This window comes from Anopheles merus, chromosome 2L (assembly GCF_017562075.2).
Source record: "Anopheles merus strain MAF chromosome 2L, AmerM5.1, whole genome shotgun sequence".
Lineage (NCBI taxonomy): Eukaryota > Metazoa > Arthropoda > Insecta > Diptera > Culicidae > Anopheles > Anopheles merus.
Genome location: NC_054083.1, coordinates 38,779,779 through 38,901,356, shown reverse-complemented (window position 1 = coordinate 38,901,356; position 121,578 = coordinate 38,779,779). Strand labels below are relative to the sequence as shown.

The 121,578-nt window shown below is 46.4% G+C and overlaps 4 protein-coding genes across 13 annotated transcripts; 1 reads left to right on the top strand and 3 right to left on the bottom strand.

The window, feature by feature from the left end:
* Nucleotides 1-12,300: 12,300 nt before the first annotated feature.
* On the bottom strand, nucleotides 12,301-16,647 carry LOC121592148 (GPI ethanolamine phosphate transferase 3). Its single transcript, XM_041913519.1, has 3 exons — nucleotides 16,148-16,647; nucleotides 12,997-16,068; nucleotides 12,301-12,927 (listed from the first exon to the last, which is right to left on the bottom strand). Exons 1-3 carry the CDS (start codon nucleotides 16,328-16,330, stop codon nucleotides 12,733-12,735), a joined length of 3,450 nt encoding a protein of 1,149 aa, XP_041769453.1. The 5' UTR covers nucleotides 16,331-16,647; the 3' UTR covers nucleotides 12,301-12,732.
* Nucleotides 16,648-17,279: 632 nt separating this feature from the next.
* Nucleotides 17,280-106,639, bottom strand: LOC121592147 (tyrosine-protein kinase Src42A). 9 transcript variants are annotated; one of them, XM_041913513.1, is made up of 10 exons: nucleotides 106,474-106,639; nucleotides 102,758-103,538; nucleotides 90,467-90,561; nucleotides 27,052-27,173; nucleotides 26,796-26,959; nucleotides 21,491-21,659; nucleotides 21,251-21,409; nucleotides 20,994-21,162; nucleotides 20,734-20,900; nucleotides 17,280-20,652 (listed from the first exon to the last, which is right to left on the bottom strand). In XM_041913513.1, the coding sequence occupies exons 2-10, from the start codon at nucleotides 103,028-103,030 to the stop codon at nucleotides 20,444-20,446; spliced, it is 1,527 nt and encodes a 508-aa protein (XP_041769447.1). In that variant the 5' UTR covers nucleotides 103,031-103,538; nucleotides 106,474-106,639; the 3' UTR covers nucleotides 17,280-20,443. The 9 variants fall into 9 exon arrangements, with proteins under 9 accessions (XP_041769447.1, XP_041769450.1, XP_041769448.1 ...); XM_041913516.1 differs by lacking the exon at nucleotides 106,474-106,639 and adding an exon at nucleotides 106,264-106,286; XM_041913514.1 differs by lacking the exon at nucleotides 106,474-106,639 and adding an exon at nucleotides 104,418-104,638.
* A 405-nt stretch (nucleotides 106,640-107,044) lies between these two features.
* LOC121593579 (zinc finger protein 567-like) lies at nucleotides 107,045-108,441 on the top strand. Of its 2 annotated transcripts, XM_041916071.1 has the most exons (3): nucleotides 107,045-107,129; nucleotides 107,220-107,611; nucleotides 107,676-108,441. In XM_041916071.1, exons 2-3 carry the CDS (start codon nucleotides 107,347-107,349, stop codon nucleotides 108,362-108,364), a joined length of 954 nt encoding a protein of 317 aa, XP_041772005.1. In that variant the 5' UTR covers nucleotides 107,045-107,129; nucleotides 107,220-107,346; the 3' UTR covers nucleotides 108,365-108,441. The 2 variants fall into 2 exon arrangements, with proteins under 2 accessions (XP_041772005.1, XP_041772004.1); XM_041916070.1 differs by having other exon boundaries at nucleotides 107,045-107,611.
* Nucleotides 108,442-108,555: 114 nt separating this feature from the next.
* Nucleotides 108,556-111,202, bottom strand: LOC121593578 (mitochondrial potassium channel ATP-binding subunit). The gene is made up of 4 exons (XM_041916069.1): nucleotides 110,983-111,202; nucleotides 110,534-110,903; nucleotides 110,369-110,466; nucleotides 108,556-110,301 (listed from the first exon to the last, which is right to left on the bottom strand). Exons 1-4 carry the CDS (start codon nucleotides 111,036-111,038, stop codon nucleotides 108,669-108,671), a joined length of 2,157 nt encoding a protein of 718 aa, XP_041772003.1. The 5' UTR covers nucleotides 111,039-111,202; the 3' UTR covers nucleotides 108,556-108,668.
* Nucleotides 111,203-121,578: the final 10,376 nt, after the last annotated feature.

Below are 121,578 nucleotides of genomic sequence, written 5' to 3'. Positions count from 1 at the left end.
CATTTTTACTGTGCGCGGATCATTTGCCCGCGATCGCGGGATCGGATTTTACGCGAGCGAATTTTGATGTTATCGCGGAACAATGCGCCCAGTACTGCTGCTGCTGCTGGTGTCTTTGATCGTACGCCATCGCTGGAATCATGGAAAGTGTCCCCTGAAGGGTTGCTATGTTTCTGCCACGGTTGATTATGGCGTTTCACCCACCGATCAAGTAGTCGATCGGCGTCGTCGTCGGCTCCGTGTCGGTGCGCCAAACACAATGTTGAATGTGTTCGATCGCGATAGTGAAATCGTTTCTCGAGGTTGAGATATAAATGGTGCAAAAAGAGGGCTTGGAATGGATGTTAAGCACCGAGCTCAGATGTCTTCCAAGTCCAAATTCAGTGTTGCATTGTGATAGATCCTCAATGATGTCATTCTAAAATTCCCTAAAAGGGTGATCAACATATATGCTTTTTTATCGTTTTGTAAGCAAATATCAAATTTGTAGCTTGCAAAATCTACTGTACACGGTTGATTAGCCGGTCAACATGCAGCTGCTAACGCGAGCAGATGGCTGCAGATATATTAATATCCCATTTGAGCGACACGAATTCGTGATACATTAGGAATTACTGAATGGCGTGAGTCTTGCACGGATAACTATGCGAATGCGGTGAAAACAAAGTAATAAAATTTAGAAACGAGAGTTTAGTATCATCTTTCTTACCGGGAAGGGCATTCGACATGACGTTCTTCGTCACTAGTGAATAATTTCGTCATACTAGCAATTGCTTGTAACTTCACTGGAAACACAACAATACACTTTGTGTGTCTATTTGTGGTATTGAATAATTACAAAAATCGGTCCAATTATTTAGCCCCTATGCACGTTCAGGCCACGCGATGATGCAGTTCCCTGTATTCAAAGTACCCGTTGACGTAGTTAAAGTTTTATTTTAGTATTATTAGAACAGGTTTACGCGGCATATGGAGTGAATGTGCCATTAGTAGTGCATTTGGTTATTAAACATGCACTTTCTAGTGAATACCAATAGGAAAGACAAATGTTCAAATTTTCACATTTTAATATGTTGTGATGGAAGATCCCTTGATTACATACAGATTTGATTTAACATTCGCTAAAATCTGCAAAATAATTAAAAAAATATAATTATACAAAAATAGCTTGTAGGGTTATACATACCCTACACTAGTTCTTCAATGCCGGTGTATAGGTAGTTAACATTATACCCAATAATGGAGTAATCGAATCGAAGCTATCGAAAGAAAAGCGACTAAGTAGGGGAAAGCGGTGCCAAATGGACCTGTCAAGGATTTTGGTCTGTATCGTATTGGTTAAACTCCTTTACAATTAAACATCTTAAACATGAAAAACAATCAAAATTTTACGCAATAATATCAAATATATATGTGTTTAAAACGAATTTTAAAAATCGACGTCAAAAGCCATGAAAATTTATGAGTAAAATGATCTAGCTATGGGGCAAAATGATCTTACACGAAATGTCAAAACACATGAAAACAAAGGGGCAAACGGTCCTCAATATCAGGCTTTGTAGGCTTTGGTTAAAGCTCTTGCATCTTGGTAGAATTAGGTTAGGCCGTCAGGTAAACGTTGCAGATAGAAAGCTACAAAATATTCAAGTTCCAACACTACTTGATACGATGTACTTGAATGCTCCAACTGGCAACTCTACGTGCGCCGTAATATATTACCATCCCTCGACACAGAACCCACTTTGCCCTGTCTCTTTGGGCATGTCTCATACACATCTTCCGAACCTTAATAGTCATAATATAGCCCTAAAGTAGCATCTGTTGGTACATTCATGTAGGATCCTGAAGATCCCGATGAATTGATCAATCAAATAAATTAAACAAAGTCTACAGAGCGTAAGAGCCAAAGTTTCGTTGCTCTTTTTGTTCACTTTTGTGACATTAATTTGAGGAATTTATAAAGTAATTGAACTTGAGAGATAACAAGTAGTTTTTAATGTACTTTTGTGCATTTTTGAGATCTCTTGCTTCATACTGAATATATCTTACTTTGCGGCCTTGCACTGTCTCGTGCTGCTGCTGCAGCTCTTGTGTCCGAAACTGTCCGCGGTCTTGCGCCTTGCTGAATACCTCAAAACTGTTTGAAGATGATGAACAAATACCCATTGATCCTGATAAATCCTCTATTCTCGAAATTCGAAACAGGATTTACCAAGCAAATCGTCAGAGAGCATCGTCAAAGAGTATCATGTTTTTGATGCATTCATGGAGAAGTATTGTCAATATTACGTTGTAATCTTACTTCCTTTAAGGCTTTTGACTTTTGACCTTAGTTTGTTAGATTTAATGTCAGTGTCTCATACTTTCATAAATGATTCTTTTATGAGCTGAATGTGTAAATATGATTTTCATTTGATTGAAAACGTGGAATCGTGCTTCTCCTCATGGTTAAATTATCATCATTCCGTTCATTTTGAAGTTTGTTGTAATTTTAGGTCCCCACTATGCCGCTGCCAAGCGAATGCTCAACATAAATCTGCTTCCAACACCAATTTACCATGCGATCACGTACAAACATGCAAACGTTAGCGTAAAGCGTGAAAGAAACATGCCCAGCGCATCGCAAACACATCCCCAGATCATTCGAACTTCCAGCTTCCAGTTGTTTCGCACCCAGCAAAACATACTTTTAACACAATGTTTTGCGCCACTTCGCTAGCAGCATCTGCATTTGCAATACAGTTTTCAAACTCCCCACAAAAAAAACACCAACTTATCAATCATTCTGGGGTGCTCCGATAGTCACCTCTCCCCACCACCAGCGGGCAATGTGCGAATAATTGTTTTTAAAGTTCATCAACGCGTGTCCGCCCTCGGTTCGTGGCCCACCGAAAAACTGCGTGTTTTAAATGAACGCTCATTTGGTCTTGATTTTTGCTTTCCAGCACGTTCCGTCCGCAGCCAGCGCGTGTGTCCAAATTGGATTGGATTCGAAGCTTTGGCTGCTGCTGATTCACGACCGAGCGGTGAATATTTAAGCTGGACGGTTTTGGCTTGCCCCGATTTCGCCGGTGGCAAACGTTGGTTGTGACGGCGAAAGTACGTACCACGACGGTGTGTCTGAGACGGTGTGTCTCTGACTGACTAATCAACCAACTGGGCGGCATATGATGAGTCAACGGTTTTGTAAGATCCAAAAGCGTCCGCTTTCGTGGATGGTTAAAGGAGGGAAATTAAAAATAAGAACGAAACACGATTCATGCCACCAATTCCACCGTTTCAGGGGTCGACGTTCCCCCAAATAAGAAGAAGCAGAAGAAGAAAAAAAGAAACCACCGGTTGATTCTGGCCTGGGGGGGCCTCTCATACCGTGTCAAAGAACGCCGTGGCATGTTCCGTTCTATTTTCATGCATTTTTTAGCACAACCCTTCCCACCACCCGGCCCGCAAACGCGCGACGACGACGAGGCGGACGTTAAGCGCAGTTCCATGGCGTTCGCGAATCCGCACCCCTTTCAATGTCCACCACGTTCCTATCATCCAACCATCCGTCCATCCGTCACTGTGCGTGAAATGACACGACACGACACGATGTCTGTGCAGTCGTCCTCGGCGTCGTCGTCGTCGTCAAACGGTCACCCTGTGGGCCTGTGGATTGGATCAGCGCAATTTTGCTAACCTTCCTGCTGCCACACACACACACACACACATAGCCGTGAGGTAGAAGAGAAGATGAAATAAAATTAAAAACAAACAGTACGTAAACATCAAAATGTTCGCGACGTTTAATGCGTTCCCGGTGCATTTCGCGGACGTCTTCTTCTGGCCCACCACTTCCCACCGACTTCAGCGAGGCATTACGTAATGGCATCAAAACGGGAGCGCTCATTATACGCCACATGGCGTGGGGTGGGGTGGGGGGGGGGATGCATTTGCGCAAAACGCAACGTTTAGATGCCGACGAATTTGATAAGCCGTAAAAGTGGAGGGAATGTTTCGAATGCTGCCGTATGGAAAATGGTTACACATTGGTCGGCGAAAACAAACCGGTGGTCTATTCGAGGGGCAGTGGTTAGTTGTGTAGTAGTGTGTTTATTTAACCATTTTACGTTGTTCGGCGCAAAACTAGCAGTGTTTTTTAATAAGTAATTTGATTCTTTTTGGTGCGGGGATGCACTGTCTCTTGTTATACGGAATACATTTCATCCCAGAAGTTGAACTGATTGTTCTGGCTCAGGGTTTAAACATACTATGTTGAGACAAAAAATTGAGAATTGTAAGAACTTTAAGATATTTCTATAAGACTTCTACAAGCTATTTATACACTGGATGTTCTATAGACTAGTGTTCGGAGATTCAGGCTTCGGAAGATTCGAAAATTCAATCCCTAGAAAGATTCGATCGGATCGGATCCCGATTGTAAGATTCCTGAATCCCTGAAAGATTCCTTTGCGATTGGGATTTGATTGAGATTCGATTGGGATTGGGATTTGTTTGCGATTCGATTGTGATTGGCATTCCAACGGGAGGGGGGGGGGGGTGATTGGGGTTGGGATTCGGATTCGAACGTGATTTTGATTGCGATTGGGATTCTGATTGCATTTGGGATTCTGATTGCATTTGGGATTCTGATCGCGATTGAAATTAGAGGCTACTAATGTGTGTCGAGAAACGCTATTAATGGGGGTCGAGAGAAACCACGTATCTCTCATTTTGAAAGTCTTATCACGCAGTTTTCAGTCACAATATAGCAAATGTCCGTGTAACGTAGCATTTAATGAGAAGTTATAGTCACTAAATAAATTATTTGATTTGATATTGAATAAAGGTCATCTCGGGGACGTGCACTAATTATGCTACAAGTACTGAAAAGTTTAATAATTTGGAGTTAAACAGAATGTCCTGTTATTCCCGCTTTAACTAATAACCCCCCCCCCCCCCGCTGTAAACTAGAATAAAACGCTATACCACATAGGGGATGGGATTGGGATTCAAAGATTCGAATCCCATCCAAGATTAGGATTCGAAGATTCGAATCCCTTCTGAGGTTCATTTTTCCCATCACTACTGTAGACTTGAACTCTTAACGCTGGTTGTTACTATTATTCTTCCCAACGTATCTGAACACGATCCTCCGAATTTGGAAATTAGACCATGAATTATAGTTTCGCAAAGGAAGTCGCATAAGCTAGTAGATAGTAGAAACGCACATCATTCATATATTCGTAGGACCATACAGCAAAAAAACATTTGTGTTTAAATTTGTAATGCTGATGGAAAGCACTACTAATGACGAGCTGTAGACTAATAGACTATATAATAGACATTAGCAGGCAGTACCTCCGATGTCAACTGTGCAATACCTGAAAACATGCACAAATGTTTTGTCGATCGTGCACATGACCTGTATCATGTCTCAGCGAATTCTACGAAGATGCATCAATATGCTGATGTCCAATTGTGACTCAATTTTGTTCACAGGAACTTTTGGGGACAAACTAGACCTGAAGTACCTCGGACGTCAGAGGCATAGCTTGACCAGCAGCAACAACTAGCCAAAGCCAACCTCAAACTCTACTGACCGACATTGAAGGCCAGTGTCGAATCTTACCGTCATACTTTTTCACCATTTCTGCCGGATATATCAGCTGTGGCCTGCGCTCATTCTATGCGCTTTTTTCAACTTGGTCTCAAAAATCAGCACGCCTGTCAAAACAAAAAGCGAATTAGACAACATGAGGATACTTTTTCGTGTATTTTGATCATATCCAAAGAACAGGGAGCATTGCACGAAGTTCGATCGGTCGGGATGCTTCTGGCTACACAAGTAAAAAAAGAGCTAAACGTCATTTATAATGCATTCTTTAAATGAAATGATTAGGTTATAATTGATGAACAATGGGTCCTCATTTCGATGTGCGAGCAGCTGTAGGATAAAGTCAAACTTTAGAAAATGTGTTGAATTGAGCGAGTCTTTGCAATGTTTATCAAAATTTAATATTTTTTGGATTTTTGGTATCTTCTTTATTTTTAGTACTTTTTAAATGGTTTAAAATAGCCTAATTGCTTGTTTCGTAATAATAGTACATACTAGTTCAACCGTAGTTAATAATTTAACAAAAGACACAACATCAATACGATATAAGAGGCGTTTTGCTTACAAACCACCTCCTTGTCTCTCAATCGACCCATTTCGCGCGTATTGAATGAACATTAGCACCTTTGTAATTGAACCGGCGATGCACGGAAGCCATTCGGCTGTCGACTTCGGCCAAGATTATGTGCCATTTTCGCTGCTGCTCACAGCTCATTAATAACGCTTCTTCTACCATGCGCGAAACGGACGCCCTCCTTCCCTGCCCATATCAGGGCCAACGTAAACAGACCTGCGGCACACCACCCAGCCAACGCACATGTGTGTGTGCGCAACCAACCTCCTTGACTTCTTCCGTTTGTGCGTTCTTCGGTGCGCGAACCCGATGTGCAATCGTTTTCTAGTGCGTGCGTGCGCTCGCTTCGTTTTCTTAATTTTTTGCCTTTTTCTGGCGTGAGTGTGCGTGTGTGTGTCTGGTGAAAGCAGCATTCTGTGAGACATATGAATGCCACATTTGCAAAAAAAAACGAAGTGGATGCACTGCATACCCCGGACCCCAGGAACGCAAAAACAGGCAACTCGGGGAAGCGTTCCTAACAACGCCCAGATGTTGGCTCTGGGGAGACGACATTCCGATCTTCATTCGGACCATCGGCAGTTAGAACGGTACTTTCGCGAGGGCAAAAACGTACCCTGTTCCCCTCCATCTTTTCCCCTTCTTGGGCTTCCGATGGGTTCTGATAATCAATCAATTTGTTGCTCCACCACGTGGCTGTGAGCGAATATTGCGCAAACGTCGCCAAGCAAACAACAGCAAAGCGGTAAAGTCCCCCACAGGATGGTGTGTGATCATCTTTGGAAAAAGAACAAGAACTCTCCCTTCCCTTGCGACACTGTGTATGATGACTGTGTGTGTGTGTGTGTGTGTGTGTGTGTGTGTGACCATTTATCAAAAGATTGCCATCGAGGCAGCAGCTTTGACAGGGGCGTGATTTGAGCCAGCCAGGGCAGCCAGCCACGTGGCGTTACGGGTGGCGTTTTTTCCTCCCAATGGTAACAGACCAACGATTCTGTCAGCGGAATTGGGTTAGAATTTATTGCCTTTCGCACAATGTACCACCGCTGGCAATGGCCGGTGCGGGTTGTTGGGGATGTGGTGTTGGTGTATGAAACGTAACAATTTATCAGAGTGCGGGCGTGCGTGCCGTGTTCCTCTCAATAGTTGCGTTGTGGTTGTGTTTATTTACGCATCGTATTTTGACAGCGCAAAACTCTGTGCGTTACTGGCACTGGTGATCGCTAGGGGTTCTGTTTCCGGTTACTACCCCTTTTGGCCGATGGTGGAATTCCGTTGGCCGTGAAACAAAAACAAGATGTTCCTGCGTGACGATACGCGTGGTGGTGGGGTGAATAGCGTCGATTGAATTCGGTTCGGTTCGGTTCAGGACGAAGAGGGAGCGTGTAGGGAAAGCAAATAGACCGAGGAGCAGACCGACGAGGAGCAATGTGTGCAATTGTACAACCATACATTGTGTTCTATTTAGAGAATTGGAACGAATTTAGCAAAAAGGATGCGTGTTTGTGATTACTCTGTTGTTGTTTAATCAGTACCGTTTGCTTTAGTATAGTTAGTATCAGTTTAAACTGTATCAGGAGTGTCCTACTGCACGCAACCGAATAGTCAGTCCTGATTGTAGTACTTACTTTCTGGGATGTATAAGTAGTATAGCGTAAGGTTTGGCAATTCGTCGTTCCATGACAGAAAAAGGTCCAGATATAGTTATCTAATTACAAGTAGTGCAGTTTCAGTTCCAGCACCTGGTTCTGGTTCGGGAGTAGTTTGAGGATCAGTATGAAGTCAAGATATGGTCTAGGAGGTGTGTAAAAATGAATTCCATATAGGGATAAGGGTTCCAGGAATAAGAAAGGATTCACATCCGTCCTAAGTACCTGTATATGTTCAGGGATAGTCACAATACTTGTATGAGTTCTGGATCAGTTCCAGAAATGGTATAGGTAACCGGTTCCAGGATGGGTCTCCGGTTTGGGATCAAGATCAGTTCCAGAAACGATACAGTTTGGGGATAAGTTCCAATATGGGTATGGATTGCAGATTAATTCCAGGACTCATATGGATTCAGCATTACCTCCAGAACTGATATCAGTTAAAGATCATTTCGAGGACTGGTATGGGCTTAGGACCATTTCAAGATTCGTTACGGATTTGGGATCAGTTCAAAGATCAGTATGGAGTAAGGATATGTTCTAGGACCTATATGGATTCAAGATCAGGTGCAGTATAAATTCCAGTAACAATATGAGTTCTAGATGCGTTTCAGGATAAATGTTGTTGGTTCAGGATAAGCTCTTGGTTAGGGTTAAGGATCAGTTTTAAGACCGGTATGGGTTGATTGGGGATCAGTTCCTGGTATGGTATATGTTAGGCGTTAGTTTCAGGACCTATTTGGATTCGGGATCCTATTCAAGATTGGTATGGGTTCAGCATCAAGCTCAGAACGTCACTTCCCGTAATGTTTCATAAAGTGTCATCCATTAATTACGAAACTCATTTTTTTGCATTACTAAACAGTTGTTAAGCGTCTACCCCATGTAACGTTTAACGACACCCCTACCTCCCCTCCCTTCACCAATAAGCGTTTCGTTATTGATGGATGATGCCTAACATGAGATCATCCAAATCAGGAGGAAGATCTATCGATCCACACTCTCACCATTTCCCGCTCTCTCTAGAGAGAACATGAGAATATGCATAGCTTACTCTCTCTCTCTCTTATTAGGCGCTTATCACATACTCTTATCATAGCAGAGGATATTCTTCCTTCCTATCCTATTCGCTGTCGTCTTATCCAACGATCTCGATGTTCCTTTCCTCCTATCTTCTATTCAGCTATATGCTCCGTCTCGTCGCCTGCGTGAAAGACCCTCGATATGTATGTCCTATTCCGCCATACTCGCTACGGGCCAATGACCCGTTTTTAAGGGTATTATCGGCTGTCAAAGATTTGTACCATTTGTTGGACTATAACTTATCTGTGTCTTGTTTTCGTGCACGGCTTCCAAACCACACCTCTAACCTTCCCTCCATTGTCCTTTTCCTCTTGTTATATTTGCGTCTTTACCATTTTCCTGTTTTGATAAGGATGTGTGAATGTTATCAATGATAAAAGTAATCTGATTTCTTTTAAATGAGTATTTTGCAACAGCTCCAAGAATTCTATCTACTGACACGAACATGTTCACAACATTTAAATTACAACACTCTAACTCCGTCATTAATCATTGTTCACCTTTCTGCGTTCAAGCGTACGTGTGATGAAAGCATCAAATCGATCAAATGTGGTAAACAAACGCGCATGGATGTTTTTCTTTTCTCTTCGAAAGCTGCTAGCGGCCAATACAGGCGGCTGCCCCGTGTCTAGCGCCACTTAACACTAATGGAGACGCTTCTTCCCACTGACAGGCCGATGTCAAAAGCTGTGGCCCAGGTGTAGCGAAGGAGACAGGTCAAGTGTGGTACCACAAACGGCACCATCGGCAGACCGCAACGTCATAATTAAACACTCCATTACTCGGATCAGATCGGTACCGGTAAGTACACGACCAGATGAGGAGGGGTTGTGCGGATCTCGATCACGATCTCACGCTCATACGTCTCAATCATCTAGCTCACCGTGTGCACGTGTCTGCTGTACCTTCACCGGTTAGCAAATGTGAAAATTAATCATCTTTCAATCGTTGACTCATGAAATTGGTATCTCTCATCAAGTTGGTTTTAATTCGCTTTTATAATACTGCATAACGCGCCGAACGAACGGTGACGCTAGACTTTGGCCGTGATCTCCGTGTGCGCCATTAATGCAATTGCAACGCTTCTGCACCGACCGACTGCGTCACCATCTTGTTGGGCGTGCACGTCGCTCCCATTACAACGGTGGCTACACCTGGCCCCCACGTTCACCATGTCCACCCGATCAACGAACACGCCATTTAGCGATGAAGATGGATCGTTTTTGACTAGCCTGGCCACAAAAATGGCAAAGCGCAAAATCACACCACCAATCAAGCACACCATCCATCTCCAGCCGGTGGTCCCATCGGGGTGGATGGTGCTGATGGGGCGGTGCGCAAACTAGTTGACACAATTGATGGCAGCACGTGATGCATATCGATGATGCCCCCCCCCCCCCCCCCCATTCAATGGAGAGTGGGAAAAAGGAGCGAACAGAGGATGTAGTTTGGCTGCAGATCCCGCAGTCAATCGGCGTCGTACTTTGCATACAAACAGGAAAAATGGGGAATGCGTCGCTTTGCGTCGATGGCAATCGAAACGACTCGTGGTGCACCAGCGCAGCACCACCGCGGTCGATTCTACGCGACTAACTGTTAATGACTTTTGGCCAGAAGGTGATCTAGTGAGTGGGCTTTTCTAGGAGGAAAACAATAGGTTCAGTGTGGCGTAGCCAGGAGTGATGCGATTGGAATCTCGCATCTATCGATGTGTGCACTGCATTGTTTCATGTTAGGTATGCACCTTCAGCAGCTGGAATGCAAGCGCAGTTATATTAGTTTAACACGTTTTGCCAAGGTAATTTATGAGTTTTATGGTTTTTCGAAGCAGAGCTAGTTAGTTGTGATTAGTTTAATACATTAAAGAACTATCAGTATCTCCTGAGAGTTGTGTCCAAACATGTGTATTATGGCAATTCTTGTGTATTCTGTCATCTTACAGGGTTTCTCATATCTGTGGGATACTTTATTGACTCTTTCTTACGGGAAATGAACATAATGTAATGGGTATTGGACTGTACAGCACCCTTGTTGGACAAATCCAATAGGAATTTCCTAGGAGTCTGTCCATAAAGAGTCAAGGAAGTGTCCCACAACTATCAGAACTCCTGAAAAACTCTGTATCGTGTTATTATAGGCATAACTGAAGTATTTTATCATAATTTGACAAAGGAAAAGGACTTCAGAGAGCATTTAGAACGTCTCATTTAGATTACGATCCTATTAGATACTAATTAAGATCCACTCAGATAACAAGCTGTGATAAAATTTTTAGATTATTTCTCTTTTTGAATTCTATCCACTACATACATTTTAGGAAATTTTCCACATCCTCGGAAACCTAGTATTCATAGGTTGATCTCATGTTGATCATTTCACACCAAAATCAGTCAATCAGTGTCTATGGTAGAGGAATGAAGATCCACAGTGAACATGCAGCGATGAGACAAACTACACAAAAAAGAGTTAAAACTGTTAACGCTGCTTTAGTAGACGTTTAAACCACGAAGCAGTTATTGTGTTACTATCAGTGGCGGATTTAGGGTGTGGGGGGCCCTAAGCGTTAAAAGGATTGGAGGCCCCCGCTTGGTGTCGACCGGGGGGGGGGGGGGGGGGGGGGGGGTGCATATGGTTGCATTAGGTTTTGAATCAAACACACTTTAATGGTTTGCTCGCGGGGGGGGGGGGGGGGGTTCAGAATCCTTGTACTGGGCCCCAATAGTTTATGAGTCCCTTCATCCATGGGGCTCCTAACTAGCACAGAAGCTCTTGCTGAGACTACTGTACACATTGTTCTATATGCTGGAATTACCATACACGGGGCCCCTACATTGACGGGGCCCCCCGCGGCCGCTCAGTCCGCGCACCGTTAAATCCGCCACTGGTTACTATTATTAAAAGATCGATTCCGAACAGTGCAAAAAAGTCGTTGCCTGTTACATCTTGCGTTATTATTGCCATTTTCGTGTTGCGATGATCTGTTTTTTCATATTCTTAATAGTGATTACTCAAAAAATGCATACTTATAACTAAACAGATGATTTTTGTAGGCTGTTGGCCTAGGCTCTAGAACGATTTAAGTTTACAACGATTATTTTAATGAGTTAAGGCTAAAAAGCCTATAAGCAATACAAATTATCCGTTTACACAATATGTTTTCTTCTTGTTTCACTTTAAGATAATCGCTTATTTTGCAAACAATTGCGAATATTATGCAAACTATTAAAAACTTTAAAAAATTACAAAAAAAAATGAATCCGAAGCAAATGAAGCGTTTCTTCTCAAGCGCGAAACGCTTGCCGCTGCTACTAGCGCCCTCTAGCTGTCAGTGTGTGATATTTATCATTACGAAAGGAAGAGCGGCTTTCAACCAAATGAAACACCGAGAACAATTAGAATTAATTCTATCAATCGAAGGCTGTATTTGTGCAAATGCAAAAGTTAACAACGAAAAAAAAACCAAAAAAACACTAACTTCATTGTGCCGGACGTGCTGGGGTGAAAACTTCGCTCACCCCCTTCCACACGGTACGACGAACTGTCGGTCAAATTCATTACTAGTTTCTACTAAAAAAAAAAACAAAACCTTATCTAACAGTGGTGTCTCAAGAAATCCTGTTATGGTCAGTGAGATACAATACCATATATTACGGTTCCTCCTCCCTTACTACAGCGACGAGCATTACGGAAGGCTGAGATACTGAACACAAGACTAGAGCAGGTGGTGATGGTCGTCGTGGAGGATGATGGAAAGGAGATCCTACCTCCAGGGGAAAGAAATGCAAAAGGCGCTACCCTAACTTACCCTCGCTGCCTACATCTTCTCGGTCCTATCGGCTCTTGTTGATGGCCGTTATAAGCCCGCTGACGGAACGATGCACCCGTAGCAGCAGCAGGAAGCCCAGCACCACCCCAACAAACATGACGTAGCTGGCGATACCTTCGTAGATGAACCGGGGGGCAAAGATCTTCCACACCATCAGATGGCGACAGTGCAGCGTGCAGGCAAACATGGCACAGAATATCTACGGAAAAGAACGAGAAGAAGGGTGTGTTAATTTGCTTTCGTTTTGGGGGTTCTTCAAGCAACTTACCCTCAGCGACTGAAGCAGAATCAACTGACAGGCCGTCTTGAACACGGTGCCGATGAACAGCTTCTCATTCTCGTACAGATTCAGCTCCCCCTTGGTGATGTCAAAATCGGTCACCCCGTCCGCCACTTCGCCCGTCTCTTCCGCCTTGTGCACGGTAACGCTCCGATACTCGACACTGCCACCGTCGGCCGTCGTTTTCCTTAGCGTATTGCTCGTCTCCCCCTTTCCGCCGCGAACGGGCGGCATCGTGGTCGAAGCGTTCGGCGCTCCCAGCGGTGTCCTGGGAGCGCTGGTGACCGGTCGCTGTGCCAGCGTTGGCCACATGGAGTACACACAGAAAGGCACAAACACGAGCAGCGGAAACAGCACCGACAGCAGAAACGTCACGGAGAACGTGTTGAGCAGGACGAGCGTACCGGACAGGAGGTTACTGCCGTCGAAGTGGTACGTTCGCCCCACGAACGCCGCATTCCAGTCGATCTGCGACAGGGTGGGCTGGTGAGCGGTCGCAAAGAACCCGTACTGCTGCAGTATGACCCAGGTGAGGAGCGTCGGGAAGGTGGGTTGAATGCAACCGGCCAAACTGGTGTGCGACTGTTCGTACTGCAGGATGGAAGCGATAATGCCGTACGCAACGGCCACGCAGTTCACGATGATCAGTCCCATCGTGCCGTGGGAGCCGAGCAGCAGCGCCAGCGTGATGGTGAGCAGTGCCCCGGCAGCAACGAACACGGACGAATAGACCGTCCCAAGACCGCACACGATCGGTATGTCCGCCGGGCTGACGCCGTTGGCGACCCGACCGCGAAAGTTTTCCTTCAGCTGACGATAGATTTCGGGCGCCAGATTGCTCCGCTCACCACCGTACAGGACGTTCAGCACGTCGGTGCGCTTGGGCAGGACGTACAGGAGGAGGGGCGAGCCAACCAGCACACCCACCTGCACCAGCAGCAGCCCGTACACGACCCAAGCCAGCGCGTCGACGTGCAGCTGCGGCACACCATTTTGGACGCCCGCTTTCGACACGGTAAAATGCGCACAGGTGCACACGACGGCCACGGTTGGGCCGTACCGGGCCAGCAGCACGTTCACGCTCGTGCCGGTCAGATTGCCGCACGCTTTCAGGTACATGCGGCTGCAAACGATGTACAGGACGAGGGCAACGCATGGCAGTAGCCCGATGTCGGCGCTCGTTCCACGCCTTCGTTGCCCTTCCGTGGGTGAGGTTGCGCTGGGGGCTTTCACGAGATGATCCGTACAGTTCGCTTGCTCCTCCCGGCAGCGGAAGTACCCGCCGGACAGGCGTATCATCACCAGCGCGAACAGGGTAAGCGCAACCAGCTTCGCAAGCGTTGATTTACGCACCGCCGCCCAGCGCATTCGAGGGAGGGCGAACCGTCCGCCTAGGCAGTGCAGTTGGTAGAGTGCGGTCAGGAAGAAGCCCATCAGCACGTACGAAAGGATTTTCTGTTCCTGCACGATGAAGCTGTTGGCGAAGAAAACGCACGTGGTGAAGACGAACGAGACGCGCGTCAGTAGGTTGGAGGATCGTTTCCAACTCGCCATGTTCTCCGAGATGGACGCCCAGTGGCGTATGGCAAGCAGGGCTAGCAACAGCACGCTCGATACCGATCCGAACAGAATCACACCGTGCTGGGCCGAACTTAGCCCAAAAAGCTCATGGCAAGCGTACCCGGTTTGAGCCGCAAACACCACCAGCAGAAAGGCGTACGAGCTGTTGTTGCCCTCGGTAAACATGGCCACCAGTTGGTGCGCGGATGAATGCACAATTAGAATCGCCATCGAGAAACAACCGAGAAAGGTGATGAGCAGCCCGTGCGAGATGAGTTGCGGATCAAACTTGACCCAGATGCGCCGGTAACCATCCAGAATGCCGCGCAAATAGTGACGCAAATCGCCCGAGAAGCTCTGGAAGGCGGCTTCCGTGTACACACTGTTAACACGCTGCGTTAGCATGAGGAACAGGTTTTCCGCGTCGTCCAGCTCCTGCTCTTGGTCCGGTTCGAGCGGGCCGGAGGTGTCGGCGATCGGTCGTGGTTCACCGTACTGCTGGTAGTAGTTCTGCACTTGACGAGCGTTCTGCCACAGATGCACCAGTGCCAGCTGGTAGCGCAGGAAGCTGTCAACGCGCTTGTCGGGCAGCAGCTGGAACATGATCTGTCCGAGGTTCGAGTACGGCACCGGTACGCCCAGCAGGGTGGCAAGCGTCGGCACGAGATCGATCTGTTGCATCGTGTCCGCGTGTCCATCGTACGCCCGAGGCAGCAGTGGACTTCCCTTCGAGTAAGCGAACAGCAGCGATTCCACCTCATTCTCCGTCTCACCGCCATGGTCACCGGTTTGCGTCATACCGTGGTCACCGATCACGAGCAGCGTCGTACCGTCCGCCATCTGCTCGGTAATGTTCCGAATAACGTCGTTCATTTCGCCCAACTTCCTCTCCATCTCATCGTGCACCGGCCCGTACCGATGCCCGCAATGATCCACGCCGAGAAAGTGAGCCACAATCAGATCCCAATCCCCGCGGGCCATCTCCCGCGGCAACTGCCGCTCGATCGCACTATCCACCGTGTCGAGATCGTAGATGTTGAAGCTCGGGTACGCGTACTCCCGGGTAAACCGGTGCGGGAACAGCTCCGTCCACGTACTGTCACCCAGAAACACACTGGTGCGATTCGCACGCACCACCTGATCGATCAGATTGTCCTCGTTGATTTCGGGCGACGCAAAGTTGGAGCCAATGTCGATGAAGGTGGGCAAGCTCCCGGTCGTGATGCCCTTCAGCCGCTGCATTGTGGTGGTCGGTGGATCGGCCACAAACTTGAGCCGCCTGCTATGATCCGGATGCTTTCGCAGCAGCTCCGTCATAATCGGAAGCTTGTTTTCGTACGGTGCCGGCTGCAGATTGTCCGGATTGTACAGGCCAAAGTCGTACCGCAGCGCGTCGATTACGAGCAGGATGACGCGTGCCTTCGGTGGAAAGCAAATGCCGGCCGCAATGTCGACGTCACGCAGTATCGAGGAAGCCTTCTCCGCACCGGCACATTCACTCTGTGTGTGCAAAGGGGAGGAAAAAGGAATTAGCGAAAAGGAACTGCTAAGAGGAACGAATCCAGTGTCCGGGGGTTACCTTCTGGGTGGAACCATTTTTGCCATCACTTTCGCACCGATACTGGTCGTAGTTGATGCAGCTGCTCACGTTCGTCTGGGCGACCCGGGTCAGCAGGAAACCCTTGGAGAAGAGATGTATGCCGGCACTGATCAGCAGGGCGAACCACACCAGCACAAACACAAAGTTTCTACTCTTGGCCATGGTCTGTCTCCTCGGTGACCGCCGGTCACCTTAGTTTAGGAGTTTGGTGGGCCCACACACACTCACTCGCTCGCTCGCTCGCTCGCTCGCCTCCTTAGCAAATCATCTAACTTGTGGCACGTCTGTCCACGGATATTGCACAACTAAAGCCTACTGATAGGTGTGGTGCTTGTCTGGCGCAATCCACTATCAGAGCAAACAGCAGCACCACCGCACGAATGCGCTAATTACGGTGATAATAAAGATATTAAGGGATTGACGGGGAGGGAAGTTCAGCTAGCGGCCAGGCACAGCGACAGACAGAGTTGTTAGTTTTTTTCTTGCTCGCCGACTTGTTAGCCTGTCTCTTTCTTTCCCGTGGGGTTGTGGCGAGTGTTGCTGGTGCTGTCTTTGTTGCGCATTGTATTTTGGTTGAGCTGTCATCGCTCGCGAGCGGTTCTGTTTATGCGCGCGGGTTGAGCTCTCTTCTAAAAGGCGTGCCGTATGTCTTTGCACTGTACAAATCAGCTGATTGATTCGAAAGGCAGAAAAACCGTTGCGAAATTGTGTAAATTGTGCAAATTTTGCTCAATTTTAACGGATTGCTCAATGAATTTGTTTAAAATTTGTTTTTAAATCGTAATATAACAACAAGCATTCGAATATTTGTTCTAATTGTCAAAAAACAATTCAAAATCGATATAAAACAGACCGCAAAACGCATAATATTCATATAGTTCTATGTTTTATTTCAGTTTTCTGCGACGAACTTAAATCGCGGGTGACGCCAAAGGAGAGCGAGAAGACTATGGAAACCTTCAACTATCTCCCCATCGGCCACCCACGTATCCTTCTTATCATCCTGCTGCAGTACACGTTTGTTTTCGTTTGTTTTGTTTCGTATGTCTCTATTATCCCTTCTACCCCGGTTTTGTCTGGTGTCAAAAGATAATAGTTTTCCGGTTTTTTCCCGTTTCACTTATCGCTATAATCATGCCGAGCCTTTGCTTTACTCAGCTACTTGCATATTTGTTTGCCCGTTTCATCAACACACATTTACACTTATACCAAAAAAAAAAACAGAGAAAATCCTATCCATAGTGTATTATATTCGACACGCGCTGCTCTGCTTGCCTTCACATTTAAAAAAGAACGCGTGAATGTGTATGATGGTGCTGGCTGCTGCTGCTGATGCTCCTTTTAGCGCCTACTAATGAGAGCCTAGTGCTTTCGGAGAGAGAGAAATATATGTGTATGTATGCATGTATGTATGTATATTGCGTATATATGCTATAGAAGATGAAACTTTGCAAAGCTTTATACAGGGTGGGGCGACTTCAGCATTGTTCAGAGTGTGTGTTGAAAAAGTTTGTCAAAGTTTGTCCCCGCGTTCTCCTGCTACACCGGATCACTTGCTCAAAACGATCACTCGATCAACCCTACGCAAACATACAATTGGGCTTTCGTTCTCACTTTTCTCACGCGCCTCTCGATATATTTATATATATTTGCAATAAAAACACACACGCACAATTACGGAATTGTGATGCATTTTTCTCCTTTAGTGAAGGTTGCAATATGAGCTCACTGTTTTTTTTTTTATATTAATATCATTTGTATTTCTGTTTACGTAGAGTGTGTGTCCTTGTATTCGTCCCAACGTCTTTGTATGTGATTTATTGTGAAGGGGTCAGGTTTTTTTTTCGTTTAATTTTCCATTACAAATAGCATTTGTAAATAGATTGCATCATCTTATCATGTGAAATTTGTTTTATTATGTTTCCTGTCTCCTCTCTTCTTCCTGCTTCTTGGCGCGCAAAACCAATTGAAGATCATTCATTTTACTAGCATGCCAACACACGTCACATCCCTATCCGTTAAGAACTTTGCATCAGGGACAAACTGAATTCAAGATAAAAGAATGAAACAAAAAAAACACGTACATGATACCGATATCGGCTACTGGGTTCACTAACACGGGGGGGCTGTGTACGAGAGGGGGATAAAATATGAAAAAGAGTGATCTTCATTCGAAAAAATAGTAGCTAGTAGAAGCATCGATCGTAACATATTTACACTTACATTATATACTTGTGTGTGTGTTTTCGTCGTATAAAGTTCCAGTTTTTGCTTTTTTAAATGAGTAATGGGATGGTGGTGAAGCAAACGGAGGAAACTACCACTAACCACTAAACTCTGCTACCACTGATGATACTGAGAAACGATTAATTAACACGTACCGAGAGAGTTTGCTTAAACATAAATGCACCCGCATTCCACTGTTCCACTTCCTTTGCTTACCACTTCTCCTTCCCCCTCCGAGCCCCGAACTCTTCTGATGAACGCGAGTGAATTAAGAGATTGATTGACTTTTGATTGTTTCATCCACACCACGTGTCTCTAATCTCGTTGTGTTCGTTCCCCACGCGCGCGCGCCCATTTCGTTTAGTAACTTAAACAAGAAACAAAATTAGAAATAGGAAAAAAAAGAGAAGCGTTTTAAATCATCAGCAAACATTGCTACAGTTTAAAAGAAACAAACAAACGAATATTCAGTACCACATTGTCGTTGCTGGTTCTATGCTCCTTGTATCGCTCTCTCGTTAACGCTAAGCTAGCTCTCTTCCTCCCGCGTTACGATGTAAAGCTTCAGGACAGGAATGATACGACAGGACAGGTGTTAGTAAGTGTTTAGACACATAGAGACTGCTGAAGCTGCTTTAAAACCTGTCAGCGATATTACGAACGAGGGACGCCACAAGCACGCACACACCCGCATGAAGCAGCTGCCCGAGGAGTAACAATTAGAGCAATCGTATCAATGTGCATTTAAAAAAACAAAACAAAACTCAGTAAAAGCAGCATACCAAGTACAACCTACACGAACTGATGTTGTGCAATTAAGCTAACACTGCACGCCTGTGGACGAAGGTCAAGCAAAAACGTACGATTTGCAAAAGAAACAAGCGCGCCGATTTCTTCACTAAAAACAAACAAAACAATCCTCCCAAAGGGGGGACAATTCATACACGGAGTAGTAGTGCTGTGACCCTCAAGCTACTATTGAACTGCAACATTCGATCCGGAGTCAGCATAGCACACATAAAGCATTCTCTTACATTCGCGAACTGTAATGTAAAGTAGTGGACGTACGTGGAGAGCAACAAAACCTCGAGCATAAACTATCATAAGCGCGAAAAATAAAGCAGAATTAATAGAGAAATCATCTATGTGTGCACACCAACTGGGGGGGTGTTAAGGAAAGGGGGACAAAAATTAACACAAAATACCACAAAAATAAACCCCCTGACAGACGCGGCACGGTGCGCACGGTCTTCGCTTTCTTCCCGCTTTTTTGCGCTAATAAATCACACTACTGCTGATTGACCGTGCACGATTGGCATATATATCTCTCTCTTTCTCTATCGTTCACTAAATACGCTCAGTTCGGGGAAGGGTTGCGTCCTTCCTTTTTTTAGCTAATCGATTCGGGGGACGACTTCAACATTGGCAAAACACTAAACTCCCTCCCTGACTCAAAACGCGTTTTTGTTTTCCTTTTCCCCGTTTTATCTTGCTGTCCCACACCCCGGGTTGTGCGCGCCTGTGACACAGTTTTTTTGTTTGTTTGTCGTCTTCCCGCTCCTAATAAACCTAGTTTTTTTTAATACGCCATATTACATATTACAGTATATGTATATATGAGAGCTAAGCAGCGGTGACTGTGTGAATGTGTGTGAATGCATCGTAGAAACCTAAATAAATAGCCGAATAGTTGCTGCATTGCCCCCACCATTCCGCTCTCCGGAGCCCCACCGCATATGAGTGATGTAGTTAGCAGCGTCTCTGCGTCTCAAGTAAAACAAACGACCCGACCCGGACTCGGGTGTACAATGTATATGTACGGGGAAGAGGAAGAAGAGCCACGGTCCGGTTGGCAGGGGGGAATTGGGCAGAAGAGAAAGAAAACTAAACCCAAAAGGGAAGGGTGGACGCGCGCAGAGATACCGGTTGTTAGTTCCGGGCTGCAATCACTGCTGCTGCTGCTGCTGCTGTTAATGATGATGATGACGAGGTTTGCGCTCCCGGCGACGGTAGCGACGTTGAGGGATCGGTGGCACGGCCGGACATTTATCAGAAGGGTGCGGCCTCCTTGTATTCACTTGGGTCCATGGTGAAGAAGTCTTCCAGCTTCCACTGGAGCGTCTCGAACGTGGGTCGCCTCATCGGGTCCTTGTTCCAGCACTCGAGCATAATCTCGTACAGCGGGGTGTTGCAGTTCTGCGGCTGCGGCATGCGGTACCCGTGCTCGACCTGTGTCAGCACTTCCGCGTTTGTCATGCCTGAAGAAGGGTGAATGAAGAGGGGTACATACATTAGCATAGGCATTTAATGACAAAAAACCAAAAAAAAATAACACTTACCCGGATACGGTATTCTGCCGTACGTGACCAGCTCCGTGAGCAGGATGCCGAAGCTCCACACGTCGGATTTGATCGAGAACTTGCTGTAGTTGGCCGCTTCCGGAGCGGTCCACTTGATCGGGAACCGGGCACCGACCCGTGCCTCGTATTCATCCTCTTTGATTAATCTGCAAAATTGACGAAAAAGAGGCATTGTGAGTGAGCAAATCCTTCTTTTTCTTTCCGGTGGCGCTTTCTGCCCTTTCTCCCCACCAACGTACCTAGCTAATCCGAAATCGGCTATCTTGACGATATTGTTATCACCGACCAGCACGTTACGTGCGGCCAAGTCACGATGGATGTAGTTCTGGGACTCGAGGTACGCCATGCCGGCCGCAATCTGGGCCGCCATATCGATGAGCTGGGGCAGCTTCAGCGATCTGCCCTTACCTGTGTGTGTGTGGTTTTTGTGAGGGAAAATGAAAAATGAATGATTAGCAACCAAAAAACAAGAGTGTGAGCACACACACACACTTACCCTGCAGATAGTCTAGCAATGAGCCGTGCTTCATGAGCTCTGTGATGATGTAGATCGGTTCCTCCAGCGTGCAAACGGCGTACAGCTGGATCAGCTTGACGTGCCGCAGCTTCTTCATGATCTGTGCCTCGGCAAGGAAATCCTTCGGATCCATCGTGCCTGAGAGAGAGAGAGAGACAGGGAAGAATGGGTTAGGTATTTGATAGGAAGAAAGCTCCTTTTCAATGCTCCTTTCCTTACCTGATTTGAGTGTCTTGATGGCAACCGGGGTGGTGTTGTTCCAGAGTCCTTCCCACACGTCGCCGAACTGTCCCGAGCCGAGCTTGCGCACAAACTTGAGGGACGTTCTATCGATTTCCCACTGATCGCGTGTGCGATGAGATAGACCATCCGTGACAGGTTTCTCGATCTGTGAGGAAGGAAGAGGGTCGTTTTAGTACACATGTTTCGCTTCGGTGTGTTGTTGTGCTTCATACTTAATAGCGTTAGGCGTTGTACAATACAAGGGAATGAGGGGAAACATATTAAGAATAATAGCAAGCAAGAAAAAAACGGCTTAACAAGAGAAACAGTCACATTGAAATTCAACATTAATGTGTACAAATGAAACGAACGGGAAGGAATGGGAGAAGGTTTACACTATCAATTATGCGTACACAGCAGCGAGGTAGGTCGTCTTCGTTCCGGAAAGAGACACTGGTGTGATTTGGTTTTGTGAGATACGAAACACAGACACACACAAATGGGTGCAAGAAGCGCCTCGCTACAACCATTAGACACCGAGGCGACAGCAGCACCTCGGAATACCTTCTACCACCACCAGTGCGCGCGCGATCGTGCGCTAGCATCAATAAATACTACAAGGCAAGAACGGTGGAATGCGACGACGACGTTCTTTCCTTGGTCAATGTCCAGCAAGCAGGTCACAGAACAACAACGACGCCAACCACCCGCTTCGAATTCGAATTCTGCTCGTTCGTGAAGGGAAGGCGCGCGCATCTTTCGATGATCGCCGTGTCGTGTCCCGCCCAAAGTGTAATTAAACTTGCAAAACGAACGTGTGTGTGCGCGCGCGAAGAGGTGTGGTGGCCGTCATGCCGGTGGGTAGGAAGAAAGTCGTTTGAATGCAAATGCGTCCCGGTACACCACACAAGCGGTTGTATCGTGGCAGAAAGATGAGCCGTACCACGCTGTCACACACACCCAACAACGAACAGTGCGTGTGTGTCAACTAAAGCGCTCCTCAGGTTGGGCTGAGTAGGCGAGGAAGCAACAAAAAAAAAACATCCGCTCACTGTGTCGTTGGCCGCGCAGGCGCAGCAGCGTTTCTTCCGGCAATGTACAAATAAATTCGCGCGCATGAAGGGTGGTAGTAGGCGCAAAAGGTGGATCATCTTCTTGCGCGCACACGAAAACGCGTTTGGAATGTGCGTTGCTAAGGGGGTAACAACTGTACTGTACGCTTCCGCAATCGGTTTGTGTGGTCTTGCTTTTTTGCTTTTTTTGTTTGTAAATTTCGTTCTAACATTTTTAAGCAACAGGTAGCACAATTCCTCCCGCTTGAAATGAAAGTGAACGCGCGCTGGCGACGGAGGGGCAACCACACAAAGACTTACCTTTGTACACGCCGTACCATTGACGTCACGCAATAAGCAGCGTTCACACTCCGTTAACTTTATATCGCTCGATTCTGTTCTGTTCTTGGGCCAACAGAAATTGGAAGTACAATTTTCATTCCCAACCTTCTAGAAGGGTTGCTTCTTTGCTGAGCGAAGATCACGATCGCAAGGGGGTTTGTTGAGGGGTGTTTGGGTTTGCAAATTGCGGTTCGTCGCCTTAAGTCTTTCTGGGCGCTGCTTTGTTGCATTGGCGATGCGCGCGTTTGAATAAAACGTCCGTTTCCGGAGATCGTGTACGTCAGTCTCGTCCGAGAGAGATTGATCTGTGTGTGTGTGTTATGTGCCCTGCACCACAATCGTTCACTTTTGCTCCTTGCCTTTTCGCTTGAAAATAGTGTAATTAAAAGGCGCAGAAGTTATTTTTCAATCTTGTAGCTAAAACACCAGGAAGAGATCAATCAGGATAGGGGCACATATTGAGCCGTCGTTTTGTTTCTTTTACCATCGGCAGCAATAATCACGCAAAGCAACAGTTGCATTTGAGAGAAGATGTATGCAGTGCAGATAGCACAGAGGTATGCGCCTGTGGACTGCATGCATATTGTGTGTTATTGATTTTTGTTTTGTTCTTTATGATAAATTGCAGTACATTTATCATACGCCATTCCTTGCTGTGGTTGCTGCGGGCAGTCTACCCGGGTGCGTCAGTAACACCCGACCGATGGGGCTGTTTAGTTTTGTACCAGATAAATTGGAAACTGGAAATTGACCGTGCTTGCTTCTTCATACGATTTATTGATTTGCCTTGCGTTATTGGTTCGTTCACTTCCGTGTGTCGAGCTGCAGGGGGTGCTTTTAAATTACCCACACACACAATTGTATGTAAAACAGTGGTGAAATATTGTTCAATCGAAAGCGGATAATAAAGCGGGGCGAAATTTATGTTTCAATTAAAAAAATCAAACTGATTGAACACACACACACACACACACTTGTGGTTAATCAGATTGGCTAGAACTTGTTCTAGAACGTAGTACAAATACGCAGCACCACTGCGATGGAGCTTTATCCGAACGGCATAATCATCATGTGCGACATCGCGTTCTTGTATAGCTTTGTGTACCGCGATCGATTGAAGCTTTGGAGCTTTGTGAACCGATCGAACGGTCGCAGGGGGCAGTTAAACGGGTGCGCGTTCGTGTGTATGTGTGTGTATTTTATGTCTTGAGTCGAGCATCGCATATCAAATGAGATGATGATGCTCCGTGTTTCATGACGTTACGTTTCTTTGTGGGTCTTTTTTTTGCTTGCCTGCTCGCTTGCAAAACAAGCCATGACAGATCATCCATCGAAACGCCACGATCGAACGATCGGAACACCACCAACAGCACACCCTACACAGGGTAGGAACAACGTGGCCCGGGAATGTGGTGTGCGGTGGTGTGTGTGTGTGTGGTTGTTTCCCTTTCCTTCCCCTTCCACCAATCTCCCAGAGCAGCCGGCAGGAAGCCATTGAACGCGTTTCTTTTTTTTTCGGTGTGTTTTTATAGCGGCGACGGCGGCGGTTTGGCCCGTTAGGATCCAAGGCCGTTGGGTGCATTGGAACAACGCCGCACGGTCGCAGCGTCATTCGCGAAGATGACGTTTCGGGACGTAGGGGTGGGGTTGGGAGTTACAACCCCTCATGGGCTAGAGCTGCTGGGTACCGTTAGGTTGGGGAAACAAGGAGGATCAACTGTGCCGGTAAGGCCTTGCACGAAGAAAAGCTTCTATTGCTGGTGGGGAAATGCGTACACAGGGGTGTCGTTTATTTACAAAGCAAGAGATTGTACAATTTATTTACATAGAAATCATAAAAGTTTAGGAAGTTAAAATTTCAACTTTTTATAAAACAAAGTAAGAGGCACTAAAAAGGAACAAAGTTAAACACTAATTGTAACCATTAAAATCAACACTGAGGCCTAAACTGTTACCATTTGTACACTAAGGGAGGAAAACTACGCAACATCAACTAGCTATGTTTACGTTTACTGTACACAAATTCATTCTAACGGATAGCTGAAGACAATGGAACGGAGCATTGCATGGAAATTCTATGTTTAATGTTGCATTTTTCTTAAAAATTGATCATCAACGACGGAGTGGAGAGGGCGGGAGTATGCTGTAGTCAAACAAACACTGCTTCCTACCTCAAACAGCTGATAGTAACGACTTGACTGTGCAAATGATTGATGTTGATATGTTGAGATGACGAATGAGAGAAAAGATGGTGAGGTTGTTGTAGTTGATCGGTTGGTTGATTTTATGGTCGGTTTGAGCATTCCATTTATTGGTTCCCGTTCGTTTGTTTTGTTCAAAAGTGAGTTCGATAATTTTAACCGAATGGAATTGATTGATTTTGATCGTTTTTTCATGGGTGCGCGCGCACGCGAATGTTATTGCGTTTAATCCGGTTTGTTTTGTGTTTTAGTTTGATGATGAAGGTGAAAATGTTGACAGTGAAAAAGGCGCACCAAAAAAATGAAGACGATAATACACCGCAACCGAAGGTTAAACAGAGAAGCAAAAGAAAATAGAGAAAGAGAGAGAGAAAGAGAAAGAAAGATCTGGTTAGAAGAAAGCTCGGGACGCCCTTGAAAGCGGAGAGAGAGAGACAGAGCACGGACACGTTAAGGAGGAGGAAGTACGTTCGCACGAGCTAAAAGAGACTTTTTAAACGCCCGGCGACGAACCTTTCAGAGTGACGGATGGTGGCGCGCCCCAACACACCCGCCCACCCACCGACCGCGCGACCAGGACGAGACAATCGCCGTGTGGCTCGCGAAAACGTTTCTTCTCCGGCCTCTCTGTCCGTCCGGCCGGTTTGACGTAAGATTTAAAACCATTTCAGGTGACGACGAGCGAGGAGAGCGATAAAGGAGCGATCATCGCGAAACATTCGGTCAGCGGAGCAGCACTAATGGCGTTTGGGTGTGTGTGCTCCTACTCAAACTCCCCGCCATTAAACGCAGACAGACGACAGGTGTGGCGGTCGGGGGAGCTGGTGTCATTTTTACGAGTTGGGTTAATTGGATTTTTAGTTTTTCAAAAGCGACGGGAGTTCAGTCGATTTTAGCCGTCAAAAATTTAACCATTCATGGTGGGCTGAGCCACATTGTAGGGGAGGGAGCATTTTTTTATTGTGTTAAATATACCCAACTATTGCTTGATGGCAACGACTGCTCCACAACGGGACAGTGCAAAGGAAAAGGAAAATGACATCAAAAAGAGATTTGGCGAAATGAAGGAATAACAGCTATAAACCGAATCTAAACAGGGGAGGTGTGTTTTTTGGAGATAAAGAAAATCAATCAACCAAGAAAGCACCATTGGTCTTTCATGTGCTGTCCTGCTGGAGGAACAGTATGCGGGAATAGTCAGATTTCGTACTGAGCTGTGAATTCCACCGTTTTGGGATGTATATGGGATGGCAAAATCAAAGCAAACAGTGCAGAAGACGCACATGTGGGTGTCTAACGAGTCAGAAAGTATCTATAAACATTAATCGTTTCTTCTTTTTTTTCGCGTAGAGAAGAACCACTGTCATAAAATGTTCTATTTTGCTTGTAAAAGAACACATTCAACATGGAAAGCGAAACTGAAAGAAAGTCCACAACAAAACGTAACGACAAAACTAACGCAAGAAACGACCAAAGCATCACAAACACACAGCTCACATGTGAAACAGAAGGAATTTGCGCGAAATAATAGAAACGTTCTACCGATTGTAAGAAGCGACCGAGAATGAAACGATTTCACATAGAAAACCAAAAAAAGAAAGAAGCAAACTCGCGAAGCATCTCACAGGGCAAGAAGGAAAGCGAATGCCGTATTGCATGAAACCGATTAAAGGAAAAGAAAAGAGTAACACTTCGCTTGCGCCTTACCTGTACGCACGGTTTGCAGAGGTTCACGCACAGCCCGTCCGAATCCTTCGAGTAGTGCTCGACCAGCTCCTGCAGCGTGCGGAATGTGGTCCTTCGGGCGATGAAAAAGCCGCCCTCGTCCAGCTGCCGTATGCGATAGTGCTTGACCGTATCGCCATCGCGCACTGGAACGGAAAAGGAATTAGGCGAATTAGCAATTATTAACCGTCAATATCAAGAGGAGGAGAAGGAGAAGGAAACCTCAAGATGTACTTACCGGATAGGGAATAATCATTGTGACGGCTTTCCGAGTCGCGGATCAAGAATGCGCCGTGTTCGTTCTCCGGTAGCAGCAGCTTCTTCTCCGCCTCTATTCTTTTGATCTTGCGGAAGTACCATCTAACGAGAGAAGAGTAAGTAAACGAGCAGATTAGCAAAATGACGTAAGGGGTTGGAATAGAGTTTTGTTCAGTACAGTATGGCTCCATCGGTGGAATTTTGCACAGAAAAATTGTTGAATTTTTGCAGAAATTAGATTTTCCGAGCTGAAGTCACTAATTTCAATATGAATCGAACTATTTTTTTGTATATTACATTTATTACCAATTCAGCAACCATAACCTTAAATAAACTTTGTGTATTGACTGTAATACATTCCTAAAACAGTGAGTAACACAACCAAGAATTCATCAATACATTTTTGATCCAAGAATTGAAGGAATAAAGTGTAAGGAGCAAAGCGATTTATTTATTTATTTATTTATTTATTCAAAAAAAAATTCGGCATGGCCTCTTGTGTGGCCCATGTAACATGAAATCTATCCTATACTAGTCAGTTGAGTAAATTAGAGCAATTCAAATCAAAATACACATATGATAGGCCGTGGACAAAAACGGTTTATTAGAGCCTTGCTGACATCTCCCAAAAGTTAATACTTGAGAATTCATTACGTCTTAGAGTCCTAGTTCTAAGACTAACAAATACAAATTTGCATTTCTGTAGTTCTTCTGGGTAATAATGTTTTTTTGGTTTTTAATGTAGGTATACATGTTTTAAACGTTTTTAAAGTATTTCTAAGCGTTCTTATAATTTCTGATTGGTTGGTTTCTGTATTTTGCGACAATTGTACATGCTGAATAAACTCTTCTGGTAGTGTTAAGTTTTGCTCTAGCACCATTTCTCCAGGAGTTGCCTGTAGGTCTTCTTTATGAGTTGCTCTTATTCGTAACTGTATTAAAGGCAGTTTTATCGACCAAGGAAATCTTAGTCTTAGTCCTGTCCAAATATTGAGGTTATTATGGCCCGCAGATATGAGGAGTCAATTGAGTTCGAAAGTAATTTTGCCACAAATACACTTTGGGCAACCTTGTACTACACACATTGAACACTGTGTATAAACGAGTATATTTTCTTTGACCAGACAATCGAATAATTGAACAATACTGAAGTACAAACCGGACAAACGATAATGGAAAGAGTACATGCTGCGTGTTCTTCGTTATATTTCCTCTAACCTAATAACATTCATTACAAGAACCCTAATTGCATTACAAAAAAAAGGTGTAAAATTCATAGGAAATCATAAAGCGATGCTAAAGGTAACACTGTAACACGCGCGAAAAAAAGGGCAACACATTCCGATGGTGTTAGGAGGGCTTGATTGCAGTTGCCATCCCAGCAACCACCACTACCACCGCTACCTACACTGTCTGCTACTGCCGGACTTTATTTGCTGGAATGAACGACCGCACCAACGCCCCGAAGGAAAGGCCCGGAGGAAAGTTAATTAGCGCCTGCCACACGCAACCGAAACACATCCTAGGGCCGGCAGCCGCTGCCCATGGGTGTCGTTGGAAATTGTCCATTTTGGACAGGTGACTATCATGCAGGCGGACGTGGCCAATCTAGACCACGTGTGGTGGACCCCTTATACGGCGCCGGTTGACGGGCGGGTTGGCAGGATGGCCATTTCTCCCATCACAGCACGGCAAGCCAATCGCTCCCAAAGGGCCGAGGGGAGAGTGAGCGCGCGCGCGCCACCCGCTTGTTACGAAGAAAGTCTATAATTACCCAGCACTACTACCCATCGCTTGCAGGCAGGCAGGCAGGCAGGCAGGCAGGGTGTGTATTAGATACATTTCCCGTACCGCGCCCTGCTCCTTTTTGCTTCTCCTGCCACAGGATGGGCGATCAGCGTTTGACATATACAGGGGAGGCATTGGTGGTGGAATAGTTGGGGCAAATCTGCATCTCTGTGGTACGGTAAAAAAAAAGCTAATCATACAAATACGGCGGGCCCGGGTGTGCATAATTCGCAACGATAAGGCTCGCAGCAGCAGCACGACCCTATCTCGCCCTTAATTGGCATCAGGGCGGCAGATGCATTTTTGCCCATTTCGCAACGACTCCGGGTGAGGTGGAGACAAAATGGTCCCCATCCTTACGAGTGACATAAGCTGCGTTTTGCCTTCCAGGCCCTTACGCCGAACCTTGCCGCTATTAACACTATGAAGCGTTTTTGGAAAGCGCTCGACATGGGGGGAAGGCTTGTCGATGCATTAAACAATTTCTATTGGAATACAACCACCCAAAGCGGTTGATGATGATGATGCTGCTCTCCGCACAAAGTGACAATAAGGGAATGTTTTGCAATGTTTTCCACCGAGCGAAAGGGACCATCATTTTTCTCTTTGCAATCCACAAATAGATGGTGGCGTTGTTAGGCGACATTCGTGTCTTTCAGTTAGACATCTAATTGGGAACTGGTTTCTAGTGTTGGTGGCTGAAAATTTATGCGTACAGCAAGATAGTGTGGATAGTGTTTGCATTGGCAATTGTCGAGCAGTGCGCCCCACAGGTTTCGGCGAGAGAACAAAACTGCGCGGCACGAGGGGGGAGATGATCACGCGCTCATCATGTGTGTTTCTCACGCATTGCGGCAACCGATGTACCTTGTGCCGAGGGGATCAATTATCGACACAAAGTGCAGGTTAAAAATAACGCCACATTAAATCAGCTTGTTTGCCTGAGCGCGGTGGGAAGAGAGATGTAGCAGAGCGATGAGATGCTGGGGGTGCAACAATATCAAAGCCCCGCCGCGGCAAAGTGTATCATCATCATCCGGTGGCGTGCGAGTAGAATCACTGTAAACCCTGTGTAGGCTTACATAAAAGCCCAAGCCCGAACAGGATGAAAGCACACTGTTTCCATGGGTACAAGTTCATCATTGGCGTAAATAATAATCAATGATTTACATGCTCGAATAAGTTACAAGCGTGTAAGCGAGCTTTAATCTTGCCAGCGCTTGTCGGCACTTGCCGGCAAAAGAATAATCGTTTTGCACACAATTTATCTGGACATCCACAAAAGATAAGCCAGATCCATTGGTAAATTATTCGAAATAAGCGCATTAATTTGCCACGACCGCGAGACGCTCGGTGCCATCCATATCCGTTCGATGCAATTAATATCTTTCGATGCAGCGCACACGATGTGCGGCGCAGACAAATTGTGAAGCCTCCTCTCTCTATCGTCTCTCTAGCAGCAAGCTTTGAGACAGCAGTAACTATGTGCGGGGCTCAATTTACGCATCAATCAGACCCTGCTCAGACCTGCTAAGGTTCCAAGTTCGTAACTGTATGATAAAGCACAAAAATTCGCACACACGATAAATAAAATGCACGCAATTAGCAAAAAAAAAGAGGGTTACTTCTACACAGTTGCGCCTTGTCGATGATGATTCCGCACGAGACGACGAGCCCAGTGCGCTGCTGCTGTTTATTTAATTTATTGTTTTGTTTCGTGTTGTTGCCATCATGCGGCTGATAGACAGCGAGACGAAACTCACAACTCATGGGACAATTATTTGTTTGTCAGATTGTGTTCAGCCACTGTACTGCACTATGTGCGTGTGTGTTTACTAGTAATTATATGCCCTCAGTTGTTGAATGTAATGCTGCTGGTTTGGTTGGTTGGCGCCAAAACAAAAATTGATTGCAAAAAAAAAAAACCAACAAACCCAAAGAGCAATAAACCACACACGTAAACGTTAAAGTGTCTGGAGCTTATTTACATCAAGCAATAAAAAATAGAAAGAAAAAACTAGTCTAAATGAGCGCGTAAAAAGGTGTGTTAAACGCGAAAACGGTACGTAATTGTGTACGGTAATTGGAAGCACTTTGGTAGTTTAGCGAATTGTGACAGACACATCTTTTATTGTAGTCAGTTGCTTTGTTCGGAAGAGAGCACAGACACACCAGACAGCACAAAATAGAAAGAGATCTTTGCGATTTTCCCTTATTGAATTAGAGACACATGACAAAGGGGAGGAGTTTGATCAAAATCATCACTCACACACACGCGCGCGTGGTACCTGTAAATTGTCATTAATTTACATTTATGCACGGCTTATCAGGCTTAGCTTGGAAATTACAACACTGCAACCCGGGGAGCGTGAAATTGTGCAAATGTGAGGCTAAAAATAGCTTACAAATGGAAAATTTTCAAACCAACCACCATCGTCCGCATCCGCCGACAATGAAATGTCGCCCCTAACCGGGGAGGTGACGACGATCGGGTGCCGCTGATAGGGCGTGAAAACTTTCCACCATTTTCCAGAACAGTCACCAGCAAGCAGACAGATCGCAGATAGAGTGAGTAGTGATGTACAGTGGCGCTGATCTTTATTTTTAATGCCGGTGTATGTGCCACTATTAAAAAGGGCAAAACAACAGCGAACAACAAGAACGATGGTCGTTAAAATGAGGGTACAAACATGCACAGAATTTCTGGAAAATGCCACACGTTTCTGTTGGAGGGATTTTCCAGCTTAGAAGTTTGCTTTTATTGCTGGAATTATGTAACAGCGTGGTTGAATGAGGCTGTGGAGAAGTAAAGAAAACAATGTAAGTAAAAAAAAACACAAACATGCACACCCTCACAGAAGCAACACAATGGCGGCGCAAACGGAGCTTCAAAATGTTGCTTTGCATCATCAATATTTTGATATTTAATTTCTTCAACATACCACACTCATTACATCACCGAGGCGAAATAATTTTCGCTGAGATCAGCGCGGCAGCTCATCATCATCACTGTCTCTGTGGCGGTTGTGTTGAAGGCAAAGCCTTAATTTCAAATTCGAACCCGCTGTTGCTCAATTCTTAAGACTCATCCGATCTATTCTGGTGCGATTCCGTGCGTTGTTTGCCTTTCGCTGTCCGCACATTCGACGGGTGTGTGAATGGTCTTTGCATCCGTGTCTTGACGCAACTGTTGGGAAGAATTAGCTGTGGATGCTGGAAGCGCACCGCAAATAGGAACAGTCTGAAAGTCATTGAAAGAAGGCATTCGTGTGGCCAAAAATAAAAAAGCCTGTTTAAATCCAAACACAGCAACGCGGAAAGACTCAACCCGGACCGTGATGGTGCGATCGAAAGAGAAATCAACCGGCGGACGGCCGAAAACAGTAGCAATGATGGGGCGATTAACGAAGAATTGTGAAGATCATTCCGTTTAATTGAATTATCGTGGCTAAGGTGTGGCGTAGCTCTTTCCGGGATTTCCAGCAATTGGGGGGAATTGTGAGATGCTGCTGAGTATGGAAAGAATTTTGTTTGAAGCTCTCTGATGCCAAATCTATTGCAAGGTGGAGCTTTTGCGTAATGTGGTGAAATGCTTTCCGAACTGGAGAGCAAACAGTGAGACATTGAACGATTTATTTCATTACTAAAATCTCTTAGTCCGTCTGAAAGCAATACATAAATGATTAATAGACTTCCCAGCTTGTACTGCTGCCGTTTGCATGTGTTTGGCACAGCTTAGGGCAGGCAAAATTCGCACATTATTAAACAGCACACACTACTAATAATCACACAGATTGAATGGCGTGCGATCAATTGAACAGACGAACTAGAGACGCAAAAAACAAATTACATGCAATTTATGCGCTTGGGCGTTGAGTAATCCACAATACGCTAATAAAAAAAATCCTCTTACATCTGCCCAGCGGCACCAACTCGGAGTTAATTTGCACTTTTGGGCAGGCAAAGCGATGACGGTATAAATAAAGCATGTATAGACACACGCAGTTCACGCAGAAAAAAAAGGCATTTGAATCGTGCCTTTGAAAATGAGACTAATCACGGGTGGCGAGCGGTGTAGGCTTAACCCGGCGCCGCCGTCACCAGGCCTACCGGTGTTCCGTGTGTGCCGGAAGTGTGAGATCACCAGCACCGCTAAAGACAAATGACCATTAGTTGCGCAGTTAGAAACATATAGTTTGGTAAAAAAACAGATGACGAAAAAGTGGCTTGATATAGGATGTGATTTTACAGTTATGAAGTTTTAGACTTGTATTAAATTAACGCTACAGCGTTGAAAGGAGTTTTTCGAATAATTAAGAGATTAAAAATTACTATCCTTAGATGAATTTAATCATTAATGTATTTGTCTATGTTATGATTAAGAAGTAAAACTAAAAATAGTTTAATAAATATAATAAGCAAAAAGGATGTAAAGATGGGTTAAGTTTCAAGAAAAAAGACTCATTAAAAAAACAAATGAAATAAAAACTGTTTTTTAAATGAAACAAAATAAAACAATTAAAAAAATAAAAAGATAAAACACTAAACCAAATTGAGCTATTCCACGATAGAACAAAGACAAATAGAAAAAGATTAACATAAACAGTGTCAAAAATATATCCTTTACAAATGCAGGAAGTAAAAATTAAAGGAAGAAGCAAGAAAGTTCTTCGAAACACAATAAATTTTGTAGAATTAATTTAATAAACAGGAAAAGATGTAAAGATTGGTTAAGATTGAACAGAAATTCATGAAACGAAACCAATGAATCGAAACGAATGAACCAATTCATGATATTTTTAAAGAAAACTAAAACAATATAATGAAATAAAAAATAAAGAGAAGATAAACCAAATCAAACTAAGCTATTCCGCGATAGAACAAAGGCAAATTGCAAAAGATGAACATGAACAGCTAAAACACAACTATAAATGTATCCTTCACAATTGCACGGTAGACACTGCCTCACACAATCGTCTGGCATTTGACCAAAACGGAAAACTTATGTGCTCATTACACGACCGCCCCGATAAACTCACCGCGATAAAGTGTGAGCCCAAATAATTGGCCACTTTATTGCGGACAAGTCCATCTTGTGCAGCGGGCTCTAAATTCTACCCGTGGAGCAACAGAACAGAAGAACACACACTGCATTATGCACACAAAAGGAAAGCATTTATTTGGGAACGAAATAAACCCAGCCAAACCTACACAGACAATACGACAGTGCAAACGAAGCGCTCCCCTATGGGTGGTAGTGGCGACCTATTGGCGTCATAATTCCCCTCCCTAACAATGCTGCTGCTGCTGGTGAATTTGCAGGTCGATGTGGCCAACCAATGCACCACAATCCACAATCTCCCCATCCAGCAGGTGGATGTGCCAAAAAGCAGACACGCACGCACGTGTGCATTGGAGCTATGGGGCCAATCGGAGGTTTTCGCACGTCACAGTGGCCAATGCCAAATGCACCGATAAGGGTAGCTGAAAATAGGGGACAGAGAGACAGGGGGCGTAGCAGAGTTCCAACTGGGCCATAAAGCAACAGGCTGAAGGGGGAGTGGGATGGTAGATGGTTTGAAGTGCAATTGCACACTGTTTGGCATAGTTTTGTTTTTTTGTTTTTTTTCCACTTTTTGTAGATGAGGGTTGTACCCGTAAAAAAACTGATGCATTACTGTTTTATCTATTTGTGTGTGTGTGTGTTTTTTTTTCAAATCGCTTCGAGCAGGGTTAAAGCACTGGAAAGAATTTCAACGATGCGTGAAACAAAGCACTGACTATTTCGTCCCTTCTTTTCCCCCAACTGTATCCGCCAATAAAAATTATGAATTATTTTGACAGACAACAGCGAGGCTGGCGATGACCTAGGCAAGCCGTAAAAGAGCATTGTGCGTTGACCTCGTTTTCCATCGCTGCAGCAGCAGTTGTCGCACAGAACGGCACCAACCGCCCCATTGCAAACCCTTCTCACACCTCCATTGTTGCTTTCTGCATATCAGTCGTCGCCACGTGGCCGATATGAGTAATGGGGTTGTGATGGGCTTGTTTCCTTCCCTCCGCTCGGTCGGGGAGGTTACAAAACGCGCTTTGCCCATGTGTCACCACCGACTGTGTGTGTGTGTGTGTGTGTGTGTGTGTGTGTGTGTGTGTGTGAATGATAGTGTAGTACGGGGCTTCTCCTCCGCAATGTGTCACTGAGAACCACCGTGTGTCTGTGTTCTCTGCTCTGACCTTCCGCTCCCCCGTCTGCTGAATGGTTTATTGTGCGATTATGACGATGTTGATGGTGATGATGATGATGCACGGGACGCGGAGATGTGTTAAAGATTCGCATTAGTGCGGATGGTAAGCAGAGGGCGCACGACAATGAAGAGGAAATAAATGTTTCTCCGCTGTTCTTTTTTTTTTTTACACAAGACACACAAATGCTGCACACACATAATTGCATCACACACGTCCGGCCACGAGGAGGTCGGTTCACCATGCATCGAGGAAATCGAAATATTAAACGTGCCGTTCTGTGGGAGGGTAAATTAGCTTGCGCGGTAAATGGCTGCTTAATGCTCGTCAAGGGAGTGTATGTGTCGTTAATCGGCAACGGTCGCTAATGGATCGTGTGTGTGTGTGTCCTTTCGAAAAAGGATGTAAATTAACACCACCCCACAGGCAATGTGTAAATAGTGTAAAAGTAATCGAGAAATGGGTTCGACAGTCTTTTTTTAGCGAAGTAAATGCGTTAAAAGCTCGCTTTATTGTAATGATATTTTAAAAAGGGGTAAATCAAACTGCTGAGTGGTATTAATTTCAATTCGCAGTATTTATTACACGTACTCGCGCCTCACCTAGCTTGCACCAAGATCATTAAAAAAGAGAAGGTAATCATGTGCACACAAAAAAAAAAGCCAAACCACACAATCTTATTTTGCCGATCCCGATTTCTAGTGACGCAGGAAGATGGAGCTGCATTCGCGTGCACGGCGATGAAGTGATGAAGTTAAATCAATCAATTCAAGCGCCTACCCTGTCATTAGAACGTCTTGATCGGGCTGCAACAAAAAGGCTACACGGATAGAGCTAATAGGCTCACGAGCGAATCGGAAAAAAACAAAACAAAACAAAAAACAACCTAACGACCACCGGACGAAGGAGCAGCTTTCCAGGGCGGCGGAAGATGCACCGAAACGATCGTACACCCAACAGTAATTGCACATCAAAAGTCACATTTTCAACCACGTTTTGCCGCCAGCTGGGGCGTGTTTTGAATGGGCTGACGACGGACGAGCAGAGTCATAATTGGATTGAGCGTCGTGCCAGTATGTCGAACTCATCCTTTATCGTTGCTGCTGCTTTGTGTCCGTTCAATTCAATCGCAATTCGTCGATGGGAAAAATAATCTCGCTACAAACAAACGAACCCTACGCTTCGCTCCACTCGTACTCGTGTTCCGTTCCTCCAACACCGCGTCAACAGGGAACTTGGTCGATTCTAATCACTATCAATTCCGTTGCTGCAGCAGCATGTGCGCTCGATAATTGGCGAAAAATATGCGCGAGATGCACGTAATGCAATCGGCAAGATGCATCCACGGAGTAAGTGTAATATTTCGCACAAACCGCCGGCGCGCAAAAATAAGATCACGATCGTTAGAAAGGCTCGGGAAAGGGAGGATGAGGTGTGAGAAAAAAAGGAAGGGAAGGAATCCATCGCATCCAACAACTCTGTCGGCTGTTGATTCGTGTCGCGACTTTGGCATCGAGTTGATCGAGTTTGGATGAATTTAATTCGCACGATTTTGGTGCTACCCACTTCCCCTGAAGAGTCAAGGTTAGCGATGTTTTGGTTTGGTTTGTTTCGTGAAGCGCTACACAGAACGGTAGCAGTTTTTCATCCCTACCCCCTTCCTCCCCGGGAGCAGGTTTTGAAATTTTGAATCGCGTTTGATTGGAAAAAGAGGTGTGGTGTCTCGGCCGTTCGTATGACCTCAAATTCGTCCCACAAGTAGCAAACACCTCGATCAATGTCTGGCGCCAGCCGAGTTGGCCTGTTCGTTTGGCGCCCGTGCTTAACATCTGTCTTGCTTGTGTATTGGTGTGCTCTTTAAATGCTAAAGCACTTCATCACCGCACATCGAGCGGGAGCGTGCGCGAAAGAGAGAGAGTCTGCCTTCTAATAACAGTGATGCGTTTGACAGGGGGGAATCAGAATCAATCCTAAGGGATTGATGCCGCTTGTACAGCAATCTATGCTGTATCTCCCGCATAAAAAAAGCACCACAAACTCCAAGCACTTACTAGTGGCTGTCCCTGATGTGCTGCTGCCGGCGGTGGTGTGCCTATTCCCTTTACCCACTTTATGACACCCGGCGGACAATCGACAATACTGACATCAATCGACGGTAGAGAGGCATGGGCAAGTTAAAAAAAAATCAATAGACATACAATACACAAACACACACGCATGCAGAAGATACGATCAAATGATACGAGTTGAAAATAAATGCTCCTTTATGTTGGCCCGTGTAACGAGTGAAAAACGGTACATAATCATGCTGCTTGCTCTGGAGAGCTAGGATCGCGATTAGGCGAATAATGGCCGATAGAAAATGGTCAGATTTATCGACCATAGAAATATTCGCAGGGAAAGAAAGTTGTCTGGTGGCCGATCTGACCGATTGCAGAATAAATTTATGATTTCTTTAAACTCTGATGAAAACGGGACGGGACGGAGAAGCCGTTTGCAGCGAATGGCTGTCGTTGATGTAAAGAAAGCTTTTATCGGCGAAAAATTACAATCTTTTCATTTGTGCATTAGAGATCTTTTCAATTAAGGCTTTCTATATCGTATTTTAAATTATTGTGTTTGTGAAACTATTTAAAAACATATCTACTTCTCCGCATTTTTAGAAACTTAGTATTATTTGAGTCGTACAAAAAGAACGCCTTTGGTCGATTTGAACACTGCAAAATTTTGAACGGCACAAAAATCGTTAGTTCTAAGCCATTTAGAGTGAATCGGTTTAATACATCGTAAGTAAAGCTAAGCCCGTCCAATTGCTTCATATTAAATAAAATGCGATACTCGTACAAAAGAATAGATGATGATGATGGCTAAGCCTGTTTAACTAAATTAACTTGATAGAAAACGGAGCCAAATGGTTTTTACTTCTTGTCACTTTTCCGTTCTACACAAATTCCTAAGCTTAAGGCGTCTTCCCATGATTAGAAAGGTAAACGAGAAGTTTTTGCTCAAACAAATCTCCAAAGCATATTAACAGCACTCAACCCGACACGGGGAGCACATGTTTACCAATGTTATTATGCTACTCCTCACGCGTTGTGCCGCACTAATGGCTCTTTTCACGCGGCACCGCGTGAGCAGAGCAGTGTTTCTCTTCGCGTGTTTCAGGCTAGAACACCTCACACAACTGTCAAACGAACGATTGGACTATTGGACGTTCGATTAATATACACACTGGTGTCTTCAATACATGTGTGTGTGTTGAGTGGTTGTGTTTGTCCGATCGACCACTGTTTTAGGGATAAAAATCAAAAGTTAGAAGCAAAAACAGAGTGGTAGAGAAAAAACAAGCCACCACTACCCGCCACCAGGCGGACGACACACCACACTCTCCACATTTTCGTACGAAACTAGGTTACGTTCACTTTTCTTCATCCGTCTCTGTCTTAGCGCCAGAGCCTCCGTACACCGCAACCGAGCCTTTACTACTTTTTCCCGCAAAAATAACCGATCGCGATCAGAAAATGCTGTATCGCTGAACGAGCAAACTTCTGACGACTGCTGCGCTCTTCCGGTCGGCAGTTTTGGGGCCTGCGACCTGGTGCGGCCTGGTTTGTCAGCCACATTCAGCCTCATTGCAGCTCCACCACGCCGTGCAAAACATGTTTCGTGCTTGCAAGCATAATCTGAAATGTTTTACATCGCCAAAAGAGAGACACAGTTACTAACCGGTGGCCAACCCAGTCGTACGTAAAAAATAAATCTCCCAACCTCCATTTAAGCGAGCATCCGTTTCTGCCTTTGCCAATTCATCCCACCACACTTTGTAGCAGGTGCGAAATAGCGCAAACATGAAATAAAAAAAAACCAACCTCAAGCGGCACGAAGAAATGTCGCAAAGGAAATGCGAACCGATGGCGCGATTAAGATCGCGATCGTGGCTCGCGCGCGCAAACTTGCCCTGCGCTAAAGGCAGAAATGCCGCCACGATCGTGTGCGCGCCCTCGGGGCAGGAAGAAAGTTATATGACAACTGCGCGAGATGAAACACGGATGCCCAGCACAACACGGCCAGCACAACAGCACGGCAGAGAGGAGTTCAACACACACGGGCGGGCTTGTTGTTTTTGAGCGATGTCTTTTTGCGATCGCCGCAGCAAAGCATGTAAAGCGGAGCAGTTGGCAAGGGTAAGGTGTGTGTGTGTGTGTGTGTGTGGCAGGGTCGTCGCCAGATGGAAGCAAGCAAAACAAGTCGTGTGGCCTGCTAAAAATAGCAAATGGCAATTCGCGTGTCGCGCGCATCGAGAGCGGGAACGACCACCGCCATTTGTTGTGACTGTGTTAAGTAATGTAATTTGATTTCTGTCGCGCTGAATTACCGTTCGGAAGGACGGACATGATGCTTCTCTCCCTGGACCATTCGTATGGGCCCGTGCCTGTGTGCCCTGCCGACGCCTCAACCCAGTTGATTTGTTTATCGCGACCAACTGTAATTGCACGACAATTACGCACATCACTACTGGCCGGGCGAAAGGAGTTCTCTCTCCCCTATCGTGGGTATCATGATCAGAGCGTGTTCTGTGACTTCTGTGGGACGATGATACTGCTGCTACTGCCATTTAAGCCGGAGCAAGATGGAGGCAAAAGCACCGTTAGCGTTATATTGCGTTTATGCGTCCACATTCGAAACATCATGGGACTGAGCACAGACCGACGGTGATCGTTTGGCGCTTTGCTACTTCGCGTGTGTGTCTGTTTTTATTTATTTTATTTTATTTTTGCACGCTCGCGTATCTGGTAAATGTGGCAAAATTGCACAATCGTGGCCAATATAGTAGTGCTGGCGGGCGAAATCAAAACACTAATCGGTCCAGCACGGCATCGGTCACAAGCGACCGACGCCGAGCAGGCAAAAGAAGAAAGACGCGAGATTGTGTGCGACCGAAGCGACAGAAAATAGGCCATCGAAGGTGCTGGCATCGGCATCGGCCCGGGTGCCCGGAGAGAAGATCATGTTATCATCATCATGGCCTGCCGGTGTGCTGCCTGGCTGCCTGCCCTGATATGGGGCTGGCAGCGGAACGCATCTTCGCATTCCGATCGCACTGGCGCACGGAAATGAGGTTAATGCGCAACGAAATAAATCTCGTCCTAACGCGGTGATTGGATACTGTCTTTCTTCCACATTTAAGGAAGCGGGCGAGGGTGAAAAAAATGCGCAAAAACGCGTGCTAGAATGATGAGGTTCGTCGCTTAAAGTCTTCCGCTTCGTTGATGAGAGTTTCAACAGGATATTATGTGAATTTAAAAAAAATATAGGAGATGCTTGGAAATCTCCTTCTTATCTATGGGTGAAGTTTTTGGATGCAATTGCTTCTTCTATGAATCAATGAAAAAAAAAAAACACATATTTATCATCATAAAAGAAAAAAAAGAAGTTCGTCGCTTTAAGTCTTTTATGTTTACCATGAAGGTTTGATAGCAGAAGATGCGATAAATATATATTTTTTTTTTTAATTCAAAGAACACAATCTAGCCTGGTTGAGAAACTCTACCCCTCTCACCCCTTCACCCATGTACAATTAATGAATAATCAATCCAAACGAATCAATTCGCAACCGCTTCCGTCCTCGAGAAGGACGCCAGAAGAGGAACGAAACAAAACAAAAAAACATGTTGCAGTGCTACTTGACCACATAATATTGGCGCGCTCCCTCGGGTCCATCGGTCAGGGCAACTGGGAGGGGGAAGGAATGACGCTAATAATTTCTCTCGAAGAATTCCTTCGCAGCAAGGACGGTCGCACCACGTGAAAGCGCCTGGCGCCAGCCCACATCGAATGAAGCAATAGTTGAACGAATGAAAGAAAGAAAAAACGCACAGTTGTACAGAGAGGAGTGAGGGGCGTTTCCCGAAGGTTGCTACCACACGCACAAGGAGACAAACAGGGCAGGGGCAGAGAAAGGGGGGATCGTAATTTTGCTGCAAATGATATGGAATCCCGCACATAAACCTCTCTCCCTCCGCTTCACAGCTAGTTCCTTCCTCGTAGAGTGGCGCGACCTCGAGGCGATTCTCTGACTCTGTTTTTTTTTTGTTGATGATGCTGACCACCAGATGATGCTGTTATTTGACGCTCCCCACGCATGGCCGATGGGGTGGGTTAGTTTATTGAACGGTGAGCGAGACAGATGGATTTCCAGGGCCGTCGTCGTCGCCCGGCGCGCGAAGAGATGGCGCCGGTAAGATATGCAGGAGAAATGCACGGGAGAGGAGGCAACTAGAGGGGCGCTTTTTTTCGTCTCTCCCCTCCATCCGACCCGAGGGCACCGAGGGAGGAGAAGGCGATGAACTAATTTCTCGTGTGTTGGGGAAATACGCCCTGCCTGTCACACGGTTCGGGGAATCGAAAGAAACACGCGCGTAAGCTTTGCGCCCCGGACGATGATTACGGCTGTCATTCGCGATGAACGCACAGATCTGTGTGTGGTTTAGAAGGTCCGGGTCCGCGTGAGCAATCCACCGTTTCCCGAGCCCCCGCCGTTTGTCGGTTCGCCGGAAGGAAGTTAGCATTAAGAAGGTGAAGGATAAGCACAGTTTTTCCCCGTGCCACAGCGATGTTGAGATGGAATTGTTGTTGTTGTTTGCCTACGTTTTATCACACAGCTGTGAATGGACGCAAAAGGGCTCGGAAAAAGGGTGTCATCTTTCGACCCACATATGGTTCCCGCACACACACACTAATGGTGAAAGTGATTTGGGTGCTTTTGTTGCGGGTTCGATCTGCGAGCCGAGAAATTACCTGGCAGTAATTCCGACGCCTGCGATTGTGTGGTTGCTTCTGCGGCACAAACAGAAAGAATGACATTTACAATTACTGTGAGTGTGCGTGTGTGTGTGTGTGTGTGTGTGTTTGGCACCATTATTATCTGCACAAACAACACGGCGGCGGCGGTGGTGACGAGTCGCCTGCGCCGCCACTTTCACGCCATAGACACCGCCATCAGTCAGCGAGGGGCGCAGTAGCTGCTGTGGCCGTGCTCATTATAAACCCATTTGCCGGGTTGGCTTATCGTTTGGCAGCGGCGAATGGGACTCGAATCGAACGGTAGCTGGGCGCAACAATTGGCAAAATTGTTTCAGATTGTGCAACACAAAAACGGAGCGCGAGCAACAAATAGACAATCGAAACATTCAAGCGTCGACACTGGGCTAAACACAATGCACGCAGCTCCCACAGTGTGGCATTTTTTCACCATTGCTGTACCATCATGAACTGTAAGCTCTGTTTCACCGTTGTGGATTGTTACCAGCGCGTCATAAATCTTGCCGGACAATTTGCCCAAAACTCTAATCTGTCCAGAGCAAAGGCTCACTGCATAGCGCGCGCGCTCGGTGTAATAATCTTGGCGCCGCCTGACACGTCACCAACTTTTGATTTGTGCCGACACAACTTTTGTCGATTTGTCGCCTTCGCCTTACGCCCGAAGGAGACATTGGTAAAGCGCATTTGCTGGAAGAAATTGAATTTCCACACATGAAGTCGTGCACGCCGTGGCACGCCGGGCAGCACGCGGATCGTGATTCGCACTAAATATAAGCAAATAACGAAACAAAAATAGGCAACGGCGTACGGCAACATAACAAAATCGCGCACCACACGGGTCGCGTCAGCTGACCACCACTGGGCTTAAACGCGGATTGCCCAGCCGCTGGTGGTAGCCACCAACGGGGGACCAACCTCCACCAAACCAAGGTGGCACAATGGTGCAGGTGCGGGCACAGGCCAGCAGTTGCGTAATGGGCCTATTGCGAGGTGGATAAATTTATCAACCTGTCAACGGTGGTATCGGTTATCGTTGCTGCTGCATCAGCGTCGTCGTCGTCGTCGTCGTCCACGCTGCACTTGAACCGCAAACCACAGTCGCACGGTGCAGTCCGCAGCTAGCTTGCTGGTACATTAACTACCCCTATCTTTAATGCTGCTGCAGTGAATATAATAATTGTGACGTCACCGGAATATCGCCGTGTAGTTTGAGCGGTTTTTGTTCTCTCCTGCGATGCCAAATCGCGTTTGCGATGCGTTGGAAATCCCAACACAGTCCGTCTTTTGCAAAGAACGGTGTTCTAAATGTCGGTTTCGCAAACATGGAAGAGAATTTGGCGGAACAGGTTTTGCGCTTCATAGAGGGGAAGCTTCGTTTTGAACACGCGAAAAATCCATGAGCGACAAGCGGGAAATAACCTTGCGTAGGTTGAGTGGAGTAAATGAAGGTTGTGCAATCTTTGTGCTAGCTTAGATAGATAATCATTTTCAACCGTTTTTGAGTCCAAATAAACGAAGTTGAGCTGCTTTAGAACATTGTTCAACTATAAGTAAACATTTGACGTTCTGCTGAAATACTGATGCTTATCTGAACTTCGTTCAATCGTAACTAACCAAATGAAACCCCTAAGTTGGTCAGTTTGCTGCATGGAGTTTAGACTTTTGTTTTTGCCTTTAGTTATAAAAAATAGTTTGAATTTATTTTCTAATAATTTATGTCACTTCCTCAAAACTGTTATTTGACTATTACTTTGATAAAAAAATCTATTTTCGCATAAAGCTAGAGCTTCTAGCGAAGTTCTAGCTTTATTTGAAAATGAACTATTTTTTGTGGTGTTTTAGGTGTATTTTTGTTTTTAGGAACTATTTTGATGTTTTTTTTAATTAATTAATCCATACCTTTTTCTAAATCGCACTTGGAAACTCGCATTTGGTTTAAACTTCCTAGGTGTCAGCCCATCAAAATTTGGCAAATTAAATAGAATTACCTAATCAGAGTTGCAAATGAAAGCTTTTTGCGAAGCTCTCCAATAGCTAAGTCAGTTTTGAGAATTTTAAATCCATCAATAATACATAGAAGCTCGAACATCTTAGGCCTTAACCTTAGCCAACGTAGCATTTCAAATAGCTTCTAAGGAATGACGAATATCTTCATATAAAATGCAGTCGATTTAAAAAAAACACCAAAATCGACCATCATGGCGTAAAGTCGTGCACATTCCATTTATCGAATTAATCACGTAGCAATTAGCGAGCGGTTGCAAAAAAAAAAAACGGATAAAATTGCGCTTCCGTCACCCTGCTGAGAAATTAAAACAGAAAAAGACACACACACAACGCTTCCTCGTAAGGCAAATTTCCATGTTTAAGCCACAGCAAAATGAATGAAATTTCCGCAGTAGCAAACCAGTCTCCTCCCCTTGACGCGCTCAAGAGGGAGAGGCAGCTAACAACACACCTAGCAACAGCTGCAACACCAGCACACCACACAACAATACCAGCTTCTAAACACTTCATTCATAAAAGTGTGATTTGCTGATGCACGCAACGTGGTGCACAATCTTGTGGGCTTGATCAGTTGATTTCTCTGCCTTCGAAAATCGGTCACGACAACACGAGGAGGCGGTGGTGGCAGAGCTCCAGAGAATAGCAAAGCAAGCGAACAAAAAACCCACCATGAATCACAAACCTGTGAGCGTCGCTCAATTAGCAGCACGGCGCGATGTAAACGCGACGAGCAAAAGGGTGTTGTTGGAGATGATATTAGGTGTGTTCTCTGCTCAGTCCGTTTGCACCTCGGCCAGAGCTTTTGCTTAACCAAACACACGCGATCACGCGTGAAACTTTAGCTCAATCGCTGTTGAATGTGAAGCGAAGTTTAGCCTTTTGTTCCTGTAAAACCCCAGCAGCGCGTCAATTGCATACTTCACACACCGTCCGGAAAGTGAAACTCGACAGTTGCACGGGCGACACACGTCGGTTGTACCAGAGCGCATAATACCTTCACTGTAAGCTACGAACGATTGTGTCCTTCGCCGCAGGCTCGAGCAGCACATGGCATTTTCGCGTACAAAGAACAAACGGGCACGGGGTTCGCGGCAAGCAAATTTACGGCAGCGACCTTACGTTTTGGCACAGTGGTACGGCTCATAAGCATGGCAACACTGAGTGGGCCAAAATGGAAACGACAAAAAAACAGAAAAACAACTTCTTAAACACGATAGATCTTCTCCTTCCCCTGCACCGTTGGAAAACCGTACCGATGAAATAGTACCAGTGCGAGGTTGCGGCCGCCAAACTCGGCTGTCCCGTGCCCCATGTCAGTCAGTCAGTCAGTCAAATACCCGGCTGTCTTGGACATGGCTCGATGCGATGGCTGACAACGTTGATGTATCGCATAAGTTATTCTTCACTATCGCTGCGCGCGCCCGCGTTTATAACCTGTCACACACACACACACACTTTGCGAGCGATGTGACCGTTTTCACCGTGTATATCCTTTGCAAACGTTGGCAAATGGATTTATGGTACCATCTCTCCAAGTCTGGCGGTCGTTCGTTGGTAGAAGAATGCATAAAAATGAAAGTTATTGATATGGCGCGAATTGACACGATGTCAAGTGGCAAGCGAACCAGTTTCCTTTCATTACAGTGAAGCGATAGTGCCGGAGGAATGGGAACTTAAATGTTGGTGATAAAAAAAAATACCAATGCTTTAAAAGCTAGTCGCATGCTTCGGGATTCGTAAGAAAATTTTGCAAAATTTTGCAACCTTCAACCAACTTTTTGTTTTAATTTTTTCCAAAATAATGATATTTGTTCAATCTATTTCAAACTATTTGAGAACATCATGTTCAACTTCACTTACACGACATGAACGTAAATGCAAAATGTTCGCTGATGCATCGTTAGCTGAGCTTGCCAACACGAAGGGTCATTCGCTTTACATCCGCACAGCTTCAACCCCGCTGCAACTTCCACTTCCGTCGAGCGATTTTCAAATACCCATTTGTTTTTGTTTCTCTGCTTTCCCTGCTCACCACCACAGAGCGGTTTAGCCGTACCATTAGAGCATATTTTAACGCTGCAAGGCATGCGGTGTCCCCTTGGTAAGAGAGCAAGCAGAAGGCGTATCCCTTCCCATATCTCGTCAATCATGAGCGTCAGCAATTCCTCCGACGAGCGGGCTCTCCGCGTGCGCATCGAAGCAATCGGAGATGAGACTTGTTTCCACAGCCCCCCAGCCGGGACCACATTGCTCATACCGCCGCAACAGCCGCACTGGGAGTATCCACTGGACGATAAATATGCAATAGATAACTAATAATATTTCCCCCGCCCAAACCACTGCTCCTTTCCAACAGGCGCCAGATGCTTCGTCGATCGTCGAACGCTTCCCAGCACAAATCGATCCCCCCACAACCCTGTGCCCCGCCGATCCGTTTGTTACCCGCCTGTCCAGGTTGGTTAGCTCAGGCGAGCGTGTGGAAAAAGTGGAGAAAGGTTGCAGCGGCCGTGTCACGGTTGCCAACCAGGCTCGCCGAGTAGACCGCGCCAGAAGTCAGGGCGCGGACCCGAGCGCCTGCTATTTTTAGCGATGCATTTTTTCTTTTCTAATTAAAATGCAGCAAATCGCCCGCTTTGATAAGCGACAGCCAGCGGGCAGGAAATGAGGTGCGCATCGAGCGAAGTGACATATGCTCGGGGAAAGGAAAGGGGTGGGGCTGGCTGGCTGGCTGGATAACTGCACTGTTTATAGTGCACGGATAATTAAACTGTTTTATCTTCACCATCGCCCAGACTCGGCCGCCAAACCGAGGCCACCAAAGGGCAGTGAGGAGTAAGGGGACCGTCTCTTTCGCTGCATTTCATTTACCCTTGGTATGTGTGTGTGTGTGCTTGGACAGCGTACGCGTCAGGACGCCCTCTTTGTCTGTGGAGAAGCGTTCAGGTTCGTCTCTCTCCTCGAACGAAAGCTCCTGCTTCAGTCACGGAGAATTATGCCCATTAAGTGAAAGATTAGCCACGTCCCAAGGTGTCCCAAGCAAAAAGGCCAGGGTCCGCTGGCAGGGCGACAACAGAGACTCCTCCAATCACCCTATGTTCCCTCTAAACTTCCCTACCATAGCGAGTACAGTGTCTTGCTGCTGCAAGAGGAGTGAAAAAATGCGTCTTCCCCCGTCATAAATAGGCGCGCGCGTTGCTTTGCCATCGATCTTTAGCAGCACACAGACTCTTTCTTTCGCGCACTTTTTTTTTCTTCAGCTCCCTCACGTATCTTCTAGCGCAGAAGAAATGCTTCCTCATCCTAACATCCTGGTTGGTGTGCCCGCGCTCGCGCATGCCATTTCTAATTACCATCAAACCGCACTGAATCGTCCGCCCCTGGTGTCCTCTCGTGCGCGGCAACTATTTTTAGCCAGAATGTGTCCGTGTCTCTGGTCACTCGATGTACGTAGAAAGAAATGTGCTGCGACACGATCAACCGCCCGTTGGCTGTGGTCGCGGAAACTGGTCGCGTGATCGATCGGTGCGCACCACGGTTTCCAAGTTTCCGAGCGCTTCTAAAAGCTCTGAACCATATCGGGTGTAGGTATTTTTAGCGGACCACCCGTAGCAGCAACCACCTTGCACGCACAACGCCACCGATGGTCATTATGGAAAGTTGGTGCAGTTGTCCTACATAGCGGCATCTCGGGCGGCATTTTAGACTGGCAGCTAAGGCTGATGTTTACAGATGTTAATGACGCGCACGGACGGATGGCAGACAGAACGGTTGTTGCTTGCTTGCTTGCTGAGGGGAATGTTTTCTTTTCGCTTGTGTTTGGTTTTGGTTTGGTTAAGCTTACCCGAGGAGATACACGAAGAGCCATACACTGAAAGGCACACGAAGGTTGGGAAAGGTAGGCAAACTTACCTAAAAAAGAGAAGAAATGCAAAAAAAAGAATGTCCATTAGTAATATATCCATAATCTTTTTATAATATTACATATTTCAGAAAATAAATTGCCCATATTACACCAATGATCCAATGGAATGATCAAATTTATCGAATGGCAGTGGTTGACGCCAAATTTTGGCTTTACAGCACTAGTTTTTGACCCCAAGGCATCCTTTTTTTTGACTCTAACGCACATATATTTGGCTGTAAGTCAACAATGGTTGACTCTTGTAGGAATCACTATAATTTTACAAGTTATTTGAGCAGATTTATGACAATTACAATTTTAACAATTGTTCAATAAACAGTACAATAATCGATAAATTCATTTAAACGTTTAGAAAAATGCTAATACACTAAATGAAAATTAAAATACTATAATAAAATATCAACGCATTATTTACGTCTGAAATACATGCCAATTTTTTCACTCCATTAAAACATACAAAATTGGCGTAACAATTTAATATTTCAAATTCTATCCATTAAATTATTAATGTTTTAACTTTAATTGAATTATTTTGGAACACACAGTTTGGAATTTTGTAAATAAAGCGATTGACTCACAGTCAAATTGATGCCTCAAAGACAAAACCTGAGGCACACTGTCAAACATTTGTGCCTCACAGACAAAAACAGATGAAAAAAAAAAGTTATGACAACGGCAGTAAAACGTAAAAGAAATAAATAAAAAGTACTAAAAACAATTAATTAGAAAACGTATGTTGAACATTTTCAAACTCTCAAAACAACAAAGACATAAGTACTATACAAGTCTTCTATCAAGAGCATCACACACGCCTGGCGTTCTGAAAATAGAAAGTATTGAAAGGGAACACAAGCATGCAGGGCGTTGTTCTGCGCGAAGATGTCGTAATAAAGTAGCTACAAAGTATTGCCCGCTGATCATTATCCTATGGCTACACAGTGTTGGTTGCGTGTGTAACATTATGCACGCGTATGCCCATTAACATAAGGATATTAATTTACCTCATCATTCTACCGCCGCCTTCTTCCCAAACCCCCACCAAACGACCTCTAACGCAGCAGTGAAAAAAGGAAAACCGTTCTATTCTTGGAAACCGATCGCCCCGCGAGGTTCATTTGCCCTGGGCAAAGGGTATTATACCTCGCGAGATTTTCCACCCCGCTTTCCATCCCTTTTTCCCTGTGTCCCTCGATCTCCTGTAATCACATAAAGAGAACACTTTTGTGTTGTACGTGTGCTTTAATCGCAGCGGTTAAAGGGCCCCGCGTGATTCCTTTTTTTTTCGTCACGTATCGTAAGCGCAAGATGCGAACAGAGGGAACACATCACACACACGTCCCCTCCCTCCTCCTCTCTTTCCACCACCCCATCAACACACCATGTGTTCGCGTTATAAATTATGATTCGTTTAATGTGATCTGATGCCCTCCGATCAGTGCGCGAACAAAACGGGGCACACTATTCTGACGGTGAGCAGCATCATTTCCATTGCATCATTCTGTCCCCGCTATGCGCGCGCGCGCGCGAAGAAAACCAAAACAAAGAGGCATACACAAACGCGCGAAGCCAAACGATCGCAAAACGCAATGTAGTCGGGTTCCACAGCCCTTTCTCCCCATCCACGGGAGGATGATGTTCTTGACCGGGATCCGGGATGGAAGGAAGACGAAGACGACCATCACCCATTAGCAACGCGCGCAACCAGAACACAACGGCATCGCGAAGGCGCACCCGCCGCCGAGGCTCTGCAAAAAAAAAAATGGAAGGAAAAAACATTGCCCGATGGTGCAAGCGACGAACCTCGCGTGGTGTTACTGCACTCGATGGCCGATGCACTCCCCCCGATAGCTGGTGCATTGTGCCGCGGATGGATGGAGTCGTTTGCCGTGCTGCAGCAGCAAAAAAAGCAGGGAGAAATAGAGGGCAAACGAGTGCCGTCGGTGCTGCTGCAACTGGTTTCGAGGCGGAGGCTAAAGTATGTTTATTGGCCGTATTCCTTCTGCCGATGTTTCCCCGCGTGTCCGTGTCCGGAGGAGAGGAGGCTGTGTCGCTTTGTCTTCCCTGCAGCAATGTGCATCGCAAGGCGATCGATGGCATAACCTTTTTTTACCTTTCCCCCATTGCCCACACCGCCTGCGGGGAACGGGATGCTTTTGCTCGTTGCATCCGGAAAGTGTTGTGCGCTCGCGGATGAAGCCACACAGCGGCAGCAGCAACAACGGCACCAACCGGGCTGAATCTCTTCGGCGTAGCCGCGTACCATTGCATAATAATGCTACCATCCCTCCTTGCTCCGGAGTGTTCGGAGTGCCGGTCGAGTCATCGATACGTGTCCATCCGGATGGGATGCGATACAATAGCGCCTAGGCACGGGGCACGATGACGCACGGCACCGGCCACATAATCATAGTCGCAGTGAAAAACCAAAAGGGAAAATAAATTCTGCCGTTAGGAGTTGATGCACTCTCTCGCTCGGCAACGTTCGTCGGTTGCTTCCAGCAGAGCCCATGCTTCTTCTAAGTGCATGCTATTCTGCGCTGATACTATCCGCGTCCGTAAGGTCTATTAAAAGCATAATGGCTTCCAATCGAGGGGCCAACAGCCCTCTCGACCGGGCGAAAGGGCCTTCCCATTACAATACATTTGCTACAACCGAACCGGGTTCATTGTTGATTATCGTAGACATAAATGCAGCATTCATTTCCAGCATTGCTGGAATTCTCTAACAACAACACCGACACAGCAGCCAAACACCGAAGCGTTCGATAACATGTGTGCTTTGCGATCGCTGGTGGGTATAGGAAAATCCCTCCGCTGCCCTCATTAGAATAAAATTCTCGTTTTGGCTTGAAACCGGTGCATTTTCGGCGGCTGTCCGATAACCGATGAGGGTGTAATATTTCCAGTTTAATCGGTCGCATACCACGCCATACAAATGTGAGGGGGTTCGTCGCTTGAATTAACATAATACGCGCAGCACTGGGGAAACGTAATACGCCATTAAGAAAGGAACCAGTCGCGCACCGTTACCGTTGCGTTTCCGGGAGCCAGTAATGGCGGAGGGGGAAAAAGGGGACAGAAAATGCTCTCGCACCTTTCTCCCTCCGCGGCGGACTCACCGCCGCATTTGCTAGAGCTGGCCTAATTTTGGTGGTGCATTTCTTTTGTGTGAACCACGGCAAGCAAGAGCAATTCGATCGAGAGGAGTGAAGAAGAAAACCAAAAACGGCAGCACCATTCAGTGGGGATGCCGCGGTGCGCAATCTCAGCAGTGCCCCGGAGCGAAAGTGTCATGTTTAATGAAAAAGCACACAAAGAAAAGTGCAACCAGTTTTGTGCAATTTTCTATTGCCCTTACCCACCCGAGACGGAGCTTCATCGCTCATGGCGGATGCATTTGCTCACACCACCAGCAGCTTTAAGAATGAAAGTCATTTTCGTTTAACCTACATTAACCGTCCATTATGCTCAACCGGAGATATGATGCGCCTCCCGAACACGCTGGCCGCTCTAGTGAAAGCGACACACAAGGTAAGTGATTAATCTCTGTCGGCCGAGCAACAGCAAGTCCGGCAGTGTGGTGGGTTCAGCAATCAAAGTTATTAAAAAAAAAACACCAGCAAATATTACTACCACATTCCTTTCATCACCTTTCGTCGAATGAATAATCGTCAACAGCAGCAGCAGCAGATCGTTTTGTCACGAATCCACGATCCGTTGGATCATTTACCGTGTCAACACATTTGTAATAATCAACGCGCTACAATCATTGATCGAGCTGACTGTGTGTTTGTTTCTTACGAGGATGAGCGCAATTTACATCGAGATTCAAAAACAGACGCATCCCATGGCGAGAGAAAATTACGCTTTCCCTTAACTTGTTTCCAACATTACGTACGATTGGTCAGTTTCAAGATGGGCAAAGCAAAAGGCTCTTAGCTTGTGTGTTGTATTAATCATTTAAGGAAGCTTAAAATTGATTGACCACCATTAGGCACAAACTTAACCAACGCACAACCAATCGCTAATTAAATAACAATATTGTCCTGCTGTGTGGGACAGTGAGTGAATTGTTACGAAAGTCCTTGACAACTTGTCGTCGGCCCGCCGACACTTGTACGGACGATTTCCATTTCCGTACGGATATGCTGCTTCGTCGGGGGACAAGGTGCGTGCGTGCACAGAAAGGTCATGCCCGTGGCACAAACCCCCAGCCATGGTGGTGTCTTGTTTCCTGTCGTTAAATAATCGACCAATCGAACGAACACACACTGGAGGACAGAAAAGTGATAATACTGATACGGCGTGTACACTTTTGCTCGATGTTGGAGCGATTGTGGAGTGCACCAGATGCAAGGGAGAAACCAAAACAACTCCAAAACCAGAAGAAGGATGCATCGATTCTGGTGGTTGGGAAACACGGGAAACCCCTCAAGCGCGAAGGGAACGACGAAACAAAAACCTGTTCTGCAGCAGCCGAAATGTGGACAGCCCCAGCAGTGTGTCCAACGGGCTATCAATATTTACTTGGGCGACCATCAACCCAACGACCAACCAACCCAACAGGCGATCCCGTGTTTCCAGTTTTGCTCGGAACGTTTTTCGGGCTATTAGCCAAGCCAAGCGCGCCAGGAGAAAAAAGCAACCGAAGTAAAGAAACCCACAAAATAAAACTGGAAATCAAACTCCAAGCAGCACCGTGTATCGGAAGGAAGAGGAAAGAATCGGGGCGTAAAACGTTTTCGATGCCTTTTTGACGCTGCGCAAGGCCGCACTGAGTGCGTTTGCCCATGAAAGGAGGTCCGGGGCACTCAGGGCCAAGATCATGTTTTATCCCTTCTCAGAAAAATTAATATTTAACAACACCAGCCCCATCCCCGCAGTACGCCCAAAAACCGATCACGTTTTTTTTCGTTCTTCTTGCGCATGCTGGCAACTCATTTTTTCCCTTCTTTCGTTTCGCATATTTTCTGTATGTCCCACTTTGCTGCCCTGAAGGTAAGAAGAGAGAAGGTTTGTCGTTTCTTCTTCTCCTGTTGAGGTTGAATTTTTGTGGTCAACCAACTGCACATCTCGCTCGAACCTGCCAGAAACGTGTCAGAATGGAGAGTTTAAGAAAATAGCAATTCCTTTTTTCGAACAAGCGGGGGCAAACAGGAGGGCTTAAGATTGCATCCAAGGGCCCACACCAATACCAAAACCTAATGAAGAACACCGTACCGCGCAGCCGGAGCAAGCAGAATATCGAGCCATTTGGGCTTTTGGAAACAATTTTTAATTTTCATTTGGCCGTAGGGAAGAGTAATAACTTTTCATTTCGTTTTGGTGGTGTATATTTACGAGTTTGCCCGATGGGGCTGGTAGGCAACAGAACAAACCGGTCCTCGGCCGGCGGGTGCATTATTCATATTTATTTCCTTTGCAGAAGATGCTTCTGCAACACAATAGGGCATTGAGGAGCATTAAGGTGGAGTAGCCAAAAGCACCCCATGCCGTGATTTTGAGCGTTTAAAATCGAATGCACCACCACCAAGCCCCGAGCGAAGATGGTGATGCTGATCGTACTGCAAAATTTGGATGCTTTTTTTTGCAAAAATGTTGCACCGGCAAAGGTCAGAGTCCTGCCGGCCGGAGGCCGATTATTTATGTGATCGGTTTAGCAGTGCTTAAAATAGCCCCAAAAATGAAGCATAAATTGACCATCCGGAGCTAATTTATTCTTCGGATTGGGCGGAAATGAATGTTGAGCAGGGTGAAAAGCGAACCATGAGAGTTTCTGTGTGATTTAATTTTCAATTTGAAATGAATTTAAAGAAACAGAAAAAACAGTGACACGTATTACACTAAAACATATTACAGAACCTTTTGTTGGGAAAACAAATAATAGTTAATTAATTTTGATAACAACGACCATGCGCCTCCATTTCATAATAAAATGTATTCAAAACTTTTTAAAACCATTTTCCTCCATTTCCATAATTTTAGAACACTCTTCATAAAGATCAAAAGCATACAATATAAACCATTCACCCCCCAAAGCGCTCTACTTACGGTTTCTCGTTGAGAAATTCGCCGCGCGTAAACTCGGACAGCCGCCTCGTGCTCTTCTTCTGCTCGCCCTTGCGCATCGGCATGATCAGTGGGGACAGCTTGCGGATCGGCCCACTGAGCCCGCTGGCCGCATCGTGCACGTGCTTGCTCCAGCGCGCCGTACGCGACAGCTTCTTCGGCGCAAGCATGTCCAGCGAGTTCGATTTAAAGATCGTCCCGGGCTGAACGACATCCGCCGCCGAAGCTAACTGCCGCCGACCGGGCACATCCAGCAGATGGTGCTGCTGCTGCTGCGGCCGGGTCGGTTGCAGCGGTTCCAGCACCTTCACTGCACCAACCTCCACCATCGCTCCTGCTTCACCCGTTTCGCCAACAACTTCGTCGATCTTCGTACAGAGCGCCAACGCGACGGTGGCCGATTTGCGCATCTTTCCGATGCGCGCGTACAGCTCATCGACCGACAGCTGATGGCGCTGGACCTGCTGCTGGGCGGCCCGCAGCTTCGCCGTGGCGCTCTTGTACAGGTCCTCATCGCTGGCCGCTATCTGCTTCAGCCGGGCACTGTCCAGCCGGGGCTCTTCGGCCGGCGCTGTGAGGCTAACCGTTGGGCAGGAAACCTTCGGCGACGGCGAGTGCGACGAGCTGTAGGAGAGAATGTTCGAGAAGCGGCGCGTTCGCGTTGGCTTTCTCGCTTGCCCAACGGATTTCGGTGTCGTGTAGTCGGGTGACGGTGGTGCCGTATCGTCACCAGTCTTTTGGGCAGCAGCTCCTTCCAGGGAACTCCCCTTGGCAGGGGTTGCTGTACCGATCGGCGCTAGATTCAGCTCGTTGCGATCGTTCTCATTGCTCAGGTGCAGCTCCTCCTCGGTGATCTTCTTCACCAGGAACCGATTCTTGCCGGCCTTATCCTTCGGCGAGGCCGCCGGATCGGCCGCCTTCTTCGAGTGGATGATGTCGTAGATCGTGGACAGCGTTGGCGGCGGCGGAGCATCGTCCGTACCGGCGGGCGCAGACTTCTTCCTCGCGCTCGTCCCTATTGGCAGCTGCTGCTGGTGCTTGCCCTGCAGTATGTCGTAGATCGTGCCCAGCTTCACCGAGCCGTAGTGCGTGGCCGTACCGCCGACCTTCCGCTTCGCGTACTTCTCCGACAGTGCGCGCTTGCGCAGAAAAACGTCCTCGGCCGCGTCCGACTTGCGGTGCAGTATCTCGTAGATCGTGCCGTACGTCATGTACTTGTCGTACCGCTTGTACGCCTTGCTGCCGTACGAGATCAGCTTGTCGTAGATCTTGTAGTTCTTGCGGTAGATCTCATCGGCCGTCCGCCGCGTGAGCGCCAGCTGGCCCAAATCCTTGATCAGCGGACTTGCCGCCGTCCCTGCCGATGACTTCCGATCGCTGCGCAGAATATCGTAAATGGTGCTCCCCTTCACCAGCTCCCGGCCCGACGCCGACCGCTGAATGTCTGCTGCGGGCGTACCGCCACCGCTCGCCGTCGGCGGCTTCTTCAGGCTGAGGCGTCGCGAGTTTTTGCGCTTCATCTTAAACAAGTTGCCGACTGCCGAGGCGCCCGTTATGGTGCTGGCGGCCGATGCGGGCAGCGTTGCCGCTCGTTGCGCCCGCGCATCCTGCTCCTCCTCCTGCTGCTCCCTTGACTCCCGGTCCGGCTCCTCCTCGGCCGTCGTCTTCAAACTGCTAAAGCTAGTATCACAAATTTTGACTAACGCCTTGAACTCCTCGTATGACTTGCGGCGCGCCTTCACGCTCTCCTTCTCGTCCACGCTCGGCAGCGGCAGGCCGGCCGTGTTGCTGGCCCGTCCAGCGTGCCCAACAGCGTCACTGGCCGGTGCTGCTGCTGCCGCCGCCGCCACCGCCGTCTCCTGCCGGAACAGCGACTTGAACTCTTCGTACGACTTGCGCCGATTGCGCGACTGCGTCACCAGACACTCTTTGATCTGCACCTGCGACAGATCGTTCAACCGATCGTTTCCATCGTCTTCCTCCTGCTCACTGCTGGCACCACCCTTCGGTTGGCGTTCCTCCACCGCGCTTTGCTGCTGTTGCTGTTGCTGTAGCTGCTGCTTCAGCTGCTGCCGCTGCTGCTGATCGATGAAGCCCGAATCCATCGAGCTGACGGTGCAGGTCGAGTCGAAGCTTGTCTTCCTGCTCGTGCTGCCGAGCGGCGGGTGCTTGAGCGGCGAACCGGACGCGCCGGAGATGAAAATTTCCGGCACTGCCGGATTGGCGCCGACTTCCTCCTCCACCACCAGCTGCTGCTGCCTGTCGCGCGGTTTGCTGGTGCGCATGCGCCGTCCCTCCACCATATGGCCGCTGCGCCGCAGCGCGTCCAGGCGCGACTTTAGCTTCAGCTTCTTGTTGACCGTCGCGTACACTGGCGAACCTTCGGCGAAGTGTTTCTTCTTGCTGCCACCACTATTACCACCGCCACCGCCATCCGGGACAGTGGTAATACCTGCTGGCGTAGTGTCTCCCGCACCAACAACACCACCGCCACCACCGGATCGATCACTTCGGCTGGAGCTTTTGCGTATGACCGGGCGACGGCTTTTGGTGATTTTGTAATTGATGAAGCGCTTAAAGTACAGGTTGGAGATGCTGTACACTGGGTCGCAGTAGAGGCGCGCCTTCGCCCGCCCGTTCAGTACGCGCGACAGCAGCTTGGAGCTGTTGTTCAGTGCGGTTAGGCTGCGCGTGCGCTGGCTGGGCAGGTTGGAGCAGCTGGACGTTGGGTCGTTCATGCATTTGGCACAGCACAGAAATTCGTACAACAGCTCGGGCCCGAGCGGTTCGGCACCAAGCGACGAACCTCCGCTTCGCTCCAAAGCTCCCTGCTGTCGTTCGCCATCACGGTGCTCCTGCTGCCGCTCTTCACCGTCCGCGGGGTTAGCAGCGTCGTCGATTGGAAAATCAATCATCTCCTGCTGCTCACCAGCACCTAAACGATCGTCTCGAGCGTCTGTCGCTTCTTCTACGCCTCCTCCACTGGTTCGCCTATGCTGCACCTCATCCTCGTCCTGCTGTCGAGGTACCGTTGCATTCGCCCGATCCGGATCAATGTCCCCCCGGCCGTCCAGCTGCTGTTCGAGCATGACGCGCAGCTTCTCGGCCGCCTCGAGCCGCCGCCTCCTATCACTACCAGCCGCTGCTGTTGCTGCTGCTGCTATTCTATCAGACTCATCGCTGCTGTCGCTACTGCTACTATTATGATTATTACAGTCTCCTCCTTCCACCCCGTCGACCGGCGACGGTTGTTCACAATTATTGGCAGCAGGCCGATAGGGCAGAATTGATTTATGATTGCCGGCCGCTGGTAGTAGCAGCTCGCCATTTGCTGTGCTGTTGTTGCCAGCGGCTGCAGCGGCAGCCACCTCCTTCCCTGCCTTACCCTCGATCACCATGCTGCCGATGGAGAGGCCGCAGTCGAGCAGGACGATGGCACCGTCGGTCGGCAGCAGCAGCCGGCCCTCCGACGCCGCATTGATCAGCTCCTTCATCGCGAGCACATGCTTCTCGGTGATGTTGCCCTGCAGCTGGATGCCCTGCAGCGCGAACGGTTGCTTCTTTTCCGACGAGTTCGGGTCCGAGCACCAGACGACCGGTACCGCGGACATGGCGGCTGACGGCGAGAAGGATCCGCGCTAAAATATGAAATAGAGTTCGATTTCGGGGCGCGGCCCCGCACACAACGCGCCTGGTGTACTGCGCTCACTCACTTACTCGCTACACTGTACTGCAACTGCTCTGTTGCTACTAAGGCACTGAACTCCGAGGGTGAAATTACACACTTTGATCACTTCCACAGCGTGGCACAACGAATCAGTCACATTTGAATGGGTCACAATCGTTGCGGATCGATCGAATGGAATTATGGTTGGGTGGGCACTGATATTGGCGGTTGGTGAATTCACGCGGTCCTCTTTCTTTCCCTTTGTAAGATGCTTTTTTAAATTATGTTTTAATGCACTGCGCCCACACGACCAATATAATAAGGGAGCACTAGCACACACTCACAAACAGGACACATACAAACACACACTAGGAACAAAACGTAGCAATTCCTTGCAGGAACTACGAGCTAATGGCAAGATGGTTACAGGATTCGTATCACTGCTTTTCGATTGTACTTTGCACGTGTATGAGAGAGAAAAACAGGGTTCGTTGCTTTGTCGTCGTCGTTGCACCAAAAAAAAAAAACACTTGCTATCACACTATCACGTTCTGCACGTTCGTAGAGGCCACAGAGCGATGGACGATGTTACTGTGGGTTCTGTGGGTACACACGACGCAATTTGTGAAATTGCGGGAGCATTAAAATGATTAGTTACGATGTCGTAATGCTTCGATCGTCGACCCCATCCCCGACGCGGTGGGAGCATTAGCGTGTGTACGTGTTACCGCGGCGCAGACCTACTTTCGAACCTCGATCAGTTGGGAGACTAGATCCTTAAGTCGCTGTACGCGCCTTCGTTTGCGGCATTATTTGTGCAATGTATTACGATCGAACACTACTCAACCTACTTCGCGCTTTTATGTGCATTAACACGGGACGAGTGTGTGTGTGGAGTGAGCTGGCTGTAAATCTAAATATAGATCCGACGGGGGAGCAGCTAGTTTGGTATGCAGTAGGAGCACGCCATGTGGTGGAGGAGACTTCAAATTCATTCATCCGCGCGGAAGGTTCAAACTGCTGCTGAAATTGCCAAAACTTATCTAACATGACTAATTGCGAGACACCATCTTGGGCGGTGCTGTGGGCAGGTGGGTTTAATCGTGTCTCCTACCCCGATGGGAGGGTGTGTGCGCGCCATGGCGCCATTTATGATAGTCCACCAACGCTTGTCGAGTGTTTGAAATTCAGCAACGACTGCCCGCGATTATCGTGTTTATTGCCCAAACATGGCGAATTCATCGCTTTGTTTCAACCGGGAAGGGGATGCATTTTGCATCTATTTCACTCAATTGTGCTAATCCGTTTGATGTAACCATAAAGTTTACTTCTTGACATCAGGTCCACTCAATATTTAATACGGCAAGGTCACTCTTATTGAATAATAGACAAAAAACGCTAAACAAGGTAGCTGATGTAACAAAAAGTGCGTTATTGCAGGGATCTCTGCTTTACTATTGCAAATGTGCCCTATTGGACACATTTCAAAAAGATTAGCAAATAATTTCCCATCGCTTGAATTTGAAATTTGTCCGAAAGGAAAATTTGGGATCGTGTCAACAAGCGACGAACCCCGTTAGTTCACTTTTTAAAAAACTACTGCAACGACATCCTTAAAAAAGTACTAAGGAACACTGAAAATGGAGGTTGTATCCCCTCCGCTGTGTAACCCAGAGATTGATCCATAGGATTATTGTCTATTCTATATGATAGATGGCAAATTTGTTTTGAAATTTTACGATTTTGTATAACACCAATAGAAAAGTACAAAAATAGTGTGCAAAGAGTGACCTAGATCTCAAAATCACTATAATCTCAAATAAAATATCCCAAACAATGCTGATTTCAGTCAAAGAAGAATATTACGCAGCCGAAAAGAAGAATGAAGCCACAAATTAAGTAACGACAGATAATTTATGAAATAATGCCAACCGCAACGCCTCGCCCCACTCCGCCTCCGCACAACTAGGACGGCGCTATTATCGGTCGATGATTTGTGCACCGACCTGATGCACATCCAATTCGAGGCGATGCCATTATTTGCCTATCGGTGCGATATAATTGGTGGCGTGCAGTGCCTTCCCAAAACCACGACCCGCTGCAAGGGAAACCGAACGCACACTCACACATACACATACACGAAACGTGCTTACCGCGTGATCAGGTGAAACCCCTTCAAGCCTGCCAGTGGTGCTGCGTACTTAGTATTCCGGCAATGAGATCTACTAAAGCAGCTCCCACCACCCGTGCGGCGGCCCATCACTCACGCCCTGGCTACCGTTATTAACCCTGCGCAGGTACCCCGATTTGGCATTGCAATGCTACACAACAACAGCGCGCTCGGCCATTTCGGCTGCCTCTTCCTGTCTCCCAGCCAGCATTATTATACGGCGATGCAATCCGACGGCTGGTGGTGGCCGCCGTCGGGCGAAGCATGTACGCGCGTTCGGCCATGGATCGACGGTGAAATAAAGCTAAACTAAAGAAGAAAAGCAACTCCTCCCCGCCCTTCACTATGCGGGGGTGCACCGGAGCGTGAAAAGTAAACACTGCCCGCACCGCTCGAGAGCGGTCTACAAATGGTTTGAAACTAAAAGTCAATGTGGTCCACGCACAAGCGCACAGAGGAGGGAAAATGCTGCTTTCGTGTTTTTCAGTAGAGTTAGTTGTCAATAATTTTGTTGCATATTTACAACATATACACACCTGACGGCGACGAGATGTACAAAAAAATATTCGCCACAAAAACACACCAAACGGTTGCCCAAACACCCTTGTGCACCCTCTCTTTCCGCTCGACGTTCAGCCTAACGCCGCTAAGTTCAATACGATGAGCGAAACGGATTAGAAGCCGCGATCGCTGCATCACACACACGTACGTACACACACATACACACTCGATCGTGCGCACGCGTGTGCACTCGCCGCGAGGTTAGCCAATTTAAGATGGCGTGGAAAAACCTTCGGCCGGTCATCTACCGGTGGGCGAAAAAGGAGGTCCGAAAAGTTTTTCACGGTGAGCGTGTGCCACACCGGGTGAAGCCCTCCCTCCGCCCCATCTCCACCTTAAAGCCCCTTCTTCAAAGTCGATCTGGTCGGCGCTCTGTCATGGTGGATTACTTTATGGGTGGCGGCAGCAACGACTAACGGCAAGCGACGAACCCCCTCGTACCCGCTACCGATGCAACAACACACAACCGAAAAAAAGATTGTGGCCACGAAACTGCTGGCGTCTTGGGAGCTCTGGGGGCGTTTTAGGCGTGTCGCAAGGTGCACTCCAAGCAGGTTGCATAGACAGGCGTGTATAAAGTGTAGCGTAAGATGTATGATTTGCGATTCTGATTTGTTTTGTCCCTAAATGCTGCTGCTGTTTTGTTGGAGATTTGCTCTAAAAAATATCGTAAAAGGTTGAAATTTTCCTTAATTTCAACGCGTCACCCACGTAATTTCCACGCGTCGGTACCATGCTAGACCGCCTAGTTGGCATACTCATGCGAAGTGTTGAGAAGATAGTTCTTAACTCGTTTTTTTTATTCTAATTTTTGTTATTTAGAGCAATGATGCAAACGGTTTAATTAATGTTACATAAAAATCTATTGACAAATTCTGAATTTGGTGCTGTTTGACAAGTACGTCAAGAACAAACATGTCTGATGGAAAAAATCCACGCTGTTAAAGGTTCTAATTGTTCATTATCACTACCATTAAACAAACAAAAATATTGAAATACCTGGGGACTTTTAATCTATTGTTAGCACAGTAAGTGTTAAATACCTCCAAGAGGCGACATACTAAATAAAAGAAAAATTCTAATAGCAACAGACAGCAAATGAGTTCGGTTTTTGATCTTTTGAGTTTCAAATGAATTTGGTTTGATTTCTTATAACAAAAATTATGTTATGTCTTCAGTAGATGCCCTTTTTCCTCCAATTAATTTTTTTTTAATTGACGAATAAGGTCTTGAACCTATTAATTCCCTCAGACTATCTTCAGACAAGTAAAAATGAAGCCCTAACATAAAAAAACAACCTTCTTGCATACACATGTATTCTAAGTGCTGCCGTCGTGATGAGTGGTTGTGAAAAAAACCAAAGACTCGTTTTCATCACTTTCCGCTAAGTCTAGGCCTCGATCACCGTGCCAACTAAAGCCTCGATCATGAACTACGGCTCGTTAGGCACGCACCCCCAACACCATTCACTGAGCTGCATTACCTCCTCTACGCCCCCAACGCTCCACCACCAAAAACTGTTGGTGAAATCGAAATGTGACGCTCACAGAAGCACGACGGAGTCTATCCACACTACACACTACCGCGGTCCATCATAAGCGTAATGGGGCGCAGAAAATCAAGGGTTGTGTGTGCAGACGACGACGCGCACGCTAGAGAGTGTGTTGAGCTCGAGAGTAAACCGCGCTCGAACTGAGAGATTGCCCCTCTGTGCCTTCGATATACAATCGATTCACAGTGACCTTGAAACAGTTTCATACAGGGGTGGTAAGAGGGACTCCAACTCCATCCAACACACACACACGCGCGCCCGTACACAGCACTTCAATCAGAGCTCCACGCGACAGAATTGGAAGAACCAAACCCTTCGCCCAAACCCAAAACGCCAATATGCCGGGGGTGAGCAAGCAGCACGCGCAAAACCTTGCCGCTAGGGGGGTGTCGGTGGATGGCCAGGCCAGGCCAGTGTTTAGTTGGCAAACTTTTTCGCCCCATAAATTGCGCGCAAACCGTCCCGTCCGCTGCGGAATTGTGCGAAAATGTGTGTGAATAATAGAATCACCGTGCTCAGCCCACAAACACCAACAACTTTTGTCACTTTCGTGTGCGATCTATATGCTTTGGAATGGTTGCATAGTTTGTGCCCAGTGAATGCACAGTTTGAGTGCATATTTTTACTCTTTTTGCAAACGCAAAAGCTTATCCGCAATCGTTTCTATATTGTTTCATTTACAGTATTGGTTTGCATTTCAACGTACATAAACGGTACAGTAATAATGCATTTCAAGCATTGTGCACCATATCTACATGCAAGAATCATAAATTAAACTTGTTCTGTGTGCAAAATACCGCTGCTGTGCGCATCCAATCGTAGACATTTTAAAACGCACCAGCACCAAGTCAAAGGCATGCCAAAAGGGAAATCGGCGCGCGCTGTCACCGTTGACGAATGGCGTGAATCTCGCACGTCGCTAGCAATAAACATTAGCATAAGAGCCAACAAATAGTTCTGATGAGCTGCACGAGCGAACGCGGGAAGGCTGCAGGAGAGCGTGGTGTGGAAAATCAAGATTACACACTGATTTGCATAAGATCGGCGTCGAGCGGTGCGTCGAAACGGAGACAACTCTGGCTTCCCCCAGAACGTTAAAGCCAGTCCCCTACTCCTTCTCCTCCTGCTGGTGGTTAGGATTAATTTGTTGCTGGCAGCCAACTCTACCGGCATCTGACGGCGCAGAGCTCCAAAGGGTTGACTCATAACAGGGGCACACCAAAAAAAAAAACTTGTCTCTATGTGTACGCACGGGACGGGCGCTGTGTGTGCTTGTGGCTGCCACGGAGAAGTGGTTCTCGTTTTGCTGTGACATTTTTTCCCCTATCCTGCCTTCCCTCTCTTCCTGCCTTGTCCGCCATCTACTATTTGCTACCGGAATGATAATCGTATGCAGCCTGGGGAGTGGTGTTAGGGTGCACATTAAGTCAAACGATTATTGGAGGAGGTGTGTTTGCGCTTTTTTTTTTGTTCTGCTTCAAGTCTGATACGGAGCTGCCGCACGCGCCTTTAAGTGATGCGACGTAAGAAATCAGAGCTCAAGCTTGAAGCTATGGAAGTTGTTTAGAGCAAAGTGAAAAAGAAATAATACACATTTGCTCGATGGAATGAGATGTAATGTAAATAACAAATTGAAAATATAAAATACTCTTCATAATTTATTCTTGCTGCAGACGTATTATTACAGCACCCACGCTCCTGCCCAGAGCCGCATTATTATTTCACAATGTGACACAAGACGTTCCCTTAATGGTAAGATATTATTCAACCCAGCGAATGCTTCGATGCGCGAAGCACCAGAGCAGCAGCCGCTTATCAACGGAACCACGTACGTGCAAACGCAGCAACAACGCAAACGACAAAATAACAACAAAAAAGGAACGGTTGCTGTCGCTGCTGCTGCTGCTGCCTGTCGAAGTTCTCCTTGCAAACCTTTGGGCCAAGAGCTTGAGCTGCCCATACGGTTTCCACTGAGACGGCATTTAACCTTGAAATCCAAATCGCACACTCACATACTTCCACTACGAGGCAACAGCTCCGTAGTGGTGCCCACCGGTAATAACTTAATGGTCCGTAAACGCTTTTATGAAAAAAGTCATAAAACAGCTCCCAAGCGACCCAAAAATCGTCACCAGAGTATGAGAGAGCGGTACACCAGAACCCCAACTGCTGCTTCTTCCTATAGGCACACACTTTTGTTTTGCAAATTATGAAACTCCATTCCACCGTGTCTGTTTTGTGCCTTCCTTTCCAAACCAAACCCCTCGCGAGCAAAGCAAAAATGCCACAGCAAATGTAGTTCTACTGTTTGAGGAGCGCTGTTCTGCTCTAACCACGCTATACCCTCGGTGGGGGTTTAAAAATCAGCTGTTTCCATGCAAGCGCTACACCACTCACTTCCTCGATTGAACCGCCGCACCAATACCGATGGAAAACGGTACACAAACAACCACACAGCCCGCGATCACGATCACGATCGTTTGGTTAGCTCAAGGATAATCGCGCGAAACACGACCCGGCAGCAGCAGCAGCGGATCGGCATTCAGCCGCGCGTTGCTGCGAACTTTCTATCGGCGGTCGCTCGCTCCCTGAACCTGAAGCACTGAAAAGGCAACCACCAGCCGACTCGATCGTCAACGATCGTGTTGAAGCTGTTGCTTCGGTCTGGCGGGGCAAGATCAACACAAAGCACAATCCACAACATCTCGCAGAGGGCCAAACCCTCTGTTTGACGTAAAACGGGTGAAACCACTTTGCACAAACACCGTCACAGGAAACTCACTTCAACAAACCAGCCTACACACACACACGCGCACACACAAACACACAAAGAAAACGGGAGTGGTTTGTGGAGTGAAAAGAGAAAATTCTAACATCCAATAGATTTATGCTAATTGATTTCACTGTGCTCGACGCTGGTAAAGGTAAATAAAGGGCACAGCGCGGCCAGGGTGTGCAATGCGATAATGAGACGCATTGGCAAATGCCATCCCCTTCCCTTTCCCGCTCGTTGCTGCAGAGGAGTTCGATTTGCAGCCAGGCTGCGTTAAATGTCACGCAGCACACTGCAGAACTGCGCTCGCGCTTACGAGAATCCGTTGTGCGGCTACTAACAAGCTTTATGCAGCCAGTTCGCAAAAAAAAAAACTGAAGCAAACTATCCTCGTTGAAAGGGCGACAATCTGGAACAATTCCGCAAGCTCAAGCTGTTGCGCGATCAACCACCTCCGCCAAGTGTTGTGCACCAAGCAGCGAACTAGGTGAAATTTGCTCAACCCATCGAGATTGGCAACATTGTATGCTGCGGGCCCGTGTGTCGTGTGCCCACAAATGAGAGCATAAATCGACCACCACCAACCAAAGCGAGGAAAAGCGGACACAGCGAACTGTCTTCGATCGGAAAGCAACACCCTTTTGCACCGACAATTTAACCATTTTCCCTTTCTTTACACCACACACTTAGAGTACTCGTTAGAGCTTCTGCGTTGCGTTGCGTAGAGTGCTCGTTGATTGAGCGTTGCGTTCTCTGTTTGGATTGGCATTTCACAGCTGAATGTGATTAAAGATCGATTTAGCAAGCGCTCGCGTTAAAGAGCGCCCCAGTAATGCATTCAGCAGTATTGCATTGAAGATAGGGCAAATCAATACATCGTTAGTGAGTTCATGGGAAAATTAGAAGGATGACAAACTATATTTACTGCAATTTAATTCTGCATTAAGCAGTATGATGTATTAGCGTTTAAATATTCCTACATGCTAGTGTAGGCAATAGAAATTAGAAATCTGCACAGCGAAGTAAAGGCTCCCGAATTGAAACCCTTTTTTATTTTCAAAAGCAACAGCCTAAACACACTGCTCAGAAGCTCCCACCATTCACGTAACGTGGTGGTTGTTCAAACGTAAACCTCTGTACAAGCGAGACAGCGTCACGGGACGGACAGTGAAAGGAAGCGAATCGACAACACCGGAAGCTTAATTGCGAACCAAATTGCAAATTGCTGCTCGGGAGTTGGATGCACTTTTTATGCTGCTTTGCGGGTGCTACGATTTATTTCGGTTGCACCGTCAGTACACCTTTCCCTGGTACCTTTGCAACCCTTCCGTTCATTGGAGTTTCCAAAGAGTTCAAAGACATCAACACACACACACACACACACACACACACACACATACATGTTGCAATGGAATTAAAATTCAAACGTACTGTGACGAAGGCAACTGACCGCGTAGTTTACTAATTAGTCAGAGAGTATTCGCTGCGATGCAATATCGAAAAAAAACGATGTGACAATCGAAAAAAGAAAACTAAAACATGGGGAAAATTGTACCAAGTCACAAAATATTACACACGCAACTCATGCGCCAGCCAGTCCGCAGTAAAACGACGCACGCATGATGGAAGGGGAGCGCTGTAAGCGTGTTTGTAAGTACGCTGGAGTGTTTGAGGCGCTACCCCACCGTTCCTTTTGATGCAGCCGTTACACGAACGGTGAGATGTTTCTGCAATCAGCGTAATTTACTTACAATACGATCCCTCACCCTCTCAACTGGACGGATTGAGTGGATTGATTCCCATTTCAAATGGAAAAACGGTAGGGTGTGAAAAGGGGTTCTATTCAATTGGAGGTTTAGAATAACACTCAGATCGCGTGAATGTTAGAAAGGTTAGTAGCGTTTTGCGTTGAGGTTTATTTGATGCTCGATATTTTTGAGAAACTATAATGCAATCACTACCACAATGCGCTAGTGCCATGTATATTAGTAGTGTGCTCTCTGGTCCGGACCCTCGACTCCAGCTATTATTAGTTCAAGTTCGACTACGGCAAAATCTTATTCCGCCTGGAATCAGAGACATCTTAAGTCGTCCGAAGTCATAGTCTTCCGTAGTCGTCGGGAGTCGGCTTGAGTCATCCGGAGTCATCGGGAGTCATCCGGAGTCATCCGGAGTCATCCGGAGTCATCCGGAGTCATCCGGAGTCACCCGGAGTCATCCGAAGTCATTTGGAGACATTCGGAGATATTCGGTGACATCAGGAGTCATCAGGAGTCATCAGCAATCATCAAGAGTCATCAGGAGTCATAAGGAGTCATCCGGAGTCGTCCGTAGTCGTCCAACTCCAACTTTCAGTACCACTAGTTCCACCTGGAATCAGAGTCATCCTGGGTCGTCCGAAGTCAGAGTCTTCCGGAGTCGTCCAAAGTTGGAGTTGTTTGAAGTCGGGCGGAGTAGTGCAAAGCCGGAGTCGTCTGCAATTAGCGATATGAGTTGGACGACTCCGGACGACTCAGGATGACTACGGATGACTCCAGATGACTCCAGATGACTCCTAATGACTCTGACTGACTCTTGATGACTCCGGACGACTCAGGCTTCGAACGACTCAGACTTCGGACGACTCCAACTTCGGACGACTCAGACTTCGAACGACTCTGGATGATATTTGCATTAATTGAGAAATTTTCACTCAATATTGCAATTGACGCATATTCCTTAAAGCGTGTGCCTTCCTAATTGCAGCTAAATCTCAACCGAAACATCCGTCATTTGCAACCCCCCCCCCACCCCCCATGTACCTTCTCTATCTTCCAACAGTAAAGGTGTGTTGCACGTTCCCTTACGATTAGTCACGAACATCGGCAATGGTATCCCACGGGTGGTCACGAACGATATGGCACGGGCCACACCGAACCACTTGCGCCAGCTGCCACCAGCCACCAACGAAGCGGTTTGCCACTGATGCCATTAATGGCGGGCAATGCGCACCAACTAATAGGCAAATAAAAATATCGTTTTGATTGCAGTCCCTAACACCGATGCCTCTGCCCGGGGGGGAACATTAGCGCTAGCGTTGCATCTTCCCGGTTGCGCGGGATGCGTTCACAACTCCTCAGGGTAGGGTGGGGTTTCGCTTTTTCCCTGCTTTGTTTTATCCAAAGGGTCACGTTGGTACAGGGATGAGCACAGCACACACACACACATACACCTGCGAAGCGATCAATTCACACTGCACGATGCATTCCATCGCTAATCGCCGGACAGTTAGCGAGGCGCGCGATCACGTTGATAGACAACCTCTGCTACCCCTTTTAATGGGGCCCACCAATGGGGGAGAGTATGGGAAGCGGCACGCACACTCTCGCTGACTCTATTTAAGCCCCTTGCAGTTGCGTTACACATTAAAACACAGATCATCGCCAGCGCAAAGGAAAGGCTGAGTGCTATTGTATCGATTCATCAGCTAACGGTTGTGTACAACATGCGTTGAACAACGTGGAGCTAAATTGTTCCCAATTACCTGCCCAATGCTTTCTTTGCGGAAAAGGGCAGCCGAACAGGCGAACCCAAAACCCCAGGCTTAAATGTGGAAAATGAGTGAATTTACAAGCGACAAGCGTTTCCGGAATGCGTGAGAATTTGCACAGGAATCACGCAAAGCTTCATCTCGCCCGGCAGCGTCGAAACAAAGTTGAAACGAGCGATGCGGCAAAATCACAATGACTGCAGAAAGTTAAGCAGACAACACACACATAAACACACTAATAATAATTTAAGCATTTGGTTTCTGCATAAAATATTACCATTGCAAGAAACCAATGCCAGACGTTTGTCGTCTCCTGTGGGTTGCCTGTGATGTCTGAGCAAAAAGAAATCAAACTAACCGCACCAACCGTCCCACATCCGCCTTGGCAGCCAAGGAGACTGGCCAGCCTATAGGCTCTGGCCTATGGTAATGTGGAAAGTACAATAAAAATGCACACATCCGGTGGTGCAATAAAAATAAATCTTACCAGACTCGCAGAAACAGGACTGCAGCTCCGATCGGAATCGTTCGAATCGGGGGTCTAGGCGAAGGAATAAATAGCCTTGCAGCGGCGGCAAACCGCCGTGATGGTGTGGCCATCATCGTGCCTTGGGAATAAGGGGGAGCGCGACACATTTATTGTTTTATTGGGCTGGATTGGGCTTTACAATTCGCGCCAAAATAGGAGAATATGTGCAAAGTTGAAAACGTTCGTCCACAGGCAATGCGAATTTTTCATTCAATTAACGTTAGACAAAGCGATGTTTCTTCCACTTGATCGTATCATACCAGCCCATCAGTGTTGGTGGCGGTGGTCGCCTTCTTACTCCAGTGTGCTGCTCAAGCTCTCTGTTGTTTCGTTGTTACAAAACGCTCCCCCAGCGACAGGGGTTGTATAGATTGAAGAGCGTTTCCTGGGCCGCTTAGGGCTTCCAAAGTTGAATGGCACCATGGGCAACTCTGGCCGGTCGGTTTTGCAGCGCTGGCCCGGCCGCTTGGCATGCCGTTCATTGCGGTCAGCGGCGCGAGCGCGCGCGCGTTAAATGCATTAAAAATCATGTCACATAGCGCGTGGAGACGCATCGCACTGTGACAAGTGAAAGAAAAGATACTGCTCGAGGCCACAGCGAGGTGGAGAAGGTAGCATTACACAAGAGGGGAGAAAGAAAGACGAAATGTATGTTTCCAATCAGCCCACGGCAGACGGTACGAGGAGCGCGCGAGGGTGTGAAAGGGCGTTACTTTTGCTTTTACCTGCGAGCGAAAAGGGACAGTAAGGGAACTTTTTAACCTGAAGCAAATTGTGAGCAAAGCTCTTCTCTGCTGATGGCTCCAAAGGTGGCACAAAGACACAGCAAGCAGCAAAACGAAGCACATTGAATTCACAATTTTGCATTAGAAATTGGCGAAATGTGAACGCTTACGTAACAGAGAGCCAGAGCCACAAACAAACTCGTTGCCCGGTCGTTGCAAAATTGCCATTTTCGCCAATATTCATCCCACACGCGCTCGCACGCCCGCAGCGGGATGGAGTCTATGGTAGCAAATTTTTGCAAATACGCCAGCTCGATCGGTTCATCTTTTTTGCCCGCTTCCTACATGTGAGCCAAAAAAATGAAGAAGCAACAAAAAAACCTTTCATACACACACTACGCCCATCGGAAAACGACGATTCAACGCTAATGATTGATTAATGAAACGGGCACTTTGTGTTCCGATAGGGCGGGGCCAAGCGGGGTTTGGGTGCAGAGACAGAGAGGCTGCGGGAAATACGGGAAATAAAATTCCCTCAACTCATCGCGAATGGCAATGGCGAAGGTCTTGAAGGTCAATCGCCGGCTTAAAGTAGCGTCTATCGCTCGGCAAGGGGGTTCGAGGAAAAAAAGGTCCAATAAGGGTAATAACGAACACGAAAAAAAGCACTCCAAGACACACACACACACAGCTACTTTTATGGTGAGAAAACATGGGCGGCGTTTAGTTACACACAACACACATCCCGCTCGTACGCGTCCATCTTAGCATACTTTCACGGGAAGTGGTTTGGAGTTTAGCTGTGCAACACTAACAACTGATATGCTGATTGCGAAGCTGGCACATAACGAAACAAACACTTGCGTGCGCACAGACACACACACACACACCCAGCATCGCTATGTTGGAGTTGGAATGGCTCCAAAACTCTTGCACCTTTCTGTTCTTCCGCGTGTTTTACACCGTGCGCTGCGCTGCTGTCTCGTCTGCATGCCAACGGCCCAGAGCAAAACGCAGACGGCGGCCGAAGCGAGCTGTTGATCCTATCATCCCCGTCTGTCCCAGCGGTGGTTTGATGGTTTTCGGTTCTGTCGGTCTTGCGGGCGGACCCTACACCGTTAATCATGGGCAGGGTTGAAACACACGCGTTGGAACGTCATCTGCCATAGTCGTGTACTACGCGCAGCCGTACAAATGGAAACAAATGGAAGATTCCACCGATGAACCGAGGGCAGCGAAATGGAGTTGGACGCGTCTACCAATGCACTCCCCTGTTCTCCCCACAGTCACCGCACTAAAAAAAGGGGTGTCTTGTCCATCATAAGTACGTATTCGGGCAGTTTTTTCTTGCCCATCGTTCGTTCCAAGCCGTAACCACTCCGGCAAAAACCGCCGAAGAAATTGTACTCCGCTCTACGCATTGGAGGTTTCTGCTTTTCTTTTCCCATTCCCAGCTCAACTCCACCAAAGCCATCAAGGCCCGGCGGTCTGTGTTAGCGGTTCTCGCCGACCGTTGTGGCTGCCGCGAAACACACCCAGAGAGCAGGGAGGTAGGAAGACAAGTCCGTCACAAGATCGAAACCGGATCGAATCGACCGACGGGCAGAACATGATGGCTTTAGTTCGTTTTAGAAAAAAAAAAACGGCACCCGAGTAGCTCAGGAATAGAAGAAAAAAAAACAGTAAATAGACGGATCGATAGTCTCCCCCACTCTATACAAAAACGAACCGAAGGAGCACACACAAGCAGCTGACAAACTTCCTCCGTCTGCTGGTGGCTAAGCTTCCTGGGAGTACACAGCGGTTTCTGTCCGTGCGACTATCCCATTACAACCAGATTCCTCAGCGCGGTGTTACTAGCAGTAAGTGAGCAGCGCAGAGAAGGGGGGGGGGGGTATAAATATTCAACACTCTTGGATGGCTGACTTTTCGCACCTCCCCGGGAGGCGAAGGCGATTGAACGATGGTCTAATCTTACGCAAAGCCACAATCTCTATTTCCATTTGCAAAAAAACCCTGCGTACTCTATTCCCCCAACTTGCCTCAATGTATTGCCAACTCAAACAACCACTAAACTAAACATAAAAATACACATCAACATTAAAAAAGAGGTGCAGCAGCAACAGCGCTGCGTTTGTTTGTTTGTTTGTCCCCCATAACGTGATCATACAGAGCTCCAGCGCACTCTCACACATATACACATACAGGGCACATGGATACACACTGCACATAGGTCCGTACCACTCGACCAAGAGTCAATCAAGCATTACCAATTACTTTTCCTTCGTGATGGTTCTGGTGCGCGTTCACGTTTACCGTGACGGCGAGTTCGTCGCTTTAAGTCTATTGTTCAATATTAAATTGTTTGCTTTTTTTTTTCTTCTGTCTCTTCTTCTCCCTGTTGAGCGTGCCGCGTTGAATTCCACCCGTAGAAACACGTTAAATTCTGACACTGATTTTTTTTTAATTATTTTTGTTTGGCCAAATGGTTAGCTTCGCTTCTATTACTAGTGGGGTGGCGTGTTGCAAACCGCCGTCAGTTGCTGCTAATTGAACGGGTCGAAATTTTCCTCCTTTGCTTCGCCATGCTCACGTTGCTGCAGTTTTTGCTTGCTCAAGATCGCGGCGCTAATGTTGGGGCTGATCGAGACATCATAAAGAACCACCGTACACACACCTAAATACCGTCGTGGGGCCACCAGCAACCACAAGCTACTGTGGACCAATTGCGCGCACACACACACGCACACACGATTTCACGTACACACTCTATGCCACCACCATCGTCACCCATGAACTGTGTCGCTTCGGTGGAAAGCGAAATGTGGAAAAGCCAGTGTGTTTGCGACCAGGCGGCCACAAACACATCGGCAATAGATATATCTTAAGCAGTAGTAAATGGCGTACACGTACACGCGCGCAACTCACAAAACATGCCCTCCCCCCCGGTCGTCCGATGGGGTGGGTAGGTTCACCACTCGGTAAGGCGCGCTGGCGACTAAAATGTAACGCGGGTTGGAGGTAGGGGATACACCGTGAGCGGTTAGGCAAGAACCGAAGAGGGGAAAAGCGCCATTGGCACCAAGTATATATGCTGCCTTCCCCCCTGCGCCCCAGAGACGACCAGAGGCGCACAATGCACTAACGAACTGTAATTTTGTTTTGGTGTGTTATTAAACACTGGGTCAGAAATCAAGCTCGCATCCAAAAAAAACCAGACACTACTTTTTAAACGGGAAAGCACTACTACTTTAGACGTTACGGTTTCGCGCGTACTTGCCCGGACGACGCGTGGTGCTCTGCGAGGGAGTAAAACAACGCCGACAGACCAAACAAACGAGCATGCACAATTTTAGTGCTGCCCGAGCGCGAAATAAGGGGGTGTGTGTAGAACTTGAAGCGTTTTTTGTTTGTGTTTGTTTGTTGGAAAAACCGTAAAACTGTCGCGACGCAGACGACACACGTCTTCACTGAGCGCGCCTCCGAAACTGACTAAGTGGTAGGAGCGCTCACGCATGCACCCATAGTCATAGAGCCGGGGTGTAGTGCCGGCGCTTGGCTCCGGCTCACGAGAGAGCGGAGAGGCCGCTGAGCGAAAACTCTCGTAAGCTAGTGAGAGAGTGCCCGAGAGTCGAACTCGCAGGGAAAAGGCATCGATCGCGATCGATTTGAGCGTTCGGAGCGCGATCGCAGTAGTGACCGGGGGATGGTGCAGCTTTTTGCAGAGAGGGTTAACTCGAAGTGCGGTTTTCCCAAAGCGGTTTATCATCTCGTTCGATGCTGCAAACGTGGTCTCTCCAAAGAATAAACTTTTGCTGAGAGCATAGGAGATGAGCAAAGCAGTGGAGAAACAGAGCTCCACGCTCATCAAAAGCTCACGCGGCTCGGAAGCTTTTGCCATGACGAGCGCTGCTGCTCAACATTCGAACGAGCAACTTCTCCATGATGCGGCTAATGAAGGACGCGAGCAAAAAAAAAAACATTTTTTTTCTCACAACCTTTGCTTGCTACCTCCCCCCTGGCAATTCGATATGGTTCAAACCCCGTTTGCATCTGGTTGTTGCTAGCTGCTGCTGCTGCATCATGCGAAGATGCATCACGGGGTCTTCTTCTTGAAGTGGTTGATTTGCTGCTCGAAGCAAACACAACAAACGATGCAAAATGGATTTAGAGCTGCCATACGCTTTTATTAGCGAACAGAACTGACGAAACAGGAATTTAAGGAACGGGTACCATGAAGAGATCCACATTTGGGCTTAATTTAAGTTTGTTTTGTTAATAGTAATTTAAGGTATAAGAGATCTCATTCCAATGGACTCGATGTAAAAAGGGCTTACCATAACACTAACTGAGATAGAGTTTAACCACTTTAGATGAGTATCTTGTAAACTTACCTGAAAAGAGAAAAAGATAGAAAAAAAAAGATTTGAATAAAATACTTCCAGTCGAAGAGGCTTCATTTTTACATGAAATAAATTAAATAAATTGAACAAAGCGCTCATAAATCCTCCAATTAGCTTACACGACACGGCACAACTGTCCAGCTCAGTTTTATCATCGCTTCCGCACAGGCTAATCACATTCGTGGCTGGCATCCGTGTGCCCAGACAAGCATGAGCGGCTTTGCTCGTCGTCGACATTGCACTCCTCACGACCAGGATCTAAAACTGATCTTGTAACAAGACTGAACCAGCCAGCCAGCCTACCTCCGCCAGAGGCATCACTCTACCGCAGGGGCGGCGGGCAGGACGTGTGAAGCAATGATGTCATTGACATCGATTTGCAACGTCATACTAACAAGCGCGCGCCCGTTCGCTGATGAGAAGTTGCACAGCCACTACAAGCCACCCAAGCGTTAGAAGACAGAATTGATTTGAAATTACGATGAAAGTGGTTCCTTCTTTTCTATTTTCATGCACGGTATCATATGCATTGAATAAAAGCGGCTCGATCGAGGACAGTTTTTGCATGATCATCTCCATGTGCGAGTATCGATTTATGCAAGACTTCACAGTGCCACTTGTTAATTAAAGTTAGGGAGCGGCATGACGACTTCGTGAGATCTCCAATATTAATGCAGGTTATAACTAGCGTGCTTGAAGATAAACTGGATTGCAGTTACTTGATTAGATCTGATTGAGGTACTCAATTATACATGGATGCATTTTTCAAAATCGTATATTATCAAATTTTTTTATTGGAGATCTGAGTTTCAGATCAATTTTCTTCCTAATAAATCTGTCTGTAACACTTATTTGCATATAAATTATTCTTCAAATTGTGGTTCATTATCAATGTGTTATCTGTTTGTGTTATCTATCGATTAAAAAAACTACTTAAATTCGTAAAAGACGCACCCATTACGATACGAATTCATTTTCATTTTGCGATTGTTGTTAATAGTATATCGTATTTTACTATACACTAATTGGATAAAAATGTGATCGAATGCCAATCGAAGCTATTGAACCTCCTGCTATCTCATGTTGTCAAACACGTGTCTGGTCATCGCGGAATCAAAACACCAATCTCTCGGACGCCATCTAACTCACCAAACACAACAACGCCATCATCCCTTGCGAATAACATTCGATTCGTTACTAACCTTCCTTTTTGCGCTGCCGCTGCCTAACGTTTACCAAGCAAATTAGCAAACATTCGCATTCGACCACAGAAACCCTGCTACCTACCTACCCGCTTGCCTCAACCCAAGCCTAGAGAGACCTCCCCCTCGGGCCCCACGAAAATGAAAACTAAAAACCGTAAGCTGCGATCTTCCGTTACCTTTTTCAATGTCATTTTGGCGATCGGAATGAATAATGCTCTCCCCTCCCCATGGTTCATGGCACACGCGGAGATACCTCCCCCTTTCCCCGTTCTCATTTCACCACGCACATGGGAGCAAGTTTGCATGTAATCATTCAAACAAAATTGAAAAAAAAACGAACGAGCGATTGTTCTCCCTTTTATGTCTTCCTTCTTTGATGGTTCGTTTGGCGGGTTTGGTTGTTCGCGCTTGCATGCCCCGGTTAATGTTTGGCGCGGTGTCTCGCCGAAACGGCGGGCTGTACCCCAGACGAAACTGTAAAAATCTATCAAAACGCCAACCACAAATTGGCCGTGTATCGGGGGCCGTCCAACAAACAGGACAGTTCGATAATAGGGTACGCTGGCGACCAACGAGTTTGTGTTGGACTGCTATAGCGTGTGGTGGGAAGCGGCGAACGAAGCTGTGCACACAAAACAACACGCGTCTGGAGAAAAATTGTGTGAACAAAAAAAAAAAAAAAACACGCACAAACAACACGCACACAATCTGACTCTAGTTCTATTCTGCCCGCCGATGATTCACCGCCCAACGGTTCACATTCACAGTCACGGAACGGAAATGTGTGCGCATGCAAAAGCGGCCCGAGCCACGACTCCAGAGAGCACATGCGGCAGCATCGAGCGGTGGCGGAAGAGTAGCGGATAGAGCATTCTCGCACCAGGCACGTACTGCGAAGAATATTTCGAATTTAGTGATAGCAGCGAAGGGCGCGAAAGGGTGTGCACCTGATGCGCTGGTCGGCCATCGGTCGAGATGATCTCAGACAGCCCAGATAGAGCGAGAGCGAGTGCAGCAACAGTCGGCCGAGGGACAAGAATTTTGCCACACTTTTTTGACGATGCCACACAAATCCGTGTGCGCTTTTCCAGCTGTCATATAAACGAGAAGAATCGCTACCAACCTTCACATAAAATGTAAATTGGCCAGACGCTGGTTGTTAAATTGGTGGAAATGGCTTTATGACAGACGGTGGAAGCGGGTGAAAACGAGCGCACGAAACACACGATCGCGATTTTGGTTCCTTCCCCATTTTCGATGACCCAATTCTATGCCTAAGCCAATGCTTTATGGCAAACGATGTGCTAATTTTTGCCACGAAACACACATATCCTGTGTCCCCAACAGCAAGCAGCTCATCTCGTACGGACGCCGCGCCCTAAATCGATAAGTGTGCCACACAATCAGCTGTTTTATCACACATTTGGCTGCTTTGGGCTTTGTTGTCGTCATAGGGTTTTTATACAGCACACTTCCAGGAAGCAAACCATTCCCGAAGCTGATTTTATTTAGGTCAAAGTGTAATCAGGTGAAAAACAAACGCTGATATTGGAAAGTTCTACACATGAAGTCTTCGATTTAACATTTGTGTATGTTTTTGTAATGGATTTTCCATCCATATTGTTGTTGACACAGTTTTTTTCCTTCTGTTACATAAACAAGAATTACACGATCTACTTCTCTCTCTAACGTCGCTAGGTCCAACAGTAGACCAGAAAATGGAACATTTTTCTATAAATCGTTAATCCTTTCCATTGAACTTGTGCGTGAACTCGATTGTCACGGTCGTGCACAAATTGCAAGCTCAGCACACACTCAACCATACACGCGAGTTAGGTATGAGTTAACCTGTTCGCTTTCCACGCACATTAAACGATTTGACATTCACGCAAGCCGCTTAATTGCGCGCCTGTGTCATTGTGAACACAAATTATTTTGTCATTTAGTATCATCACTATGGCAGGAAAAAAAACGAAATGTAATGTTTTATTATTTCCACTGAATACTTTCCTCGTCGATTGTTTGATTTTTATAGAACAGAATCTAGATCCTGCGGCTCATTCTACGCTATCAAACACTTTAATACAATTAAATGCATTTATTCATACTCCACACTCTGTCCCATAGTGCGCCTGGGTCCAGTGCGCGGGGTGGTGCTGACATTTATTCGTCCGTAATAATGCGTTTAAATGCTTCTGCGAGACAGCTTCAGCTCCACTCGGAGGCTTGAAACAAAAACGATAATGCTAATCATTGAGACAGCTCTGCGATACCGTAAGCCCTTATAGAAGCGTGGATAACGATGATCAACAAATCAAACGACCGTTCATGTTTAACATTTTGCTCAGCTCATTTCCAATGGAAGCAGTCTCCATTTGCTGCTGAATGTAACGATAAAAAGCGGTTGACTTGATTTGTTTTCCATCATATTACGCCTTTTCTTAGGTTTCCAATCCAACCGTACTGCGACACTATCGGGAGCCACGTATCGTCGAAGGTAAACAGACCCGTTTAAAGAATTACTCATCATGTGCCGGCTTACACGCTGGTTAGTGGAGCCGAGCGTCCGGATGTCACCAGCCGTGGATCTGACAGCGAACTCCCGTTTACCAGTGGCAGTGTACTAAACAGCGGCAAGAACAATATTTGCACCCCGGCTCCACACGGATGGTGCCCAAAACGAGTGGGGCGACACGCGCTTACACCCTCTTTCGGTGTGTATCCCGGTTCCTGCGACAATTGTGTATCATTTTGCGCACACGAAAACATACCCTCGCCCGAGCGATACTACAGCCCAGCTGTGCAAATTGCGAATGTTCGAAGAATCAAAGCGGTTGCCTGTTGTAAGGGTTTTACTCTTTTTGTAAGCTTCCCTTGATCAGCCGGAACCATCGAGAAGGAGAGCCTTTTATTTTTGAGTTGTCGATGCTAAACCTGCTTTGGCAAAACGGTTAGCTTTACACAGGGGTTTTGGGAAAGTCCCGACCACTTGCTCGTTTCACCCAGCTCCGCCTAGCAGTAGCCGAGCACAATTAGACGATTGATCGTTGCACTTAGTCGCGCGCGCGCGCTCTGGGTGGCCCCAGGACGGACCAAACAAGGGGCAACAACAGACCCGCCGATGGATTGCCATATTACTTAATTGCTCGATCATCGCCCGGTGCATTTGATCGATTGGTTTGCATTCTCGGCGTATGGAAAGAGCGCGCTGCTACACCCGATGGGTGGTATTTGTTTTTTTTTTCTTCCAATGCACCGGCCATGAAGTGCATCTGTTTGTCGCGTGGATAATTTTCACCCCTTTTGACGAGTAGAACCTACGAGAGGTCCGTTGGAGAATGTGCCCGACCACCAATTCCTCTCTATTGTCATCGAGCGATGCAATGAAAAAAAAAAGTCCAGAGCAAAGAGTGATTGCTTTTCACTTGCAAACAACTCAACCGAAGCATTGGATGATGCAAAAGAATCAATCCGCCCACTGACAGGCGATGATTTGTGCTACGAGCTCTGACAAATTGCATAATACACCGTGTGGCGGACCACAGCGAGGCCGTTGAGGGAAGTGATTTTTACGCAATCACGGTTGACTCGGGACGCTTAATTACTCGGCATGCTTGAAAGGGAAGGCATGTCGCGGTCGAAGGGGACTAGGATAATCGATAGAAATGCTAAGTTGCTAAGGCAAACACTCCCCGAGAGCGTTCTATTGCAGTTGAAAAAAATCAATATGAAAACAAAGAACCTAACCGAGGTCAATTATCGTTCATATGGTAGATAGTTTGTTTAACATTTCAACTATAATAATGTTTCATTACTAACACAAATGACGCACACCTTTAAGCTACCGATAAGTGTACAACTTTACAAAGAGGTTAAAGTTTAACTGTCAGCTCCCATTACCGTGACGTCAGCGCATACAGTTGGCAAACGATAAAATCCGAAAACCCTACATCGCGCGGTAGCTCATCTGCTTTAAAGGGGCCCCTGCAGCTATCGCTATGCTCTAATCCTCAACGAAAACAATAATATTGACGAAAGCCAGAAGCAACGTCTAAAGCGACAGAAGCAACGTCTAAAGCGACAGAAGCAAAAACAATACAATCTCCAACGACACTTGGGCCATGCTTCGACGGCAATCTGCTGAAAAGGAACGTGCACAAGACAGTCACCCAAAAGATGAAATATAAACTCGCCCAGCCCATACGTAATCCCCCTTTTCTCACACCACCGCACTTGCTCTTCCCACGACATTCCCAACTCGGCATTGGAAAGAAGCATACAGTATAATGAGGATATTCCGGAAAATACCATTTCCTTAAGCTTTGAGAGGGAAACGGGACGAGACATTCCTTTTTTTCCCCCATCAACGACGTGATGTCACCTTCAGGACCAGCGAATATAGAAGCTCGTCTGCTGAAGTAAGATGGAGAGTTTTGGAAAAAGGTAAGCCAAATCCTCTTTTAATCGAAGAGAATCTAGAGCAGGGAAAATAATTTTCCATTTCCTGTCCATTCTAGCCACCATACCTGGAAAGTGAATGGCAGCTTCTAGGGTTCGCTTTCGCCGGTACGGAAAGGAGGGAAAACAGTGATGTGGTGGTTCGTAGAATTTCCCTACAGTTGTGGCGCAAGTTGCATTTCGCTGCAATTAGTGTAATGGTGAAATGTTAAGAGCGTCATTGCAGTGTAATTATGATAGGAATGAGTCTTTTCTCTCTGCACAAATCGTAATCAGGAGGGGTGAAATCGGTTGAAAACATGTTCTACTTGTATCTACTGCATGCATTAAAAGATACAAGTGTTCAGAGACAAGTACTGCACATAAGCATAATGTAAAAATGTATTTGAAAGAATTTTTCCACTTCAAAATGCAACGAAAACACACTTCTGTCGTAAAGAAAGCTGACTGTAGTGGTTCATAAAACCCAAAGTGGAAGAATGATTACAGACGGCGCAGAGAGGGACACATCTCACCAGTGACACGAAAAGGCCATAAAGTTTATCGATCCATTCCCGCGGGCCCGACCGCAAATACACCCAAAGAGCGTCATCAACCGCGAAAGTCATCAACAAACTCGCACCCAGGCGCGCCCGTGTTGGTACTCGGGGTGCGCAAATGGTGCGAAAGCAATTAATCGAAGAAATTAATCGGCCCCGTCCAGGCTGCGCTTGGGCAGAGCCCGCGGTCAACACCAGAAACAAAATAGAATACAAAAAGGCCCTACATAAAGGCACACACACGCACATAAATGCAGTGCTGTAAACAAAAAGCAAATCAGCGCACGTACAGCTCTCCCGCCGTGTAACGAGAATCGATTTCAATTAAAATGTTTCACTCGACTGGCTCGTTGTACGGCGGCGGGCGTGAATCACAGCTCACCCGTCCCTACAGCTTCTTGCGCGACAAATTATTCCCGTCCCGGGACTGACCGGTGTGTTGTCCGTCGCGTCCGTCGCGTCCTGCCTTGGGAAGGATAATATTGCAATTTAATCGCGCTCAATAAATACACGCACATCGGACTGGCGACACCGTTGCGTACTGATCTCGGTAGCAAAAGGGCTCGGACAACGCGGCGCGATTTGTGGCCCCGCTAGGGATGGCGGTGGCCGACGACCTGTTATCTACCTGCCCGATCGATCGCACGGGCACGATAAATCGGTCGCAAACCTCTGCCCCGTTCGCAGCACCAGACGCACCGCAGGCTCAATAATTTATTGATACGTGGCGCGGGCCGCGATCGTTCCCTTTCCGTTTCGTCCGTGGTGCATCATACGGATACGCGAGCATCAAAGGGGTTGGATGGGGCGATTTGCCCGAACAAATATTGAAAATGTATTGGCAGCTTGACGAAGACGACGACGACGACTATTGTACGCGCAAATAATGAGACACATTCGGGAGAGACAGTGTGTAATTTGCATGGAAAGCGAAGGAAAAACGTATTGTAGAACTTTACAGTGCGCGCGTCCTTGCTGGGGAGGGGACACACCGCGAACAATCGATCCGCACAATCGGTAATTGCACATTTAATGCCAATATTTGCGGGGCCTCTGGCAGTTCTGGGCTTTAACATGCCGTGCCACAAAACCGATGGGTGGAGAAGAGCGCGTCAGCGCAATAAAACAATATTTGTCCACGCAGCGCAGAAGCGAACAGCAACACACCAACAATTGCACAAATTTCAATGTCAAAAACAAAGCTCGCCTACAAAAGGGTCTCGGTCGGCCCCTGGCGCCCGTCCCGAAGGATACATATATCATATTTGCATTTGCAGCCCAACCCACCTCCACCGGTGGTTGTATGGAGGAACGTTGACGTTGGCGCGCTACCATTTCCTAGTCGCATATATATTCGTCCGGCGAAAAATATTTACACAATTGCTGCCGGTACCGGCGGCGGTTAAAGGTAGTTTACGACGAATGCCCACGTTTGCACGAGGCCAAATTATAGCGGAATTAATTAAGATGCGACCTGAACGGCGAACGTGGACGGGGGCTGTTGCCTTCCCCAGCGCCGATGTCGAACGATTTTAATTATGATAATGTAAAACGATATAATATTGATGCGATGTTGATGAAAGGGCATGCCTAATGCTGTTTACACACACGGTGGTGGGACCGCGAAGCACTGAAGTGCAGTGTCCGCAAGATGCGCAATCGTTTGACGGAAGCAAAACATCGCTTTTTTCCTTAAACGACATAATCAACAGCGGAAAACAGGAAACAATTAAATGCAACTGCGGTAAACGGGTTTTGTGCTAATTCCCAGATTTTAATTGCATTTTTGTGCCCAAATATGTCTAAATTTTATAGCAGTACCCAAACTGATTCACGTATTTGGATTTAAAGAGCGGTTTCGTAGAAACAACAATGTCCAATACTTCTTCAAACTTTATTCTCTGTTTAGCGTAACCTTAAACTACTCGTTCGAAAGAGGATTGAGCAATTCAGAATCCAAAATCCATTAGCTGAACCCATTTTTTCCAGGTCATTCTACTGATCGGGACAGTTGCGAAATGGAAACAAGTGGAGCGATCATAGGCACAGGCAGCGGCGGATATCGCAAAGTCACTCGAATTGATCATATCTGCCGCCGCGGAGCACATAACAACGGCACACATATGTATGTGCCAGCACAAGAAACGACCCGACTGGTGTACCGTTAAATTTGCCGTATTTATAAAGAAAGGACTTGGCAAAAAAAACTCAAAGAGGACAGTTGGTGAGGTCAAAGGCCTTGGACAGATAGTTTCATTTAAAGTTGGAAAGGAAAATTCAATATATACAAAACGATGCCAAAACAATCTTACATAAGGCTAGCATTTGCCAACAAAAGCGACCAAATCTAGATCTTCCAAATATGTTCTTTACTTTCGATCCAAGTTAGCCTTCTTCCATATGCCGGATATAAAGACGACCCAAACAAAATTGAAGAAAACTGCTCACACCCCATCTCTTTATCAGACGACGCGCTATTGAACTGCACCAACAATTATCGATCGCCACGTTCCAATAGTGGTGGCAGAAATGCTGCTGCTGTTGCCACCGTCGTTTGCTTGCGCGCTTGCCTTGCTGAATGTAAAAAGAAGCCCCCACCCCCACACTTCACCCTTCGCAAAGACGATCTTGTCCGGGCATCGGGTCGCCATGACATTCGCGTTGTTGCACGTCTCATTACGTACGTCTCGGAAGCTTAAGCATGTAGCACACACGCACACTTGTTAGACGGAAGGTCAAATGTGACCCGACAAACATTCCACGTGAGAATCGAACAAGAATATTTTACAATACCGGAATGAAAACCAACCATTGCTAGAGTCCGGGGAGGTATCTGGTGAGACATTTATCACCATTTGTACCAAAACATGCATGCTTACTCGACAATCAATAAGCGTACACCGTACAGAAACAAGTACGAAAACGCAAAATCAATCATATGTTAAGGTAAAGCGGATTCCAATCCATCCATAAACAATCCCGCAACGGTAACGGGGTTTTAGGGTGGGTGCGAAATTCGGCTACACTTCCCGTCGTCCCCGGCTGACCCTGAGGCGGCGAAGCACGGATGCATGGCACGCAGGACACGACGCTGGTTTTGTTTACCACCAAACGCCAGTTCCTTCGACCCGGAGGCGACGGACAACAATACCTCGAGCACACACACACACACACACACACAAACCGGTGGCTACGTGCGCCGGAAGAGGTACAACTCCAAATCGGAACCAAAGACTCTTGCTGTTCAAATGGTGATGATGATGTTCCGAATCAGATCCGGATGGTGTTTGAGGGTAGAATTTGTGGTAGAAATTAAAAATGGATGGTATCATTTGATGGTTTTGATCAGCAGAAGGACGGCATAGAATCGGCGGTACGAGCATGGCATACGGAATGGCTTCTTAACAGAGTGTTTCAACATATCCACAAGGTAAACATCACAACAACACATTACTTTTGTTTCAACAATCATGACAACAAAAAAACTGTTGCAGAGTACAAATATTTGACTGGAAAGTCCTCAGAAATGTCCATCCAAAGCTGCCAGCCATCAGCTACTCTCTAGCAAAGCTGCAACGACTTCTTCCGTGCGTTTCGCACATAAAATTCGATTCGGAATTGGAAAACCCCACAACTGCGGGCAACCCCACGAGAGGGAGTGGTGCATTCAAGCAACTGCCAAACGCGCGCTTCATAAAGACTCCTTCTCCCCGCGTGGTCGTTCGGTTCCATCAACACCATCGCACCATCAGCTGACGAGCCCAATCATGCTGATTGAACTGTACAGTTGACCGACTTCAGGGCCGAGCCAACGGCAAGACGAAAGCATGCCTCCACTGCGTCCCAACGGAACACAACACCTCCGTGCTACGTCCAAAGTGGTTGTTTCTGCGTAATCCTCGGGTACCCCAAAATACAACCACCGACAGCTAAAGGTCGCTGGGGCCGAGTGACTGAAGCAAAAATGGATCCTGCACACCAGACACACGCACACACACATAGGGCAGCCATTCCGTTGCCACTTACACACTTGGCTCATTACCATAGCGAGAAAGGTTCTGCCCTTGACAGTGAACTGGCGCAACTTGATGGAGCGGCGAAACGTCCACCCATGCCACGAAACCCGGCTTTTCTTAACGGCTTTTGTTCGTGACCGAGTAAAAGGTCGTAATGTGGGAGGCATCTTTCGCCGGCCGTTGCGCAACAGTAACGAAGTATCAAAAAAGGGTCGAATGATGTTGGGTCTCTTTTTTCTGGTAACCACATAAGGACACCGGTCGGTACTTTAGAGAGATGGCACCAAAAGATCCCACAACATGAATCAACAATTTCGTGCACTTTAGTGCTAATTGAAAGTTGTTGCTCTGTATCTATACTTGCCCTGCTGAAACTGAACTACCAAAAATTGTCGACAACGCATGAACAAATTTGTATGCTTCTAATTTAGCGTAATCGTTTCCGAGAATTGACGGAGGGCATCGCCAACGGAGCTGACTTTGAAAAAGTTGTTCTGGTTTTCCCACCCGTCTGGATTCTGGGGCTCGTGTTAAATTTCTTTCATACGCATCAAAGGAAACTACAATCGACCGAGATGATGAATCAGAAACACACGACCGCACAACGCTCCCACCCACACCCCCGAATGTCGACTTGTTTTGTTGTCTGGCTTGGGCGAAGGCCGCACACGAACACGAATGCAAGCTGTTGTGTGCAAGCTTGAACGTGCTGCGCACAAACGGGCAGTGGGAATTGCCTATCTTCAGGCGCTTATTTCGAGGAGAGGAGAAGGTACAGTGATGGCTAAAATTGTCGCAGATTCGTTAGAGTTCGCGCAGAGTCAATTCAATAGTTGCTCGTTATTTAATCATTTAAAATTAATAATTTATGATAAATTATAATATTTTCAACTCTTCGATAGGCTTTTAATAGCTTATGTTTAGAATAAAATTGAAAAACTGAAAATGTCTTGCATTAACACCCAATCTGTAAAGTACATTGCCTTAACTACTATCGGACAATACTTCCAGCGTTCACCCTACATTTACGACGACAGTATCCACACATCGCGTTACGTTTCGTTTTATCACATATTCATACCCATTGATGACACACCGAGCAATGACTATTAAAAGCCATGGGGTGCTTTTTGCCGGTGCAAAGTGAGAATTGCATGTCACACGATCATAAAAAAATACACTTGATCACAACTTCCACGCGTACGGACGGGTTGGTGCATTGTGCACATTCCATCCGATTGAAAGCGCACGGAAACGTAAAGCAAATTAGACGCAAAAGGCAAGAAGCGCATGATGATGCGTTGTGCTCAGTAGGTCAAAGTGCACCGCATACTTCCTCCCGCATGAGGAAGCAACAAAATAATGCCAACTGTTATATAAAAAAAACGGCCCGCTACGCAACGGGGAAGTGAGCGGATCGCCGTCCAATCCAATCCGTCATAGTACACATATTTAATAACACACTTACTCCACACACCACTCCGCACCACTCCGGCGCGGCTCTAATCGACTGGATGAGCACAAAGGACGTGCTTGGCAGGCAAAACTTCGCCGCTACACGCTACAGTGCCTTCTGCTTTGGGTTGCTTCGCAAACCGAGCAAAGCCGGGGGGCGAATATTTCGACAATCGTTACTATAGAGCGGCGGCGCCACCACCCGGTAGCGAAAACACATGCAATAATCGCACAACCAAACTCACTCGCCCACGAGCTGCAAAAGCCTGCAAAAGGACAGTTCCAGCGCGCGAGCGGGGGAGGGAAGGAAATGGTTTCGCAAAAACTCATGAAACGTTGAATTTACCCATTAGTTCGACCAACGTCTTTAGAACTAAATGGTCGACTAGACACTTACACACACCCAGCCGCACATATGGGGCGATACGTCTGAGCGATGTAAGCGGTGGATAATTCGAAGCGGAAGTTACCGAGCAGCGAAACCATCGCGGCAAAAGCACATCAGTCGTTATCGTTGCCGGTGTAGTCATCAAGTTATCGTTAAATGGCGTTGTTCTGGTACAACATCCTCTAGGTTTTTGTGTATCATTACATGGCCGTTGGGCGCCGGTAGAGCAAAACTGTTTACCATGGCACAATTTATCGGCGCAGGAGCGCAGGTGGTTGAAGGACTTCATCAGCAACTAAACAACAGATGTGTATTATTATGCAAAAGCTAAAGTAATGGCACACATTGTAGTGTCGTACTATGAAAATCTTACATAATTATCATACAGTTAGTAACAAAACAAATTTCCGTTGCCATCTTTTTCAACAAATGTTGTGTATGTTTTCTTTTCTTTTTCGAGGTTATTGTTGACTTCGCCAAATGTGTCTCATTTACATTTCTTGTTTTTTTTTTGTAGAATTAACTGTTTTTATTTTTTTTGGAAATCCGCTGTGTAACTATAGAATTTTTGTTATGTTTTAAATTTTAGGTAATTTCTACTGCAAAATGCACCAGATAAACAAAGTTTGGAGAATAATCAACAAATCAATATTCAATTAAATACAGTTAACAGTTACAGTTAAAGGGTTGGGTACTCCTTTTTTTAATTGTACAAACGAACAGAAAGCATTACTGTAAAATACATGTTAAGTAGGGATTTTACCTTTCTTCGAAAAGCGAAATTAAAGCGAATTCAAATACGAAACGAGTGTTCATACCTTCAACACTCGTTTCGTATTTGTTTGATGCAAATCAAGGGAAACGAGCAGTAGTTGAAGCTTTAGCATTTACGAGGCATAATGTACTTCATTTCATGGTACAAGTATCAAAGGTACAGTACGGTACAATAACTACAATTACATGCCAAAAAGGTAAAAAAGGAAGTTGAATAAATCACCCTCCAAAAAAAATCGAACTCAATTTCCCGCAACTCATTGCACGCGGCTCTGCTCGGAACGATTTGTCTTACTGGAACATTCGGCACATGGTTCTATGGGAACTGAGCCGGCAGTCGAGAACGTAAACATGCCGGCCTCGCTCGGTTTTATGGGATTTTCGTTTACGTCGGTACTAAACTCTTCTACCCGTGGTTCAACGTTCCACTATTGTGTTGCTCACTAAACAAGACGCCAAGAAGAAAAGGGACAGCAAGTGAAAGGGTTTTGAGGCGAAGTTCAAAAATAGTTTTCTCCTCTCGCCCGTGAAAGAAACTGTGTGCACTGTCCGATCGATTCCAGTTTACTGACCGAGGGAGGGTAGTTATTTTTCAGCTTCACAGTTCTCTTCAACATGAGGTACATCCTCATCATCATCATTTATCAATTACAAGTTCCATCTCATCTCCTCGCAGTAAATTTGCACCCCAAGTCGACTGCGTTTCCTTAGCGTCCATCACCAACAACTTCACGAACTAATTTCTCTTGCTCTTTCACCGGGGCCGTGGTAGGAAAAACGGTTCGGTTTACCAGTGGCGGTCGTCTTCGTGGCTGGTGAAAAACATGCTCCACGCAGCGACGTACCCCATGTTGGACGCCACCAAGGTTAAACCGCCAGCTTCGTTTACCGCTCACAACGTAAAAACTCCTTCCTCCCAACCGCAACATCGAAGCTAACGGACCGTTGAAACGGACACAATCTTCCAAACAGCTCAGAAAAAAAACAACAGCAAAAAAAATGTAACTAGAAAACGAGAGTAAGTGAGCTGCAAAGATTCCGGATGAAAAGGAAACGGGTGCGAAGCAACAGCCAAGCTCAACGCAGCAAAAGTGAATGCATGCGCAGCAATCATGCCGAAACGCCACCAACATTACAGTGCAGTTTCGTGCCATCATCTTCATACGAGGCCATGGACTGCCCGTCGTTTAAATTATGCTGTATGCGCCTGTATGAATGCACTTGTTTATCATCAACCGTGGTCTCGCTTTTCTTTTCATCCGTCGGCTTACATTTTCACTCGGCAAAGCAAAGGAAAACAAAAAGAAAAAAGGGCCGGGAAGCGGGTGAAATGCGTAAGGAAAGTTTTGGCTTTACATTTTTAATTTTCACTTTTCCACAGGTCGTTAGCTTTTGAGAGGGGTAGGGTAAGCAGAACGGCCAGCAGTAATTCAAAATAAGGCGGCATCTTTTGTCGGCAGTCGACACGAAAAGAGGATACAGTTAGGAAAATGATAATAGGCAACCCGGTTGTACGTGAATGGGTAAATTTGATGCAAACGTCGGCAGCGCGTTTAGCAATTAAATTGTCAATCTGTTTTTTTTCCAAAAGTGAATGGAAAAGACGACAAGCGAGAGTATAATAAGTTGTTAATGTTTGAATAACCTTTAACTATAACAGAAGCTATATGAAACATATATATTATCGACACTGCTTCACTTTCACAGCCTATTTTCTGCTTATTTGTTGTACTTCAAGGACATTTTTCCTATTCCATTCCTATTTCCGATGGTAGCAAAGCGCTGTAAAAAGCTGCTGGAAAATGACACCAACCAGACACGGCAACTAATTTATGCAGCGTGTGACCCGACCCGTGTGCACAAGGCGCAGGTGGATACACTTTCGTTTACCTTAGCATATAATCGAAAATTTAATTATTCATCCTTCAGAAACCCCGGCACCGGCCACAGCATCTGATATGCTAACCTCAGCATGGAGATGTTCTCGTGGGAAATTCAGTTCATGCGACCTACATAGTTCCCTCCCTTCTTGAACCGAGACTCTCCTCCGCTCAGTTTCATCTCCAGCAAAGCGCTTGTGCGCTCCACATCTTAACGCTTTCCATGGAAATACTTAACGCTTTTGAAAACGAAAAATCCTCCCCCATCCCCCATTCCAAACCACCTTGAACCGTAACCGTCTGCACCGCATGTTTGACCTATCGCGTTAACCCTTGGAGAGCCGTTGTGCAAAGAACAAACGCGAGTGAGCGCGAGCCTAAAATTTGCCAAATCCATCTCTCCTTCTTACCAACTGTGTTGGGACGCGGTGGCTGCTGCTGCTGCTGCTGGCTCCACGAGCTGAACCCGTTGCATATTTATCTTTATGCTGCTGTTGGGTTGGGCCCGTGTTTATGCTTCCAACACGGACGGCTCACCAATCCGTGCAACAGCTGGCATCGTTTTTTGGGGAGCGATGCTTTATTTTTGTTTCCCATTTTTCGAGACGATGGGACACGGCGGTCGTTTTCCATGCTCTCTCTCTATTTGTTGTTACTTTCAACGAAGCTTGTTCAAAAAAATAATAATAATAACAAAACCCTCTCATTGAACGTGTTCAAGTGTACAAAAGAAAAATACAACCGCGTGTGTGTGTCTTTAATATGCGTGTTGCTTTTGCAGCATCTTATTACTTCGCTCAACTCAGACAAATTGGCGAGACTTGCTGTGCTGCTGCTGCTGTTGCGACCGTCCCATTTGGGAGATGTAAAACTATGCAGCGCTGTTGCTTTTCATTAAGACGCCGCTCGCCTGTTTTCCTCCAACCGCTGCGTTGTTTGCGCTCTAGTTTGCCGCACCCGGCGGCCGATTACCCGAAGATGGTTTGGGCTGGGTGCACCCGTTTTTCATCATCTGCTTCATTGCGGGTCGTTGCACACACATCTTGATGCAGCGGCGGCGGTCTTTTGCCCGCACACGCACTATATGACGATTGCGATGTGGAATGTGTTTTTCTTTCTTTCTTGATTTAACGATGCCCAATTGTTTGTGAGCAGGGAGGAGGGACGATGATTTACATAGCGTCCAAATTCCAGCAGAGTGCGAAGCGCAGAATGCACTTTCCACACTGGGTTTTCCATACCGCGGTGTGTGAAGAAAGTGCGGCCTGATGAAACAACCACAACAATGCATGTACGAGCAAACGCGTTGATGTAGCAGTAAAACGATTGGCCTCCTAGTTTCATCCATTGGTTTTTGTTCAAATGAGCAAAACTCCAAAAGCAAAAGATGAGTTGTTGAGGTGCCGAAACAACAACCTGAATGCCCAAATCAAATCACCGACCAACAAAAAAGAGGAGAAGATTTAACACGTTAAGCCGATTGCACCGCCAACACGGTCGTGTGCTGTAAAGTGCTGAGCAAAAAATCATAAAATTATCAGACCGTGATTGATAAATGAATTAGTTTGCAGAGCACGAAACGCGGGTCGCCCGGCATCAGCTGCACTCACGCGAGAAGATTAGACGGAGGAAACCAGGGTGAGCATCGCGCAATTGACCACTGAATGGGATTTACGGAGTGAATCTTTGAAAGGCAACGCTAACGAGCAGGCTAGAAACATGTAATTAATTGCTGCAGATAACGCAGCCGGCGACCGAGGTCTAATCAAACATTGGGTGAATCGTTTGTCAAATTCAAGCTGAAGACTGTTATACAAGCGTTGGGCGACATTCATCGCTTTAAAATCGAATAATAAAAAATAGGTTTTTTTGACTTGTTTTTGATTGCAAAAAAAAAGAATTAAAATCGACAATACTTACGGTTCCGCTTCGATGGATTTCAATTTGGCAACGTAGTTTGAAGGAATGTAGCCTTCCTGTCGTGTCTTTTTACTGCGAGCTAACCACCAGTCTCCCTGTGGGGCAAAGAGAGTAAGAATAAGAAAGGATAAATCAACGAGAATAAGCAGAAGCTATTAAACGAATGGTCAAATCAGGAACCCAGTTGAGAATTTGTTAATTATCGATCGATTCATTAGCGATCGAACGATCGATCAGCAGCGGCGAGCGGCAATTAGAACTTTCACGCACAATCAGTGGTGCGTTTTTTTTCCTCGTTCACTCCCTGGCTAATCTCTTCCATCGTTAACCTTCCACTGTTCTCAAACTACAACCCCAGGAACGGTTTCTACCATATGTGATACGATTTCTACCGCCTTCTATAGGGTTTCCCCGTGTGTGGTACCAGCGAGCACCTCCGTGTAACACGCACGATTGGAGCCGCCAATGCACTTCAAGCCAGCACACATTTAGGTGAACAGGACCGGGCCAGGGCTGGTGAAAATGTACACCCTAACTAACACTCGGCACTAGCAGCCGTTCTGTGTGTTTTGCACAAACCGGAAGCAGCCACTTGTAATTGCTGCCCGATGCAGCTACGGCTTGTGGGTATGTATGCTAGTTGTTGTGTATTATGCACACTTCTTACGAATAACGTGCGCTCGCGTTACGTTTCGAGAGCGATCGCGACTTGCCCCCGTACTCGCGTGCACTTGGGATTGGATGACGTGTGCCAGTGTATTTTCAGTTCAAGTGAATAATCGTCAAACATACACGCCGGTAGTGGGGCCCTTCCACCTACAACAAACTGGTAGAGTGAGGGTTAGACAAAAGGCCAAACTGGCTATCGATGTATCCATTCGATCGACATGAAGATATGATCTAAGAATAGGTTTAAGAGAAGACTAAGAGAAGTTTTTGGACTTAAAATGATCATCAATCATAAATTGCCGTGATAAAGGTTCATTACACAAAAAAATAGAGGATTTGTAAACAAAAAACTAAATTTCACACATGTTTCAACGCCTAACATAAGAGCTAAAAAACGAAAATTATAAATACTATTAAATCCTTTTAATGAGAAAACAAAATACCAAAATAGGAAGAAAACAAGAATATTTGCCACACAAAAACAATCAGGACGAATGCAAGAGGTTTCATCAGATAAAAGACCATAAAACTGTTACTTGTTCACAATAAAAGTAATAAACCATTTGTACGTCATCTGCTGCAAGCAATAAATGTTTGCAAATTTACACCAGACGCGGGGTGTAAAGTTGTCTGCAATTGGATGTGCAATTTCTAACAAATAACGCTCCTCCACATCTCTTCAACTCTCGTGCGTCTATTCGTACAGAAAGAAAGACATTTCTACACTTTATTTGATGCGCCAAATTTTTATTGGTTCAATGACGTTGCACGTCGTACACGGCCCCTTTCAAGAGGAAACATTGGCCCCACGTATCATGCAACTTCCTGGAGAGAAGGGAACACAAACCTCCGCGGGACAGAAACAGATAAATGCCGGGGCCGATTTGCGCAAAACCTGCGACGACCTTGGAGCTGGTGTGGTCAGTACCCACAGTTTTATCATCACGCCACGCTTCATCGACCCCTAGGAAACGACCTACCGAGTCGGACACATCAGAATGGCACCAGCCAATCGTTTCCTTTTATTTGATCTCCTGAACACATGCAGCAATTGTTGCACACGAGAGAGTGGGTCTGTGTGCATATATTGCGGCGGCTGCCAAGCCTGCCGCAAAACCCTTTTTCCCCTTTTATTTTGTTTTGGAGACCACCACTTTTCGCACCGTATAACTGGTGCAAAACAATGCAACCAACAGCATTTTGCGCCCTGCACAATCCACCAGCGTGAGAACTAAGCCAACCCTCCACACACACACACACCCAGACGGAAGGACGGACGGACAGACGGGTCGGACTGGTGACAGCCGCGCCGTTGTTGCAACTTTTTTTATTTGCCTCATTCTTATGTCCATTCGAATCCACCTGTTTTTTATCGCACTGTCTGTGTGTCTTTCGCTACAGTACTGGTCACTTTTTGGTGACATGTTAGTTCTAGGGCTTTTTAAACATAAAATACTTTTCATTGCATTCGATTTGGACGCAACAGCCGTTGCAACAAAACAGCTCGATAGGAAAGATCTAACAAAAAAGGTTTTTTATTTGTATAAACACATGGAAGGGCAATATTAACGTTGGCTACGATTTTCAATAAAAAATCAAAGTCCAAAACATGACACTAAAGAGAGCTTTTCTAAGTAACCCTTAATTGGAATAGTATAAAAAACTAACAAAGGACTCTTCTACATTTTTAGCTTAAAAGCTTAAATGTTCAGCCTGTCACTGGAATAGTATTAACCATCCAGGTTGAATCCATTTGACAGTTATAATCCGCCATTTGGGATTTCAGCAATTGCATACAAACAAAGATGCATTTTAAATTTGTTTTTTTATTTTTTTTTCTTCGGTTTAAAATGAGTTATAGTACTTCAGTAAAAAAAAAATCAACCATTTATGAGCTAGCCTGATCACGCCTGCGACAATATCGGCGTTTATTTACATTTTTTCAGGCTGAAATAATCTAGAATGAAAATCTGAGTTGTGTGTGTGGTTTTGCATGGAGTGTTGACATGATTTCAGCCGCCAGTTGTCAAACTCCATATAAAACAGCTGACTGATATCGTAAAAGCCTCCAAAAAAAGAAATTTTGCTTAGAAAGGTTGTGTAATAGAAACTATTCTTATCCCTTAAAGAAGCTTTATGATTATACGGTAATATTCAAACGAAACAATGCAAAGCATAAACCCCCATTACACCTTTCCCTAACAGTGCGCCCTTTTACGTCCCACACGGACCATACTGTGCGAAATGCTTAACCGGATAGCCATTTGTCAGGCAACAGAACGACACTAGCGATCGATCCGGTTAGCATCCGGTATGGTCAAGCCGGGTCGGTCGTGCTCGTCCGCTTGAAACAAAATGGCACTGCCAACAATCGCCGGACAAGGATGACAATGAGAGCGAACCCCGTACACAACGTACGTTCGCACGGAGTGTCTGTGTGCTGTTCTGAGCTGCCGGGCTAGGAGGAGAAGATCATCCCCGCGAGAGAAACGAATAGAAATAGTATTGGCAAAAGGTGAAAATGTACAACAGCGCAACAAATATAGCAACAAAACTATTCTCCTCACACACACAAACACACACACATACACATGACTGGAGCAGCATCGAGTAGCTGGGACGGGCCGAAGTAGCAAAGTCAGCCAGCCGGGGCCGGAGCGGAGGAGATGTCTTCCCAAACCGGTTCTATTCCACCAGCATCGTTGACGTGGGGGCCGTCTGTCGACAGTGGAAGAACAGGGCGAGCACATGTAAGGTCAGGTGGCTCCATCCCCAACGCCCCCGCCCCACCCAACCTTGTGTGCCACACTCCCTTGGTCGATTGGTCAGCACGGCAAGATAATCAGCAAGGGTATGTTTTTGGTGTTTCAGCTTTTATCATAGTTCGCCGACGCAACTTATGTACATAGACAACTGAAGCACCAAGAATCGGCCTTGCAGAAGTGGCAGAAGTGGCGTTTTGATAATTGAAATATTCCACGCCCCAGCTCTAACGCTCACACACGCACACAAGTACTACATTATACGTCCCGGATAGGAGCAACACACCCATGATGGATCGGTCTATGCTGCTTCACAGAGCATTCCCAAGCGTTGTTGTTGTTTTGGAGTACGAGGAGGTCCCGCAGTCCATCATTCAACACAAACACACACACACACATAGACACACACAATGAAGCGAGCACCATATTCCAAAGACCGATGCAAAGCACTTTGTGGTGGTTGTTGCGAACAATCGTGCCCTCGTGTTTCGACATTTATTATACCAAGTCTCACCAAACACCACCGAGAAGTCGGCAAATGGATTCAAAACCTCCGGGATACACGCGGGACCGCGGGCTTGGGACCCAGCGCAAAAGGAAAAGTCTGGTTTGGACGGAAGTCAGCGACTGCATCGCTGCGTCACTTGCTTCATTCTCTCACGTTCTGTTGGAACGGGAAAGCGACGGATCGGATGGGATTGGGAGATAAGGTTTGGGAGGAGAAAGCAACGACGACGACGACGACAACGACGCTGTTTATGTCACATTAGGCGTACGAGAATGCAAAACAGCCTTTGCTGTTTGTTGATCAAAACCGTTTCTTATGCTTGCGCTCAAACTTATGCAGACCAATGAAAGGGTAATAACGATTGGACTGATTGTTAGCATTTCTCAGAAATTTTATACGACAAAGTGCAATTTCAATGGTGTCTACAGATATTGCACTCACAACGTTGAGATCACTGAACATTTATAACAAAATTTTAAAACTGTAAATGTATTGTAAGGAGAAAAAACAAACACAGACCCAAATTATTTCAAAGAATTACAAATTGCTTGCTAATTGTCCTATGAAGCTGGCTACAAAACTCAACAACATTTTAAAACCAGCTAATTTCTCCAACAAACATAACGCTTTGCCGCAATCGAACAGCATCGCATGAGCGTGAGTAACCAAACCGGAACAACTAAAAAAGAAGGTTAACAGCCGTTTACGCTGCCCATACACACAGGCACACGCACAGACAAATTAATTTAATTCACGCCTAACGCTACTGTACGGCGACCAACGGTAATCGATCCGCGGCGTGCCTGTGTGGCTGTACATTTCAAATGCAAAATGGCCGATGACTTCCGTCGCATCGCAAGTCCGGGCCTGTTCCCGGATGATTGACGTGTTTCGAGTTCAACTCCGACGTTGAGCTAGCCTGCTGGCATGCGTTCGACGCGTTGGCCAGAGACGGGGTTAGAAGATTGCGCGACAATAAAATGATCACCACTGTTGTCACGACCACTTCGAGAGTTCTGCTAGATAGATCGATCGCTTGCAACTTCTGCCCGGTGCATCTGATAGAGAGCCACGTGCAGCAAACACGATGTGGTGCATCGATACGATCAAGTTGGGAATTTCCCACGGGAGAATGGCTTTAATTTATTGTCACTACACGTACGCACTCCCAACGGGTGAACCGGTACTGGCAATGCAGGGACGTGATTTACACATCGTGCAGCAAGGTTAGAACTAGTGATGGGTAAAATTGGCAAAAATCCGGAGTCGACTCCTATCATACTCGCCTGGAATCGCCAGGAGTCGCTCGGAGTCATTCAGAATCATCCAGAGTCATTCAGAATCGGAGTAATCCGAAGTTAGAGTGTTCCGGAGTCGTCCGAAGTCGTCCGGAGTCATCCGGAGTCATTTGCAGTCGTCTGGAGTCGACCGGAGTCGTCCAGAGTCATAGTCTTCCGGAGTCAGAGTCCTCTGGAGTCATCTGGAGCCTTTAAGAGAAGTTTGGAGTCATCCGGAGTCGTCCGGTATTGGAATCGATCTGAGTCGGAAGGAGGCGGTCGGTTCTGTTTTTGCTGTCAGGCATTACATCTCCGACACCGACCGACTCCGGACGACTCCGGACGACTCTGGACGACTCCAACTCCTTACTACTCTGACTACAGATTACTCCGACTCTCCGAGCATGGATGCAGGAATTTCCTCTGATGCATCATCTTCTTATCAGCATGCTTCTTCTAAAATGTTGACCAAAAATATACTAGCTTGGATGCAGGAATTTCCTCTGATGCATCATCCTCTTATCAGCATGCTTCTCCTAAAATGGTGAGTAAATACATACACTGAAAGTCCTTCTTTCACATGATGTGCTCCATGTAGCACAAAACATCCTTAACACCTACGCTAATTGGATGTTCAAGGTTCAAAGTGTTGCTTTAAATCGAAATCTCGTCATAAGCAAATTCTACACACATCAATCATATTCTCCTGCTAGTAGCTTCACTAAATCAGCAGGCACTGCTATAATCATGTTGCTATAATCAACACACCAAGCGAGTGAACAAAAAAAAAAAACAACTCACATAATCCACACGAAGGAGAAAGTAAACTGCAACCGTTGCTTTGCTTTCGTTTCACCCCAGCTTCGCTCAACTACCACTGCTAGGTCTGTCCATGTCCATTGCTAGGGCTAGGGCACGGAACGCGCTGACGATCCGCCATTTAGCTCGGACCATTATCTAATCAACGCAACCGGGTCCGCCGGGACGAATGCGCTTCACGAGGCGGAAAAAACGGCAATGGCAATGAAAGCATAGCCGGCACTCCCAACCGCCACCCGCACACACTCCACAGAGGCAATCATGCGAACGCTGAGCAGACAGTTCCTTCTTGGCTCCGTGTCTGCTCGGCGGCTCCGAACGGAGACAGACCATCCAGGGCCTTGCGATTTGATGAGCCGGCGCACGGAACGACCAATCATCAATGCAACGATTTTTCACTCCTACTTGGCACAGTGTGCTTGGTGGGGCGCGCTTCTGCCGCGTTTGACTTTTCTCCGGCTGTATCACTCCTTTCCCTACGTTCGCTTCGTTTGGAGCATATGATTTGCGCCAGGGAGAAACTTTCGCTTCCGGTGCAGACATGGGCCGTCCTGCGCTGCTATTGCTCATCGTCGTGGTCATATGTTGTCCCTTTATAACGGTGTGTGTGTGCCATGCGAAACTGTTTCCATGACGGTATTAAAGGGTAAAATAACAACGACATGACCAGAGGAATTTGGAGCATTATGGTATTGGTACGACATGCAGCGAGATTTGTTTATTGAAGGAACAAAGTCCAATAACATTGCAAATTAAATAGAAATTTACTAACAAAACCTTACATAAACTAAAACCAAGAAATGAGCTCGATTTTCACAGTTGAATAACAATTGTATGAAGTCTAATTTAATCAATTGGTTACGGTAAACTTAAGCAGCGCATAGTTGCATGATTAACTTAACCCACTTTAAACAAGCAATGAACGCTAATGAACGTTTTTCCGTAATTGTTCGAGAATAGATAACTATCGAGAACTAGCAAACTTGTGGGGAAATATAATCACTAAAAAATCAATACCGATTTCACACCCAGTCTAGACCACCCTGGTGCACACCTCTCGCCAGCCCGTCCAAGGAGGGTCCCGGCCTACTAATTCACCTTGTACAATCGTTGAAAAAAACATTGAATAATGTTACGGTTCATTGCCCACCACACACTCGCATAAACACACACACACACCCACATACATACAACAAATTGACGTGCAACATTGGGCAAAAAATAAGTGTGTTTGTGCAACCCACTGTACTTAAAACCCGCCAACACCCACCGCGCGCGAGCGCGCTCCACGAGGCACGTTGCAATTTTGCGCGCTTTGTTTGGTGAGGCAAAAACATGGCATGAAAGGATGAGTGAGGCGCGAGCTGTGGGCTGCTGATAATGTGCATGTGTGCGATGATTTAGAACATTATGCTATAACGGTCGTAGCATATTACTCACGCAGCTAGTAAGGCTCAATTTATGACTAATCGCGAAACAATATTTGTTTAACAAGTTTTGATCTTTTGTACTGTGTTTTTGAAAGTTTTATTTGATATAAATGTATGATGTTAAACATAACATTGACAAAATATGACTTTAACGGGAAGAAACAAGCATAGATTTCCTTGGAAAAACGGTCATAATATCGACAAATTATCTTAATCACGCTTTAACTAACAACGCAAATCAATTACTAAAAAAAATTATTAAATATATGTCATTAAAATGAGTCACAAATGAACGGTTAAAATCAAACTATGAACTGTGAACACAAAACTACCCTGTTTGTAATTGACCACCCTAAATGAACAACCGTTCGGCTCATCGTTTAATTTAATGTTTGCGTTTTTCACGGCCTAATACACACTTAACGAACAGCGCAAACAGAGTTGTCACCGAACCGAAGTCATGGTCGAAAATGATGAGGAGAGGGGGGGGAGGGGGGGATTTTTGGTCACGCATGAGCAGCGGTGCCGTACAAATTAGTGAGCCAGCCTGCCAGCGTTCCCCAATCGGCTGTGATTTTGCGGCCCGGCTCAAACTAAACCGGCAGCCAATTATAGAGAGTAGACTAGTCGCTAGTAAAGTAGTGATAGCAAGTGGTTCGAAACTAATCAACGTACATTCGAAAACTCCATTCACTTGAGATGCATTTAGTTCAATTTCAGATAAAACAAGCGATTGAGAGGTACGTTTTGCTTAAGATACTGTTTATTTGGGCATATTTGCTATTTCCACACGAGCGTATTATCAAACGAACTGGAATTGATGAAATGGTACAAATTAAATGCTCACTAAGTCCATGTTACACGTAATGAACAAATAAAATTACTTTATCAGTTGCCAGAAAAATGGCTATTTCTCAAAAGGCAATACAGCATACCGACTGATAAGCAAGCGCATTGCTAGCAATCCCTAAATTGTACCTCTCTATCTGTCAAAGCAGTAATAAAATCCACCCGATTAGACGCCAAAGGTAAAAAAAGGCACGATAATGCTCAATGTTGATCGCTATCATGTTCTGGGAAGGATTTGCACAACATATTGACACACGGTGGCTCAAAAAAAGGGTAAACACCACGATATTTCGATTTTGCAAATCAACGGAGCGTGTAAAACCTTGCAGAAAAAGCTTAACCGCCAACGTTCACTTTCCACAACACGGGCCAAGAAGGCCAATAAAGGGGAGTGGGATGATGTACAAGATGTACACCAAATGCTTCTCCCCACCAGCATCACCACCACCAGCTTTCTGCGTGTTTGCCGAAACACTCTTCATTTCACCGACGAAAAGAAAGGCCTAGAAAAGCGTCTTCTGCTTCGGCCCATTAGTTTGCTAATAATGCTAATGGACTGGGGGCCAGGTCGGTCCACTCGCACGCCGTGATTGCTCTCGACAGCGTCTCTCTCACCCGCTTCGATGTTTTCTCAATTGACGCACCACCACCAGTACCACCACCTGTTGTCGGGAGGGACGCAACTTTTGCAACAAACTGTTAAAGACGCCACCCGGTCAGCGCCCTATCAGGGGTACAAGAGGAGCGCTGGAAAAGCGCACCGTCGTTATGATGCGATTAGACGGCAGGCTTGCAGCTATCAGTACAGGAGGGAGTAGGGCAGAGACAAGCGGGTCGAACAGAGCAGAGTAGAGCAGCCGATAACGATTTCATGGAGAGAGAGAGAGAAAGAGGGGGGTTTCTTGATTCGCATTCAACCGAAACGGTACCACAACATATCGGAGGAGCGGTCGCCATCGGTAGAGCCGAAAAACTTTCCCTTTCAATGCATACACGGGACCAACGAACACCGATGGCGTTGGCGCTTCGTCTGTTGGGCAACACACAATCGATAGTGAGCATTTAAAGAAACATTGGGTGTAAAGTAAAGCCATGGAAAAAGACGGAGATGAAAAGGCATACAAATTATAATTCCGATTGGAACATCATCAGCGCGCGTGTAATTGAGGTTAGAGAGAGAGAGAAAGAGCGAGATGTTGTCGGATGACTGCGACAGACACCTTTCGAATCCTGCCAACCAGTGAGTTCCATATCTGTGTGTAAAAATAGCGCAAGTTACAACACACACACACGTCTACACGTGTTGCATGATATGATTTATGTATTGATTTTAACCAATTTTCCCCCCAACAAACACATAACTGAATCTTCGATATCTATCCACTGCATTGAGCAAAATAGATAACAGACAAGAGATCCACCCAGTTTGCTCGAACAGTTTCGTCATTCCACGGCACCAGGGCAGAAGGCAGAACACGGAATAACTACCCGCAGCAAATGTGCTCATCAACATCATCATCCAATGGAATGTGGTCGATCAGGAACCCGACATACCGACACCCCTCATTATAGAACGTTTCCACCGACACCCAGAGCGAGGCAAGAAGCAGTCAGGCCAAATCGTTCCTCATCCCTAATGAGGTTTAGTAGTCCGGGGCAGTTTTCTCCCTCTCTATATACCTCTCTCTCACACACTCTCATTATGGTTGCCAACCGAACCAATCGAGGCTGAACCTAATGCAGGGTGATCAAACTTACACGAAACTACGGCTGCTACGGTTTGAGATATATTTAACCTTCGAAGCGGAACCAGATGGCATATACGTTCAACCGTTGCATTGGTACATCGTCGAGTCAAGGCGGCGGCTGCTGCTGCTGGTTCGGTCCGGGTTCCGGGGTCCCTTGGAGGGTTCGTTCTTGCCGACATGTTGAACAAATTACTGTACACAATATGCACGGGACCTGTCCGAGTTCCCAAGTTGCGTAACAGAAAGCAAAGGGTAGTGTAGATCCCGATGTTGCATGCATTTGTTTTTTTCAAAAATTTCTGAACTAAACTTGTTTCAAAATGTTTCAAAGGCATCTAGTCACTTTGATGAGTCAACTGACACTCGATTATTCCATTGATAATTGCTTTGCAAAAATGATTGGTTCTTGCCATCCGAAGCAATTCAGCTTGATTGTGAAGGTAGATTCTCAGAGCCAGTTCAAGATTCCCGAATTACTTATTCATCAAACTCATAAATGATCGCTAAAAAACGACCCTTCAGATGAAAGGGTGAGGTTTATTCCTTGAGTTCTTCTTTACGGGATAGCACCCTACGCAGTCTGGTCGGCATTATAAGGCTTTCTAGACATGTTGGAACCCTTTACCACGTAGTTAACCCATAGCTAAAGGGGAGAAGGTCTACGCACCAGCTTGCGGCTTTCATAAGTCTTCCAACACGTTCTCCTGAACTTTATCTACAGTTTAGCAAACACAATATCATTTCATCCTTCATTTTCTGAGAGATATCTTTATCTTTATTTATCTATCTATCTTTATTATTAGAGAGATATTTATGTACATATATTAACTACTATAAACTCAAGAACCAAAGGAAAACTGAAACAGTCTAAAAAGGAACAATAAAATGTCACTCAATAATTCGCGCTGCAATCAAAGGTTTAGGTCCAGATAGTTACCAAATGACAATAGCCAGCAACAGAAACCATTTTACAGCCATCAAATGGTTCTGAGCCCGCCAAAAAAAGTGTCTTTCTATTGTGACGAAAGAAAAACTGCCACTAATCGTTGCTTTCGGCAATTTCACCTCGTCATGTGGTGATTATAGTGGCAACAACAGCAACAACAGTAACAGAAAGATCAACATCAAAGGCCTCAACCCAACCACCCGGCATTGAGTTCACCCTTCCCGCTCTTCTCCCAGAAGCTAAAACCTTCCATCAAAGTTTCGGATTACCGAAACACAACACACATACACAGAGAAAAAAGGTCCAAAAGCGACACCACAACAGCTCGCACAACAAAAAAGAAACGAGCTCCAAAAACATAAACATATGCACCCTGGAACACTCCCAGCAATACCCACGATCAGTGTTACCACCCTTGCGTCATGATCAAATCCAGCGCCCAGGCCAGCGCCAAAACAGAACCAAGCAAAACAGGAAAAAAAACGTAGAGCATGCACGGCCAGGGACCGGGGCGAGCACACTATGGGCCCACGATCGGTGGACCTTTTAATGAAAGATCATCGGGTCGGATACGAGTGTATGTGTATGTGTGAGTGTGTGTTTTTGTGTTGGGAACAAGTTCTATTCATTCTCATCCTCCGCTCGCATCAAACAAACCAACAAAAAAGGCACCAAATTCCATCCCTCTGTCCCTGGCTTATGCTTTTTTTTTGTTGGTTAGTTGTTGCTCTGCGGCAACTTGTACAACTATCCATTCTCCATCATCAGCCTGCGTTTAATGCTTCTGATGCTGGCTGGCGTGCTGGTGGCGATAATTTTAGATCGACACAATCTCACAAGACGCGATTGGGCCTCGATGGCCGTCAGCAGAGAGCACAGGCCACAGCCCAATTCTTGCTGTGCTTCTCATTCTCTCTTTCCGTGCGTTTGTGCTGTTTGTTTGTTCCCTTCCTTCGGGTTCTCTGGGCTTTCCGGCTTGGGCAATCATCGTGAGGATTTGGTAATTTTATAGGCTTCCCGCGGGTCCTTCTGCTCGTACGCTTCCCATCCCTCCTCCCCAACACCAACAAACATCCGCATGCGGGTTTGTCTTCGGGCCGATAGTTGACTGTTCTCACGTCTACATTCTCCCAAGAAAAAAAAAAAAAACAAAATTGATTTCGATCCTGCGCATTTAAAAAATCTTCAATAAAAACCGACCATCCCGTCTTCTCCTGTGGTCCTTGGCGGAGTTCTTCTACAAGCTTCCGCATTCACACAGCATTTCCCTTGTCCCCACCTACCTGAGTGTCGTTGAGTATCTCCAAATGTTCGCCCTTGCGGAAGCTCAGATCCTCGTCGGTGCGGGCATCGTAGTCGTACAGCGCGACGAAGATCTTGGCCGTGCTGATCGAATCGTTGCCCGGATCGGGCAGGGCCGGCATCGGCTGGCGGATCGCTTCCTGGGGCGGCGTGGCCACCGGATTGCCGGCCAGCACCGGCTCACTGTCGATCGGTCCCGGTCCGATTGGGTCCTTCGGGTCGGCCTTGGCCGTGCTGCTGAAGCAATTGCCCATCGTTCTGCCGGAAGCACTTTACAAAATCGACGATATTTCGTGGTTTTGCGGGAATTATTTCTTGCCAAAACTACGGACACACACACACACACACTTAAGCCTTTCCCCTTTTGCTGGGTTGGCGAACTTTTATTCAACAATTGGCAAGTGTAATCACACCTCGATAACTTCACTCCACATTGAAGCTTTTTCCCAAACCGTTGAGCCGATGGGATGGGAGGACGGGAGTGTTTGCTTTCTCTCGTTCTCTCTGCGCTACTTCTTCTTCCTCTTCTTCTTTTTTGCTACACTTTCTTCTTGCACTGCACTAATCCGCACAAATCTACGACGCTGTCATTTCACCTGTTGGTGCGGAGGAGGTTGACTTTAGAGACGGTTTTTCCAGCTTTCCCGTTGCTCTAGCAGCCTAACTACTACACATGCTCACATACACTAACACGTCTACAGACGATTACATTTCACATGTACACACATACAAATCGCACGCACACACAAACACGCACTGTTGCTGTTGGGACAAAGGGAAGAATAAACACTTTGAAATTAACGAAACACTTTTTGAATATGCTTATAAGAAACAATTTGGGCCAACATTGGAATTTTCTGACTTCACACCTAGGCGAGGCCCTATTGGACGCCTCTTTTACGCACTCTTTCTCGTGGGTGTGGGTGGGTATGTTTGCCTTGTTTATTTTTTTTTTCGAAATTCTTCACATATTTTAATGCACACATGAACACCTACACACTGGCAGAAACAAGGGCAAACACATGATGACACACACGCAACGCCCGCTGCAGTTCGGGAAGGATAATTGTCACACAGCGTTCGAATCGTTCCACTACATTGACACCACACACAATCAAAGCAGCCCTGAGACCTTTCCTCTATTTGCTTACTTGCTCATTTTCATCCCACCGCCAAAAAACAAGAGAGCAACCACGCCACCGTTCTCCCGCGAATGACCTCGAAATTTTCACCTCCCCCCCCCCCCCCTCCCTCCAAAACATGCAGCTTCCCTTTTCGCGGGAAGGATATCCCGACTACCACAAAGAAAATACAAACAAAGTGGTACTTTTTTGTTTGTTTCTTCGAACGTTTTACTTTTCAACGACACAAACGGGAGCATAAATATGCTGGCCTGATATGGTGCACTTGTGCACTTGTGCTTTGTGTTTCATCTGACCTCATAAATTCTCCCTTTTTTGACGCTCTGTGTCGTCGTCCTTGCAGTATCCCGAGAGCGTTGTATGAACATGAACAAAACCAACCCGACCCGACACAGCGCACCTTCCCTGCCCTTCCAGCTTTATCAAACATGTATTACATACGCACACGCTCACACACACACACGCCCCTATTCATCAGGGGAATTGCTCAAAACAATACCAAACTTGTGATTTACTGTACGCTGAAGAATGCAACACACAACACAGCATCCCGCCGTCTTCACGCACTCTCACGGCCACTGCCCACTCGTTTTTCTTTGAGTTTTCTTGTGTTTTGGACACACGGCACACGACACCGAAATAGCAAGCAGAGCGTTCCTTCTTTTCACTGTGTGTGCGGCTGTGTTGTTGGGATAGAGGGAAAAGAAACACAAGCAGCATGCACACTTGAGGCAATCTAGCGACTCCTTTTGGTTAGCTGGCTTTTGCTGCTAGCGCTGCTGCTGCTGCTGCTGCAATCACGCACCACCAACACATTTGCGCCACACACACACACGCGCACGGTGAGGATAGCCGGCACGCACACCACTGCACTTTCGTTCATTTCAATCGATTGGCTTGCAGGGTTTGACAGTAGCTAGCATAATGTTAGAGCGTGACATGATTTAACTCAATATAATTGTCTATCTTATGGTTTTGGTTCAAACTTTTTAGTTGAGTTAAGATTAAGATAAGATTGCTACATTGTATCAAGCAACGGTCTTAAAAAGTCTTTTCCTCATGCTATTACTTTTCCCGTGCCAGCCGTGGGTTCAATCCCCGAATGGACCGTGCCCTCATACGTAGGACTGACAATCCTGCTGTGTATAATTAGTAAGTCACTGAATGACAAGCCAACTAGTGGTAAGCCTTGACCGACCACGGTTCTTGAGCCATAGAAGAAGAAGAATTTGGAAAACATTTGAAATCTGTGAAACTTTTTATTTGTACATGGTGTTATCGTGGTTATTGAATGATGTATGCTCCAATCTTCAAGCGTGTTCCTAGTTTGCTCTAGCAACAATCAAGGTTGCATACTGAATGTTCTATCTCTTTCTAATTTGTATAAGCTTTCCATTAGTCGCGTTTCGACGGAACGATTTCTGCTTGAAAACTCCTGCCAAAATCATCGTTTCCTATGGCAACGTAAAATCGAGCAGGGTATTTTAATTCATTTTTAGGATTCCTACCCATGGGATTCCCCCCAGATTCACCCCCATTCGTTTATGAGTTTTTGGTGATTTCTGTACGGTAGAAACAAGTGTTAATGTGTTTACGTTCATAAAGAATATTTTACCATACTGACCAATGCAAATTGTCCAAGACAATTGAAAAAATATTATTCCCGCACAACAGTTAATGACTTTTCAATAAGTAAGCGATTTTACTAGCGAAGCTTGTACAAGTATGGGTAAACATTTAAAAACTATCCACTTTACCAAATTGATTTAGTACTTTGCCAGAATACTTTGTGAGCAAAACTTCATTTTTTCAACTCAACGCCTTCCACAAAACGTCTTAAGAACCCTGCAATCTCGCAATTCACACACATATTCACCCACACATACACCGTATCCACTTTGCTATGTGGCCCCTTTCTCGTCGTCGTCGTTGTGTGTCGTGGCTGTGGTGTATTTTTTCTCTCTCTCTTTCTCCCTCGCCTATTTGTCACCCTACCACGGGTCCAATCACTCAATTACTTTCTATTGCAGCGAAACATAAACACGTAAATGCACTTTATTGAATGAAAACTGGCCCAGTTGGTCGGGCACGGAACGGCCCCGGGTTCCCGGAAGCAGCAGTTCTGCCTGCCTTTGGTTGCCCCTTTTTTGGGCAACACACACCACTGGGGACGGTTTTCACAGAGCACGCACGACGGGACACGGGGGTGGTGGATCGTTCAAGTTTAGCCTTTCACCGAACCGAAAAACCAGCCCAATTGGATAGAAACTTGAACAGCCCAATGACCACACACTCTGCAAGAATGCACACATTTGACGAGCAGTTAATCAGCAAAGCAGTCGCACCCGAAATGAGACACTTTTCTACCGAATGGTACCCCTCACTATCTTTCTCACACTGCACGCACGGACCGTCCCTGCCCTTGTCAAATTTGGGCCGAATTCTGGAAGCCACGGGGCAGCTACTGCACACAGTCAAAGGCAGCCTCGGAATCACACGCCACGACGATGCACACACATTGGCAAGGCTTTGGGTTGGTTTTCTCTTTCTCCTACCTGTCGGCCGAAACGAAGCGCTGCACGACGCGCCCACCACTTGGAGTTGTTTGCCTGACTCTTTGTGAATTGTGCTCACGTTCACGGTCTGCCACACTCACACGCGCTGCCTTCGCTGGGCTGGCTGATTTTCGTATGACCCGTTTGGTCGGGGTATTGTGTTTACGGATTTGCGTGTGTGTGTGTGACTGCGTTGCTTTCAGTTCGATTGTGTCATTCCGAAACGTCAAATGGTTTTTTTGGTTTACGACAGTGAGTTGTATACTTTCCGTGCGGATTGCGGTTCATCAGCATTTTATTTATTTATTTATCTTTACAATAAGGTACAGTTTATCGAAATATATCAATCGTTTGCTGTAATGGGTGTAAATTATTTAAAACAGCTGTTTTTTCGAAAACGTTGCGATTTCTTGTTTGCTCTGTGATTTTCGGTAGGATAAATGGAAAATCGGTGGGTTTAGGGCGGTCATCTGTGAATCGGTCGGCATATAAAAATCGGTAGGAATACAGATAAATCGGTATTTCTGGTCACTCTGCTAGTACTGCACTTGCCAACTGTCAAGCAGGTTTATTTGTAAACAAAACAATCCCGAAACCACTCCAACGCCAGCAAATCGATTACAGAAAACGATAAATGTTCTTATTTCAAGCAATGGGTAAAGATTTTACTTCAGAGAACAAGTAAAAGATTAGTTAAATCAACGCTCAAACAATAACACCATGCAATCTGAACTACACCCGTGCAGTTATTCCACAACCAAAACGACAAATACAACACCGGTACGACACCAAGATGGATATTCGTTGCAGCTTCCAGGCCGAATCAAGATAGAAAGCATTCCGCACGCCGAAATCCATCTCAGCTATGCGAAAATGATCGCCAACTATCAAATTAAAAGGGAAAATGATCCTAACGAATCGCTACCGCAAACGATGGCCAATGGAACAGTGAGCGAAAGTTACTTGCTGGCGGCAAGCAATGCACATTCAACGGACAGTGCCGGAGAATCCTCGTTTGTGAGTGAGATTGAAATTGGTGCCACAACGATTGCATCTCAGTTTGAGGAAAATGTACAAATCAAAAGGGAATACAGCTCCACCGACGAAGGTTCTATGGAACACCAGCTAATGATGGACGGTAAGTTGGCAAATTACAAGAGTCTCTAGAATACCTGTACGAATTATATATATTTTTTTTGTAGATCATACCACTGAACACTTTACAAGGACAACGAATGCAGAAAACCAATCGCTTCCATTTGGATGTGAATATTGTGACGCTTCTTTCGTGAACCTTCGCCAGCTGAACAACCACCGGCGTAACCACCAGCTGGACATGTGTCCCGTATGCAAGAAAACCATCGTTGCCCGGTACCTCAAGGAGCACGTCGCCCTAAACCATCCCAAATCCGACGCATTGCCCCAGAAGCGCATCTACAAGTGTGATCAGTGCGAGAAGCTGTTCTACTGCAAAACGCTGCTGATCGATCATCAGCGCAATCATCAAACGAAAGAGTGTCCTTACTGCAAGCAGATGGTAAAGCTGCGCGTACTGAACATGCACATCGCTCGGAAACATTCGGCGCTCGTGTCGCAGGCCGAACATTGTTCCTTTCCCTGTGATCAGTGTGATCGAGCGTTCGGCACGAAGGCGCTGCTCGTCGAACATCAGCGCGATCATCTGTCGAAGAACTGTCCGGAGTGTGGGGTGAAGGTGTTGGCGCGCTGTCTAAAGAAGCACATGGCCCGGAAGCATCCGCCCGGTGGGTTAGGTGTTAAGGCAAGCCGGAGCTACCAGTGTGAGCAGTGTGATACAACGTATTCCAACAAACGAACGCTCATCGTTCATCAGGCAAAGCATCAAACGGCGGATGAGGGAAAAGTTGTGTGAATGCTGTAGTTAACAAGACATAAACCTGAAACTGTTGAAAAGACAATAGAAATAAACGATTATAAACGTTACATTTGAATTTGTTTTAATTTTCTTCTATGAGCAAAGGCACAAAAAATCCTTTATCTCGTCGTTTATTCGAGCCAAACCCAATGTTAGCATTTGTTTCGTGTAATAAATAGCCCCTAGTGTGCATGATGTTGCTTTATTAAGCAATAATTGTCTTTTGATTTTGCTAAACTCCCGGCCCCAACCATTCCATAACAACTAAACCCTTAACCAAACGCAACACACCGCCCTTCCTCTAACCGTACGATCGTGCATCGTGCTCCTGCCGCTGTTGGCGCTCCTGCTGCTTCACCAGCTCGTAATAGTATCCCTGCGCCTTCAGCAAGCTGTCATGCGTACCCACCTCCACGATCTGTCCCTGATCGAGCACCACTATCACGTCCGCATTCCGAATCGTCGACAGGCGGTGCGCAATGACGAGCGTGGTCCGGTCGAGTACGGCCGCATCGAGCGCCCGCTGGACCACCGCTTCGCTGGCCGCATCGAGCGCACTGGTCGCTTCGTCCAGGATGAGTATCGTCGGCTGCTTCAGCAGTGCCCGGGCAATCGCGATCCGCTGCCGCTGGCCCCCGCTAAGCTGTATGCCCCGTTCGCCCACCATCGTCTCGTACCCATCGGGCAGCCGGCTGACGAACTCGTGCGATTGTGACATTTCCGCCGCCTCCATCACCTCCTCCCGCGTCGCATTCGGCCGGCCGTAGCGAATGTTTTCGTAGATGGTGGTCCCAAACAGGACCGGCTGCTGCTCGATGAAGCCGATCAGCTCCCCCCGCAGCCAGCTCGGCGCCAAATGACCCAGCTCGTACCCATCGATCGTGATGCGACCGGCCGTCGGTTCGTAGAATCGTTCCAGCAGCGCCGCCACGGTCGACTTGCCACTCCCGCTCGCGCCCACCAGTGCCACCGTTTGGCCCGGTCGAAGCACGAGATTGAAATCCTTCAGCACGCGCTGATTCGGCCGTGTCGGATACACAAACTGAACCCCCTCGAAGCGTATCTCGCCCCGCAGATTGCTGTCCGGGATGATAAGGCCATGCTTCAGGTCGACCCGCGGCTCCAGGCTCAGGAACTCGAACACACGCGCCCCCGCCGTCATGCCGCGGATGACCGAGCCGAGCAGGATGGAGCCCTGTGCGAGTGATCGCTGAACGCCCTGGGCCGCCACCAGGAATGCCATCAGATCGCCCGCGCTGATGGAGTTCGCCGACATGAAGTGGCCGCCGAGCAGGAGCGTCGTCAGCACCATCCCGTTAAGGCACAGATTGCTGAGCGCTTGAAAGACGGCAATGCCGGCACCGAGCTGCTGCGACAGGACGGCCGATTTGTCCGTCTCCACCCGGAACAGCTCGATCTCGCTGTACTCGCTGGCACTGGCCCGTACGGTGCGAATGTTGGACAGTGCCTCCTCACTCACCGATGTGGCTCGCTCCGATTGGGCCTGTGCCTTTTTGCTTAGGTGGCGCAGCGAGCGCCCGAGCAGGGAGAACATGGCCACCGCTACCGGGACCGACACGAGCGCAATGCTGGCCAGCTGGGGCGAGATCCAGAACAGGGAAATGCCACCGCCGACGAGCTGGGCGAAGCTGCGCAAACCCTGCGAGATGCACTGCTTGAAGCTGGACTTGAAATCTTGCACGTCCGCGGTCAGCCGGTTGACCAGCTCGCCGGTACGGTTGTGGTCGAAAAACTCCAGGTCTTGGATGATGATCTGCTTGAACAGATCCTGCCTGATGCTGGCCGCCATCTGCTCGCCGATCTGGCTGAGCAGCAGAATGTACAGGAAGGTAAAGCCGGACTGGGCCAGATACATGCCGAACAGCTGCAGCGCAGGGCCCCGCATGTCCCGGAAGAAGCTTGCCGTATTGATGCTGGAGGAAAGGGAAGAAGATGGACTGAAGTTACGTTCCCCATGATTGGGAAGGTGATTTTACTTACTCTTTAAGGCTGCTGCCTGCATACCGGGCCAGCTTGTTAACGATCACTCCGAGCAGATTCGGTATTTGAATGTTGAAATATGCCACGGCAAGGGCAGCCTACAAATCGAAATCATTATTAAAGCATTATGGTGTCCAAATTGTCCTTAAAATAGTATTTACTCACCATAACGGCACCAATCAGCTTGCCCAAATGCCGCCTCAGGTAATACCAAAACTTCCACCAATCGAACCGCACCGCCCCGTCGTCCACTAGCTGCCGCTGACCGGCCAGCCGGTTTACGGACGCCTCACAGAGCACGAACGACTTCCGGTACTGATAGCCCAGCGTGATGCTTACGACCGTTCCACCCAGCAGCACCCTTATCAGTCGCGATCCCTGTGAACCGGTTTTCGTGACCGTGTGCGAGGGCCGGACCGCCGATCGCTGAACGGTGTTCCGGATCGGTTGCAGGAATCCATTCCTCCCCAGTCCGAACGATTGGACCGTCTTGCGGAGCAGCACATTCCTTCCTTCCGTGCTGTACGGAGAAGACCTGAAACAAACAAAAAACAGCAGCAACGGGAACGAGGTTGAGGTTATGCAATCTCTCTACAAAATCGGCCACTACCGACCGTGTCAGTCCCTGCCAGCAACATTGTCGGTGCGGGGAGAGTAGCAACTTCAGCATTGCTCACGAAACCAGTGCAAAACGCGTCCGGGCGTAGCTCGTAAGCCACAGATTGTTGGCCTCGCTCGGTGGACGCTCCTTGTGTCCGGTTGGTTTAAAAACAACGCAACACTTTCGCTGTTGCACAGACTGTTGTGATTTGTGTGTTTTTTTTGCCCACTGCTTTTTTCGTAGCTGTGGTACATGTCAAAAGTACCGGTGTAAACAACAGCTGATTGTCAGCAGAGTGACCAGAAATACCGATTTATCTGTATTCCTACCGATTTTTTATACAGGCGGTCCTCGAGATACACGGTTAATGGGGACCCAAAACGGCCGCAAATTACCGCGTAACTCGAATTTCTGCGTAAGTCGAATCTCGTGATTTCCAGCTAAAATATCACTAATTTTCGTGTAATTTTGAAAGTAGGAGGCGGAACGCTCGCTCGCGCTGTTTCATTGTATTTTCCTTATACCCCTTCCCAAGTGCCACAAATCCACTAAACGACCACTAAACGGCTTCTAAACGACTCAAGTTCTCTACCTAAACGGAATATAGAAAGACTTCGTTTAGCAGACGGCAAACGACTCATTCATTCTAAAAATAGCAAAAAAGCTGGTGGCGCTCTCTGTTGGTGGGATACCCCAACCAGTTGAGCTTCATCGCTTGGAGGAGAGCTTTCTCATTTCCTCTGTACTGTTGTATGGTTTCGCATTGAAGTTATGCATCGCTAGAACTAGAACGGCGATACGATTGTTTAAATACTAAACTCCAACGGAAACCACCAGCACTGAAGCAAGTGAGATTTGAGTAATGATTGTTGGTGTTGATACCCACGTATCTGACCACACGACCATTCATATAGATTTTTGCTCAGAAAGTTATAAGGCTATATAGGTCATGATAAGATGAAACTTGTCGAAACACATTGCAAGAAAAGGATAGCAATATAATGATGAGTTGTAATACGCCATCTATTGATCAAACCAATGAAGCTGTGGAGCTTTCATTTTTTTTCTATGGATATTCAATTTTCCAGTCGTTTAAGCTTAATCTGTGGCGCTTGGGTTCCTTTCCGTTTCTTTCGGCTTGCGCTGCGCTGAATTGGTACCACCGACAAACCGACGTGACACTGGTGTTACAAAAGTGTCCCACACGAAAGTACTGTCATTTACCAGTGAGGCGAACACTTCTGTCAAAGTAAGCTCTGTTCACTGCTGCTTGGATGTAAACAATTTTTCTAAATACAAATTATGAAGGAAGTGTGAGGCAAGATTTTGTGAGAATTATTGGAAAAAACACCCAGGAAAATCATTTTATAAGTTTCTAAATCAATGCAAAAGATGTGAGAAGTACATAAAACAATACGCAATGGAATTTGCAAAGAAAAACAAAAAGGGGGTTTAGCAGTTTCTTCTCTGTGTCAGTGTAGTAAGCGAATCATTATAGAGATGGCGCTAGTGTTTAACATATTTTCATTTGAAATAAGGAGACAACTTTTGAAGCTCATTTTGTTCGAAGTGTCACGTCGGTTTGTCGGTGTTGGTACCCCACTTGATTCCAGAGAGTTGCGCTGCGCTGGACTGAAATCCCCTCCCGCTCGTTTTTTTCTTAGCGCGCTTTTCGCTTCCCTTTACACGGACTTGGTGCACCCGAATCAAAAGAAAAACTTTAACACATCAAACTTGGTTTATAAATATTTTATCACTTTTATTGCAAATTAAACGCACATTTCAATTCATAGCTTTACACAATCTTACTTCAAACCTCACACATTATTTATAAAAGACGCACACTTTTTCATTCTCTATGCTAGTAGGGTAAAAATAAATTAATCGTTAAAATAATTGATTAAATTTAAATGGTTGCGTTCTCAACAGTGCTCCTGCCGAAATCTGCCAATATAATCTGGCCACACTGGTCCGCAGGGCAAAAGCTCGCTCGGAAGGTCAATTCAACGGCGGGAGTTTGAAATGTTTCCATGTCTTCCTGAAAAGTTTTGTGAAATATTTCCGGTTTTTTTCAAAATGTACAGTTTATCTGAGTAATTAACCGTGCTAATACTAATGAAGAGTGACGCTCTTTAGATTGTTAGTTCCTGGCTTGTAAGGGAGCATTTTCAGGATCGATTTAGGTTCGGGATCTCTTCTAGGGATAGTTTGGGCGCTGATTCTATTCCTGGAACAGTGTGGCTTCAGGGCAAGGTTCAGGAACGGTGTAGTTTCAAAATAAGTTTCAGGACAGGTATGAGCATATGGGTTAAGATCGAGGATTAGTTTAAGATCCGAATCAGCCGATATAAGCTTAGACTCAACTCCAGTGTTGGTAAGGGATAAGGATTTGTTACATCAACAGTATGCTTTCGAGAGTAGCTTCAGGACCGCCATGAGTTCAGGAACAGTTCCACAGTCGGTATGGTCTTTAAAAAATATTTTTCTGGAAAAGTAGAAGTTGGGAACATGTTCGAGGATTGGTATCAATTTGAGATCAGTTCCAGGAGTGATATGGACTCAGAATCATTTCCAGAACAGTTAAGGATTTGGACTGATATAGGTTCAGTATGAGTTCCTAGAGATAAACAATATTTCGCCAGTAACAATATGGGTGGTTTAGGGTTTATACGTTTTATTACAACATAACAATGACGAAGACCGATATTAATATGCGGAGCGCACACGTCTTAGCGGGTCTACTGGCTGTAAGTGAACACTCCGATCATTTACAGGATCGATACTGTTACAGGATCAGTTCCAGTATCGACATGGGTCCAAAATCAATTCCAAGACTTGTATGGGTTTAGAATCTGCTCCTGGAATGATATGAGGTCAAGATCAGGTTCAGTACCTGTTGTATTGTTTAAAAACTTAGTCTCTTTATTTTAAACGCCACAGATGAATTTCACTTTAACAATTAAATAAGCGTAGCACGCACGCCTGAGCCTTGTCGCGGTCCGTAGGAGAGAGCCCCCGTTCGTGTATCGATCTCTTGCATCATGCAGAAGACCGATCACCGATTATCGTTCCCGATCGGCACTCATCCTGTCGGCTTCCAGGGGTAGGCAACCTCTTTTGTCGCACACAACAGTACCACTATTCGTTTAGGTTCAGCCCTAGAACTGGTATGGGTATTGGATTATTGTCCCTATCAATAATGGATAAGAATCATACTCTCTTGATGAACAATTTAGATGGCAGGGGTGGCTGCGAATTCAGATTTCGAAATAACTTTGTACACTGTAGTTATTTAGAAAAGATAAATGAGTTCAATACAACTATATATTTATTTAATAAATAAATCATTTGTGAGGCTTCCCGAACTCAAAAATATAACACTCGGCATCTTCGATCGTCATTGTAAGCTCTGTCATTATCACGACTATAATAAAACTATTCCACCAAAATTACAAACAATGAACAATCCTCAAACTTCGTTGCACAGAGTGCACCCAAATGAAGTCAGTTCGTTATTCCACAAACAAACGGCTGCAAACGAAAGTATTAAATTAAAACAACTCCGTCGTGCGATGAAGTGAAATGTGCACCGCTTGCATACCATTACTGTCCAGTATGGCAGCACAACCAACGGGGACCATCTGGTAGCCTGCAGCACAGGCAAAACCTTTACACCGCCCACTGCGCCTAAGGCAAGCGCAATATTCAAATTCAATTGCCGATATGCTTTTCTACTCTACCCCGTCCAGTTGCGGTGCGTGCAATAGTTGTTTTTTCGTTGTTGTGGTTGTTGTTGTTGTTAATTCTTTTCGAAATTAAATAAATTCCCATAACTTCACATGACACAGCAAACCCGAAAATCCTGGTCAACCCGGCGTGTGCCCGGACCACAGTGTGGACATACAGTGCAGTCCCCGGGTTCGTGCGTCCCAAAACAAACGGGCGTGTGTTGAGCGGTGCGGCAGGGAAGGGCAGGAAGAGGGGTAGTTCCCGGCTAGGGATAGAATTATTATCTTCCATGGAAAACGCTCGAACGGTCCACTGTGGTTTGCGTCTGCATTATGAGTGTAGCCTTTCGGGGGAATTGCACTTGCACCACATACACAAACACGCTGATGCGTTTCGATGCATCCCATCCACCCGACCCACCCAAAAAGTGCCCCCCCCCCCGCCCATTTCAAGGGTCAAATTTTTGCCCCATGTTTGTATGTTAGTTTTGTACGGCGCATGGTTGTGGTAGGGAACCGCACGTTGACACACGGCCTTTGCGGTTTTTAGTGGCCCCGTTTTCCCAGCCTGGCCCGGCCTGCAGGGACCATTGTCGCACAGATACACATCTACACATGCAGCACCCAGTGCCTCTTTCAACCCCTACCTCCATTGTTCAACCCTATCAACCAATCTCCCGGGTGCATTTGTAGCAGTGTTTTGGAATGCATTTAAATACAGAACGTTTTCCCACGGGGCCTACGGTGGCGCGAACCCCCCAAAAAGGAGGGGGCCGCTATCGATTCCGGCGGGTGGTTTTTTTATTCATACGATTCTGCCTTTCCCATTGCCCGTCCCATCCTCCCATTCAGGGAGGCTCCTCTCGTCCTCCCTGTTGCGGCAAAAAAAAACCCGCGGCCCAGTGAGTGTCCAACCGTGCCCGGCGCGTCACGCGTACGCGAGCAAACAATTTCGATACGCATGAAATGATATGAAAATATTCATAATACATTTCAAATTGACATATTTTCCGATTTTGCGGGAATGCGGGACAATGCTAACCTTGGGCCTGGCGAGGGTGGCTTTCAGTGTTTTTTCGGGGCAGGAAACTGGGGGAAGGGTATGGGACGCGCGCGCGCTCGTTTCGATTTTTTGGGGAGGGAGCGAGCCCATTGCATGGGGTGAAAAGTACCAGAGTGTGCGGCTTCTGTGTGTATATTTCTGTTCAATTTTCGATCCACTTGGTAGAATAGTAGCAGCAGCAGCAGCAGCAGCAGCAGCAGTGGTTGGACATCATGGGGGGCGTTTTTTATAATGTTTTCAGTTGCGTATTTTTCCTTTTCACTTCGACGTTTCTGCAGGAGTTGGTGTGCTCTGTTCATTTTCGGAAAGGGAGGATGACCATGCTGTCCGGCTCACGCGGTACAAACTACTGCTGCATTTTTCAACACTCATTGGGAAATGGGCGCGAGGGGAACACGAACATTTTTGTAATACGGATCGGCAATTTCAGGCTACAATGATTTAATAACGATCATTCAAATGTTTCCGGTGCGACAGGAATGTGCGACGCCCTACCGTGATGGGGGAGAATTTGTGCGTTTTGTCTAGTGAAGGAATTATTGATGACATTTTTGTACGGTTGAGGGGGGGAAATAGCATTTTTGTAGTGTGAGTAGGGGTTTTAAAAATATTTTTGCATAATTTCATAACGTAAAATGCACTACGTGTTTGAATGGCTTGTGTAATGTAAATACCTTTACAGTAACCACCAAACAGACAACATACAATCCATCAAAAATAAAACGGGATACTTTGGTGAAATTATCTAATAGGAAATTATTTAGTTTTTGGCTTACATTCATATTCCATTTACATATTTTAAAGTGCATCTTCGAGTATTTTAAATACATCTGGTCTGGCGATGTGACCCCTGCTGCAATTTTGGATGCTCATCTCGATGGATTTTCCCTAGCAGACTTCTGTAACGATAAGCATATTTAAAAAAAAAAAGCAATCGAGGCAAACTTCTCGACTCTACTTTTATCGAGAAAAAACATAGAGTAAGTCACATAGTTGTATTGGTAAACTTTGTACACTCTGATCAATCATCAAAATTAAGCAGGCTGCAGCTCACGTTACAGTTACGATATGTTAGAGAATATTCATGAACACTATAGACACGATCAATTTCACGATACTGGCCAATTTTTTTTATAAGGAGTTTGACAATTGGCTGGGGAAGTCATAATAACACTCCCCTACCAGCAAAAATCTAAATAAAAAGACAATCGATCACAATAACTGTCTATTAATTGACAGGTCCCGTGTTATTAGACGATATGACGAATTGTTGTCTTTTTGTGTCTAATAAGATTTATTAGACTCACTGTCTGATAGCCGTCTAAAAAGTGTCTAATTAGCCCTATTTGAATTCTTGTCGTAGTCCTGTCTAATTGGAAAAACCAGACGCCGCAAAAACCTTATAAAACCAGACGCCAAAATAGTCTCTTGTTTTCATGTTTGATCAGGTTAACTCGATTATAACTTTTCTGCTTATGAATACATAGTTTGTGACCATATCAAGAAACAAATCCAAAGTTTGTTGAATTCTCATATGGGGTAACACAACTGTCGAATTAATATGGAAAATATAATGCGAATGATGAAATTTCTTACCCTAACAAGCTAAAACTTCAATCATCAAAAGTAGCAAAAAATATAGGTTTACATTTATCTTGATCACGAATATATTATCAACAAAGAAAATATTGAAAATGATATTACGTTTTTTTGCCTTTTTCTGTTTGCTTTCAATGTTTCAGCGAGCTCAAAACACGCAACACACGACTTGCAATCAATTTATTAAGTTACGGCGAGCTCAAACCCTTGCTATAATTTTAATAAGTTGGTGCTCGTGTAATGAGAAATTTTCCACCAAAATACTTTACATCTTTGTATCAGTTTCCTTCTGCGAAATTTATTACCACGCATTAAAGCTCTAAAACGCGTACTAAGATCACTGATTGTTTTCTACGAAACAAGAAAAAAACAGTTGCAAAAAGCAAGCATAATATGAAGGTGTTGAACAAGGAGCAAAGCTTGTACCGCAAAAGAACTACTACCAGCGAGCAGCACCGATAAAACTGTCCCACGAGGTATGTTAGCAGTGCGCTTGTCACTCAGCAACAACCATCCAACCAGCTACCTTTTTAGACTGCAAAGTGACAATAAAGTTGTAAGCCATGTTCCGGCTGGCGAAAGGGTGTCAGCTGGACATAGAACCTCCGCCTCACTAGCCGGTTCACTCCCGCCTGAATCCTTTATCAGTGACACTCCCAGCGTGTCGGAGTCGGGCTCGGTGCAAAAGTTATGCTGCTGTTCTACCTTTCGGTGCCACGCTTTGTGTCGGTGTGTGTGTGTGTGTGTGTGTGTGTTTTTTTTTAAATCTCTTCTTCTCGTCTGAGCTTTACTTTTTGCTTGCTTTCACCTCGCCACCTTCATAAGCACGGCATGATGAGTGGGTGAGATCGATTCGAGAAAATGTTAGAGGAAGATTGCACCAAACGGTGCAGTGCAGTTGAAAAGTGTTTCGACAAGTTTTTCGCCTTCATATTGACGTTTTTTGTGAGGGTTTTCTTGCTCGGAGCGTTTGGTTTTGTGTTCGATACGCATGAAAGTTGTATGATCTATTAAACAACTTTATGCTGGGGAAATATTTTTCTCACAAAGTGTTCGTTTACAAGAATTCAAATTTTCGAAAATAATGTTTCAGATTAGACAGATTAGTTGTTAATAGCTTCTAAATTATTCACTACTCGCAAGTGACTTGTTTGTATTGAAAGCACTAATGATTACTTCAAAAAATCTGCTCTCAGAAAATCCATTTGCTTTGGAATTAAATTATTATGCAGAGATTTTTAATGTACCTGCACCTTCGTTCCTCGAACCGATGCTCAATTAAGTGCTGTTAAATTTTTTTTTCAGCAAAACCAGTCTCTACTGCACTCACAAAAACCATCGAACATATTATCATTTATCATAGGATTCTGGTACGAAACGTACCAAGAACGAGTACACACAAAAAAACGGACAATCTTTCGCATAAATTCTTCAACTGTGTGCAGTGCCCATTGCGCCATTAAAAGTCGTACCTCACCAGAAAGTCATTTATATTTATTAAGGCCGTAATAATCCTGCTCGTTAGTAAGTGTTCGCCCATTAGCCTGACCGGCCACGCCATCGATTGTGTATTGGCCAGAAATGGTTTCCGCTCCACCCCATTCCCCCACTACTGATTGTTGAAAGGGCCCACAGGAAAGCACTTTTTCCCCGAAACAAAGTGGAGAAAAAAACAGAATCTCAAAAGGGCGGTTCTGCTTCCCGTCCATTTCCCTCGACAACAAAAGCACTCGAGTGAGGAAGTGAAAGTGCTCGATGTGTGGTTTTCGATGCCCTGCACCGTGTAGTGTCGGATGATGAGCTGTGTCGTTGAGCGTGGTCGTCTTTGGCTCTTAACACACACACACACACAAAAAGAGAAAGAAAAAAGCGAATGCGGTTGCTGGCGGTGGCGCTATAAAGTGGAAAATAATGGTAATACCACCAACGCTGCCAAGGATATGATGTAGCTAAAGCGCCACCGACACACACGCGCTTCCACCGTTTGATGTTGCGGCCAGGAGAGCAGGAAAATGAATCGATGGTGAGTCTATGGTGCGGCCTCGTGACTCGTCAAGCGTAAAGACGGAAAGCCAGCAGCCGCACGCGTTCGTCCTGCTCCGTTGGTTGGCCCGATGGATGCTAACGCGCATCCTGCTGGTAGATGATTATTTGGAAAATGACTTGCCCACTTGCACCTCGTCTCCCCCCCCCCTCCCTCCCCAACACTCTCCCAGTGGACCCAGTATCGGTATCGGTTCGGTACGGCAGTACCATGCTGCACACACACATGAACCACCAGGCGTCTCCACGGCATTTCAAAAACCACCAGGCGGCTCCATCGCACACACGTACACAAGGCCCAGGAGAGATAGTCATTGTAAAGTGGAGCTGGAGGAAGGGTTGACTGATGACAATTTCCCCCCCGCTTCGACTTGCTCCCGTTTCCAAACCACCTCGAACGAAGTAGCACCGATGGAAGCAAAAATGTTGAGAAAGCCGTTTATCATTGGGCCAAACCGGGTCCACCGCCAAGTCGCACAGGAGCAGGGCGCAGCGAGCACGTTACTGAAGAAACTAGTGGGCCGGGTGGTCTGCCTGCTTGCGCTGTGATTGAATGGACCATGCGGGCGCGGCAGGCGCGGAAACGTGTGCGCGCGCGTGTGTGTGTGGTAACGCCAACTAGCGTAACCGGGTTCCGGGGGACGGAGTACGGCGCGGGGTAGAGCGAAATCAGTGCGGCCCGGGACCTGGGACCGTCGTCGACCTCGGGAAGCGTGTATGGGGTGACGCACCGGGATCGTAATTTTCCGGCGAACGATAGATATTATAATGTGACAATATATTACGACGCTCCCTCGACCACGTCGCATGGGCTGGGTGCGGGATGAAACGGCAACGCATGATCGGCCGGCTTGAACAGGTTTTGAGGTTAGGGCAATAACGTGTCAATTATAAAGTTGGCTCGACGGGGCGAATTAGAAGATGGGCACGATGGGAAGCTGCAAAGCGCGATGGGCAGAACCGAGGAGAAGATGGACGGGACCAGCATGGCCGAGGATGGAAAGCCCGGTCCCGTGTGGATGGGCGATAATTTTCCCGTAATGAAGTAGGTCGGTTCGAAAGTTCGGAGTGTGTATGCATTTAGCATACCGCACTGTCGCTGTGTGTGTGTGTGCGTGTTCGTTTTGGGGAGATATAGCATTGGGCTTACACGTGTGGGCTTTTCGATCACGTCGATTCGGAGTGCTTGGTTCGTGGATGGTTAAACAAACATGTTCACTTTTGCTGACAGCGTCGACTTTGGAGACCCGTTTTTCACACACACACACACACACACACACACACACACACACACACACACACACACACACACACACACACACACACACACACACACACACACACACACACACACACACACACACACACACACACAAACACACACACACACACACACACACACACACACACACACACACAGTCAACCTCAATCGAGGTGGGGGAAAAGTTCACTAATTGAAAGGGGGGTGTTGGGGGTTGGTTTTAAACGTCGCGTGTCATCACGGTCGGGTGTCGGGAGATTTCGATTTCGGGACACTGTTGCCTTTATTGTTCGCGTGAACTTTTGCTCATCAGTTCGTTTTGGGCAAGGGGAAGCATTATTTTACTATTGAATTAAAAAAAAATCATCGAACGGCAGAACCATAATAGTTTGCGTGTGAAATTTTAAAGCATTAATTTAACTTCTTTTATTGATCATTTATTTCATTGGAGTTTCTTTGGTTTTAGTTTAACAAATAGCCCTTGGAACGTTAAATGGGGTTGGAGATGTAATATAAACGAGGTTTAATATGAAACAAACTAGGATCCCAAGAAACATTTTCTATAATTTTTACACATAAATAATTCTAAACAATACTTTACAGGGTTTCCCAAGATTTTTTGGTTGTTTTCCGAATTATTTTGATTATTTCCTACATTTGTTTGGTGTATGTTTACCATGATTTTAAGCAATTCCCAGCATTGTTTAGTTTAGTTGTATTGAGGACGAAATTGAACAACTCCAACACATTGTGGGACCGAACCAAAAATCTATGGGATACGATGAATAAATCGTTAAACAAGCCGAACAAATTATCGAAACCATCTAACGCATCGTGGGAAACCCTGTGTAATGGGTGTAGTAAGCCACATAATTTTACCATGTCTTTTTTTAGAAGCTAAACCATTATTATTG

Bases quoted from the DNA above. Each gene is read 5' to 3' on its own strand.
- LOC121592148 (XM_041913519.1), bottom strand. From the start codon at position 16,330: ATGGCCAAGAGTAGAAACTTTGTGTTTGTGCTGGTGTGGTTCGCCCTG. The intron at 16,069-16,147 runs GTAACCCCCGGA...TTGCACACACAG, and splicing joins AAAATGGTTCCACCCAGAAG to AGTGAATGTGCCGGTGCGGA. The intron at 12,928-12,996 runs GTAAGTTGCTTG...TCTTTTCCGTAG, and splicing joins TTCTGCTTCAGTCGCTGAGG to ATATTCTGTGCCATGTTTGC.
- LOC121592147 (XM_041913509.1), bottom strand. From the start codon at position 57,533: ATGTCCGCGGTACCGGTCGTCTGGTGCTCGGACCCGAACTCGTCGGAA. The intron at 27,174-53,904 runs GTAAGTAGAGCG...TTCTCTCGTTAG, and splicing joins GAATTTCTCAACGAGAAACC to ATGGTACTTCCGCAAGATCA. The intron at 26,960-27,051 runs GTAAGTACATCT...TTTCCGTTCCAG, and splicing joins CAATGATTATTCCCTATCCG to TGCGCGATGGCGATACGGTC.
- LOC121593579 (XM_041916070.1), top strand. From the start codon at position 107,194: ATGCAATCTGAACTACACCCGTGCAGTTATTCCACAACCAAAACGACA. The intron at 107,612-107,675 runs GTAAGTTGGCAA...TTTTTTTTGTAG, and splicing joins ACACCAGCTAATGATGGACG to ATCATACCACTGAACACTTT.
- LOC121593578 (XM_041916069.1), bottom strand. From the start codon at position 111,038: ATGCTGAAGTTGCTACTCTCCCCGCACCGACAATGTTGCTGGCAGGGA. The intron at 110,904-110,982 runs GTCGGTAGTGGC...TGTTTGTTTCAG, and splicing joins TGCTGGCAGGGACTGACACG to GTCTTCTCCGTACAGCACGG. The intron at 110,302-110,368 runs GTAAGTAAAATC...CCTTTCCTCCAG, and splicing joins GCAGGCAGCAGCCTTAAAGA to CATCAATACGGCAAGCTTCT.